Source organism: Amphibalanus amphitrite, unplaced genomic scaffold (assembly GCF_019059575.1).
Source record: "Amphibalanus amphitrite isolate SeventyFive unplaced genomic scaffold, NRLGWU_Aamphi_draft 000874F_arrow, whole genome shotgun sequence".
NCBI lineage: Eukaryota > Metazoa > Arthropoda > Thecostraca > Balanomorpha > Balanidae > Amphibalanus > Amphibalanus amphitrite.
Window position 1 is genome coordinate 185,003 of NW_024882368.1, and position 128,944 is coordinate 313,946.

At 48.9% G+C, this 128,944-nt stretch overlaps 1 protein-coding gene across 2 annotated transcripts; it reads right to left on the minus strand.

Annotated features, from left to right (window-relative positions):
- Positions 1–63,025: 63,025 nt before the first annotated feature.
- LOC122367499 (glutamate receptor 1-like) lies at positions 63,026–108,710 on the minus strand. Of its 2 annotated transcripts, none has more exons than XM_043340608.1 (20): positions 108,565–108,710; positions 93,306–93,436; positions 90,638–90,764; positions 88,618–88,750; positions 87,032–87,152; positions 86,533–86,679; positions 85,036–85,263; positions 84,724–84,831; positions 82,108–82,218; positions 81,597–81,717; positions 80,432–80,526; positions 78,877–79,003; positions 78,183–78,411; positions 77,540–77,738; positions 69,790–69,897; positions 69,164–69,300; positions 68,227–68,329; positions 67,708–67,845; positions 65,061–65,135; positions 63,026–63,622 (listed from the first exon to the last, which is right to left on the minus strand). In XM_043340608.1, exons 1-20 carry the CDS (start codon positions 108,671–108,673, stop codon positions 63,482–63,484), a joined length of 2,688 nt encoding a protein of 895 aa, XP_043196543.1. In that variant the 5' UTR covers positions 108,674–108,710; the 3' UTR covers positions 63,026–63,481. The 2 variants fall into 2 exon arrangements, with proteins under 2 accessions (XP_043196543.1, XP_043196544.1); XM_043340609.1 differs by having other exon boundaries at positions 63,485–63,688.
- Positions 108,711–128,944: the final 20,234 nt, after the last annotated feature.

Sequence of the window (128,944 nt, forward strand, 5' to 3'; positions counted from 1 at the left end):
ATCGTAGACGCCGTCCGTGATCGGTGAAAGAGGAATTCGTTGCTCCGCAGGCCGCCGTAAAACGCTAACATGCATGCAACCCATGCACGCACCGCTGGTCCAAGACCGATGAAAATAACGACCCCAAACGCGTTTTCAGCCGTCGAAGAGCGGATATGTCGAGCTCCTGCCGGCGGGGCTCCGCCCCACCGCCCCGGTGCTCGTAGCCCCGGAACGCGGCCGCTGGGTTAGGGGGTATCCCGACCGCCATTGGCCGCCCCCACTGTAGATGAAGGCGTCTCACTGCTGCCAGATACTGCCGCGCGCTGGCCACTGCTAGTCCATCACGTCTCATATGTCCCACGAAGTAAGTGAGCGTGTCATCGGAAGCCGGCACGCCAATCAGGCCGTACCGTCTACAGACCGCAATATAGCAACGCTGACCCGCCTCATAGGCCCGGCGGGAGCCCGGTGTCAGACTATTTCGGAACAACTCACGCGTTACCGCCACTATAGGGGCACATTACTGTTACACGGATGCCTCTCATGGCCGGGAACCCGGTCGACTCGCTCGCCATCACGACGGTCCGTGCATTGGCTCAGGACTGTCATACTCGTCCCGCCTCCCCCTTCCCCCCGGGGCGGGGGGGGGGAGTCCTCCTCCCAGCCGACCGTCCGAGCCCAACGAGGGCGGCGACCCCGCCGAGCCGCCGCCCCGCCTCGGCCGGCCCGGCTCGGCGGTCAGCCAACGGTCATATAACACGCCTCGCGACGGCCCCGGACGGCGCTGGATACGGTTTGCCATAAAAGGACACCTGCGCTCATAAACCAGCTGTGGACATAAACCAGCGGATCCCGAGACGGTGACAGGCCGTCTGCGGCGTGCCGCGCCCGTTGACCGACGCCCGTTGGCGCCGCAACCAGCGTCCGACGCCGAGCCGCTCTGACCGTGTCGTGGGAGAATGCCGCCAAACCCACTCGCCGGGCAGACCACTATACGAGTCTGCTCGTACGTTATACCAGGCCAACCTCAAACCGATCCATTACCAAGTAAAGCCGGGGCATTATCCGCTCACCCCTGCGGTCACCTATGACCCGCTCGCCCACCGGTCCGATCCAAGTTCCCAGGTCAGGGCTGAATTGGCCGCTGCCCGGTCACGCACCGAACTGACCTAACGTATATCCAAGCCACATGTCACTCAGACCCCGTCGTGTCGCCCGCCGTGCGAACCTCGCATTCCCAGGTCCGTCGCCGATCCGGCCTCTGCCAGGCCTGTACCGCACTGACCTAACATTACCAGGTCAGTCGCCGAACCGGCCTCTGTCCGCACCGACCTCACCGAACCGGCCGCAGTCCGAACCGGCCTCTGCCAGGCCTCGTACCGAACTGACCTAACATTCCCAGGTCAGTCACCGAGCCGCCTCGCCGAACCGGCCTCTGTCTGCACCGGCCTCACCGAACCGGCCTCTGTCCGCACCCGCCTCTGCCAGGCCTCGCACCGGACTGACCTAACATTCCCAGGTCAGTCGCCAAACCGGCCTCGTCGAACCGGCCTCTGTCTGCACCGGCCTCACCGAACCGGCCTCTGCCCGCACCGGCCTCACCGAACCGGCCTCTGTCCGCACCGGCCTCTGCCAGGCCTCGTACCGAACTGACCTAACATTCCCAGGTTAGTCGCCGAACCGGCCTCACCAAACCGGCCTCTATCCGAACCGGCCTCTGCCAGGCCTCGTACCAAACTTACCTAACATTCCCAGGTCAGTTGCCGCCTCTGTCCGCACCGGCCTCACGAACCGGCCTCTGTCCGCACCGGCCTCACGAACCGGCCTCTGTCCGCACCGGCCTCACGAACCGGCCTCTGTCCGCACCGGCCTCACGAACCGGCCTCTGTCCACACCGGCCTCACGAACCGGCCTCTGTCCGCACCGGCCTCACGAACCGGCCTCTGTCCGCACCGGCCTCACGAACCGGCCTCTGTCCGCACCGGCCTCACGAACCGGCCTCTGTCCGCACCGGCCTCACGAACCGGCCTCTGTCCGCACTGGCCTCACGAACCGGCCTTTGTCCGCACCGGCCTCACGAACCGGCCTCTGTCCGCACCGGCCTCACCGAACCGGCCTCTGTCCGAACCGGCCTCTGCCAGGCCTGGTACCGAACTGACCTAACATTCCCAGGTCAGTCGCCGAACACGATACATACAGCCAACGACACTGCACACAGCACGTGGTTACGATGCAGATACCGGCGGACCGGACCCACCTGCCATTCCAAAGGTGCCGGGTCCGTAGTGTTGCGCGGAGTCCAAGGTCCGCGTCCCGCTCTGGCTCTCACCACCGTACCGTGCACGATAGAGGCTGCGTGATGCCAGCACACGCACGCTATCCTACCACACACGCGCAATCACACCACCAGACGCGCCACTCGCGGCCCGCCTCTGTTGTCACCGTCGTCCCCTCTCACTGACTGACGTCTGTCCTCTCGTCTCCTCCCTCGCCCTCCCCGCCCTCGCCCCTCCCCACGGACTGCCGCTCCCCAACCCACCTCCGACCCAGCTGGTCTTCACACTCCAGAGGGGCCACTAAACTTTATTAGGGACCCTAATACCGAATAACCGCCGTTCATCGTTCCTCTCTCCCGCCGCCGTTTGGAGGACGGATCCACTCCGGCGGCCCGGCGCGGCTGCCGGTGACTTGTCAACAGCCGCACACCCACCACCCACTTTACAATGTCGCCAGAGCCGAGCCTCCTCAGCCCGGGAAGTTGGCGCGGCTCACTTTCCCGGCTTCTGTGCGGCACTCTCCGTCAGGCCCAGCCCCGGCGCCGAGCGACTTTGGACGGATTGCCACCGCCGCGCGGCCGACTGCATTTCCGTAAACACATAATTTCGACAGCGCTTTTACAGCTGGCTGTTTTTCGCCAGACGATGCCGTAATGATTCCCTAATGGTCGCAACTTCCCTGTTCAGAAAGCCATTTCGCTCAAAACAGGAAAAGCAATGTGATGACCGGCGGACAGTCGGCAAATTGGCAATCCCGGCGCCCTGGCGGCGGTGGTCGAATGATGCGGCCATTGTTGCGCGGTTCTGCCGCGACGAACGGCCGCACAGTCTGGTGGTGACGTGTAATTGCCCACACAGCTGTTAACTGCACGGATAGAACAGCCGCCAGAGCTGATAGCTGCGGCCTCACAACGGCCGGTGGCCATGCTAGCTCCGGATTATGGCTGCCATCATAGCCGCGAATCAGGGCGGCAAGTACCCAACGCCGCTTCTCAGGCCCGTAATAGACTCAAGTGGAATCTACAGAAGTCATAAATTAAACCGCCTGCGGTAAGGTACTTTGTGCAGTGCAATCGCTTTGAGCAACGTTGAAATGTTGATAATCGTATTAAAAAAGTTTCGGCTAAATCTGTACAGGAAAAACGATAATAAAAGATGTCACATTCTTAGTCAGCCGTGTGAAGTCAGTAGTATTTGAAAATATCAAATATGACTGACTTTGAAGCATTAACCCTATTCCTGGCGGGGGGGGGGGGGCCTCAGGAGCCCCCCCTGAGGTTTTTTGGTTATTTCTCCCAAACGCGTTGAGCTAGGAAGCTCAAATTTTCTGACTTTTCCTAAAAGGCTTCTACGCAGCATGTCTGAAAATTTTGAGTTGATCTGACCTCAGGTCAGGTCACCAGAGGCGGTTTGGTGACCCTACCTCAGAAAAGTTTGCAATCACGCCAGAGCTAGAGTTTTTGACCGATCAATTTCTTCTCTTCAGGCTTTAGTTAGGGTACCAGTATGTGCAATTTGTATATCTCGGAATTTTGATATCGGTGACCTAAGGTCAGGTCAGTTTCGCGACCTCCCCATTATAAGTCAATGGGGGAAAAATCAACTCCCTGTTTTTACCACTAAAACGGGTCGGAATGGACCCATATACCATACATGACTTCATATACGATCAACCTTCACTACCTTGAGGTCTGTTTTGCTGTTGGGCAGCTGTGAGGTCATGTGACGTCATCAAAGGTCACCAAAGGTTTTTGGCCAATAACTCCGTACAGGAACAAGATACAGACGCGTGGATGGTCTCATTGTGTTCAGCTTGTCAAGACGCATCGAATGATATACATGATGACCTCGAGGTCACGTGACCTGAGGTCAACCTTTGACCTTGACCTTTCGAGGTCAACATATATATCATTCGATGCGGATTGACGAGAGGATCACGATGATGCCCTTAGTTTGTTCCTATCTTGACTAATTCGAAAGTTATTCGAGAAAAACTCTCTCCATATCTAGCGCCGCCATTTTGACTTTTTCGACCCCTGTGACGTCATCTTTGACCTGACCTGAAAATGACCTTAGTTAAAATTGTAGACCTTGTCCATGCGTATCCGATGCCGTTAACCGCTTGTCGCTATCTTGCTTCGTTCTCGAGATCTCAGGGGAGGGCCGAATCGGCCCCCCCCGCCAGTTTCTTGTCCCGGCGGAGCCCGCCAGGAATAGGGTTAAGGTGACTTTTGACACTTCTCTGCCACTGGAGCGCATTCGACAGAGACATGAGGCCCCATATGACGTCTTGTTTAATATTTTTATTGGTCAACGCCAGTCATGCACTTGATATTTGTCATTGGTGGTTGAAATCTATTGAAAACTGAAAATATAGAGATCTCACCATTTTCACCTGTCAAGTGCCAACCAGATGCAAAGTCTGTTGGTCCAGGTCTGCTGATGCTCCTCAGTGCCGTACATTACTCCAGTGCTGGCTGCCGATCTCTGCGTGTCACCGCTCTATCCCCGGACGCCCTGTAGGTCAACTGATCGTCCCCGGTGCTGTGCTGCCTCCCCGCTACCCGGTACTGGCTGTCGCCCCGTCTCTCGGAGTGTCGTCGCCGCGTCTCCCGTCCGACGGACGCCCTGTATACGGCCGGCAGCGTCGTTAAACGTCGGCCAACTTCCGGTCGTCATTTCCGGCCACGCTGCGACTAATGTTTCCTGAGACGGCAACGCTGCGCGCGTCCGAAGGCCAACGGTGCATGGGGTCCCCGGCGAAGAATAGGAATGAGGGCCGAAGCGCGGGAGTGTCCCCGATATGGTAACATGAGGAGATGGAGCCTCAGAAAAAGACAACTCACTGAGCATTTGTCGATGCATCTATCAAAAGTTAGGAGCAGAAAATGGAAAGATAAACTTCAAATATAAATTAACGTGTTCGTAAAAACTTCTTTCTTAAAAATGATCCGTCCATCAAAAATGATGTGTTACAAATGCGTACGCGATGTGCCGGGTGGTGATCGAGAAACATATTTAACCCTCGCATGTGTGCGGCGTTTGCCAGCTTCTAATGTGCAGGGGGGGGGGGGGTCGGTTGGACCCCCCCCCCTTGCCGTTTGGCCCCTGATCGAGCTAGAGCTTCGCGGAAAAAACGAGCGTGTTGCCCGTGACGAGAGGAAGCCGATGATACCCAATTTTAAGGTCCTAGGTCATTGGTTGACCTTCCAGGTCAGGTCAATGACCCAAAGTCGGGAAAATCGGGACCTGTTAGAAAGTCGTAAAGTGTGGCTGCTAAGGGGTTTTTCGGGGTGCTGATCACGAATATCGTGTTAGTTTTGATCACAGATGATGTCTTGAAGCATTTAGACCAGGTCGGGTCAGGTCAGGTCAGGTCAACCAGTAGGCGTCGTGACGGGTATTCGTAGTACGTGTCAACCGCCTCTGACAGCTTCGTAACATGTTACGAAGTCACCAAAACTACTTCGTAAATGTTCAAATGGTTGCTAAATTCGAATTCAGCTCCAAAAACTAGCCTAGAAACATGTAAAACTCGAAAAAGTGACCCGAGGTCACCCGAGGTCACCAAAGGTCAATGACCTGACCTGACCTTCAGGTGACCTTGACACACATGGGAGTACCATCTAATCACATGTTTGAACGTTTGAAACCACGAAAAGCTTGCAAACACGCGGCTAGTGCGAGCCGACATACGTGAAATCGCGATTCCGGCCAAACATGGTCTCGGAAAAGAGATCACAGGTCAAAGGTCATTTGGGTCAGGGTCATGAAATTTTCAGGGTAGGTGTAAAATTGATCAATGCGAGGGTACTGAAAGTTTCGTCGCGATCGGCCGCTTTTTACGCGAGTTATTCGCGAAAAACCATGGGGGGGGGGTCCATCCGACCCCCCCTACACATGCGAGGGTTAAATAATTCAGAGCGTTATTACTTTCCACCAACACCTACTTTTTATGTCTGCATCGATATACCTCCTGACAATTGTTGATGCTTTTTGCCCTTGACGGCTTTAGGCGGTAGTTATGATCGTCACTGGTACCGCTGATGATGTGCCCGGTGATGATGGCAGTGCCGATGGTGGTGCTGATACCATTAGATCCTTGTCAGTGATGTTGCCTAGTGCTAGTGATGATGATGGTGGTGATAGTGGTGTTACACCTGATTGTGTGTGCGCTGGTGGTGTTGCCGGTAAGTACAACACCACCAGCGTACAACACAACAGGTAAATGTGTTGGTGATGGCAGTGACAGCGTCAGTGATGCTGGACTGATGTTGTCAGTGACGTTTTTAGTGACGTTGTCGGCGATGGTGCTGCGTCTGGTGCCGGTGGCGGTCAGGTTATGATGCTGGTGATGTTGTTAGTGTGCTCTGTGTCTGTTGTGTTGGTGCTGTTGTCGGTGGTGATCTCCGTCTGGTGCCGGTGCTGCAGTGTCTGCTCCGTCGGCCGGCGGCGTTATTCGCTCCCGGGACATCCTCAGACGACCGGCTACTCGGCTTTTGATGAATGCTTACGGCAAGTTGGATGGCGTCGTCTCACACGAAATGACCTATTTGCATTCATCTCGCGAAAGTTGTTCGCCGCCATTCTGCGACCATGAAAGCCGATGATTGTCAGAAGAGCTCATCAGACGGAACGGTGTAGGCCGGGCTCTGTTGTGGAGATCGCTCCCTGGAGGCGGCACTCGCCTGAGGTAACGTGCTCGTCTCCGACTTCATGTGGATATGAGTGCACTGCCGCCGCGACGGGCCGTTACCGAAACGGCGCGCAGGCCGCGCGTGAAATTGTACATCGGCTGCACGGCTATGGAAAATTCGACTGCGCCAGACGGTTTGAGTGATGCGACCAAGTTGAGGAAGTTTGACTGTGCCTTTGAGTGATGATGCGTGCGCGGAATCCACTTCGTACGGCTCGCATAGATGAGCTGGAAGCTAGAGCCAGAAGGCATTTTCTAGTGCTAGCTCTATTTCTCATTTTACCGCCTTCTTTTTGGACCTAACTTTTGAACTTTATTGCTGTGAACATATGTTTTATCTTATTCAAGGTATGCACTCTTCACCGACTAGCAGAGGATTGACATGCAGAAAATTACCAAATTGCATGTCTCGAAATCACGTAGATTTGCAACTGAAAAACGTATAAGACAAATGAGACAAATATGATTTTTCAATGCAATGCCTTTATTACTATGATTTAGAGTTAAAATAAGCTTTACAAATTCAGTTTTCAATTACACACAGGAGACCAAGAATAAACCTCGGAAGCGGGCTGAAATTGAATGCAGAGGTTTGAGGTTTACCATGGTATTAGGATCAGTACAGCCACATTCCGGTGCCTTACCTACCTGCAATACAAGGATTGCAAACTTCGCCGTCAACTTTACCCGGTGAAGCTTTCCTGCGAAACGCTTTACCTGCCGAAAGTCCAAACAAGCCGGAGCGGGATCAAAGGATGACTTGTGATCACACAGGACAGAAAGTAAATTCTAGCTCTGTAGCCTGTAGTCGCAGCTCCTTCCAACATAAAACAGGGTAGTATGTATAGCGAATTAAACAGCAGTTCTCTTTTCCTTTATATTGTATCGATAAAAAAATGTTCTGTTAGTCGCTCATCCTGAAACATGCAGGATGAAGTGTTCACCTGATCGCATGAACATGATGTATCCGATTCACACCATCGGTGGTTTGGTAACGGAGAGAGAGAGAGAGAGAGAGAGAGAGAGAGAGAGAGAGAGAGAGAGAGAGAGAGAGAGAGAGAGAGAGAGAGAGAGAGAGAGAGAGAGAGAGAGAGAGAGAGAGAGAGAGAGAGAGAGAGAGAGAGAGAGAGAGAAGAGAGAGAGGCAGAGAGAGTGTGTGAGAGAGAGAGAGAGAGAGAGAGAGAGAGAGAGAGAGAGAGAGAGAGAGAGAGAGAGAGAGAGAGAGAGAGAGAGAGAGAGAGAGGAGAGAGAGGAGAGCGAGAGGAGAGAGGGAGACTGAGAGGGAGGCAGAGAGGCAGAGAAATATGAGAAATGAGAAAGAGCTCACCGCGGCCGGTCGTGGGGTGTCATCGGCTATTCATAACCAAATGCTGGCGGTGGCGTTGTCTGCTCGTATCTGCATTCCCATCGAGACCTGTCGCCGATGAAAAGCTGAACGCCGTCGGCGGCAATATAGCGCGCCAATACGACTGGTGCGCTGACAGCGCTGTTAAACCGAACCGAACCGAACCGCACCGAACCACAGCCAGCGCGGTGGCGGCGGAGCAAACCGCTCTCTTACAACGGAGCGGCGAGGAACGATGTCGAGCGCGGTCGGCACACAGCCGGAAACGGGTGATGTGCTTACTGTCGTGCATTAGTATTCCTGGAAACGAGCTGGGAGTTCCAGTTAGAGCTGGTGCTAAAGTGATGGAGCACTCAATTCTGCAGCTACTTAAAAAGAGATGTGGTGCTAAACAAAAGGAATTCTGTTGACCAGGCATAGACTTCTGTACAAAAAACTATGCGTTGACATATGTATTACATATTTTATAAAAGTAGTGTAACCGGATGGCGGATGCATATTTATCTCACGCTTGGAGAAGCTGGAACAAAGATATATCTGCATTCAGTTTTCATGGAGACTCTTCTTGACAGAAAGGTGGCTTAACCCTCGCACGACCAGGCCATTTCTCATAACACGAACGACCAGGGGGGGGGGGTGTTACGACCCCCCCCTGGCGTTTCGAAACGGAAGGTCGTAGAGCTTAGCGGAAAAAACCAACGGATTGCTCTCAACGAGATCTCGCGATTGGTGGTATATTTTTGGTCCTAGGTCAACATTTGACCTACTTTTGACCGGTCAAAGGTCAAATTTTCGGAAAAATAGACTTTTTTCAACTTTCGGCGGCGATTGCGGCAAAACGGTGGGAGATATCGACTTGAAACCTTCACTATCGTGTTCCTTGATCAATTCTCTATCGTTTGGTATGTATTTCGTTTCCCTAGCTCTAAAAATGGCGCGTTGGGAGCGCCGGAAGTCGGCAAGGTCACAGTCGGCGGCAGAAATTCGAAAAATCAAAATTTAAATTTTTGAAATCTGATTGTATTTTTGGATTTGGGAGGTCCATTTGCTCCCTATAGAAGCTAATATTGCTGCATATTCCCATTGAGGTGACAAGAATTAGCAAAATAGTGGTTCGGGCGCTTTTCAAAAATAGTACCGGACGCTGTTCCTCTTGTGACGTCATAACTCCGTGACCTGACCTGACCCGGTCAATTTTCTTGCACCACACGATAGCCAATGCTTGCCCCAACATGCATGGGAAGTTTCATCATGATCCATCAAACAATGTGGGTATCACCGGCAGAAAACCTAGAGATTCGGCGCACACGTTTGGTAACTGTCGGCCGGAGGCTGTACCTCTTATGACGTCATAACTCCGTGACCTGACATGACCCGATCAATTTTTTTTCGGCAAAAGATGCGCAAAGGTTGCCCCAGAGGGTATTGAAAATTTCAGCCCGCTACGACAAGCCGTTTAGCGTGCACTTCGAAAGAACCTCAGGGGTGGGGTTGATACAACCCCCCCCCTAGGCGTTCTAGGGTTAATTACCCTAGTGCATATGAACCTTTACCACTGGCGGATCCAGACTTGCGTTTTGGGGGGGGCCAACTCGTGCAAGGAGCCAAACCTAGGGTACCCCCAAATCCTGTTTTCTCATCGGATTTAGGCCACTTATTTTTCGTCACAGCCCTGAAACGATAATTTTTTTAAACTAAAAAAAAAATAGAGAGAGAAATGGTAGCCCACTCAACCCGTACCTTAATATTACTTTGAAAACACTTCAAATTGCTTTTGTCGACCACCGCTCCGGGTCGGTGCTTGGCGCAGCCTTCGCGGGCTGGGAGGTATCGGTTGAACCTCTCTGCTGTTCGGCCCCTGATCAAGCTAGAGCTCGCGGAAAAAACGAGTGTGTTGCCTGTGAGTGACGAGAGGAAGCCGATGATACCCGATTTTAAGGTCCTTGGTCATTGGTTGACCTTCCAGGGCGGTGTTTCACGGTCGCGCTGCCAGCCGCTGCCAGCGCATTCCGCGATCTAAGGTCAACCTTCGGTAGTGTTGTAGGTATAGGCTAGTTGATGTCTCCATGGAAACCAAAAGTGCCAACAGCGCTGGCAGCGTGCCGTGAAACACCGCCCAGGTCAGGTCACAGACCCAAAAGACGGGAAAATCAGGGCCTGTCAGAACCTCCTAAAGTAAGGCTGTAATATATTTTTTTGTGCTGATCACGAATTTCATGTTAGTTTGGATCATAGATGATGTCTTCATGCCTTTAGACCATGTCGGGGCAGGCCAGGTCAGGTCAACCAGGTCAACCAGTACTTATGGGCGTCCGTGTAGCAGGTGTCCGACTACCACTGGCAGCTACGTAACATGATACGAAGGCATCAAAACTACTTCGTAAATGTTCAAATGGTTGCTAAATGCTAAATTCAAAATCAGCTAAACGAAACTATCCTAGAAACATGTTAAACTCGGAAAAGTGCACCGAGGTCATCAAAGGTCAATGACCTGACTTGACCCTAAGGTGACATTGACACCTACCACAATGGTTGGGACCAACATCATTTCACATGTTTGAGCGTTTTAAAACCACGAAAAGACTGTAAACGAGCGGATAATGTGAGCCGACATACGCGGAATCGCGATTCCGGCCAAACATGGCCTCAAACATGGCCAAACATATGGTGCGTTCGGAGAGGCACATTCCACGTGGAATCCGTGGAATACTCCATGCGCGCGGAACATTCCCGGAGATTGGCCGTTCAGAGAGATACGCTCCGAACGCGGCACGGGGAATATTCCAGGGGACGGTGAATATTCCATGCTCTCCGAACGCACGGATAGTCTCGAGAAATAGGCCACAGGTCAAAGGTCACTTGGGTCAGGGTCATGAAATTTTCAGACTTTGTCAACATGAGGGTGCTAAAGTTTCGTCGCGATCGGATTCATGATAACTTACACGATAACTTCACGCGTCGATCGAGAGGTAAAGTATGCAATAAGAACTTCTTGGGTGAAGACGAGACCAACACTCAAGCTCACATATTTTTAATGATACGGTAGTTTCTACCTACTACGCTACTTTCTCACATTCATATTTCTTAAGTGTTTTTGGGGGCCAAAATACATGTTGCCCCCTTTCAGGCTTGGGGGCATGACCCCGTGGCCCCCCTGGATCCGCTAGGCCGAAACTAACTAGGCCGTTTTCAAACGGTCTGATATTTCAGGTCATGGTTTGCAAACGGCCGGTGTTTTCAGGCTGTTTCATATGCCCTGACTGGGCCAGGCCGTTTGCAAACGGACAATTTTCATACGGCCTGTAACATATATTCATATTTCACCATCTGTCGCAGCATCAAATGCTGATGTGGTGCACTCAAAAGCCGGAATTGGTCCTTGGATGCCGTAAGGACCCTTTTAAGAAATAAGTGACCCGACTGACCCCTTAGAGATTGGCCTGAGCTCTGACCGAAATCAGTCTTTTACCGTTTCACGGGAAGGGACAAAAAGGTCCCTGATATGCTTCTTGTACAATTACCAAACAAAACAAGCTTTTCAGCGCCAACTCAGTGAGTGTTCCTAAAAAAATTATTGCGCATATTCCGTGAATGAAAAATTGCCGGGTCATGTCAGGTCAGGCTGCCAGAGCAAGTTTGTTAACTTGACAGTTCAATCGATATGTATGCAATAAGACCTTCTCGGGTGACGACAAGACATGACGACACTTTATGAAGGAAGCTAGTAAACCAGGTAGTTTCTCCATAGGCGCGGGAACCGGAGCAGTGGGGACAGCTTGCCCACCCCCCAACTATGGGGCCGTGGGGGTGGTGCCCCCACAACTTTCAGACGGAATACCCCATTTTTTGCAATGTTTTCTTTTTTTGTTGAAAAAAGCCAAGGGATGAAAAATAAGTGGCCCAAAACCGGTGAGAAAACTAGATTCGGGGGGACCCTAGGTTGATCTCTGTTATGGTGTGCCCCCCCCCCCCCAGTCTGAAAGTAGTTCCCGCACCCCTGAGTTTCTCTACGCTATTGAATCACGCCGGTGATTCTAACTTTTAGGTATCTACTACGCAACCTTCTCACATTAATTTTTCTTCAAGCGTTTTGGGAGGGGGGCCAAAAGATATGTTGGCCCCCCTTTCAGGCTTTTGGGGGGCCATGGCCCCGGTGGCCCCCTCCCTGAATCCACCAGTGGGGGGCGGTGCCACCACAACTTTCAGACGGAATACCGCCCTTTTTGCAAATGTTTTCTTTTTTTGTTGAAAAAGCCAAGAGATGAAAAATAAGTGGCCTAAAACCGGTGAGAAACTAGATTTGGGGGGACCCTAGGTTGGTCTCTATTATGGTGTGCCCCCCCCCCAGTCTGAAAGTAGTTCCCGCACCCCTGACTTTCTCTACGCTATTGAATCACGCTGCTGATTCTAGTAGGTATCTACTACGCAACCATCTCACATTAATTTTTCTTCAAGCGTTTTGGGGGGGGCCAAAAGATATGTTGGCCCCCCCTTTCAGGCTTTTGGGGGGGGCCATGGCCCCGGTGGCCCCCCTGGATCCGCCAGTGACCTTTACAGTTTTTGTCCTACAAATATAAGCGTGAAGTTGTTAATAGTTCAATTCTGGCACACACCTTTTACGCTTAGGCTATTGCATTACCTAATCAATGTTCAACATTTAACAACCTTTTCATTTTCAATAATATTGGCTCAGCCATTGCAGCTCCATTTATGTTGAGTGCTGGGGCACAAAATATGTCATGTACAGTAATAGGCACTCATGTGTATTAGGTAACAACATGTGCTTAAATGCGGTCGAAGTTCACTCATCAAAGATGTAGATATACAACACTCAGCGTACAAAACATATCGGCCAAAAGCAACTCAAGAAATTAGAGTTGAACTCTTGTGTCCTCGGGCACTTCAAACAATTCTGTCGTGCTGCGTTTCTGTCAACTGTTATCACCAAAATGAGCTCTGACAGCTGAAAGACAGCTGCTGGGAACAAAGAAACACAAGTTGGGCGCAGCAGAAAAAGACGATTCTTGCAACCGACAGCGTGCAATGAGGAGGAACACGTGATCAGTTCGCTGTTATATGAGTTTGTTATTTTTTTTTTCGCTGTCATTGTATGTTGACTCTAATGTTTGTCGGGCATAGATTGAAACAATTATGTGTGAGGCTACGTCACACATGTGAAGTCAGACTCCGGTGTGTGGGAACGGATTACTGCACCTGAACTGCCTGTAAATACAAAGTTCTACAGTGAGATGCGTGAGTCTGACAAGTCGAGACCCTCATTTATAAACGCATTGATAACCAGTTAGCGTTCAAAGTTGCTCGGATGAAACAAGAAAGAATGAGCCATCCTCACATGAATATTATGCATTATGCATTATGCATATACATAAATATATAAAGCTTGCACACATCCCCAAGCAACAATGATATCTGTTATAATGTTTTACACCTTTCACTCCGCTTTTTATTAAAATGAGTTTAAACATTACAACATGTTATTTGGCGGAATGTTACTTTTTTGCCACTGTCGCCCCATTTCGTGCGACGCACAGCCAGCGTCGCTGGTTCTGTCAACTGCCGCCGGGCCGCCGGAGACCAAACTGAGGACAGACATAATCAACAAACCGGCCGTGCGGCTGGTAGAATAATAATGACCATCTCTGTGTTTGCCAGGAGACTGTCCGCGTATTTAACCGGCGACGGCGGCGAAGGCAAGCGGAGGCTCGCGGGACGCCGGACGTGGCTCGGCGTGTGCTGCGGTGCAGCCTACAGGGTGGGGCAGCATAATCGGGAATGCTTTTTGGGCTCTGGTCATGAGTAGGCATGGCATTATTTTGATAAATTATATCATGGCAATGAAACGCCCAAAAGTTGTGCATCATCTGACAGGACTACATCCATGAGCATGCAACTTCCTGGAAAAGAGCAGCAAAATAGTTCGACGGTGCTCCAAGTGCTTTGCGCGCGCCCATAGACACTAATGTTAAACGAGTAAAACAAGAACATTTTGTTTAAAACAATGCCATTCCACGTAAAGGTTGCTGGACAGGTCAACGTGTTATCACGGACGATAAGGATTGTGTGGGGATACTTAGGACAAAAAGTTAACGTAATCGTCGTAAAATAACTCTTAGCAGAGGACATACAAGATGACTCACTTGAATATAAGGAAGAAGCTCTTGAGCATATTAAAAAGAAACAATGTTCAAAACTTCAGCGACCAAAAATCTTATCACCGACTGGAATACGATAAAAAAGAATGGCATGCCATATGGGGGATTGTATCGAGAATATTGCAGCGGTCATGCAAAGTAAACATCCTGTTGAGGTGATGGACCTATGGGTGGTCTTCAAGGGAGGTGCACGTGGTGCACCCTACTTCATCGAGCCCGGATAAAACGAGCACCTCTGGTAAATACATCCACACTCTGGCAGACACACGTGGAGTCGTCGGAAGAGAGGATCACTGACGGTCCAGATCACGTCTTACGAGGACTCTGTCCGTGCTGGTACTGCAGTGAGGACGACATGTTATTGTGTAGGGCACCTCCACCTGAGATGAACCAAAAACTTCTGGTCCTTCAACTCCGCCGATTTAAATCCGACCAAATTCTTTATATGGAGCGTTTTTTGGTAGAAGTTTAATGAACAACTTATCATTAGTAAAAACGGTCTTCAGTGCAAGGTACGAAGCTGATGGGCGATCATGGACAAGCAGGAGGTTGCACGTGCATGCGCGTGCTTTTGGACCCGCCTTGAGAAGGTCATCGACGCGAAGGGCGGTCAAATAGGATGAGGGATAGGTAAAAGGTGACCGATTGATGGGATGTTGTTAAAATAGTGCTTGGAGCTATATTTTTAAATTAATGACCAAATAATCCCGTTTGATATTTATTCCCGATTATGCTGTATATTCAGGCGCTCGATGGTAGTGCCATCTAGTGTCAAATATATAAACAGTCTGCTGGCCCAGCTGTTCAATGTTCATGGCCGTTGCGGCGGAACAGAGACAAAGTGAGCTGAAGAAGAAGAACAAGGAAAAACAGACTGCTTTTCAAAGGGCGGCTAGTTAGTTTTAAGCCAAATGATCCGCGCGCATATTTGAGGCTCCATCGTAGCATCGCACTATGTTTTAACTCGGGATCAAAACTGGCCAGGGCTCGTAACTAAGAAACTATATGAGATACAGACGTGTTTTTGGGCTCAAACGAAACGTTGGAGACTAACGATCATTTAAAGTGCAAAATGTGTCGGACCAGATGCTTACGTACTTGTTTATGACGTCATAAGTGTCACGAAACATAGGTATAGGTGCAAATATTGTGTCATATTCTAGCTATGAATACACGAGCATTTAGGTATCTGTAAATTTATAGTAATCGTAAGTCTGAGCAAGGCTCATCGACAGGGCAAGTCAAGGTTGAGGACATGACCAATTAGCGTTGATGACCTCAGATGACCTTGAATGCTTTTATACAGGACTTATTCATATAGGACCTACAATCTTTATATTTATTAAAAAAAAAAAACATTTTCAAACGCATGTTTTGATATCAACTTGGTGTTAGGCCCTGTCTCCACTTAAGTAAGTCCAGAGTCCTGTATGTTTTACGTCACATGACGTCAGGGGCGGATCCAGCTAATCCGTTTGGAGAGGGCAAAAGTTTCCGACCCATTCGGTGACCTCAACCCACCGCCGCGCCGGTGACTGTACAACGCTTCACTACGTCTGCAATCTGCCTGTGTGCAGTTCAGGGAGTTCCATCTGTTATCAGCATACCGACCTAAACAATGAGCAGTGAGCGGTCAGCTCCATCCCTCAAAATGATTGTGACAAAAAGACCTTTTCGTCTAGATAGGCATCGACGCTGTATTATATTTCTCATCACCAACAGCTTTGGGAGCGGCAAAAGGATAGTCTTGCCGACACTATTCAGCTATGGGGAGGGCATATACCCACTATGCCCTTCACTGGATCCGCCATCGCATGACGTGAAATGGTAGAAGGTATCCCAAAACTTCTTACCAATTCCTATTGTACACTGAGAAAAAAAATTATTCCCCAGAGGTGTTTTACGGGTGTCAGACACCATTGGAGGTGTCATCGAACACCCAGATTGGTGTTGAAAAATGCTGTTTAGGGAATCATTAAGGTGTACAACACCACGATGACACCCTTTCAAGTGTTCGTTCGCATGCGAGCGTTTAGATATACCTTAATGGGATTCAGCATGACACCTTAATAGGTGTCCGACACCCACACCCATCCGGGTATCAAACACTCTAAGGTATCAAACACCCTAAAAGGTGTCAAAAATGTTCTTTTAAAAGCATCTGACACCCTTATGATGCCTTCACAGGTGTTGCCATTTATTGAAGCGGAATGTTAAGAGTGTCCGACACTGCTAGAGGTGTCACATTGACACTTGCAAAAGGATCTGATACCAAAAACAGCGTGAAAAAAATGAGGAAAAATATTCCCATGGGGTGTCTCACGGGTGTCGGACATCATTGCAGTGTCATATATAACGCCCAGATTGGTGTCAAAAATGTTGTTTTGGGAATCATGGAGGTGTACAACACCACGATGACAACCTTCAAGTGCAACGCGCTTTTAAACACACCATGATGGGATTCAGAAAGACACATTAATGGGTGTCCTACACCAACATCCATTCGGGTGTCAAACACCCTAAACCATCAACACTTCAAAAGGTGTAAACAAAAATGTTCCTTAAAAGGGATCTGATACCCTTGTGATACCTTCACGTGTGTTGTCATTTGTTGAGGAACATTCCAGCATGAGTCATGAAATGTTTGAAAGCTGTCGTGTATTCGAACCTAAATCATCACATAAATTGTTCTGACGTCACTTGTGTTAGGAACCAGGGATGCGGTGTCTAACGGATTTTCAGTGACTCGCACTCCCGCTCTGTCTTCCAAAATGGACTCCTATTCCGGCCAGAACTGCCAACTCCATCAGACTCCGACTCTGACTCCGTAGCACTGCTAGAAACCACAGCAGGTCCAGTGGTTTGAATCATTACCCAATCAGCAAGCTTCATTGTGTGACGTCATTTGTGTGCTAGTCACGGCGTCAACCATGCGAAGATCAAAAAGCGCCACCTTGCAGGAAAGCCGTTAGATTTCAGTTGGCGGCGGCGTGCCACGTGGTGCGTGTGCGGTGTGAGTGATGGCAGGGCTTTTTTTGAATTTATGTGGATATAGTGGCGCCGAACGTTGTTCGCAGTGTACTTCTTCAAGTGATTGTGCGTTAATGATAATGTTTAGCTTTTATTTGTAGCTTGCTCCGTGTTTATTCAAATGACGAGGCGGGCGGTACTCGGTGAAATTTGAAGTCTGGAGTGAGGATGACAACACAGCATTGCACCATGGAAACGAAAGCAAGTGAACTGCGGAATAACATCTGGTTGGAGATAATCGACGGTTAATTATCATTGCTGAAATGCGAGCAACTTCTCACTGTGAATGGACCCGATGTGTTTCGGTGAGTTTTCATTGGATTTCTCCGTAAATATAGGGCCCATATTTTTTGTACTGTATAGTTTGTTGCTGTATACAAGATAGGAATGCCATTGTATGCGATATGCCTGTTTGAACCAATAAATGTAAGAATGTGTCGACACCTTTTTGGCATCCAATGGACACTCTCGTAACACCTTTAAGGGTGTGTACCAAACTGCACCTCGCTGGGGTGTCAGACGGGTGTCACTTTTGACACCAATACAGGTGTCATTGGGAATCAAACACCGGGTGTCTGATACCCTTTTGGGTGTGCACCCAAAAGGGTATCAGACACCTAAAAGGGTGTCAGACACCCGGTGTTTCATTCCCAATGACACCTGTATTGGTGTCAAAAGTGACACCCGTCTGACACCCCAGCGAGGTGCAGTTTGGTACACACCCTTAAAGGTGTTCCAGGGGAATAATTTTTTTTCTCAGTGTATGGTGCGTTATGTAACATGCAACGTGCATGTAAAAGCACCTCATTGCCATACTAACTGACGCTTACTGCAGCAAACTGATGCTTTTTCACAAAGGTGGACAGCACTAATGATACCATACCACCTACATCGAAGTACATCGAAGTAGTAATACTGACTGAAGAGGCCGATGGTAAACCTGCCGAACGCAAACAGGTAATGGACGACCAAAAGCCGATCATCGTGATCAGCGGTCTGTGGCAGGTCTCATACAGTCACCTTTCAGCTCACAGTCCCATCTTAAACTGGGCACATTGAATATTTAATTGCGCTTCATCCGGTACTAAAATGTGTTTATAAGCTATCAAGGAAGCATGTGTAGCGACCATACAGCTCCAGAGCCCATCTATGAATTTGCTGCAATAGCCATGGGGTGAAAGGTTCCTGTTATAGACCTATAGGTACTATACTTAATTAAGTACCCCGATAATGCTGTTGATATTTAAGAAATGTATGTTTCATAGGAATGCTAGCAGTTTTTGAATGAACAACTGTCATTCACCGACATTGTCCGGTCTCCGGTTCCGGAGACCCTTTGTTTTCTTCTCGCGGCACATGAAAATGCAGCTGGCACGTGTCGTAGGGGGTCGTGCCGTCAGCTGATTACGCCCCAGGGTACGGCAGGTCGCACACAGGTCGGCGACCTTCCATGGGACACCAGCTCGTCACAACAGACGAGAGAATGAACGAGGAGTACTAGCATTTTCCCTTGACGCACGCTAGCGACCGTCCCATGGTTCAGCAGGAGCAGACGTGACTCGTTCAAAAAAGTGTTCACCCCCAACACCGGCGCACTCAGGCGCAGCTGAAATTTTGAGGACATATAGACATCTCCTTGACCCACAGTGTGGTGGTAGTCTGAGACCGTACACTAGCGTACAATTTTTTGTAGCTCTATTAGAACATTGACATTTTTCAAAAGAAGTGTGCCAATGTAAGGGCTGACGAAAATCAATAAATGTAACACCTATATGCATCATAATTACATAAATTATGACTCATTACAACGCCAAAAGCTCGCGCTATCGTTTGGTACCCAAATTATATAGTTTTGTCAATCCAAAGCTCGAAGAGGTTGACGTGAAGCAGGGCGACTGTTTCTGCGTTTGTTCGCCGAAGTTTAGCTTTCGAGAATTGTCTGACTTTGTTGTACATTTTCAACGTTTTCAAAAGTGAAGAGAATAAAATTTTCCGTCGTTAAAGATGCTCTGATCATTTTTGAACACGATAGTGGCCAAATGAAAACGTTTAAAAATAGTCGATATTTCGCGTCCTGGCCAGTTTTTGGCCAGAGTTAAAACACGGTGCATCGGCCTGGGAATTGAAAGCCTTTGGTTAATCAGCCCGGACTGATTCAAGCGTTTGTGACTTCGAGTGTTAAATTCCCCTTTTTATTTTCGCGCGCATGCCCTAACTGGTGGGCGCCATGCTGCTATGGCATTTAACACAGCAATGTTTTTTAATAACACCATTTCTATACAAATATAATTATCATTAGTTTATTGCAACTATAGCTGGCTGTGAGATCACCGCCTTCCCGTCTAACCCTAACTTATGTCTCTTCAGTTGTTACGGCTGCGCTCCGTTTGGGTCTCTCCGAGGCGCGCTGTAGCGATGATGTCACAACACCCTTGCCATCAGCGACTGACCACGGTCCCGGCGGCCAACAAACACTCTGTGGGCAGACGCCGCGGCGCAACTTCGCCGCCTAAATTATTCATAAGCGGTTCAGCGCGCCGGCACGCTTATTGGTGGCACACGGCCGCGGAATCACAGATCGCCACAGGACGCGCTGTGTGTGAGGCAGAGCGCCGTGCGGAGCGCCTCGGGACATCGGGTTTCCAGTCTGGGGATGTGCGGTGCGGAAGGCGACAGCGGCGACGGGTGATTTGCCGCAGGCGCTGCGGCCGAGGGGCTGGTTCGCTGCGTGGGCAGTGGGCACCCGCCGCCGCAGACCAGGATGGGGCGGAGTCAGCTTATTGTGCTGACGTGATGTGTGGTTGTGCGTTAAATGGTAACAGGGGAAGAGCGGATTCCGGGAATTAGTATTGCTTAGATTTTTAAAAGGGATAAATAAACTTAAATTGAAGGTTAAATTGAACCATTTATTTTGTGAAATGCATTCTTAACTAGTTCATACATCTAACAAGCGTAACTTTTTTACATCTGATTTCTAAAATACAGGGAAATCAGTCTTGAAATGAAAATAACAAAATTATTCTACCGCAGCACATCGCAATTAACCACCCAAATACAAACGAATCAGGCGGGCGCATAAGCTCGGCCTCGTGACAAGCAGCAGCGTATAATTGTCCCACAGATGCTAATTAACTGTTTGGCCAACAAATTATGGTCGCGCTCCAGTGTGCCCGGTTGGATTCATCTCATTACTTCTGCGCGCCGGCGCTCTCTTCTCATCCCCCTAAACTCACCGGATAGCGCAGTTGGATGACATTTCACATTTGAATGAAATTGGAGTACCTGTTCTTGCTTCAAAGTGCCAGAGAAAATATGTTAAAATAGATGATTACTGCAGTAGGTAAGCTTTCTTAGTTAATTAATATATTGAGACGGGTTACACAGCACATGTGGACGCGTTTCGTCTAAATGACTTTATCGACACCCTCTCGGAAATTAAAAACAATACAAACACGTGTTTGTCGCCAATCTAATTTCCGAGAGGGTGTCGATAAAGTCATTTAGACAAACGCGTCCACCCGAATGTGCTGTGTAACCCGTCTCAATATATACATTTGTCTATTGCTACTCAACTTAGTTAATTAAGATCGAGGTTTTAAATACATTTTCGAGCAAGTTGCATTGACCATCTGTTATGTTTTGGTTCGTTTGAGTGAAAGAGCACACAATCAATGAAAAACGCGATTTATTTACTGCGATACGTTCAGGCCGAAAGAGTGTCCAAAAAGATAACAAGTATGGCGAGCGCCGCGCCTCGTCGCCCGCGCCAGTCATGCCGCTCGGCGCGCACCGTCAGCTGGCGGCGGCAGAGGCGCTCACAGGCACGGAGCCGGGGCGGCCAGCGGTGGCGGCGGCAGGGGCGCGCGCAGGCGCGGCCAGCAGCCGTGCGAGGGTTGGACCATAATACAACACCTCCCCCCCAAGACGATCACATCGTCTTCACTCCAAGGCGCCACAGCGGACCCTCCGGGGTCCGGGCGCACAAGGCCACCGCAGCGCGGTGCAGACGGCGGCGCCTGCGCTCTCTTCCGCGGCGTCTCGGGCGCTTCTTGCAGCGGACGCGCCCCCCGTCGCACGGGGAGGTCCGCGGCAGGCGTCGCTCCGGTGTCGGTGGCGGCCACGGGTCGCGGTCACCGGCGGCTCTGGTCACCCCTGGACTCGGGGCCACGAGCGGCGGCAGACGCGAGTCGCACTCCGTATCCCGCTCAGCGAGCATAGCTGCGACGGCAGCTGCGTGAAGCGGGTCCTCAGCGTCCTCCCACACCTCGTCATCGACGGTCGGACCGAGCAGGTCATCCACCACCTCGACCGAGTGGAGGGTGGTGTCACCGAGGTTCGTGTCACCGCGCCGGTCGGACTTGTCACCGGCGGACACGCATCCCTGCGACGTACGGAGGAGCGCGGCGGCGTGAGCCGCTACCATTTGTTCGGGCGGGTCTCCGTCCCCACTCCGTACTGGCAGGCCTCCCGCCAGCGGCGGCGAGGCTCCGTAGGCGTCGGCCAGCTCGGTAGGCTGCGCCGCATGACTACAGCCGGCTTGGCCGGTGCCCGCCGGCGGCGGCGACTCGGCGGTGCTGGCGGCTGGGTCTCCATCCGTGCTTCGAGTTGGCATGCCTCCCGCCGGCGGCGGCGAGGCTCCGTAGACGTCAGTAGTCTCGCTCAGCTCGGTGGGCTGTGCCGCACAACAGTCGGCTTGGCTGGTGGCCCCCGGCAGCGGCGACACGGCGTAGCCGGCGGCCGTACCTCCGTCCCTGGTCCGCATTGGCAAGCCTCCCGCCGGCGGCGGCGAGGCTCCGTAGGCGTCAGCCGGCCTGGTAGGCTGCGCCGCGGTGCACCCAATCTGGCCAGTGTCCGCCGGCGGCGGTGACACGGCGGGGCCGGCAGCTGCACCTCGGCCCGTGCTCAGCGTTTGTAGGCCTCCCGCCGGCGGCGGCGAGGCTCCGTAAGCTACAGCAGCTCCATTCGGCTCTGTAGGCTGCACCGCAGTGGCCCCGGGCTGGCCCGTGTCCGCCGGCGGCGGCAACACGGCGTCACCAGCGACTTCGTTTCCATGGCTGGTCCGCGTTGGAAGGCTTCCCGTCGGCGACGGCGAAGCTCCGTGGGCGCCAGCCGGCTCGGTGGGCTGCGCCGCGGTACATTCAGCTCGGTCCGTGTCCGCCTGCGGCGGTGACACGCCGGGGGCTGCCTCCATAGTCTGTGCTGGCCAGCCTCCCGCCGGCGGCGGGCAGGCTCCGCGCGCGCCAGCCGGCTCGGTGGGCTGCGCCGCGGTACGGCCGGCTCCTCGGCCCGTGTCTGCCGGCGGCACCGACACGGCGGCGCCGGTGGCAACCGATTGGCCTCCCGCCGGCGGCGGCGAGGCTCCGTACACTCCGTCCGTGCTGCACGTTGGAATGCCTCCCGCCGGCGGCGGCGAGGCTCCGTAGGCGCCCGTAGCTCCGTCCGGCTCTGTGGGCTGCTCCGCAGCACATCCGATTCGGCCCGTGTCCGCCGGCGGCGGTGACACGGCGTTGTCCGGGGCTTCATTGCTGTCCGTTGTCTGCGTTGGCCAGCCCCCCGCCGGCGGCGGCGAGGCTCCGTGGACGTCAGCAGCGTCACTCAGCTCCGTGGGCTGCAGCGCAGTGTGCCCGGCTGGGCCCGTGTCCGCCGGCGGCGGTGACACGGCGGTGCCGGCGGCTACCGCTACTAGCGCCACCCCCGGAGAGTCGCGTACTGTTGTCACTGCAGATGGCACCACCGCTGTGGTGCTGGCCCTCTGGTGGCACACCACCTCAAAATGTCCTGGTTCGCCACACGCACGACAGATGGCGCCAGCGGCGCGACACGTGTCTCCGCCGGCGTGCTGGCGACGACCACAGGTAGGGCAACGCTCAAGAAACTGACGATTGGTGGCGGCGGCGGCATGGGCGACACTCGGCCGACTGCGGTCCCTCTTGTAGGCCGACAGGTGGGCCACGAAATGTCCCTTGGTGCCGCAGAGGTCTTGGCACGTGACATGGGCACTCCACGTTTCCCCCACTGTCACGGCGTGTCTGAGCGTCGGCTCAGAGTCCTCCAGCCTGCTCACCGCTCCTGTCTCACTGTCGCGCACACTGCACTCGACACGGGCTTTGCACGTCGAAGCCGACTTCACGTGCGGGGCCGCAGTCGCCGACACCGGCAGGCAGACAGTCCGGCGGGCGGCGGCAGCTGGTCCAACGGATCCATCAGCGCCTCGCTCAGCCCCCGACTCTGACACTCCGGCCGTCGTGCCCGTCCCGGTCCCCGCGGAGGGCTCTCTGTACAGCAGCCTCTCCAAACGCTCCAGGCGCTTGTCGGCCTCGGCGGCTCTCTTCACCTGCCTCTCCAACAGTGCCGTCAGTTCTTGAACGATAATTTTAGTCATCGCGCTGTAAGCTCAATCACATAATTACAAAACCGACCGCGCCATGTTATGTTTTGGTTCGTTTGAGTGAAAGAGCACACAATCAATGAAAAACGCGATTTATTTACTGCGATACGTTCAGGCCGAAAGAGTGTCCAAAAAGATAACAAGTATGGCGAGCGCCGCGCCTCGTCGCCCGCGCCAGTCATGCCGCTCGGCGCGCACCGTCAGCTGGCGGCGGCAGAGGCGCTCACAGGCACGGAGCCGGGGCGGCCAGCGGTGGCGGCGGCAGGGGCGCGCGCAGGCGCGGCCAGCAGCCGTGCGAGGGTTGGACCATAATACAACACCATCGAGCTTCATACACTTAAACTACCTATTCAAAAATATTATATTGCTGATATAAACTATAACGGTTGATTCAGAAAAATGGTTAACAAAACAATTCAAGCTTATCACTCAGCATTTTTGCGAGCAGACGGTGACTACCTCTGCGTGAGAACAGCGGAGTGCTCGGAATAAATGGAGTTGATTTCATCGTGTCTCCATTGTTATTTCCACTCCAATCTAATTAAACGCCAATCTAAATGCGAATGGAACTACATAAATAAGGAAACGAAGAATTCAGTCTGATAAAGGGGCCTTTGTTTCTACTGAAAGTCATTATTGGATGGCGATTAAAATAAACAATACCTTTCCGAAATGTTGTCAAGTGCTGTCACAAATGACACCTTCTCGAGAGCCCTGGAAATGGTGTAATTTATTAAGTAGAGGCGGTGCTTATCTTTCCTGCACCCGATGCTGAGCGTAAAGCGGTTCAGGTGCGACGTAGACGCCGATGAGATAAGACGGGGGTTGAAGGTATGGGGAGGTAAATGGGAGTGGGGACAGAAAGACAAGGATGAGAGGGAGGGTAGCAAATGCTGCAAGTAGTGCAGTGGGATATGGTTCCAATGTCCAGTCACTCCAAATCTCACAAGTCTGCGTGTTTGTCGCCTCTAATCGTGAACTGGCCCCGTAATATTACTGATGGCACTGAGCGGCCGCTGGCTCACGGGGAGCATTGCGACCTCGTTTCTGAGATATGGCCGGGGGCGTTCATTTCGATGTCGGAGGCCAGCCAGCCGCCCGGTCATTTGTACTTTGGGCAATTTTCAGCTGTCTCTAGCACGGTTATAGTCAGTCATCAATTGGCTGGCCGGCTTTGATTGGAAACGTGAGTCGAGTGGGGAGTCGGCCGGCCGCTTCTGGGAACGGTCGAACCGCTGACACCCGACACCCCCCCCCCCCGCCGCCGGAGCTGCCGGCGGCGGCGGCGGCGGCGGCTGTCTGGTCGGATGGTGTCTTCAGCGACACGGCGACCGGCCACCGCAGCTGTCACGGACTGACACTGACACCTCTGCCGCTGACAGTGCCACTCGTGCTGTTGATGCTCTATTATCACCATGTTGATGGTGTTGTTGGGTCTACCGGCGGCGCTGCTACCAAATCTAGAGGCTGGCTTCAGGGAGGTCGGTGGGGGTGGGGCTGAGAAAGGGAGGGGGCTGAGCTCGTGCACGAGGGGCGCGCCAAGATGTGTGGCTCTGCTGTCAGCTTTATCCAGGCCCGGATGGAGCGGCCACTGTTTTGTGGCCGGTAGTTACCGGAACGGCCGAGAGTTTGACGATTGTAATGGACCGCTTCTGATCTTTTATTTTTCCGCCGCCTCTGAACGTGGCCCGCACGGGAAAACACCGCAGCAGGCCGGATGGATGACCGGTAGCAGCGAGAAAGACAAGGAGAGATGCAGGGAGAGCCAGAGGGAGAGCCAGAGGGAGAGAGAGAGAGAAAGAGAGAGAGAGGGAGAGATAAAGAGAAAGAGAAAGAGGAAGAGAAAGAGAAAGAGAAAGAGAAAGAGAAAGAGAAAGAGAAAGAGAAAGAGAAAGAGAAAGAGAAAGAGAAAGAGAAAGAGAAAGAGAAAGAGAAAGAGAAAGAGAAAAATAAAGAGAAAGAGAGAGAGAGAGTGAGAGAGAGAGAGAGAGAGAGAGAGAGAGAGAGAGAGAGAGAGAGAGAGAGAGAGAGAGAGAGAGAGAGAGAGAGAGAGAGAGAGAGAGAGAGAGAGAGAGAGAGAGAGCGAGAGAGAGAGAGAGAGAGAGAGAGAGAGAGAGAGAGAGAGAGAGAGAGAGAGAGAGAGAGAGAGAGTTATTGAACATGTTCAGTGCTCACCTTATGTTTGTTCTGCATATTCCGTTGTTTGAGTTTACATATCTGTGGCAGCAGCCTGCTTTCTTCCCTTCCTTTCCACCATGACAACTTGCAGCCAGTTGGCCAGTTGGCCAGTTCGCCTCCATACAATTGCACCAGCTAACCAGTTCACCGCTTCACCAGTTCACCAGTTTGCTCGTCCACCAGAGACGCTAGACGCTAGGGCCTTTTGAGGCGTGTCCTGTCGAATCTCGCTTCCCATTCTGTCCCGTCCAGGCCATCCGCTGAAATATGACATTGTGTCCCTTGTGTAAATTACTGACAAGATGACTTGGTCTGCGTGGAATATTTCGTCGTCAGAATAGCGCGAATGCATTACTGTAACACCCCGGGCGGAGTGTTGGCGCATACATACAGTCCCTCCAGCCCGTGAGGAGAATATCTTAACGGACATAAGCCCGCGCCGCCAGCGAAAGGGCACCGAATGAGTTTCAAATCTCGGGATGTAAGGAAATCGAAGATAACTTGCGAATGGGATTGTAAATCTTTCGAACGTGAATTGCAGGTCAAGTAATCGACATATCTAACTCGACGAGCGGTTCAATTTCCATCGCAACATACACGTAACGTACGGTTTTAAGGTCAAGGCATTGATGAGGTACGCGGTCGATTTTAGTTACAAACATTTCCTTCAGCAGTAGGTACACGCTGCATCACACATCGCCCTAGACCGTGATTCCTATATGAACCACCGTTTCATCGAGCGTAGCTCCCATCTTTTCAGGCATGGTACAGTCGTGTACAGGTTGATGGTCCCCTACTCTTTATCCACCGGGTTCCTATGGCTCAGCATTGGCAGCAGCCGCCTGGTACCGGTAGGCTGTGCCGCATGACCCGAGAGTGAAGCGGCACAGCCTACCCACACTGTATGACACCGGCTCGGGTCGCCTGGTAGAGCGATTTGACCGGACGCTGCGTTACACCGGCTGGGGGGAGGGGGAGGTAAGTGTCAGGCCTGTCTATTTGGCTCGGCTCGGTGGATGAGGCGGGCTGGAGTGTGGTGTGGGGTGGGGGTGATGTGGGGAGGGAGTGATGTGGGGAGGGAGTGAGCGGACCTGGGGCTGGGTGTGAGTGGTCACTTGTCGCGTAGAACCGATCGTAATCCACCCTCCAAAAATTCGCTTTAGAGATATTCACAAAACCCGGGGGGGGGGGGGTGGTTCAAACACCCATCTCCCAAGTGGGGTGCGGAAGGACAGGTAAGGGTCCATAAGGTCTCCTCATGAATTGCAGCAAAGAAAGAAAACAGACCTGTCACCAAATAATTTTTCTGAAAAGTGGACTAATCGCATAGCCTCGGACACAGAAATAAACATCCAGCACGCGAAGCGTCTCGAACCGGGCCTCTCACTACCGGTCAGTTTGACAGTCTAGCACTCCTACGCTGAGCTACACCGGATGGTGGCCACTGCCGGGGCAAAGTCTGGCCGGGCGGGCGGCGGGGCCGGGAGGTCGGCAGCAAAGTCAATGAATGTTTTTGTGGCTTCGGGTGCCGGTCGCTCTAGCTTGGTGGAATGATGATGGATCATTGGCACAACTTTCAACGTGGAGTCCCGGTTCGAGCCTCATCGGGGCTCTGGCTACTTTTCCGAGTTAGGATCTGTTTTGATTTGAGTGGTTGCGAGCCATTTATACGGTTTTATATCTACATGTCGATCGTCGATTGATTGATTGATTCATTCATTCGTCATTTAATACATGTTGACATTTAGCATACGAATTGACATCCAGGATCAATCCGATCAATCTACCATTTTCATAAGCGTATTGCCTAAATATCATGCATATATGTGGCACAGGACCTATGGTTGCCTCAATACCGTGCCAAATCACGTTTTGCACAATGCACAAGTAAATTATATTCGCTGGGTCTTCCGTGCATTGTGCTTAGCAAAAACAGGAATGCAATTGTTAAGCGACGCAAAATGTGCAACGCAGCAGTGACCACACACACCCGCCCAGCCCCCATGGTCCACCAACACGCCCCACACCACTCGCCAGCCCACGCCAACCACCGCGCCGAGACGAGCCCCTCCCCCCGCGCTGGTCTGACGCGACAGCTGGTCTACAAAGCGCTCCACCCGGCGACCCGAGCCGATGTCAAACAGCGTGGGTAGACTGTGCCGCTTCACTCTCGAGTCATGCGGCACAGCCTACCGGTACCAGGCGGCTGCTGCCAATGCTGAGCCATTAGGAACCCGGTGGATAAAGAGTAGGGGACCATCAACCTGTACACGACTGTACTAAGCGGAAATACTTCACATATGCCTCATTTTTTGAAATGCTCCAATTCCTTCATGTGCTGCATATGCGAACTTAGCCGACTATATTTGCAGTGCCAGGTAAATTGTTTGTTTTCATTGCAGCCAGATCATACCCAACTCACTCGACTACCGTCCTCAGACCCCATCTTATGTACATATCTAACCTGTATATCTAACGACCTCGTTTTCCGTGGCCCAGTAAGGCCCCCATTATGCCTATTTCCTGATAACAGCCCACTGAAAAAGGATCAGTGTCCCGAGGTCGTCCGTCTAGTCTCGTGCTGTCCTATCGGGATCAGACGCGCGGCGCTCCATTCTGCGTTGGTTTTACGTCAGTTTTACTGCGAAAACCTTCGCTGAATACCTCGAAACTACGAGCATTCATCACTTTTAGGCCGTCCTTTTGTTAAATATTGTGGGTTGAGGTAGAATGTGGGCGGCATAAAACTGCTAATGCGTATTAAAAGGAGCACGTCGACAGGTTTCTTTGCTTTTGAAGTCAAGATGACTGGGAAAGTTACCTTGAGTTTGTGCAGCAACGTGCTTCGAACTTTTCAAAACATTCGTGTTTAACCTGTCGCTGACCTTTTCGTTAGAGTAAACTCTTCATAATGGAACTAGAGCAACTTTTGAAGTTAACATTTTTTTTTAGATGATAGTGACGCATCATCAGAAATAGAGGTGCATATCAATACATTTTTGCTTTATATTTCATATTGTATGTGTATTGTGCAGTGTGCACCGCGCAGTGCTTTGCCCACCATACCAATACTATACCAAGCTAACTATTGCAGCTATTCGTACTAGGTTCACGAATCACGATGTTATACATTTATATCAGATTATGATGAGATGAGATTCTTTATAAATGTTTTTGGCTGTTTGTTGTATTACTATATCACGATGTTATACTTTGATATCAGATTATGATGAAATGAGATTCTTTATTAATGTTTTTTGGCTGTTTTTTTTTTGTATTACTTTTATAGCTTCCAACTCTGTGCTCGGGGCAAAAGATGCAGATGAATTTGATGCTATGACGTATTTCGTTTGCGGTACATACATTTGGGACGGCTCATGATCGTGACTGTGGCATAACCATCCTCTACAGCCACATTGCCGGTCACGATCTGCCAGTACCCACTGACCAGCGGCAGACATCGGTGCCGAAAAGTCCCTCTCATGAGGCCGGTGCTCGCCGAAAAGTCCCCGAGTCCAGGCGATCGCGCCTGTGCAGATTTCATGACGCCGGGACACATGGCGATCCGCCTAATCCGCCATTCACATGTAGCACGTCGCCGAGGCGAGCGCTGAACACGTTTGACGTTCCAATAGGGGCCGACGGCGAGCCGACGCCTTACGGTAATCCCTCAATCAGTCTGCAGACGAGCTGCCTCAGAGAACGACACCATCCGGGCGGCGCGACACGCCGCAAGGGCGCTTTTACACCGATAGTCTAATGAGAGTTCGACTGTACGAGCGCGGCCGGTGGCGCTGGTGTCGGTTTGATAGCCGGATGGGCGGTGCAGACCTGTTTAGGGCTGGTTCGTGGCGTTTACTGGCCCCTCAGCGGTGCGTCAGGGGTGTGTAAAACAGAATATGGAGCCCCAGCATAGCCTGTTTTCATCTCAGTGGGCTTACAATGGAATGCCAAATTCATCTGACATGTGGTTGTCATTACGAGAACGGATCCTCTTCGGGCTCCAGCAGCTCTTCGACAGAAGTATTGGATTTAGCAACATATTTCGCCATCTGTTTCAATGCATTCCTTTTTAACGAAATAAGCATACCTTTCGAATTTTGATCTTCTTGATCTACGTTGAAACCATTCGTATATAAATGTAAAAACGATGACTCAAACTTGGATAGTTAGCACATCGCACATTGTATGCATTGTTTGGTTACCGAGAAAATAATTGTAGTCGCCTCACGCAGGTGATCATTGGTGATGCGGAAGTGTTCCATTCCACACATTTGTTGAGAGCTATTCAGCCTTCATGTCATCTTGCTGCTCTGCTTCCCACTGCAGTGGGAAGCAGAGCAGCAAGATGACATGTTGGCAGCAGTGCACTGCTGCCAACTGTAACGTGGCGCCCCTCGTGCTTCTCGGTGTTGGTGAAGCAGACTCGGCTTCGAAGAAAACGCAGATGTCAGTTGTTCTTCTATTCAGCCAAGCAGGGGACACGCTAGCATTACGACCCGGTGGATCTTGCGCCGCCCTAGGACAGAGGTCTTGATGGTACAGTGCCTCGGTCCGAACTGAACTAACCTACCTCGCGACAGTCGGCTTTTATACGCGCGGGTCACGTGGCTAGCCTCGTGACTTCCTTTGTGCGCACAATGCTGATGCAATACCGTAGTCACTTTACATAAGCTTATACACGTCAGTCACGTTGCTGGCCTTGTGACTTCTTTGTGCGTACATTGCTGATGCAATACCGTAGCCGCTTAACATAAACGCAACGCCATCACTTGTGCAAGAGGCTGATCTCGCCCGTCGTTGCACAGTCACGCACCATCAGTCCTTACGGACACTTTGTATACCCCTGTCACTGGTTGATAATAGCCAGATGTCCTGAGCTCGCTTTTTCCTATACAGATGTCACAGTCTGACGAGAGCCAACTACGAACCTATCACAGAGTGATAAACCGTGTCGTGTCGAGGGCTGGTCTCGGTGACAGTAGGTATGCGTCACTCGACTTGTTTACGAAAATAGCCAGATACAGGTGTCACAGTCTGACGAAAGCCAACTACGAACCTGTCACAGAGTGATAAACCGTGTCGGGTCGAGGGCTGGTCTCGGTGACAGTAGGTATGCGTCACTCGACTTGTTTATAGTTTCGGAGCGGGCTGGTCTCGGTGACAGCTGGTACGTGACTCGAATGTTTAGAGTTCGTGGCGCCGCGCACGGTCAGTGAGGCGAGCGATGGTTGAAAAAGTTAGGGGTGAGTACCGGGTCAGACGTTACAATACCTCCACGCGAGAACTGGAGCTTGAAGCAAGGCTTCTTTCAATGTTTCAAACGCATTTTGAGCTTCGTCTGACCACTTGAAACGAGCGTTTTTCTTGGTGAGGGATGTCAATGGTCGTGCGATTTTACTGAAATTTTGTACATACTTGCGATAGTACGATGCCATTCCAAGAAAACTGCGAACTTCGCGGATATTTTCTGGCGCTTTGAGATTTTTCATGACTGCGACTTTTTCAGCATCCACTGAGATGCCTTGATCTGAAATGACATGACCTAAGTAATTTAGTTCCTTTTTAATGAATTCGCATTTTGAGATTTTGAGTTTGAGGTTGGCTTTTCGTAGGCGATTCAGAACTTCCTGCAGATGCGTGATATGCTCTTCAAAGGTTTCGCTAAACACAATGATGTCATCAACAAACGCTAGGGCAAAATGACGAACGTCTCCTAGTACAGCATTCATGCAATTTTGAAAGATTGCAGGCGCTCCCGTAGTTCCAAATGGCATCTTGTTGAACTCATATACGCCTGATGCTGTTCCAAAAGCTGTCTTTTCTTTGTCTTCTTCTTTAATGGGGATCTGCCAAAAACCTTGTTTCATATCCAAACAAGTCCGGAACTTAGATTTGCCTAGTGCATAAAAGATGTCCTCTGCTGACGGTATACTAGCTGCGTGTCGCACTGTGATAGCATTGATTTTTCGAAAATCTACACAAAGTCTCATTGTTCCATCTTTCTTGGGTACCATGATAACTGGTGATAGCCAAGGAGAGTTACTTCGCCTGATTACGTTAGCTTTCAACATTTCCTGAATTTGGTCTTCCAAAATATCTCGGTAGGCTAGTGGCGGTCTACGTGGAGCTTGATATGAAGGTGGGTGATTTTGAGTGTTGATCGTCATTTCCGTTACGTTAGTAGTTGTTAATTCTGAATCTTTTTGCACAAACACATCTAGGTTCCTTTTCAAAAGTTCTGTGAGAGGTTCGCGTTGATCCTCCGGAATATGGTTCAGATTGAAAGTTGAAAGAATGTCTGAAGGACTTTCTTTTGGTTGTGACGACCCGGTTTCCTCATCTGATATTGTAGAGATGTTGGGTACTGGGTCCTGGGCTGTTGTAGCAGTTCCTAGCACTTGCCCTTTTCGGAAATGGACTTGTCTACCTGTTTCATTTACTATAACCCATGGGACATGGTTGCTTTTTGAAACTTTCACTAACGCATTGGGGAGCAGAAGACCTGGTTCGTTTTCGAAGCACGGTGATGAAACTAGTTGCGAGACCACAAAATTTTTGTCTGACTGCTTCCTTTTTGACATGAAGCACTTCACTTGTACCCCTGAACGTGGGAAGACGTCTACGTCCTCCGCCAGTCTCACAAGGTTGGTTTCTGGTTTGCTTGGATCTGGTTTTTGTTTCAACGGTTGCACGACTTTTCCCATTTTGAGGATTTGAGTTTCGAAATCAATGACGGCTTTGCGGGCTTTCAAAAAGTCTACGCCAAGGATCATATCATGCTTGAAATCTTTGACCACGATGAAGTCATGATACATCCTGACCTTGCCTAACGTAATACGGATTTTGACGCTTTCTGCTGCTTCTAATACGTGTCCGGTCGCTGATCGCAGAGAGACATTGGGTGCGTTTTGGGAAGATTTGATAAGTTTTGGGTCGCATAACTCTAGGAATTCTTTGCTTACCAGGGAGAGTTGTGCACCAGTGTCCAAAAGAGTCCTAAATGGGTGTGTACCTATGTGAATGTCTATGTAGGGGCAATCCTGGCTTACCTGTAGTACTTGAATTTCCTGCTTTGTTTCTTGAGTTTTCTGTTTTGTCTCCCGAGGGTGAGGTTTTGCTAGTTTCCCTGCTGCTGACGGGGTGCTTCGTTGTCAGCCCTCCTTTTGCGACACATACGCTGGGTGTGTCCGGCTATTCCGCAGTAATAGCAGATGGGTCTGTCGTCGTCGGTCCAACGATACTCTGGTCGTTGTGACCTTCCATTTGGTCCTGCTACATTTCTGTTGGCGTTACGGGGTCGCTGCGGGGTCTGGAAACGTGGTGGTGCTTGCTGGTACTGTTGCCTTACCTGGGGCTGGACTTGGAACTGGTTAGCTGTCGGTGGCGGTGGACCTGTTGTCGGTATCGGTGGCCTCATCTGTGCTGAGATTTGGGCCATGAGGACGTCGGAGATGCGTTTAACGTCACTGTCCGTGAGTCTGCTGGTTTCTTTGGACACAATGTCGCAGTCCATGGGCTCGGGTTCTTGTACCGTCGAGTGATTTTTGAAGAGGGAGAGATGGTCCCTTACCTGTTGTTCGTGAATGGCTAGTTTGAAGGCGTCGTCTAAAGTTTTCGGCATCTTTCTAGCTACGTTTTCTTGGATACGGCGATCACGGAGTCCGTTGATAAAAGCATTGGTCAAAGTTTCGATTACCTCTTTCTCCTCCAGTCGGTCTGAATAGGCCTGTTGTCCTAGCTTTTTGATCCTTTCGGCAAAGTCTGACACGGTCTCGTTTGTTTGTTGGACGGCAGTCTTAATCCTTTGTTTTGAACGGGGCGCGAGATTAAGGTGGGAATAGCGAGCGGTAAGAGCATCTTTGAGCTGGGACCATGTCGTACACTGTCTTTTGATATCGCGAAAGAAGTCATGAGCGGTGCCTTTCAGGGTGAGGGATGCGGCTTTCAGGATCCTAACGTCATCATGCTCTAACTCGTCACACACTTCTTCCATCATCGCTAACCATTTTGCGAAAGTATCGGCACTCGATCCATCAAATATGACTTTTCCGATGTCCAATGCATCTCTGATAGTTTGACTGTTTCCCAACCGCTGAACTGATCGTGCAAGCTCTACGAATGTTGCCTGTTCCATGTTGATATTTTGCTTGAACTTTTCTATATCTGACTTTGACAAATTTTTTTCTGACTGAATTTTACGTTTTGTTGCTGATGGTGTGAGGCACGTACCTGCTCTGTGGCGATCGGTGCTTTGCGACGGCGTCGTCTCCCTCACTGGCCGGTTCTCTCGGGGAATGGTGGGACTATAGCCACCGGTGTTGGCGGCTGTACTGTGGTCCCCTCGCTGTCAGATACTATGACGTCGTCGATGTCGTAGTCGTCTCCGATGTCGGCTGCTGTGGAGTTGATCTCGATGTCTTCAGTGGTCGTCGTTGAATGGTCCTCAGGCTGGGCTTGTTGCGGTGCCCCGAGGCCTGTTTCTGTACGGTCCTCCTCCACCAGAGTGGCGCAGTTGAAGCGGCTGGGCCAGCGGTTGTTGACTGGCGGCTTTAGGGGCTGGTTGATGTTGGTACGTAGTTCCAGCCGGGTTACAGGGGCCTCGACGGATGCGCGATATCCGTAGATTCTCGGTGAGGGAGGCGTGTTTGGAGGGCAGCGGATGGCGGCGTGCCGGTTGCTTTTGACCAGGTGGGTCAGGTACACTGCTCGCGACAAGAAGATGTGCTGCGATGGATGTCGTGGGCAACACCTCTCCAGGCAGTAGGTGCAAGAACAGCGATGGAAGCCGGGTGCTGATGTTGTTACCAGGTCACAACCGCAGTGGTGACAGTACCCGCAATCGAGGCACCTGTGCACGTCTGGGTGGTAGTGGCACTGGCACTCGTGGGTCTGGCTGAGGTGGTAGCGTCTCGCAAGATACTGCTTGTGATAGTCGCAGACTTTAGCCGATGTTAGGTCTGGGCCTTGTAGTAAGTAGATCGATTGGATGATCGTATCCCAGCAAAGACACTGGCCGTTGGGGTTATCAATATCGTTGAATCCAGTTCCCAGGTTCGGTCTTCTAAGCCCGTTATTCGGCGGTGCTGGTAGCACAGGGATGGTAAAACGTACCTCAGGGCTGGGCGGCGGCAGTGACATCGAAGTCGTTGACGTCACTTGATCCGGGTCACGGCACCAATGTAACGTGGCGCCCCTCGTGCTTCTCGGTGTTGGTGAAGCAGACTCGGCTTCGAAGAAAACGCAGATGTCAGTTGTTCTTCTATTCAGCCAAGCAGGGGACACGCTAGCATTACGACCCGGTGGATCTTGCGCCGCCCTAGGACAGAGGTCTTGATGGTACAGTGCCTCGGTCCGAACTGAACTAACCTACCTCGCGACAGTCGGCTTTTATACGCGCGGGTCACGTGGCTAGCCTCGTGACTTCCTTTGTGCGCACAATGCTGATGCAATACCGTAGTCACTTTACATAAGCTTATACACGTCAGTCACGTTGCTGGCCTTGTGACTTCTTTGTGCGTACATTGCTGATGCAATACCGTAGCCGCTTAACATAAACGCAACGCCATCACTTGTGCAAGAGGCTGATCTCGCCCGTCGTTGCACAGTCACGCACCATCAGTCCTTACGGACACTTTGTATACCCCTGTCACTGGTTGATAATAGCCAGATGTCCTGAGCTCGCTTTTTCCTATACAGATGTCACAGTCTGACGAGAGCCAACTACGAACCTATCACAGAGTGATAAACCGTGTCGTGTCGAGGGCTGGTCTCGGTGACAGTAGGTATGCGTCACTCGACTTGTTTACGAAAATAGCCAGATACAGGTGTCACAGTCTGACGAAAGCCAACTACGAACCTGTCACAGAGTGATAAACCGTGTCGGGTCGAGGGCTGGTCTCGGTGACAGTAGGTATGCGTCACTCGACTTGTTTATAGTTTCGGAGCGGGCTGGTCTCGGTGACAGCTGGTACGTGACTCGAATGTTTAGAGTTCGTGGCGCCGCGCACGGTCAGTGAGGCGAGCGATGGTTGAAAAAGTTAGGGGTGAGTACCGGGTCAGACGTTACACAACACGCTTGACCAATGAAATCGAATAGAGATGTAAAAGAATGAAGGGATTGAATGACTGAATGACCAGTGCAGTGACGCGCTGAGCAAATCTGGTAGGGTCACTTGCATTTGTGACTCAAAGGATCTGACGTCACAGTGTTTTGCCATGTTGAGCAAGGAGAGGTTAAGCAGCATTGCATTAAGTACTGTCTCCACGTGTAAACATTTTCGGTTTTTCGCGTTTTAGCAAACGAGAGTTTTGCGCTTTTTTCGCTTTTTAACAGACGCTTTTGCGAGTTTTGCGAGTTTTTCGCTTTTTACGGTTTTTGTTTGTCAGTCTTTCAGAACAATTACAATTTCAGAACAATTTCAATTTCAGAGAAAGAACATCTTTCTCCGCCCTTCGTGCGCTGTATGCCGTGGCCCTCTTGTCCCACAGGGTAGGTATCTGGCGCACGGCTTCTATTAACCCCTCGATTTTCGCTGTAAAGATAGTTATTGGAGTATCATCACGTTACCCTATTGTTATCACCGCTATGACATCAGTTAATTATCAATTATTATCTGAAATGATCTGATATCGTTATATCTGTTATCCATAGACTCACTATGTAACTATTTGACATCCACACCGTTGGAATAGCAACAGAAGTTATTGGTATGGTTTGTCTGAGTACTCACCATGATCATTGGCTTAATCAAATTGCGTTTCATCGCTTTCCACACTTTCCATTGCATCCATTTCACCGTAAAATGGTATTAATAGCAGAAGGATTACCTTTTCAGCCTTGTCAAAAACCGGAAAACTTTCATTCGATCCAAATGTTTGGATAAAATCGCGCGTTTTACAAATGAGAGTTTTGCGTTTTTTAAAGGTTTTACGAGTTTTGCATGACACAACCTGACGCGTTTTACGAGTTTTGCAGTTTTTTGATTTTATGAAGCCACGCGTTTTTCGATTTTTGACAAATCTTCCGCCGTGGAGATGGCACCGTGTAATTTAATGGTACAGATCAACGCCGGATCATGAAAAACTCGCAAAACATCAAAAAAGCGTTAAAACGTCATTAAAAACGCGCAAAACATGTACCGTGGAGAACGACCTTTATACCAGTAAAACGCCTTTTGAGCGAAGAACGAGCGAGCGACAGAGGTTACCCTGCACGTGCGGAAGGGCGAGAGGCTACTTGCAACTGGCTTTTGTACTGCACCCTACTAACCGCTCACTGGCGGTGTGCTAAATTTGAAGACAATCGACGCAGCCGTTCCCGAGATCAAGAAGCGGCACCCTGCACGCGCTCACCTGCAAACTGGATCCAAAGTGACTTTCGCACGGCACCCTACCAACCCGTCCCTAACTGCCTACCAAATTTGGGCTCAATCAACCCAGCCGTTCTCGAGATCTGGAAACGCCCCCTGCACGTGCGAACGTGCAGGTAGCACCCTAACCGTATCGCATGGAAATCGATTGCCTAGTGGGTGCCTACCTGTATGTCAAGTTTCAGCGAAATCGCCCCAGTAATTACCGAGTTACTGAAATGGGAACAAATTTGACACCTCTTATTGTTGCATTTTACACATGCACTGGAGGTGACCCACATGCATCGGGAGTATCCGATGTTTGGTATGAAGGATGCAACTACCCTACAAAAATTACCGCAAGTCAATCACCCAAGTAGTTACCGAGATATGAACCTCCCAAAAGCGCCAATTCTGTAGAACTGCTTGAACGCCCTTGGCTTTTCACGTGGCACGTGCCACGACGGTCACCTAAGCGCATCAAGAATAGTCAAACGCGAGGTAGAAGGAATGGGGCTACCCAACAAAAAAGACCGCATGTCAATCGGCCCAGCAGTTGCTGAGTTATAAGCTTCTCAAAATCGTTACGGCCGGGCCGGGCCGGGTCGGGCCTGAGATTTTCCGTTACAAAAGACTTCGCTTGGCGCTCCCTTCGCTCGCTCGCTCGTAATTATCAAGCAGCCACGAATAACTACAGCTTACACTGCTTTCTGTAAATGATAAATAACTTTTTTTGTGAAATCTTGAACAAATATGAAATAAGTAAACAATGATGAAGAGGTCGTTAAGACTGAGCACCTCTTTCATTTTCTGACAATGTAATTCACGAAAACCATGGAACGCAATTTTGTGGTTACTCGAATTATCCATGATGTTTCAAAGAGGAGCAGCCAAAGAAAAAAAAAGACATCTGTCGGAAGTCATATAAGCGGTCTCTTATCACTCGATCCGAGAATAGGCTCTCACATCAGCGCGGCGGTGGCGGCGGCGCATATGTCGTCGCTGCGGGCGCCATGTGACCATTGATGGCGCGGCGGCGGCGGTCGCGGCGCGGTCGCTCATTATTCAGCGCGGCCCGGTGACACTAATACTCTCCGGCTCGGCCATCTATCGTAGTTAGCCAGACGGTGGCGCACTCCCCAAAGTGGCCAACAACTTGGAGGGCGCGGTGGCGGCCGACGCCGCAAAAATGGATCGCCCCACGACTACCACACGTGTGATGTCTTACCTTGTGATACCTATTATTGGTCAGACACGCAGCCCCGGTATTGATCTCATGGGTATAAATAACACCGAATTGCGACACTTTAAGGTTTGACGTGGAATATGACTTCAGTTCACTAGAAGTGTATGAGGAAAGGTTTATTTTGATTTCTTAGCACATCAGTAGCCCTCGATTCAATAAATGTATGGAAAATGGTTATGTGAAGTCATATCACTTTTTAATGATAAAATGGCATTTTAGGTAAGAGTAATGTAGCGATTTAGAACTCCTGCTTCCACGTAACCAAGAAAGCTATATTCCGCTCTCCTCCGAGCCTCTCAGCCAACTGCCCAGCAATCACACTCCCAACCAGACCATAGCTCTCACGCACACGTCATCGCGCATCATCATTAGCCAATCACATTGTCATACGTCATCCCCTGTGCAACTGATCAGGGGGCGTAACCCGGCCGCCCCGACGTCCGGCGGCGGCGGCGGATGACTCACACTGGGTCACCGGGTCACGTCCCGCAGCTCAGTCTCGCCGCGCGCCTGACTCATACGCTACTCACATTCCCTATTGTGTCCATCATGCTACATCACACATCATGTCATTCACTCAACTCATGACCGCTGACTACACCTCCACCTGATTATCAGTAATCATCATCATTATTCATCATCAACATCGATACACTCGCTTGGCACACTCTGTCCATACAGCTCTTCCGGGGCTCTTCTCACACGTGTACTACGCCGCAGTACGGTTTGGCCATTCTGTTCTCGTTGGGCTTCCGTAACCTCACTCTGAGCGTCCTCCCGTGCACCGCTGAACGTCTCACTCGGAACGTCAGCTGCATCTTCACTCGTCTCCACCGGTGCTCCCGTATCGGGCGGCTCGGGAGGCGGGGGGTCAGTGTCCTGTCCCGTCCCCGACACCGAACCGGACGGCTTCTCGTGCAGCCGCAGCGTCCTGATCTCTGATAGGCAGTCTTCAGGTTCGGACTCACAGTCACTCATACTGTCTGTGTCGCCAACCTCCTCGAACCGTCGTCGGACGCAGCGCACATGCCACGGGGCACCATCCACCTCCACCAGTGGTGCCGGTAACAGTCGGGTCACCACGCCCCGCCGCGACACGTCCGTGCACCGCGTCGGCTGACCTCGGCGGCGTATCCACACAGCGTCACCGACCCGGAACGCTTTGCGTGCACTCTGGACGCCATCGTCCACTTTGGACACCGCTCGGCCGGGTTCGTCGATGTTCAGCGGGAGGTCGTGGCCAGCGCGCTGGAAGACACCTGCTGCAGGAGCGCTGCTAGGATGCATCCCGTCACGAGGCGTGGCGTTATAGCGGTGCACTGCTTCCCCGATTGTACAGCCTTGTCGGGCTGCCATCACCTTGACTGTCCGATGGTGGCGCTCGACGATGCCGTTGCCGCCCGCCTCGTGCACCGCCCGGAAGCGCAGCCGGACGCCCCACCGCGCGGCGAATGCCGCCATCCGACGACTGCGGAACTCCGTGGCGTTGTCCAGCAGAAGCTCTGCGGGCGCGCCTCTTTCCAGGAAGATGTTTTCCAGCTGGTTCGTCACCTCAGCCGCATCTGACCGGCGCAGTAGTCGCCAAATTCCATACCGGGATGGTCCACAATCAATAACAGTCAGATAGGACCGTTCCCGGTAGTGCGTAACGTCGATCGCCAGCCGTTCCCACGTCAGCGGCACACTCAGTGACCCTTGCTGCCAACGTACCGGTGCTGGGTCAATGGACTGGCACACATCACACTGTTGGATCACGGCGCGCACTGCCGACCGGGTGGCACGGGCGTCTTCATTCCGCCGCACGTACCAGAGGGTCCGACGGACTCCCTGATGTCCAGTACTTTCGTGCACTGCGCGTATCCGTGCGGGGTCGACATCCGGCCGTGGGTCCGCGATTGCCGCGGCAGCCACCGGCCGTGCGGCAGGCTCTGGGTCCGGTGTTTGGAGCCACTCCTTTGGCACACGGGTCAGTGCATCCGCCAGGTTGTCTGCGGACTTCACCAGGACGACTGTCAGCCTCAGGTTGAACTCCTCCACCAGCTGACGGATGACGTCGATCCTCCGGCGGATGAGCATTTCCCCGTGTGCCTTCGTCCGCAGGCGCGAGCGGCCGGTCAGGGCGTCATCGATCCATTTGTGGACCGTAGCCGAGTCCGTGCAGAGATCGATGATGGTGATGCCCCAGGCGATTGCCATGTTCACGCCGCTGAGCGCCGCGTCCAGTTCAGCCATGTTTATGTGCATCGCCGCCTTCGACTCAGGCCGCAGCCAGCTCGCATCCTCCACGACGCCACCCTCGGGGTCCTCCAGGACGACGCCGGCCGCGATAGAGCTAGCGTCCGTCCAGACCACCAACTTGCCCCCCTTCAGCCGCCATGGGCCTCGAGCCGGGTCACTGTCGTTCAGTCGGGTCACGACATGATCGACCTGCCCGCGCAGCCCCACGTCCTCTGTTGGGTCGTCCCATCCTGCTGTTAGAGCATTGACGCGCCGTTTGAGCCACGCGGCCGCTGGTCGCAGCCATCCCACCACTGGCAGATGGGACACCAGCTGACCACACCAAGCAAACACAGCCCGACGCGTCAGCACTTCCGGGGGCGCCGGCACTGGGTTGTCACGACGCCAGCACAGCTCTCCAGCGACCGCACTCACCCGCAGTCCGAGCAGCCGTGCTCCCTCCGCCGCCCGCTCCGGCGGCTTGCAGTCCAGGCCGTACCGGGCGAAGTGCTCCACCACGTGGTCCGCGCTGACGATTTCTTCGTCCACCAGGAGATCGTCCACATAGGGCAGCACTCCTCGGGCCACCACTTCATCCTGGAGCAGGACGGCTCTTACCACGGCCTTCATGACAGCCGGTGCGATGCTCAGGCCGAATCCGATGCGAGTCAGGCAGTATCTCTGACCTCGCACCTCCACCGTCTGGTACGGTCGCAGCCGCCGATCCAACCGGAGCTGAAGGTACGCCTTCCGCAAGTCCACTACAGCAATGCGAGCGCCATGCCGCCGCCAGCGACGTAGCTGATCGGCGCAAACGTCCGCATCTGCAGTGTGTGCGATTATGTGACCATTCAGCTCACGGTAGTCCAGGACAGGCCTCACCTTGTCCTGATTTGGCTGCGGGACCGCCATCAGAGGGATTAAACCTCGGACTGGGCCATCCACCCGCTCGTCGTACGGCTGCAGCCATCCTTCCCGGATCCACAGCTCCAGCTCGGCGTCATATGCTGATCGAGCTTCCGGCGGCACGGCATACTGGGCGACCTGGTTCTGCAGATACTCCGGGCCTTCCCCGTCTGCCCACTTCCATGCCACCGTCCACTCTCCAGTTCGTGCCTCGAACCGGGCCGAGAAGTCTGCTGCATCCAGCGCCAGCCCCTGGGGGTCGACCTCAGCCGCCGCCGCCGCACAGATCCGCACGTCTGTCGGCGTCCTCAGGCTGATGCCACCTAGGGCCGTGATGCCCGACATGCCCAGCACCATGTCCACTCCCAATGGACGATCAGGCACGACAAAGGCTGCGAGCGTCACTCGTTTGCCTTGGCACTCCATGGTGACTTTGGCCGTCCCACTACACCGCAACGACCCACCGTTCACAGTCCTCATCATCACCGTCCGCGGTGTCCACTGCTCACAACAATCCTTGTGCACGAGCGTGTCTGTGCAACCAGTGTCCACTAATACGCGCCGCTCACGACCGTCTACCTTGCTCTGGATCACAGGGAGGACGCGATCTATTGCTCCGGGGACAGTGCTCGCGCTGACACGTCCCCCGAGGCGTTTGGGCAGGCCGCGGCGAGATGACCCTCAGTCCCACACGTCCAGCAGCGTCTGGGACGAGGTGGGCGCTTCGGTCGCTGCCGCCGCTGCAGATCATTGTGAACCGCCGCCACAGCTTGCGTCTGGTCATTACCAAGCACCGCCCGCGCGCGGGCGACTGTGCTCTCCAGACTGAGTTGCTCTGACCTGGTTCCTGCTCGGATTGTGTCCGCCACGGACGCCGGCAGACCGTTGACGAAGGCAGCTACCAGCTGTCGGTCCGTCACGCCGCCGAACAGGGCAGCATAGCGGCGCAGACTCGCCAGGAAGACATCAGCGCTCTCTCCCGGCTCTAGCCGACGTGCGACGAATGCTGTGTGAGCCGCGAAGTCGTCCATGGCGAACGCCTTAAACAAGGCGTCTCGTGTCGCCGTTGCTGACCGGCGGTCCACCGCGGACAGCTGTGACCACACGGCGAAAGCACCACCTTTCAGCCGCATGGGCAACACCTCCGCCGCCGACACACCGCGATACTCACAGAGCAGTGACGCCTGCGTGTGCCATTCGACGACGTCGCCGCTCCCGTCGTACTCGTCGATGAGGCGAGGATCGAGTCCAGCTCCGAGACGGACCTGCTCAGATTCCTGCACCACAGCGCCCGTCTCTGTCGGTGTGTCCATGATGATGTCGAAATGCCGAAATAGCTTGTAGCGATTTAGAACTCCTGCTTCCACGTAACCAAGAAAGCTATATTCCGCTCTCCTCCGAGCCTCTCAGCCAACTGCCCAGCAATCACACTCCCAACCAGACCATAGCTCTCACGCACACGTCATCGCGCATCATCATTAGCCAATCACATTGTCATACGTCATCCCCTGTGCAACTGATCAGGGGGCGTAACCCGGCCGCCCCGACGTCCGGCGGCGGCGGCGGATGACTCACACTGGGTCACCGGGTCACGTCCCGCAGCTCAGTCTCGCCGCGCGCCTGACTCATACGCTACTCACATTCCCTATTGTGTCCATCATGCTACATCACACATCATGTCATTCACTCAACTCATGACCGCTGACTACAAGTAAGTAAAAATAATGGGAAATTGCTGGTGCTGTAAGTGCACATGAACAAATTGAACATTCGTATCGCCAACTAATAGCGCTACCCACCACCCATGACCCAGTTTCCCAATAGTCAATAGAATGCAACGGCAAATTTCAGAAGCAGTCTGTGGAAGGAATTCATCTTGCTAAATTGATGTGACTTGATTTAATGAACTTCGTAGACACACTTATCAGGCTAAATGTAGCATTCGACTCTGAGCCCCTTTGGGCATCGTCCTGGCTTTAGAAGCTAAAAGCGAATCAGTCACCTAGAATGCATGATAGCGCGTTACATTACGCAGTTTGGAGAAATGAATTGGTATTCTGAGTAATGATGCTTCCTTAGGAGCTGCCTGGCATGTCTGATAACGGAATGAATGCATCAAGTTGTTAAATAGCATCGATGAGTGAAAGTCTTGAACCAAGTGAACCGCATGTTTCGATAACAAGGCAACTATCTGCAGGAGAAATGAATTTTAATTGCATTAAAACGGGCAATGGCCAATGAACAGCAGCAACTCGCATCACACCGACTACTGGCCGCCACCCGTCGTGGCCCGGCATTGTCCCTTGCAGTGGACCGCCTTGCTCGTAGCGGCCCAAGGCCATATAAGTAGCGCCCTGTGATTGGCCGATGATCGGACGGACAGCCGGCGGCCACAGGTCACGTGACCTGACCCGGCGAGGGGCGAGCGGAGGTATGAGCCGGGATTCGAGCGGTGCTGAGAGTAGCTTTGCTGTGACGTGGCATGGTCTTATGAACCCAAGTGCGCTCCGGGGTCTAATATTGCTTTGATTGTTGTAAATCACGGGCAGATGTAGCTTGATTCGGAATTTTTGTGGACAACAAAGTCTGCGATACCGTTTGATACCTCTTAGCTAGAACGGATCATAGGTAGTTACTCAGCTCTGTCAATGCAAAATCTGCAAAAGAATCTTTACCGGTCAGTTTTCAATAAAAATCCTACCAGTAATTTAAGAGTCCGCAAATGAATTTTGATGTGAGGTAAGTATAAGCACGGAATATATAGTCTACGACAGTCAATATATATCGACTGTATATATCGACAATATATAGTCTGTCGTAGACTATATATTCCGTGGTATAAGTAACCATTACAAGCCCTGCCACTTCCTGCCTGAGGGCTTTTGCGGCTACGATCGGCTCGAAACGCGACCCCTGACCTCTCGGTTCCTCTGGGCGTCGCCTGGGGTGACCTTTGGCATTGGTCGACTCCGATCTGGCGTCTGTCAGCGCCCTAATGTCGCCTTGGGCCAATTGACCCGGCGGGAACACACATAAATCAGCCGGGTGGATTCATTTCGACCGGTGCCTTTGTTTGCAGTCGGCCATTGTGTGCCAGGGTCGTGTGTGCGACGGCCGCACACTGCCCGAATGGGATGCGAAACGGCCGACTACCGCCGCGCCACGCACCACATACAGAATAGTAATGGCCATCACTGCTGATGGAGTGGATGACGTGATTGTCGTCGTTGGATGTGTTTTATGTATCAATGCGCGCTCTAAGCTTCTGCGCGGCTGAGTTTATTTGGTCTGGTGATAACTAACAGGACCTTTTGCCTTTATCTGATAGGTGATTGTTGCAATCAGTTCGTTGTAGGAAAATTGTTAGGAACACTATTCATAAGAAACAGGTGGGTAGAATAAAACCGAGGTCTGATAATGATGAAGTATAACAGCGATTAATTGAAAATGTGAGATGACAGTGTCGGAGACTGATCTTCAGATCCTTCGGGGGTCGAACCAACGGCTCTGTCGTCGCAGAATCCCAGCCAAAAGCGATTCCATACGAGTAAGTCAATGTGATACATCCTGCGTTGGCACATATGGGGCTAAATCCGGGCCCATTCTCGCTAAAACGATCTGACCATAGCGGCAGGTAGTCTCCCTGAATGAGACATCACGACATTAGTGATTAGACAATAGACTTTTGGGTCTTCCTGATTGACGTTGAAGTCGTGGTTCGCTGAACAATATCAGTGGGGTAGCACCATTATAGAGTTACCTTCTTCCTAACATATCTATAACTTAGTTATGTTGATTTTGGACAATTGGAAATATACGGCAGCCTAGATACCAACCAGTTTAAATAACATCAACAATTATTCGAATCCGTTTTGAGTTTCGTCTCCATGGCCCAATCTCACCAAGTGCAGTAAACTCGTTTGGGGTTGCGGTAAGTTACCGCACCGAAATAACCCCAAGCAAATAATCCAATATCACCAACCCAAACTGCCCCATGCTGTAATTTACCGCATTTTGTGCAAATCCTGCAAAAGAACCCCATTTTTCGACGCTTCGGATTGGTAGAAAAGCTGCTAATCGCGCCGGCGCCATATAAAGAACGCAATTGTTTTGTCGCCATGGCAACGAGAGCGTGTTTCTTCTTTCCAAGCGGCACCTCAGTTTCCAAGACTCACGGGCGACATCTACAAATGCTGTTTTGGGTACTGCAAATAGGAAGCATAGGTGGCGCAGGCTGCAATAAAAATAATCTTAAAAAAAGAAACTTGTTTCTTTTCTTTCTTATAAAGTTCTTATTACATCTTTAATTGTTGATTCTTGCTCACAATTAGTATAAAATTTAGAGATTACGGCACAAATGTCTGCAGTAATTTTTGTCCGACATTTGGGGGCAATCAGCTGATTGTTTGGTTTGTTTACTTGCTTTCGGGCCGTGAGCAGCTGCGCACATGAAGAATTTGCAGTAAAACCGAAGCTATCCCATGGGGTTATTTCGATGCGGTAACATAAAAAATTACGGCAGTGGTGAGATTCGTTTTGGGGTAGGTTACCGCAAAATGAGTTTACCGCACTTGGTGAGATTGGGCCCATGTCAGCTATGTTTGCCACGTTATCGTAGGATCTTCGAATGTTAGCTGAATTCTTTCAAGCGATATCATTTGGCAAGCTTTTTGGAAACTGTGGGTATGAAACCGCCAATCAAAGCTTAAACTTTTAAGAAGCTTAGCCATTTCTGTGCTTTCTCTGGTGTGCTTTATCTGAAATATAAAATGCATCTCTCTGGTCAAGCTTGCCTTATTTCTCTTGTCCCCATTGTCTGGTATTTAAGAAGTTTGAGCTGCAAGCATCTCCGACTGAGACCCGGTTCGGAAACACGGCAAGGAAGCGATGGTGTTTCGGCTTTTGTGTGAAACGCACAATGGTGTCGAAAATCGGAAACGATTTGCTTCCTGCTGCTGGCGAAACGCTTCCGATGGCTCTGCGAAAACGGGGATAAGGAAGCATGAAAGCAGATTTTCCGTTGTTGTCGGAAACAGATAGCGAAGTTTCAAAGTCACCGATCTCCAGCTATCAACCATCACCATCAACCATCTACCGCAATTCAACAACCACCAACTTCTTCCATCAGCCGCCAGTCACGGCCGCTCATCGAACGCCTTGTGTGCCGGCATCTCTGCACTGCTCCCATCTGTCACGTGTTGGTTGGCGTCGCCATCCTCCGGCTGACTAACTCGGTTAGACAGGGAGTAATGAGAAGAAAAGGGGACGCGACGCCACACTAACCCCATGTGCCCGCGGGCGTAATGCGGCGCGCTGGCGACGGAAGCGGCGCGGCGGCGGCGGTGGCGCAGTGGTGATGACGTTAGCCTCCAGTGCTGACCGCAGAATCTGCGCAGTCAGCAAATACATCGGCCTCGGTCGACCGGAGAATGGGATTTGTCGTTACTGCCACACGAGATCTACAGAGAGGATTGCGTTCCCAGGCGACAAGGACAGAGATGTTGCAGAAAATGTTGCGTGCACTGAATTGCTGTTATAGATAACAAACACCAGTGAAAAGGTTTGCTATTTATTAATGTATTCAAAGGAGTCTGCCCTCACCTGTTGACGCCACGCAATTTTACTTGTATAAAACATCAACCTCCTGCGTAGCTGGTGTGTTGACAAACTTTGTTCACTCCACGATATTTTCACAAGACGAATGAGCATGAATGAAAGAATGAATAAAGGAAACGAGTAAACATACACTGATGAAACTTCATTTCATCAGGAGGGTAGTGGCGCCCTGTAAGCCAGCTGCTGTCTGGCCTGTTGCTTTCTGGCAGACCAGTGACATCGGTTTCCGTCGTCCGATCCCTGGCAGCACGAGCGCTCCATCACCCGGTCTCGAATATGGCCTGTGCCCGGCGCCCCGGCGGCCCACTAATTGCCTCGTTAGGATGCGAACGCTGTCATCGGGTCGTCCATTTAACGAGAGGGATGCGCCGACACAAATTTTAGCGGATTACATATGCTCAAAACTGCGGTGGTCCGTTTATGGTAGCGGGTTCTGAACTTGAGAGCGTCTCTTCTTAGGGACTGGCAGTTGTACACATGACTTGAGAGTGCACCTAGCTTTTTATATATTTTTGGTGTTTTTTTAATATGACAGTGCCCAAGAACTAAACACACCCTGTAAAACTCCTTAAAATATTTTAATTGGCCGATGATGTCCCATCACAATCATCACAGTCACAAGACAATGAGGACAGCCTTGTGGCATCATGGGAGAAAGCTGTGCTGGCTTCGTAGTCGCAGACTGAGCTGCGAATACAGGACTTTATTTTAGGTTTTTCTTGTTGAGTGTTCTTCAAACCCGGAATTTGTCAGATGCTTTAAGGAGGGTGGGGAATAAAAGATGACTGTGTAAGTTGTGGTGAAGTTTTTTATATTTGATCTTTAATAACAACAAGCCAAAGTAAAAACTCAACTTAAGCGAATCTGGGACGAATTCATACTGAGCTTTTAAGCAGGAGCCTGTTGCTTGTTAAAACGTTAACCATGAGTCGAGACGAATTGTTCGCGTACAACAAAATGCGCTTTTCGACAGCAATTTCGACAATGATTTCAAAGCCAAACACCCAAGTTGATCCATCATAACGTATACATCCCCCTGAGCACGGCCATGGAAAAGTGGAATGCATTTCAGCGTCGGGCCAGCAGGGTGTCCTCGGCTAGACGACTATTCATATGCAAATGCATGTTTTAATATAACGCGTCTTCCTGGCATAATATCTGCTGTATTTCGTCCCATGTATCACCGCTGGTGTGATAAAATATAACTCAACGTTATTCTTATTTTCCCTTGAAATAACTGGATTTAGGTTTCAGACGACATGCTCACATAGAAAAATGGAAGAGTTGATGAGATAGTGATTAAGAAATGCTAGAAATAGTTTAAGGATTCGTGTAAGTAGCAGCATTGCTGTTTTGCCGTTTTGGTTGTCGGATGCTCCGCCTCATTTTTATAGTAACATGATAGCTTGCAGCATGACTGTCGAGGGTTCGGTAAGAAATACCCTTAACGGATCGTTATTGATGTTGAATATTGTTTGTGCTTCCATAATATAGGTGAACTTTATGTTCTTTATAACCACACATATATGCAATCTTTAAAGACCTAACTATGCAATGCAAGTTCTCGGGCGTAATATTGGACATGCCCCACATCTAGACCGAGGGAGATTGTTCAGTAATCTGGCGCACTCGCCGGCCCGCGGACATGCTCATCGTCTGGTGCCGGCTTTGCCGCCCAGAAAAGGCTGAGGAACTTTGAAAGACATAATGTATTCCGGCGAGAATCCCCTGATCTCTGGACGTACGGCAGCGCACCAGGGGGCGTCGTAATAAAAACACGGCCAAATCTCGTCGAGCCGCTAGCCGGCGGGACGAGCTTCTGTCAACGAAAGCCGCGGAGCCGACTGCGGCGGGCGGGCCCGGCCCGTGGCTCTCTGCCGGCGCGGCGGCGGCCGGGGCCGGCGAAAAATGGCCGGCGATTTTGCTGGGCGTTAATTAAGCGGGCCGTCGCCGACGTTGGGACGGCGGCAGCGGCGTGGCTCGTATATAACGGAACGGTGGATGGAGGGTGAACGGTGACACTCGACCAAAACCAGCCAAACGGCCACAGACCGACCGCTGACGGCCACAGGACGCGCTCTGCGAGGTTGGGGGGGGGGGGAGGGGAGAACCGATAAACAAGTTCTGAAGGGTGACCATCTTTCAAGCTTGAATTTAGGCGAAATTTTTGAATAAGTTATGAACTTGGAATATGTTAGAAGTGCAGTGTCGCCGAAATTCACCTATGCGTGTAGAAATCCACTTAACGTAAATTCATTGAAACGGTGTTCACTGTGCAATCCTCATATGTGTACTTACAAGCATCAGTGTTTGGTACAAGTACACATATGATTCCAACCAATGCCTAGCGAATTTGTATCGTGTAAGTGGTCTGCATAATCAGGGATCTGTAACTTCATCTACACACGCCCATCTGGACAACTCATTTCGCGTAATGAGAGCTATTCAGAGCGGTTTCTATGTAACACATTCAGCAGTGACAAACGGGACATTGAGTTCATCCCAGGGTTCATATGGTACATTTCTGCAGCCACATATATGACACACATTACCAAAAACCGTATTCCACATATAACACGTAATTTAGCAATCGTTTTTGATGAAAAACACATAAAAACGTGCTGATTAATATGCTATAAATACTTAGTTAGCTACCACACTGGTAGCTGCATCTAAAAAATCACGATTTTATTTTTATTAATTCATGCTCTCTATTCTAAGGACTGTAGTGTTTTAAACGGTGACGCTCTCTCTGTGATCTAGGGACTGTAGTGTTTTAAACGGTGATGCTCTCTCTGTGATAGTGCGCATAGGGCACCGTAGTAAATTCCTCGGATACTTTGGGTCTGTTTTGCATCGTACGTTTGAATTCTACAGCTAACTGAAGCTCTGTTTTCGTCCCGACAGTTAGATGCTCTCAACAGCGGCGGTAAAACAATTCCAGTAGTATAATTTTCCACTTGCGCAAATCCTTGAGCTATGCAAATGGACGCATCTTATTGCGTTATCTAATGAAAAAGCCAGATCGCAGAATGCGGCCCGTAAACAGGCACATTGCGCGGTGGCTTTCAATAGAACTGAAAACGAGGTCATTTCGGGGAATTCGCTTATAAAGCCGAGAAAGCACCGTTTAAGTTGCTTTTGAAGATGATCCCTATGTATCTTATTTTAAACTTTTATCCCTCTCGAAAACCGGTGGATGCACTTACGCCGATATTTACGTTCCTTAAGCTGCTGCATCTGTTGCGTTTATCATATTAAAGGCGCATTCTTTTCATTGCAGAGGTATTTTGCATCAGTATAAGAGCTTCCTTAGGTTGGTAGATTGAAATTTTGAGAGCTCCTCTAGCTCCGAGAATGCCCGAACAAAGCTTTGACGCAAGAACCTGCATATCAACTCTACTCAGCGATGAAACGTTTTAGAAGCTCATTTTCGGACACCTTACAAAAAAGGACGAACCGATCATTTTTGTCTCTGATTATCTTTTGATTGGAAGCGTGAGTCAGAGGGTTATTCGCAACCAACCGTGCTTTGTTAAAACGGTTCATCAAACAGTCAAAGAAGAATGATCCATACTACCCATGTACACCTATTTTAAGCCACTCTTTTATTATACTGTATTTTAAGGTATTTCCTACCGCACCGACTGGTCGCGACATGCCATTGAGCTGGGCCCCTCGGTATGTCCGATGTTGACTGCCGTGACCAGGTGTTACCGCTGCGCCAATGTATATCCTGGCTGGTCGCCGTCTGTAAAAACCGGTTCTATCGTGAAGTTAATTATCGGAAAATCCAACCAGTTACAGGAATACAGTGCCATAAATGTACCCTAGCCAATGCCTGCCCGAGCGATCGTATGGATTCCCCAGTTGGGCCTCTACCATTGCGCATGGACCAGTGCGCCTTCTGAGGTGGGACCGTGTGGACCAGGGGTGGAACAAGGCTGACGGGACCACGGACCACGAAGCGCGGACCACCACGAGCAGGTGAGGAGGAGCATTGGTAATAATTACTGTCACACCGACACAAGTGGAATCTGCGCCGGAGCGGGAATGTGTAAAACAACACAAAAGCGTGTTGCTTATCGAATTGAGTGCATTATCGAAAACATATATAATTGGGTGACGTCACTTCCTGGCAGCGCCGCGTCAGACTTTGATGATCATAGGGATAGTCCTAATTGTTTTCTTCAATGGGTCTTTCATGAATGATTGTGATATAATCATTTATAAAAAGATAAAATTATTTATAATGTTCTAGTTTTATTAACAATAAACAAATTGCACAAAATGCTTATTGCAAAAAAATAGATAAAAGGCAGCTCGTTTATGTCATGCTAGACGATTGTACTGAATGCATTTTTGTTTACTGATCCTCCCTATGGTTGTCATCTTTAACGTAATTTTCCACAATTATTTTCAATTTTGAATTTGTATTTTGTCTTTTATTTTGCTTTTTTTACTGCATTTGTACTTCAAAGTGTCGAAAATGCTATAGGTTAACATGGTGAGTATATTATAAACAGTTCACGGACCTATCTTCAGCGCGCTCGTGGACTCCTCTGCCTCAGATGACGCAGCTGCGCCTCCTGCTGGTGATGGCGCCAGCGCTGGTGCTGGTGACGGTGGTGCAGACAACGCCGAACGCTCGGAGGTTCCCGGCCCGAGCGACATTCCACAGTGGACAAATACCTCGCTTCCCGTACGGTGACCGCCTGGTTCCTGATATTTCGACGGATCCCAACAACAGCAGCCCTGATTTCATCCCGACCAGTGTGGTCTCGCCCAACTGCGCTCCTGGGTTCACTGCCTGTGGTCAGCGCTGCTGTCGCTCGGCGGGGGGACCGGTCAACTGCCCGCCCCTAACGTTCAACTTCGGTGGACGATGCATCCCGTTCTAACTGTGTGGTAGGCTACCCCAAAAAAAAGCAGCGCCCTAGGGACCTGTTGATGCGGTTGAGTGAAGAGGCGCCATATCGTCTGATGGCTACCATTGTCATTTCTGGTCTTCAGATCTACTACCCGGAATACCGCTTTGTCGAAACTTTCAGCGCTTTTCTTTTCGGTGTTAATGCATTCTTTTGTCATAGCTGTTGCATGCATTGAATATATTTCAGCCATTTCCAGGACGGCCATGTGGTACATACACATTTGATGTAGATTGGGTGCACATTTGGTGCGGATTCAGTCAAATCAGGTTCATTGCATTTCTTAAAAGCCGTTTTGGGGACACAAATGCTTAAATAACTCATTTTTTTCTTCAAATTACCAAACATTTTAGATAAAAAACGCTGAAATAAATTCAAGATATTTGTTGTTAAAGAGATTTGGTGCAAATTTGGTCAGTAGGTGCATTCGTCAAATAGCCTGTCGTGAAAACTGCTGTTAGATAAGCAAATAAAAATGAAAGGTAATATAACTATTTGTTTAGAGAAATCACTTGACTAGGGATTTTAACACCTGCAGTCCAACGCCAGGCCACTCGATCACGGATTGACTGTGATTTGTGGATGTGGAAATACATAGAGGATTCTGCATGGCTCCGAGTGGAAGATATAGAGGATTCTTTATGGCTCCGAGTGGAAGATAAGGATATCTTTCTAGTTGAGGTTTATTTGCCATTGGGTCTACAGTGCAGGGATATTTCTATCTCGCACTCCTCTGAGATGCAACCAGTATAACGCCTTATGGGGCGACTAACGGAGCAAGCGAGAGGGTGGGCCTTGCACGTGCGAAATTTCGAGGGGGTACCTCCAACTGACTTGTGCACGGCACCCTACTAACCGGTCTCTAGCGATGTGCCAAATTTGAGCACAATCGGCCCAGCCGTTCTCGAGATCTGGAAGCGGCACCCTGCACGTGCGCACGTGCAAAATGGGTCCCAACTGACTTGTGCACGGCACCCTACTAACTGGTCCCTAACCGTGTACCAAATTTGAGCGCCATCGGTCCAGCCGTTCTCGAGATCTGGAAACGACCCCTGCACGTGCGCACGTGCAGCAGCACCCCAACCTTAACACATGCAGATGGATTATCTGATGGAGACCTAGCTGTGTACCGAGTTTCAATTCAATCGGCCCAGCCGTTGTGCCGTTATTGAGGTTGCAATTTTGGGGGTTCTTAAAAAATGTCCAACTTTACCACGCGCCACGTGCGGTGGTTGGCAAGAACGCATGGTGGCCATCACACCACAGAACTTTTACGTCCAAGTGACATTCAGTAAAGAAGACCGCTTGTCAATCGGATGTCCCGTTCCTAAGATATTAGCTTTTGAAGAGCGTCCGGCCGCTCATACTCAGGATTTTCCCTTAATTCAGTATGAGACTCCGCTCGCTTCGCTCGCTCCATAAAGATAAGAATTTGTTATTCCCATACCTGCTACATTGCATGATTAAATCGAGACATCCAGGCATTTAAACGGCACGTGCACTGTACCACACTTTTCAAAGTTTAATGCAATGCTTTAATATTACAAGCCGTGTGGTTCAAGGGGTGTGGTTAAACACGTTGAACCACACGGCTGCTGACGTCACTATCAATTATAGTTGTGAGCTTTTTGGCAGGTATGGGAAACACCTTCCAGCCCTCAGGCCAGGAATTCAATAAATGTCACCTCGCTTTTTTAGCGAAAAGCACCTCGGGCCTAACGGGGCCTAACGGCCCTCGGAGTTTTCGCTAAAAAACCTCGGTGACATTTATTGAATCATCCCGGCCCCGGGCAGGAATATATTTATCTGCATCCCTCTGAGATGCAAAGATAAGGTCTCGAGGGTTCATAGCGAAAAATCAAGAGTTCAAGTGATGATGGGTCAATAACCGAACGACATTTTTAATTTTTAATATGTGAGATGGTGCTTTTTGCCATGATGAATAGATATAAATATGTGAAAATGATCAAAAACATGGCAGAAATGTAAAACTTTTATTGTAAAATAGGCCAATTATGAGAATGAGCTTTCGCTTTACAACCCGGCTATTCGTCTCACAATGGATCACACAGGACTGACAGGTACACTATCGTTCCTAGACACTATGATCACCGTACACCCTTCAGGTACCTACACCACCGAACTGTATTTAAAACCGATGGCTGCACCGATCATCTTACACTACACCTCTGCTCATCCCATGTCGACAAAGAAAGCGGTACTCAACGCAGAAATTCAAAGGGCTATTCGAGTCTCTTCAGACAAACCCGCTACAGAACGGAGTATCGAGATCATTTCACAATTGTTCAGCAAAAATGGATATCCTATGAGCCTTATCAAACATTCAATTAGGAAACAAAAGTACAGCAAAGGAACCAAGAAAACACGTACTTTGGCCAATGAAAACCAGATCTACATGCGTTTACCTTACATCAATGAGACGATCGTACGCCGAGGTAAACGGCATTATCCGCGGCTCCAAAATTCCTGTCAAGCCCATTTGGATTAATGACAACTCGATTCAAACAAAACTGATCTCCTCGGCCCTTACCAGACCACCCTGCCCATCCGGCAACAAAAAGTGCCATACTTGTGAAAATGGACTACCGGGGAAGTGCACCACAAAAAGCGTAGTGTACAGGATAGTCTGTAAGCTGTGCGAAACTACCCAACACGACGAAACCTATATAGGAGAATGCACCAGACCAGTCCGGTACCGATTTAACGAGCACCTGAGCGATGCACGTTTGCGAAAACTAGACACACCATTAGGGGAACACACGCTACATGCTCACTCTCAGCTTCCCAACGAGGATCTCAACAATGCGTTTAGAATTGAGATACTGGATAGAGGTAAGGACTGTGCTGACATCAAAATCAAAGAATCACTTCACATACGCAATCTTAAACCTAGTTTGAACACCATGCAAAGCTCTTGGCCACTGACTAGATATAGAGGATTCTTCATGGCTCAGAGTGGAAGATAAGGATATCTTCTCCAAGCGGGTTACTGAAAAACCGAGCGACGAAGGAGCGAGGTTTTTCTGTAACACGCGAGGAAAAGATATCCGATCTTCCACGAGTGAGCCATGAGGAATCCTATATCTTTCTATGTTGAGGTTTATTCTAAATTAATTAAATATTATATTTAAATGTATTCATCTTTGTAAAAATAGATTTAGAGCAGTTTGTTTTTATTTCATAAGTTTCATACATAAACAGCCATTAAAATGCCGTTCGGTTATTGACCCACCATCACTTGCTCTTGATTTTTGGATATGAACCCTCGAGACCTTATCTTTGCATCTCAGAGGGATGCAGAGATAACAAATTCTTATCTTTGCATCTCAGAGGAGTGCAAGATAGAAATATCCCTGCACTGTAGACCCAATGGCAAATAAACCTCAACTAGAAAGATAGTTCATTTCATTCGCCACGCCACGCACAACACACAAACATCAGGACCACACTCTTCATCACCCTCTACCCTTACAAGTTACAACCCTCTCCTTTACCGACACACCCCCTCACACACACACACACTTAACACACTCAAAGGTACTCAATTGTAATGCTAAGTACATTCTTTCGGACGCATGAGGGTACCTAGGCGGGAGTCTCGTATTTGTTGCTGGATAGCCCTGTGATAGCCTTGTCGGCCCAGTACTCGTCTACCTATCAGATATCTAGATGTGAACGATATCTTTCGTGCCTCTCGATTCTTTAACCTATTTGTTTGCCTTTGTACACTTCTACATATGTGCTATAAGATTTATGTTCGAAATTGTCCGTGTCAAGAATGTATGTATCTGCATTGCGATATTCCCACCTAACATTGAGCGCGTGATAGACTTTGTGTGTAGCTAGAATTTTTAAATGTCATAAAACAATGAATCTGATGATGCTGTAAAGCGAAAGCTCATTCTCATATTTGGCCTATTTTACAATAAAAGTTTTACATTTCTGCCATGTTATTGATCATTTTCACATATTTATATGACATTTTTAATGGTTGTTTATGGATGACACTTATGGAATAAGAACAAACTACTCTGAATATATTTTTACATGGATCACAGATAACAGTAGTACAGTAGTACTACTGTTATTTGTGCATGGATGAATACATTTAAATATAATATTTTATTAATCAAGAATAGACCTCAACATAGAAAGATATAGGATTCCTCATGGCTCACTCGTGGAAGATAGGATATCTTTTCCTCGCGTGTTACAGAAAAACCTTGCTCCTTCGTCGCTCGGTTTTTCAGTAACCCGCTTGGAAAAGATAAGATGATATGATACAGGGCATGCACGTTCACCGTAGGCGGGGTCTGTCTCTCTCATTTTGTGTCACTTACCGATTCGGTCACGATTAAATCAACATTTATATGGCTTCCTTTGTATCGAACGGAAACAAATTAACTGATTATTTGTTTGATGATAACATTTATTTAGTTCAGAAAGAACCGGAAGATTTCACCGTCAAAAATTTTGTTCCTGAAAAGGCACATGCTCAGATGCAAGCAGTTATAAGCAAGTTCAAGCTTTCCCGTCACCCTTTTGATCTTCGTTGCAGAGAAAAGCTTTTGTGAACTGAAAATCGCGATATAGATTTATTGCTTCGACGGAACGCTGAGAATAAAGACAAGGATAGAGGTGGCATAATATCTGTGGTTTTCTCGCAACATTTTATTATGTGAATTTCTAACATTTGACGGTGAAAGAATCTCAAGAATTAAGCACACTTTACACCACAAAACTCCTCAGGGCCCACACAAACATACAAACATCGAGTACCGCCAGCACGCGGCCAACTGACAAGTTTGATCTGTAGAATATCGTGCTGCGCTGTGGCGACGTCGTTTTCTGATAAATGCCACCGAGACGCCGGTCGCGTCTTGCGGGATAGCTGGTGCCGTAAATTCAGCCGATCCGCGCTCCCCAGTCAACTAGAAAGACGAATGGCAACTGGAAATCAGAAAATGTCCGCGGTGGTTTGTCGGAGTGTTCGCCATAAAGCTCTCGCTCGCTCGCTCATCGGCCGGCTGCCAAAAATATCGATAGGATGATGGTTGGAGTGCTCCGACGATACCTGTCGTTCCATCAAAACTGTGAGACGGTGGATGTACTGGCCCTGAAATGCGCCTTTTCGGTGCTCGGGAAGACATGATGGTATGGACAGGGTAGCAGAGAAGCGACTTCCAGCTGAGGAATAGCTGGTCAATTGTAAAGGCGATGCGATAAATAGTTAGCTGCCTGACTTTGTAGAAATTAAAACACATCGCAAGCTTTTGTGTAGCGGAATGTTGACGCATTACGGAATATTGACGATTTTTTGCGATGCGTGCATCCCACCCCGTCGTCCCCTCTTCCCACTCCGCCTGCGCCCATGTCACCCGCCCTTTGTGTCCGATGACACGTCCACACCTCTGAAAGGTCGACGACGCTCCTCTGTGTGCATCGTTAGCGACGCCGCCGCGGCTCGAACCGGGGCGATGACTTCTCACTCGGCGCTGACGAGCGCCACGAAAACCTTTCAGCCTAATGCGTGGCCGGCGGACGCGTTGCGCTGCACAGAGCGCGGCGCGCCGGCTGACACACAAACTGCATTTCCAGCCAATCGGCACGGACATGGCCCGGTCGACGCCCTGCACACTGCAGCAGTCAAACGGAATGACACCGCCGCCACTGCGGCGCGGCCGGGCAGCGGTCCCCAAATTGGGTGTTTTAGCGCACAGGCCACAGTCACACCCAGCCAGCTTGGCGCATTAACCATACCTTGGCCTGAGCCAAATAGCAAAAGACGAAATTTTACTTGAAGTGTTGCTTAGGTTCTTAACTTAAGGGCATATAAGTTAATTCCATATAACACAAGGTTTGAATTTCTTGACCACTACCAGACGACTGTGCAAAATGCTGAGCGAGCCTTTGGGCAGCGCTGTTCAGTCACCAGATTTGGTTTGAAGTCGCAACGCCGTTCGACTGTCCTAATGAAGTGTTATAAAAATGGATTATATGGAAAATGTCGAGACCACATGCATCATCTGAGCCTCAACGGAACATTGAGGAGTGCTCCTTATTGGATAAGAACGCTTCTTTCTAGAGATAAAAATTCATTAGAATCGGGTCTCTTCTTACATGCAGCTCAATATTTGCATACTCAGTCGCTTTCATTCATACACGAGTCACAGTTGCTTGAATGTGTGTGCAGATAAGGTGACACAGTCAGTGCTTTGGATTTTTTTTTGGGAGGTCTATGATTCGGCTTAAGTAAATGTAGACGGTGCCGCCTATACCGCTGTAGGGTATTTGACGGTGCATCATACACAGCTATATTACATCGTCCCGTCTGCACCGTCAAACGCCCAATACGGCGACGGTCAATCCAGGTGTTGTGTAGGTGCTATCTTAGAATCCTGTTATCTACCGCTATATACTAAGACAGACAAAATAACACATCTTCACCCAAATGTGTTGCAATGAATGCTAGACAGGCAAGCCTTCATCCAAGCGTGCTTCCTTGTTCGTTTCAATGCATTTGTCCATTTGTCCATACATCTGCCATTTAACTGATACTCGAGCTGTCTACTGTTGTATTCATGCAATCATTTATTACATAGATTACAATGCGTTAATTAATGAGCCTACGTAGCAGCAGTGGGGCATTTTGTCTTTTCTCGAGATCTTGAAGTCATTGATTCATAGGCTATGTAGTCTAAAGGAGTAGTGATGCGTTTTATTATAACCATTTAACGACTTGACATCAGCCATTAAAGCCCTTATGGTGTATCTATGTATCATCATATGTGTATCTATGCATCATCATGGTGTGACCGGTGTCTGCATCTTGCCTCTTTATCAAGCTGCCACGTTTCATATCAAAACACCCGTTCCAGTACCCCTGGCTGTGTATTTATGGCTACTACAAAGTACTGCACATTCAGTACAACAGTGACCCCGGTCAGTCGGCCATTGCACAGTGTGGCCGAACACCAGTTTAGCGCGAATTTAATCCCAGCGCCGCTCGGATCCACTGGAAATGGTTCTCTGGTTCCAAAACTGACACTTACCCCTCGCCGGACTTATTGGTTTTCAAAATACGCGCCGGCCGAAGGGGGGAGGGGGGTTGGTACGACCCCAGTCGCTGTTTCGCCCCTGATGGTGCTAGAGCCCCGCGGAAAAAAACGAGCGTGTGCGCCGTTACGAGACGCAGCGACTGGTATCCGATTTTAAGGTCTCAGGCCAGCCTGTGACCTCTGAGGTCAGGTCAAGTGAACTAGGCGCGGATTCATTTTTTATTAATAACTTCGCGAAAAAATGCCGCAGAGCCGCAATTTTGGTATCATCATGTTCGCCTCACTCAGGCGCGTCGAATGGTATACTTTTGTTCGGCTGAAGTTAACTTAAGGTGTTGACCGTGGGTCAAGGTCAGGTCAGAGTCCTCCAGATCACGAAGTTGGTTGAAGGAGGTCATGTTGCATATCATTCGATTCGGCAAGTCTTCCTGAGTCCATTGGTGGCTTTCTCGACTCGCTAGCTCAATTTAATCGGGAGTTATTGACGAAAAACTCTTATTACCCTAGTGACGTCATAAATGACGTCACGTAAGACCAACAATGCATAAGTGAAGCATCGGACCTTGCAAGGAGTGCATGAAATCACGATTTCGTGTGCTTGAGATAGTTTATTAGGCTGGAGCCTGTCCGGCCGCGCCGCCCCCGACCTTGGTCAGGTCACATAGGGCGGCCGACTAGACATGTTCAAAGCTGAGTTGACGGCAAATAGGCAAAAACTGGCAACTGAAACTTGCTCGCTTATGTTCAGAAAGGTGCGGAGAGTTCAGCCATGCCCTATTCGTCATATCCATTTTTATCCATTTTGACATTTTTCAACTTCTTTATTAAATACTATCGTGAGAACGATACACATGCAGGGCTCTTGTTCTAACTCATTAAACTCAAAAACCCTTCATTGAAAAGCTACCATGATAGCAGAAACAGCTTCATCATGAATTGTGCTATCCGGTGATATGCTATTTTCTCATATATCTTCTCGAAACTTCCGTAAAATTTACGTTGAAAACTGGACATATTTATCAGTACCATAGCCCGATTTTAGGAACCGGAGCGTGGGTCTACTTTCGGCAGGGATATAAGTCCTCAAATGGTAAAGTGGCTTAAAAATAAGGTTCTATCCGATAACTTCAGACAATTTCCTACCCACTGATAGGTATAAATAACAGTTTATCGAAAGTCGGGTTTTTGATTAAATTCGCGCTAATCTGGTATTCGGCAAGACCGTGCATTGTCTCCGTCCCGGGACCGCCGCGTCCTCCACATCAGCGCCCGGCGCCCCTTAGCGCGTCATCACACGTCATTACAAATCAGCGTACATCAGTACACATCATTACACGTCAGCGTACATCAGTACACCTCACTGCACCTCAGAGCGCCGCGCGTCAGCCGGCATCTGCGTGCCGCAGCCGTCAGACACGAATGGACAGATAGACGCGTAAGTACACATCACGAGGACATCATTCCGGGATATTAGAGGCGCAGCTTCACCTCCGAACTGGACAGACAGGGGTTGGCGGAGTGAGGGTGATGGTTGAGCTTCATCTCAGTTACATCATGTAATGGTGTAGTGCTTGGATATGACGTAGTGCAAGAAGGTAGGCATTAGCGATAATTGTAATAAAAACACAAGTATGTGGGTATAGGCTCACTAAAGATGATGGAGGAATAGGCTTACTAAAGGCTCACTAAAGCTGCCATTGAAGGAATGACGAGCTCAGCGAGTGGCAATTACGAAATTCACAGAGGAAGACATTGATACTAATATTCCGGCGGCAGTTGTACTCTAACGATGTAAAATAGTCATTTCCTCTCCATATTTGTAAGCACAATAAATCACTGCTACGAACTTGCACAAATTCACTGCTATATACAAACACATTTATCTGCACAGATACCGGTGATTCTCACCACAAAACAATACATGAACAGCCACGATACCTTGCCATGTCAGGTATTTCTCAGAATGCTACGTTTCCAGTAACTAATGCGCTTGAAGCACACATGATCAATACAGCGATAGCGGAAGTGGAAAACTGTGTAGTAAAAGGCCGAGCGAGATAATTTCAAAACTGCATGTTCTCTGCTCGGTAAATTATTTGTATTTCAGGACCGTTTTGGATTTTCACGAAGGACATTAGGCCAGCCACAACTCCGCAACCACTGAATATGAGCTATGTGCTTCCAGCGAAATCCTTCGAAAATGGCCTTTTTCTACAGCATGACCTGGCAGAGATTTTGGCTTCAGTTCTACGGAAGCACGCGGCAACATTGCACGCCACAGACCGAGGAGCGAAAGCGGAAGCAGAAGAACATCTCCTATGGAAATCACTAGCCTTGTAGCCGATTCTTCACACACTGGGTGACAGTTAACGTACTGTTCATACACTGCGGATGACAGTTTACATACCACTTCATACACTGCGTGACAGTTAACCCTATTCCTGGCGGGCTCCGCCGGGACAAGAAACTGGCGGGGGGGGGGGGGCCGATTCGGCCCCCCTTCAGATCTCAAAAACTACACATCGCAGCGACAAACGGTAAACGGCATCGGATACGCACGGTCAAGATCTACAATTTTTACTAAGGTCATTTTCAGGTCAGGTCGAAGATGACGTCACAGGGGTCGAAAAAGTCAAAATGGCGGCGCTAGATATGGAGAGTTTTTCTCGAATAACTTTCGAATTAGTCAAGATAGGAACAAACTAAGGGCATCATCGTGATCCTCTCGTCAATCCGCATCGAATGATATATATGTTGACCTCGAAAGGTCAAGGTCAAAGGTTGACCTCAGGTCACGTGACCTCGAGGTCATCATGTATATCATTCGATGCGTCTTGACGAGCTGAACACAATGAGACCATCCACGCGTCTGTATCTTGTTCCTGTACGGAGTTATTGGCCAAAAACCTTTGGTGACCTTTGATGACGTCACATGACCTCACAGCTGCCCAACAGCAAAACAGACCTCAAGGTAGTGAAGGTTGATCGTATATGAAGTCATGTATGGTATATGGGGCCATTCCGACCCGTTTTAGTGGTAAAAACAGGGAGTTGATTTTCCCCCATTGACTTATAATGGGGAGGTCGCGAAACTGACCTGACCTTAGGTCACCGATATGAAAATTCCGAGATACCGTAAAGTGGGGCTATTTGAGACAGTGGGGCTATTTGAGACAGTATTTAAAATCGCTATAAAATGAAGATCGTTTGATTTTTGTGTGATATTTTTGCTCAGGGAGGTGTGGAATCGAGCAGTAAATCGCCTGAGCAAAAAATCAAGCATAAATTTTAAGTGTTTTTTTTATTTTATAGCAATTTTAAATACTGTCTCAAATAGCCCCACTGTCTCAAATAGCCCCACCTTACGGTATACAAATTGCACATACTGGTACCCTAACTAAAGCCTGAAGAGAAGAAATTGATCGGTCAAAAACTCTAGCTCTGGCGTGATTGCAAACTTTTCTGAGGTAGGGTCACCAAACCGCCTCTGGTGACCTGACCTGAGGTCAGATCAACTCAAAATTTTCAGACATGTTGCGTAGAAGCCTTTTAGGAAAAGTCAGAAAATTTGAGCTTCCTAGCTCAACGCTTTTGGGAGAAATAACCAAAAAACCTCAGGGGGGGGGGCTCCTGAGGCCCCCCCCGCCAGGAATAGGGTTAACATATGCGTGACCGTTAACGTCCGACAGAAATTGCGTTGTAGCACTGTCCTCAGCCGACACAAAGTCCGCAATCACTCACTGTCCACGCACGGGTAGTCACCACATCTCACACTCCATTGGCTGAGCCATCTCCTTGTCCTTGACCCAGTTCGGGTCAGGCTGTCAATCAGGACAAGCCTACGCCCTAATGGAGGGGGAGGTCGTCTCATGGCGACCAACTCGATGAACGAGTCGTCACGCGCGTCACTTTGTCACACGGCCTCGGAACTTCCGGCTAAGGAAGTCGCGAGGCGGGTCGCTGCCATTCCGGACGAGTCCATTTTCCCGCAGGGGAGTCCACTTCCACAATGCTTCCCTCGGCAGCGCGCTGCGTGCTGGAGGGTGTCTGTGTCGACCGCCGCCGCTCTGCTACCTCCCCAGCCGCCGCAGACCGATGAACTCTCCCGTCTCGTCGTCGAATCGGTCGCGGAACTCCTCTGGCGGAGTGTAGGCCTGGCGAGAGTCGACGCTCGCCTCACCGGAGGCGGCCGAGTCCACTGGCGCCGCCTCCTATCATACGTGGGTGTGTGAGTTAGTAAGCCGCTCTCCGTCTACGTGTTTGGCTGGCGTGTAGTACTGAAAACACACGAAACAGTGGGCGTGGTGACACGGCGAGCGCGTCCGGATCGCTCAGCGTTGCCAGAATTACATTGTGAAACTGCTCGAAGTTTGAAATGTTTGCATGTTTGAAATGCAACTCCAGTACGACTGCCTAACACTGAGAGTTCTAATTGAAATTAGTTTGTCTGTCATAAATAGATAGACTTGTCTGCTCGCATTATCCGACCTTTGTATATTCAGAGTGCCTATACAGAGGGTACAGTATTTTCAAACGTGCCCGGTAAAGGCCTGGCTACACTATGCGTTTTCTGCGTGCGTTTTTTGCGTGTTTGCGTGATTTGCGTAATATCGTTCTAGAAGAAAGCTATATTTGATAAAACATTTACATAAGTTTTGTATAAAAGGTAATGCAATTCTTATATTAGCTAAAATTGAACATGGAAAAAAACATTACAAAAACGTAATATCGTTTTTTACTAGCACGATATTACGCAAAACACGCAAACACGCAAAAACGCACGCAGAAAACGCATAGTGTAGCCAGGCCTTAATTCGTGTGTGGGAAGACATCTAACACGTCGAATAACAAATAAAACAATCCCATTCTGAAATATTTCAAGTACTTCTTTTCCTATGTCGGGTCCACTATCACAAATGCAGTGTAAATTTAGCTCTACTATTTGCGATCTCCGATGTGTAATGTAATGTGCTGTTTTTAGATAAACTAGCCTTATCAAACATGTTGCAAATGAGGATTCGATAATGCTTTTCGAAAAGAAATGCAATTAATGTTTTTAACAGTAGTCAGATGAGCTTAAAAAACTATGACCGATGTTATTGTTGTGGTAGGTATTGTTTGATGTTATTGACGGTGGAAATATCTAGCAGAGATTGTTGGTCCCGTCAAACTGTGATAAATGTGTTACAGAGCCGTGTCTCTGACATTGTTTTCAATATAGAGTGGATCTCTATACTGTCCATTGCATAGAATAGGTGATCTAGCAGATTTCATCCATTATGACGTATAATATTTCCTTCCTCACTATTTTTTTTCGCTATAACTTTAACTGTGGACATTTTTCGACAATATAATAGATAACAAGATCCGTGAGAGCAATCGTTGTTGACATAACTGCATTGTGAATAATTCATGTTACAAAACAGCACAACATTTCATGAACGATTACACAGCCTCAACGAACCCAAATCACATATATGCATAATGACTCTCTGGACTATTCAGAACAGCGTGTCGTCGTCCCATCCCAGCCCCCCGAAAAAGACCCCGAACCCGTGTCCCCATTCAAAGGACAGCCCCAGGAAGGGGGCAGCGTGGGGCGAGGGAGGGGCGAAGGGCTAATGAGTCGGAACGCGCGGCCGTATTTACCTTACTGCCGTCGACGTCAGCTGTTCCGGATATGGTCATGCGGGCTCGAGCTTTCATGGCATCCATGTGAGTCGTCTGAGGGGGTGGGGCGGGGGGGGAGTCAATGATGAGGGGTGGGGCAGGGGGTCAATAGTGAGGGGCGGAGCGGGGAGGGGGTCAATGGTGAGGAAGGAGAGAAGGGATCAGCGTAGGAGGGCGAGACAGAGAAAGAGAGAGAGAGAGAGAGGGATTACCGGCGGGAGACGAGGCAGAGGAAAGGGACTAGGGAGGAGTCGGTGGATGGAGGGAGGCAGGAGCCTATACCATTGCCGGCACTTCACATCAGTGGACGGTTAGAAGTGAACGGCGGGACGAAGAATCAGGATCATTGGTTGGGGAAATGTTCAAGTAGAACGTCATACAATGCGCTATTCTAAAAAGCAAGATAAAATTTGCTGAAACCTAGATACGCGAAATGATCTATTAATCTATGCATCTATGTATGTTGTATTAACAGGGTTGTATACGACTCAATCAATAGCAATCAATTCAATCACGACAAATTTGGGAAACCAATCAAATCAATCAAGTCAGAGCAGTTTTCGGGAATTGATTCAATCGACTCAAACGCGACAATGAAAGGAATCAATCAACTCAATCAAACGACTCAAACCAAGATATACATTAGGTTTTTTGCCCCACCAACTTGGAAAAGTGTCCATAGCAGTCTGGTGTACCTACCTACCTACCTACCTACAGAAGAAACAAAAATATTGTCATTTAAAATTATAAATTGCCATGCCATTCAAAGTTTCTATGTAATAAGGAAGGATACCTAGTGATGGACAGGTGGATCACGATATTGAGGTTCAATGGGTAGAATTGGAGCAGAAGTTTCATTTAATGGGTGCAAAATAACCCAGTAGTTGACTTCAACAAACGCCCCTTAACCCAAATCACCACCTTTCACCTAAAAGTTGTCAATTTAATTTTGGCCATATTCCAGCTAAGTCATCAGGCCATCTACCCCATGTAAAGCCCCCGTCTGTCTCTTATGTGAGTTATGCGGAGCTCTTCTGAATTGAACCCTGAACATAATGAACCTAGCTAGGTTACATGCCACACTGACACCATGTTGATATGAAAGTGTTGAAAATGTGCTATAAATTTGACAACTTCATTAGGTATGCTTTATGAAGACAGCAGGAAAGCAGGTAGGTACCTACTTGCCTGCCTAGATGTGTCACTGGCTACCAACAGTACCAACGAAGGTAGATAGGTTATATGTGAAGAATTCAAAACATTTTATTGCAATACAATTTGAAACTGTTAGGACTGGGGGATAGGGATGAGCATTAAAAATATATTTAAAAGGAAATGGAAAGGACAGGGACTCTGGAACCACAGGATAAGTTAAGGACAAAGGAAGAAGAACAAGGAAAATTAAATGCCGTTGGTGCGACTGCGAAAAAAAAACAAAGAAAACGTTTTGCCAAGAAGTATGCTAAGCTTTTATAAATCCTTATTCTTCGTCTTTTGATTTTTTGGTAAGATGACGTCATTGATTATCATGTAGTATGGTAGATCATCATAAAATAAATCGGTTGTACAACACCAATTTCGTTTTAATTATTATTTCAATTGAAATAAAACCACTTAATAATATTCGGTAAAATATTTTAAGGAAAATGAAATATGTTATGCCTAGGCTCTCAGGAGAAAAGGATCAACAAACGTTCTGCTGCAAATTAAACAATGCAGCAAATTAGCTATTAATGTAAACGTAATTAGCGAGACGAAAACGGCGCTTTTGTTTCAGTTATTTTTGTAGGGGTTTCAGATATTTATAGAGTTCAGTGGGTTGTTTCTGAGGAGATGTGGAGATGTGAATTAGTAATTAATCACACTTTATTAGTATATAGGGCCTTGCACTTTATCATCTGGATTAAAAAAAAAATTCCTGCTGAGTGCAGAAAGGTAGGTAGGTGCATCGCCAGGTTCTATCACAGGATTGGAGCAGTTATTGCAGTTGAAAGTCAAAGTTGGCTGTTCATGTTTAGGCCCTGTTCTTTATTTGGCCATCTACTCCATATTGCAGTTGTGATGACAAGCAGTTTTCAGTGTAGTTTTGTGATCTTTGATGTCATCAATTGGTGTCATTATTTTTCGTCAACTAAAACTTATTTCAACTTTCCATTCAATCGACTCAATCATACGAGTCACTCTAATTTTTGGGAATCAAATCAGTCAACCAGTCGCTAAAGTCAAACGAGTCAGTCAACCAGTCATCTCGAAAAGTCAATCGACTCAATCCAATCAACTCAAAATACGCGCTGAATCAAATCAATCAAATCAATCGACTTGATTGGTATACAACCCTGGTTGTATAACGGCATGCTGGAGCCTGGAAGCTACCTAATCGATATTGTTGTGGAGATAACTTGTGACAATAGTTCTACTACACTGCATGGTGAACATTCATTTTCGTAAATCAGCTCAACTAGCTAGAACGATGTGAGAAGCCCCTCACTTTCTTCATCAAAGTTTGGATATTCTTATTCTGTAAGACATCGCCAGCAGCATGCATGGACAACCCACCCCTAGGAGTGCGGGCGCGTACATGTCTATCTACGCTCCAAGGGGCCGTGGCTTCTCGCGCGCCGCCCACCTTGGCACGCTTGGCCTCCGTCTTGGACTTGCAGCAGAACTCCGTGAGCGCCACAGCCATGGCCAGCACCAGGCCCGCAATCAGGATGTAGAAGATGCCGGCCACGTTGCTGAGCAGCATCTCGCTGGCCTTCGACTCCTGACGAGAGATGGGTGGATACGTTAGGGGGAGAGCGACAATAGTTATGGAGAGCAAACTGTGCTTAGATATCCGCTCCACTACCGAGCACAGAAAGCAGCATTACTCTAAAATAAACTCACACATGACACGGCTTCAAGCTTCAACGCCCACTAACTGCCCTGTAAATGCAACTGTGTAGCCGGCTGTACCGGTCAGGCCCGTCAATACGTACGACAGTCTCGAGCGATCCTCACCTCAACCTCCTTACACTCGGATTTGGTCGACTACCCTCTCGTTACCTACGACAGAGTCTCGAGCGATTCTCACCTCAACCTCCTTACACTCGGAGTTGGTCGACCACCCCCTCGTTACCTACTTAGAGTCTCGAGCGATTCTCACCTCAACCTCCTTGCACTCGGAGTTGGTCGACCACCACTTGTTCTCTAGCTTGGCCAGCTCTCCGTAGTCAATTAGCCGCAACACGGCGATGTTGATGGCATCCCTAGAAAGGACAAACATACGGTGCTTTGTTATAAGGGAGATATTATCTAACTTATAATCCACGGCTTTGGTTCGAGCAGTGTGTCAAACTCAAACGTGGTTCTTTGTAAGAGCTACAATTCGGATTTCAGATCACTCACATTTTAGCAGCATGCATCATGTGATGCTCGAAACAGATTGTCATTCAATACGTGTGTTTATGCAGTGAGTTCGTGGAAACTGTGAATGCGCGGGTCACTTGATATCTCTTTCAGTCCACTGGTGACTGCAAATTCCCGGTTTCCTCGAACTCGCAGCAGTAAATGTATCACCCAGTTAGGCACAAATACCGAGTGGGGACTGCGTTAGACTTTGTTTATCTTCTGTGAACACAGCGTTAAAGCTAAAGCCCCGGGAGTAGGTACAGAGTCAGCCACTAAGTGAAAAACTCGGTACGTTCAGCGCTGTCCAGGTCATATACCCTTTTAAAGCATCACGAGGCTTGGTATAAACTTAATGAAACTGACTTTGCCGGAAACTTTGAGCATAAATAAGAACTAGTTCATAGCTTACTTGAGATATTCAAAGACTCTTTATGAATATTATATCGTCGTAAATGCAAGACATAAATGTAGTTGGTCTAAAAACCCATCTGCTATGATAAGCTTTGCAGACGAACTTCATCAAAGGAGCAAAGTATGCTCAACCAAAATTTATTTCATTTCCAACCAGGACATCACACCACAAGCTGCACACTCTATGTTATAATTGAAGATGTTACAGACCGTCTCAGTGTTCCACTCACAGTGGGGCGCACAGTGGCCCGATCGCCACTGCTGCTGCGAGAGTCCCATACCTCCACGGAGAGTCCAGTGGCGTGGCCACGCCGTAGCCCTTGGAGTCGAGGTTCTGGCCGACCTTCATCGTGTCACACGGCTGCCGGCCGTTGACGTACTCGTTGGTGGTCGACTCCACCAGCAGAGCGTACTTGCCCTGCAGGCATAGGCCAGGTCAGATGAAGATCATAGACGCAGGGGCACGGCTCAGAGTATGGTGAGATAGTGCATTTTGTTACCGTCTAGGGCGCAGCGATGCGGGCTGGCTGGCTGATGTGAATCGCCGATGCTGTTGCGACACTTCTTTTTGACTGTTTCTAAGGACGTACAATTGTCGACGCTTGGATCATTCATAATTTGAAAAGGTGTTATTTAGTACCAAATAACAATCGTAATTGTTATAAGCCTTGAAACTGGTGCAGCTAATCGTGATTGGGACAACATTCTCACAATAAAGGGATATTCCATGATCAAATGACATTCAATGCAACACCAACCCAATCAATCGACAACCCTAAAGCCAAGGGATGCCTCGGCATGTGGTATTCGTAAGTACCGCTATTGCATCGCAGTTGCGCGTTGGTTGGTTCATGATTTGTTGGATTGGTCTGCACTCGCCGAGTACGGCATATGGCGTGTCGCTCACCTTGGAGTTGCGCACCCTCTCGATGCCCTCACGGTACGTCTGGACGAACACGTGCTCGTTGGAAGACATGAAGTCCCACATCCGCTGATACACGCCCAGCTTGGAGTTCTGCGGCACAGGGAGTCGCTGTATCAGGTGTTGTCGGCGTCGGGATAATCACAGAGAGGCATGCTGGAAAGTAGGAATGATTGTATCGAGGCTGACGGAAAATACTGGGCTAAGAATCAGCTCTAGAAACCGATGTTCCTTCATGTATTTTGTTTCTTCCGACGCAAGGCATCTGTGGTTGAAGTATTCCCCTCATTATTAAATCTTAAATTTATCGAGTATCAGTGGACGACTGGATTAGCAGTGTTTGTTGAGCAGGGGCATAACGAACAACACATATGTAATCTGCGCACAATGCACATGTTTCATTGCCTTAGCAATTACACACAATTGGGAATAAGTTCTATATTGCACCAACTTCATATTGCGTGTGAACAAGAAAAGATAAAAATATGTTGAGCAATTTCGGCAGCGACAAAACGCTTTCCTGCATGCCATTGCCTACACAGCATCCCATCATCCATTGAGACAGGGTGAGGGTCAGAGTTCCGACCGCTGGTGGTTACCGGTATAAAGCTAGTTGATAAGGTGACTGACTACAGAAATAATGTCCGTGCATCAGGCTCAGAGTTTTGCAATTATCTTGTCACCTTAACGACACATTTCTGGAAATTAAGCCCTGAATGGTAAAATCGAGACAGAAATTCAAGACTAAGACTTCCCCGGTGGATGCAGGAGCTCAGTCTTCGAACGTTTAACTAGATCAGTCACGCCTGTCTGTATACGCTGTAGGTTGGTGAGGCTAAACTGAGATTTTGGGGAAATGATACCGGCGATGTTTGTACTTACTTACCTACCGGTCTAAGAATCGACGGCTTTGGTATCGAGATCTAGTTGGTAGTCTGCACCAATTGACTTTTCGGCTTGTATGACAGGATTTAAAGCTCTGATGTCAAGCTTTGGTTTGGTGTTAAAATTCTGGGAAAACCTGATCGAGCCTACGAACATTCGGACGACAGCATTCAAAGTCATTCGGAGGATGGATGCCTCGAGCTTTTATTTGTTGTAGGAGACACGCGTCCCGACTATCGATATCAGGGTTTTGAGTTACCTGCTGAGAAGGGAAAGGATCTCTTGATGATGCTCGTGGCATACCTACAGTCTACACTGCCACCTACTGCAATCTTTGGAGCATTTCCCTTCCTCACTTTTTTCTTCTCTCCCATCTCTATCACTCTTTCTCCTCTCTCTCTCCCTCTCTCTCCTTCTCCCTCCTTTCCTCCTCTCTCCTCTCTTTATCTCCAAGCACAGAACCAAATATTGAAGCTCTGATCCACTCTGATTCTACCCAGCAATGCTTGCCGCCGCTCAGGGAAGCAAAGTTCCGTGGTCAGGATAAACGTAAGGACACAACGTTACGGTTGGTACACACACTATCAAAGCCAATGCTGCGGAACCACACAAACGCCCGGCTCGACCAAGTTCTGATCGCCCGCCGACCACAAAACCGAGCCGACGATCTGAGCTCGCGGACCGCCGCTGAGAGCCAGCGACTTCTGCCCGGCGGGACCACTGAGTGGTCTCGAGACCTCGACACTCCCACCCGACAATTAATGAGTGACCCCGGCCGGTGGCCGCCGCTCCCGTGCAGAGTTTGGCGAGCGCGCGGTGGAATTTATTTGCCGTCTGCGCCGCGGTGCTGGAGGCGATGATGAATTGTTCGTTAATGACCTCAGTCGGGCTGGCAGCGAAAGGGCGGGAGAGGTGCACATTACGGCGACGAGCTGGTCTGGACGTGCAGGTGCATTGCGATCAACCCAAATAGCCCTGACTAAACCAGGACTAGGGCTGCATGCCGCAGACCAGAGCACGGGGAGATATTCGAGACGGTGGTGGATAGGCCGTAGATAAGTTCAAGATAAGTGGATATAGGTTGGGTGGGGATACGCTGCTGAAATATCTTGTTGTTTTATAAAACTGATGAGATTGATATCATAATTGCAGATGTGTGAATATATATATATATATATATATATATATATATATATATATATATATATATATATATATATATATATATATATATATATATATATATATATATATATATATATATATATATATATATATATATATATATGTTACGGGTCATATGCTAACATGGGCAGTATGCAAACTACCCGGGCAGTATGCATACTACCCAACAGCCCGGGCAGTATGCATACCGCCCGGGTAGTATGCATACTACCCGACCCCTTGGGCAGTATGCATACCGCCCGGGCAGTATGCATACCTCCCGGGTAGTATGCATACTACCCACCTCTCTTCTCACGGGCAAGATGTTTACTCGGGCAGTATGTTGACCACACTTCGTGAGGCTTGTTAATGCATGATAACTCGCGTATTATATATGTGGATGACAGACGTTTTAACCCGCGCCGTGCTGGTGACCTGCACTTTCCGCCAAGTGACTTATAACGGAGAGGTCGCATAATTGACCTGACCTTAGGTCACAGACATGAAAAATCCGAGATATAGATTATATACATACTGTTACTCATATCAATCGCTGAAAGTTTCAAAGTGATCGTTCAGTCGGTGTAGCTATAACGAGCCTTTGAACTTTTTCTGAGGTAAGGTCATTTGACGTGACCTGATGACCTGACCTTGAACGACCCGAGTCTGAAATTTTCACATGTGCGGAAATGATGTATGAACAGGTTGCGCCGTCGTTTTTGAAATATTCGCAAAAACCCTGAGGGGGGGGGCGTTTTTACGCCCCCCCCCCCCTCAGCACGGCGCGGGTTAAGAAGTAATCCGACTTGGTGACTGATCAAATAATGAACAAAGCTACGTCCTATGACTCTTGCTGTGTATATCATTTTTGTGCAATCTCGTCCTTTGTTTGATATTTAGTTAACCCGGCACCGCCTGGGCTATTTCCGTACCCACGACAGCCTGGGGGGGGGGGGGGGGGGGGGGGGTCGGATCCGACCCCCCCCCCCTGTTATCTCGAGAACCAATGGTCGTATCGAGCCCCGCGAGGCGGCGTTCGAAAGGTCTCTACGAGACCTTCCCGAAGCACTCTTAAGATTTTAAGATTGAGGTCAACTTTCGGGTCAAGGTCAGGTTAAAGGTCAAATTCAGGGGTTTTGCATGATTAGGCTTACGGACAGCAGAATCGATAGCTGCTGCTCGAAACTCACCACAAATGACCTCAAAGACCTAGTGAAGGTACCATGTGCGAATAGGGGTCATACTAAGTACGGGTCAAGGTCAGGTCAGGTCACGAAAGGTCACGGTTTTCTTTTTCTGCTACATGGACGTGCGACACATGTTTTATGGCTTATTTTTCACGCCAAATCCGATGGTAATGGTTATATGTGACCCCAAGTCACTGTGCTGGTGATAAGTGTGCATTGAAAGGATAAAAAATCGTTTATACCATACATAACTAAACGAGGGCTAAGAAAAAAGTCAATTTTTCAACTTTTTATTTTTGACATAAAAATTCACTTTTCTAGACGAGCTTTGTCCCAGGAATCTAGTGGTGCCATTTGTTTTCACATGCGATGTTCAGAAGTGCCTCTAATTCGCGAAAATGTTTATGACGTCACCATGACCTATGAATGTTGGAGCTATTTTTTTACAATTTGGGGGTCAAAAATCAAGATAGAAAGTTGAAATTTGGGACATCTAATGTTTAAATAGAGCTCTATAACATATATTCCGTTTTTTGGAAATTCTCAAAATTTTGGATTTTATTAGGTGTTTTCCAAAAAAATATAGTTTTTTGAATTTTTGGGGGTAAAAAACGCATTTTATGGAAAATTCGAGATAGCCATTTTAAAGAACTCGTTGAGCTGCGTCTTTTCATGTCCTTAATTTGCAATTTACTTAAAACTCGATTTTTTACGATTTTTTAAACATTTACCATTTGTTTACTGAAAACGCCATGAAGTTACATCACTAAAATCGATATATCTCAAAATCTTTTGAAATTTTTTTCTTAAAAATTGCACAGGAGATGTCAAATTGATGGGGGAGAAGGTATGCCAAGTTTCAAGTTGAGAGCGCAAGCGGTTCATGAGTTATTCAAGAAAAACGGAGGGGGGTCGGATCCGACCCCCCCAGGCGGTCGCGGGTTAAAGGGACTATCCCACCTTCTAAAATGTTGTTAAAACCAGTTAAATTGTGCCCGACTTTATAGATTGGATGACCAGGAACACGGTTCTGGCATTTATTTTCATTAAACATCTTAGGCTTCCCATATTCCAAACACAAACTTTCAAATATGTGACGTCACAGCCCAAAATTACCTCCTTCCCCAGGCCACATTACTGTCATAAAGCTGATTCTTTTTACTCTGTAGGCACCACAACAAAGTTCAGACCAAGTTTTAAGCGATTTTTCAACGAACAAACCCATTTAAATCAGAATGACTAAGCGAGGTGACGTCACACTAACGGTCGCTCCATGTTGAAGATAGGGCCTTGCACAAGGCCCATTTTCAAATGAAGGGAACGAATTTCTTCAACGCCAAGAGGCGCGGGGGTTGCAACCTAGATAGATAGTGGTTTCTGAACCTCGCCGCAAACTTGGCTATCTCAACTCAAACCCCATGTTAAAGGTGGGATAGTCCCTTTAATATTTTAGATAGCTAAGCCGTTGCTTGTATTTGATACAATCCTATTCTTATATCGCATGAAACATACTTTAGGTGCGATGAAATGTTTCCTTATTACTTTTCCTTATCGTTTCCTCTTTTCTTATTTCAACACATCAAGGTAAGCATGTCTCTTCATTTATCATTACAACGAGTGCTCTTATGGCATCTTGACGAGCATTTATTCAACAATGGAATTTGGAAAAAGTAATTTCAAGATTTAATTCCAATCCTCTTTCCATCCTACAATCGAACAATCACGTTTGACGGTAAAAATTATTTTCGGTTGATCTATTGTTACCCAGAGAGCCATTTATATTCGTAACGTGGACATAGATTACACAACTTAAAGTCGGAAAGCGGTCAGTATGCAAACTGCCCAAGCTTTTGGGCGGTATGCATACTGCCCAAGGGGTCGGGTAGTATGCATACTACCCGGGCGGTATGCATACTGCCCGGGCTGTTGGGTAGTATGCATACTGCCCGGGTAGTTTGCATACTGCCCAAGTTAGCATATGACCCGTAACATATATACCGGGTGGCCCAGAAAAAACGTTCCGAACTTTGGAGGCCTATATATCAAATTCGAGTGCAAATAACGAGCCAAAACTTTCATCAAGTTTGCGTCATTTCTTTGCGCATTGGTATGCCAATTCATAACACTATACCATCATTTTAAAGCTGGCAATCTTGAGTTGAATTAAGTAAGACGTTTTTGCTTTTTTTGCCGATGTCAAACGATAGTGATGATTGGGTTAGACGTCCCATGCTATAAAAAAGAAAAAATAGAGCACGTGAATGAAACCAACACGTATGTAAATATTTTTGTCTCACTTATGTGCCAAATATTCAAATACTGAGCCAAAATGGTGCTCATGGATGCCATTCGTTTCAACACCAAATCATCTTTCGAACAGGAGTGGCACGGTGCATGGATTACTGCTGAATGCTGATAACCCTCCTTTCAGTAGATCAGACAGTAAATCGACCGGATAAGGAAAACAAACTAAAGCAGACCATGGTTCCTGTACCAAAAGACCACATAATAGCTTATGAAAAACAACATTGCCAGCGATGACAAAAAAAAACTCGTTGAAAAGCTGCATTTTCCCAGGAATGTCAGCCAGGAAAGCATTTGAGCCACAAGATGGTTAGAAAACTGGAAACTTCTTCCGATGCCGCTGGCACAGAGCCATCGTGGTTGCCTGAGGGAATGTGTCATCCTGAGACCCGAACCATCAATGAGGCTAGCTGCCAGTAGCAGTCATGTCTCTAGGCCGCGGTGCCGCGGGGTGAAAGTGACCCGTTCACTCACATTTTTGAGTAAACATCGGAGCAAAAAAGTAATTTTTACATGGCATGCTTGAAACACGAACCGTTTAAAAAGTAATTTACCGAACACCCTGAAAATCACACCATTTACTGAAAATGTGTGCCGCATTGACTACTCGAAGTTTCAATGTTGTATCTTTATCACTTTCTGAGAAATATTGATTTAAAGTTGGGAACGTTTTTTCTGGGCCACCTGGTATGCGTACGCTTTTTAGACCCAATTTGGACGTATGACTCATGCGTACGAATAGGGAAAAATATGTTTGCCGAGAAAAAAAAATGAGAACATGAATAACGTAAAAATGAGAGCAGTAAGGTCATATGCCATAGCCTTCGTTTCTGCAACGCCTATAATCTGTCTAAATTAGTACCTATAGTTTTATGTATGATACAATGCAAAATCATTTTAAACACTGAACAGTTCAAAGACTTTCCATTCAAGTGCAGGTCTAAAATGTAACCAATTTATTAAAAAGATGTAAGCAAAGATGTAAGAGAGAGAGAGAGAGAGAGAGAGAGAGAGAGAGAGAGAGAGAGAGAGAGAGAGAGAGAGAGAGAGAGAGAGAGAGAGAGAGAGAGAGAGAGAGAGAGAGAGAGAGAGAGAGAGGGAGGGAGGGAGAGAGGGAGAGAGAGAGAAAGAGGGAAAGAGGGAGAGAGGGGAAGAGAGAAATATTGAAAAGAACATTATTCTTTAAATAAAGTGGCGCCGTTTTATACATTTCAACAAAACTTTACGGTTTTGTATGAATAAACGATTTTTCTTTTTACATCTGAAGGGAAAACTGAGTTCTATGAGAATTTATGGCTGATTTACTTATATACCACAGTTAAATCTCAGACCGCAGACACACTTACACACAGTGTGCCTTGGAACTGATTTTTTTTTTTGCAATCAAACGGAAAACAAAAGCGGCAAAAATAATCATCTCGTCTATTCATAAGAATTGAAATGTATAGTTAATGGTATGCTGGTCGAGGGACAAGTTCGGGGCAAGTTAGCTGTATAGTTCATCAGTTGACCATTGTCAATTGCAATCGTGTGACCGATTCAAACTTCATTTATATTTACTTTGCCGCAACATATCAAGTAAAAGCGAATTCATTTCATATCTTGATTTACTCGTAGCGTCGAAATGCCGTTCAGACACCAATTGCACCAGACCACAGATGACAGGAGTCCGTCCCTCGCACACTGCGCTGTGCGGCGTGCGCGTGCTGGATGGTTGAAGCCGTCACCCCCCTCATCATCCTGACAGGGGGGGGGGGGCGTGCCGCTGCCAACAACAAGTACGGCGTCTGGCAGCGCGGCCAGCTGCTCAGCGCTGGCCGCCGTATCTATTACTGAGCTCTCGCGTCCCAACAGAGTAGAGAGGCCTCTTCAGCGGCAGATGACGACGGTAGGGCAAAAACGACGAGCGGTGCCGAGCGGTGGACAGATCGGTAGAAACGCGCTGCAGAGCTGATCGGTCGAGATGTGATCAGTTGATCAGAGACGTGCATTTTGTGCATCTAGACGACACACCAGCGCTTTATGAGATTACCTACCTAACTAGTCCAGCCGGTCAGTTACACTACTAGAGTTACTGGAGCTAGCCCTGTGGAGCTGAGTCCCGGTTTGTGATGGTTTATTCTATCTATCCTGTCTCCCATGTCCCCTGTTCCCGCTCCCACCGTGTCCTGCCCACGGCACTCCCCAGGACTAACCTTGAAGAAGTCGGTGGTGGCGCCGGCTCGCATTGTGCCGTACTCGACGTCACTCTGAGAGGCCAGCTCCTCCACCGAGTTAATCGGAGTGACGAGCCTCTCGACGGTGAGGAAGGCGGCCAGGTTGGCCGTGTACGAGGAGACCAGGATCAGGCAGAAGAACCACCAGCACGCGCCCACCAGGCGGCCGGAGATCGAGCTGACGAGCGGTGCGCAGACGTCAGGCGTCACAGCACAAAACATCAACTGACCCTAGCGTCAGCCGTCAGCCAAGCACACTGCGCAGCATCAGCATACAGCGTCAGAGCACAGCGTCAAAACATAACCTTCCCAGAAGAGTGTCACGTAAGAAAAATCAAAGTGACGAAATTGAACTGCGAATGGCATGCGTTGTTCGATTTCTGATCATTAACTTTTTGCCCCACAGAGGAGAGGGTTACTATGATGATGTTTCCTTACATGCATTTAAACAGTTGTTCATAATCTCTCAAAGCACATCAAACCGCTTTGGCATTTTCAGTTTACAAAATGTGAACCCTGTTTTGGCTGACACCAATGGCATTTTGACACCAATGCATGGCATTTTGACGTTCCTCTGCCAGATCCAACCCAAATCGGCTAGAAGTGCCTCCCTGCTGCTCACCGTGGACTGATGTCGCTGCCCTGTTTCAGCAGCGAGCCGAGCACGAACCACAGGCTGTTGTAGATGGTGAACTCGTTGGTGACGGCCGTGCCCAGCACGGTCTCCTCCAGCCGCCACTCGTACGGCGAGAAACGCGACACCAGGAACAGCACGATCGAGACGCCGAAGTAGGCAAACACGACGCACAGCCAGATCTCGCGGCTGAACGGGTTCAGGAACGAGAAGAAGCCTGCCGATGATGAGAGCGCCGCTGATGAGAGGATTCCTCGAACCGGCCTCGGAAGTTGCAGACAGCTGCGTTCGCAGAATCATCTCACGAAACCGGGAAGGTATTTCGATATCATCTTAATTTCCCCGTCGCTGTCGAATCTATACTTTAATTTGATTTACAAAATGTCCACGAAAACGTTTGCGTCACCGGAGACCCACAGGCTACCGGAAGTGATAAAGGCTTTCACAGTAATCCGACACGATAAGAGGCCATGTAAAATGAACGTAAAATGTTAATTATTTATTACGTTTAGGACATACCAACAAACCCAAAAATTTGGAGTTGTTTTGATATCAAATGTGTAAATGATACCAAGGCTCATGATAGCTGAAAGTTATACATCTGTCGACGATGCAATTGGGGTTACATGTAACTCTCACACAATGTATTACCCATTTACATCAACAACTTCACACACCCTACCTGGATTTTTCCTTATTGGTTTCTTGATCATGATGGAGATTCCCAGCGTCATAAAGGGCTTGGTGAAGAAGACCGCCTGCTCTCTTCGAAGGCTGATAGAGAGGGGTGCGATCGCCATGTCGGCCTCCTGCGGAACATCACGGAGACGGCTTCTTGGAGATACTGCCCGGTCTGACAGCTCTTACGTATTTGGCTTCGAGTTTCATTGCTAGGCCTAATTGGGGATCTCACATTTAGTTTTATTTATTATGAAGCCTCGATTGCTACCACTTTTAGTATGAGCATGACTGACCTTTACCACAACTCGTAATGAAAATGTCATTCTGTCACCTTTGGCGTAATTACGATGTTACGCACGAGTCCGCCCCTGTCAGTGCCCAATTTAACACCATCTCGATGATACGGTCGAGTTCCTCCCTGATGTGAACTTTGGCTCTTGTCATCGAGCGTCGAGGGATTTCATTAAAGACGCCTACTCTCACATTCTGTTCAGAGCTAATTTGCGATTTAAATATCCCCCAGAAGAGCCAATAACATGTTGATCTCGGGACAGAATGCCACTCAACAGCTTGGCTCCACCAGGATGGTAGTGACTTGTGTTGTCGCTGAATGCAAAGAATGCTTCAATGACCTCGGGAGATAGTTTTAAAGTTGAAGTTTTAGCAAACGCAGCATCCACGTACACGCTAGGGATACACGACTTTTAAAAGTTGTATTGCTTACGACGTTTTATTCATTTGCATAGACACGCATGGTACGCGATATTTTGATATTCTGGGCCGATATTGTGATGCACGTCTGTCCCTCAGGTATAACAGGGGGGGGGGGGCATATCGTCTGATCTGAGCCTGCACAATATTCAATATAGTTTTAAGCTTTATCATGCGATCTACTATTTAACCTATTACCTATATCGATTTCTAGAAGTGTGTGTTGATCAATGAACAATTCACCGTCCTAAAAACCCACGCAAAAAGTGTATGATTCTCAATTGAATTTACCAGATTGACAATTACGTGTACACAAAAATTCACAACCTTCAGCAGACTTCCAAGCTTAGTGATAAGAACGCAGGCGGAACGGACGCGGACAGGTACAGTCTTCCGTCTTCGAGTTTTCAATTGCAAATTTAAGAAATAATTTCAACTCTTTCAAGATGAAGTAAGTAAACAAATTTTCCTTGACATGGCAGCACTATGATATGCTAGTAAACTGCTATATTTTCTTTTGTAATAACTGATAATTGCTCTTCACAAAGTGTCAGCAAGTGTCCGTGAGCTTTCCGTCTGCGGTCCGGATGCGGTCAGCGTGCGGCGACATTCCTGACGGACTCCGGACGGAATTCCGTCACAGTGGACGGCGGCCTTTACTCCTTCTGCTCTATAGAGCAGAACAAGCTAGATATGAGGCGATTTTAACACGGCCGTGCATGCGATCATTTTTTTTTGCGCCGGCGGTTTTCCTACAAGGGGCATTTTTTACAGTGTATGCATGACACTGCGTCGAGGTGTTGAAGCGTCGTTGGGCGTGTCACCGCCGTCTCCTCCCCACTCACCCGTCTGACCAGCTCGCCGATGATGCCGTCCCAGTTGCCCTCCACCGAAGTGTTGACTGCTCCGTAGCGTTTGTCCTTCACCAGTCGCATCTCATCTGCGACAGAGACGACAGACGCCGCTATAACCAGAGACAAAACTTGCCGCCAGCAGCTGTCCGAGACAGTTGACGGCCGACAAACGCTGGCGCCCGAAAGGATGATGGTTACACGCGCGAAGAGCAAACAATAGATTTGGATTGAACTCGCGCACTATATAAAATGATATAAATTAGAGGACTGCTATTGACAGCGAAACTTACACTGAAATAAAATTCCACAGCAATTGTGCATTAAGTTTGCTCACTTTCCGCAGATTCTCGTGGTCGATCAGTGTCAAAGTGTAAAAAAGTGCTATTTGTACTAACGTCAGTCGTCACAATAGTATTGCGATACTCTGATGCTGCCAAGAAGTGTCCCGGATCATTGCCATTTGCATTGCAACACTGAACGACTATGTTCTGCATATCGAGGATAATTTATCTATTCAACTGACAAGAATAGGTTCAGAAGGCGGCATCCCTTACGCGGTCAGACAGGCGGGAGGCATCCCCTGGATATTTTCCTTGTGTCCGGTCGCGATGGAAAAAAATACTACCGTAAAGGAATGTCGTCTTCGCTTCTACGTTCGGTCCGTTTCAAAACAACGCGAATAGCCAAAGCTTTGCGATTAGCCTGGATCAATCCACAGCAATCCATAGCGAAGATGGTAAACAATAGCTCAGAGACTGGCGTTCAGGAAATTGGCGTCCAGTTGACTGGCTCTGTTGGGTCGCTCACTGCTCAGCCTCCGTATGTTTAGGGCCACCCTCCTCCTCTGCGTAAAGCATCGCCTATGGCCGGGAACGTTGAGTATGCGTGGGCACACGAGGCGGAGGATAGGCAATGACGATGTCCATAGGTTTACGAGTTTTGTCCGACATTTGCTAGAGATGCATGGATAAAAAAGAAAAAGGTACGAGAATTACATCACCACCCGTCACTAATGGGAGTACAATTTCATACATTTTAAACTTAAGTACATAATTGTTATACATCGAAATTAATAACTGCCGTAGTCTGAGCGAATCTCACTAGGCCTTGCATCGTAATCATACGCACCAAGAGACATAACATCATAAATACTCACATGTAAAGCCGATCTCTTTTGCCAGCAGATCCGCCAGGTCTTTACAGTAGCCCACCAGCAGATCATTTCCGGTTTTGTTAATGGCATCCTCTCCTTTCAACTGCATGATAAAAGGTGGTTCCTGCGAACGGTACAGCGAAGCTCAGCCAGTGACGGTCTGGTCGCACAGACGGTATCAAAACATGTGTCGGCTGATGTCTGCCAGCCCAGTCCCGTGGTCCAATAATTCTGTTTTCTTCTGTTGCGCCATTGCTGCTTTGACGGCAGATTTAACTTACCCGATTAGATTTGCATATGGGGATGTAAACAGGTTTCTGGTCGTCTGGGGAATTTGAAAACCATTTTGATGCGAGAATTCTTGAGATGTTTCATTTTACACTCATATTTATCGTCGTCGACGATGAAGTGCAAAAAGCTCCTTTTGTGCGAAAAACGCACATAAGGTGTAGATATCGGGACCAGAAAAACATTTGACCCCATTAAACACATAGGGCCAATCGTATAGACATACCTCGATTGTTGTGATGATGATGGTGTTGTTTTTCGTCCTGATGCCCTGCTGCACCTGTTTCGGTTGAACTGGAGTCGAGCTGAAACCGTATACGTCCGACCACACACCGACCTGGAATGTGAATAAAGTAATGTGTCGACACACATTGGTAGCAATTTAAGAATTCGGAAATGGACATGGTTTGCTATCTTTCTCAAATGTTGGACGTAAGCGATAGCGAATGGATGATTACTAATCAATCATGCAAAACAAGAAGGAGTTTTTGGCTATCATCCCCCAGCGACCTTCGTGAATGTCTAATGACGAAAATTCATCGTTTCAGCCTTCAGGTAAGCGTCAGTTAAGTATCCACATTTGATGAAGTATTTAAATATATATTACATTTTTCCCAAAATGTGAAAAGATGCTGACCCCAGCTCCTTAAGTCTCCTCTACTCTCTCTCTCTCTGTTTCAGAGTTCTTTTATATTTCCGTGCAGTCAATCTATCGGTGATGCGCTCAATCAGGATTCGGCATGAGGACTATCAAAGTTCCGACGGAGCTGCGAACAGATCTGTGTCCCAACTGATCCGGCTTTGCACTGTCTGGGCAACCCACAACCATAAAGCTGGCTGATGATCATACCGATCATTGTACGACCTTGACCTGCACAAGCTAAAGGCACGAGAAATACCGAGGTCCACCCAGCGTGCCTGGGCGCTCACCCAGAAAAAGAAGCACAATTTGACGGCACAATACACATTATCATGATTACTTCAGGAGTCCCTCGCGCTGGCATTGTCAGTTTACCAAGGTTCATTATTCACCTTAATGCATCCGTCTTTATTTATTCAAGCATCCATACCGCGAATCTGCTCTTATCTCTTGAGGAGGCGAGCCATTAGCGATTTGCCGCATGTGCCAATCGCAGGTCCATTAAACAGATGGTTCCGGCGCGGCCGCGGCTGTCTCGCGGCCGGCCAAGTTGCGCCGCGCCGCGAACTTGGGTCACCTGGCCTCTGACAGGCTGTCGTGCCGGCTCTCCCGCCGCCCGCTACAGATCATCGATCGACCCCAGCTATTCTCAGCGGCCGCCCTGCAAAGCCGGCCGTGCCCAAACCCCGGCGGTCACCGTCTCCCCAATGTGTACAGACAGCGGCCGGGCGCCGATCACGGTCTGTCTCGTTGTTGCTGTTTTTTATCGCTCCTTTTTGCGCAGCTATGTGCTGGCTATGTGTGCCAGAGGAGAGGTCATTGCACTGGCCGGCGCAGGACACAGAGAGCTGATGTGGTTAGAAGTTAAGACTGAATGCCATGTGTTCCTGTCACAGCAGTAGAAGTGGGTAAAGTGATCCGCTCTCCTGCGTCAACCGTGGATGAGGAGGGAAAGTACCTACTTATCAGAGAAGTTGTTGTTGTTGTTGTTTTGGTTTAGGGCGCGTAGCAGCTTGGCTCTTGCGTCCAACACTTATCAGAGAAGCGTAGAAGCCTTAGGTTTAAATATCGCTTTTTAACGTCCTTGTACTGAAATGTTTGAAATGTACAGCTTTCTATCAAGTGCTACTGATCTGACCATCAGCAAATTGTGCGCGGATGGTGCTGTCTCTCAGGCATCTGACAGTCACAGGTGTTAGAGTTTTCAATAATTATTTTTGTTGGTTAGCGAGAAACATTGGCTGTCAGGATGATATCCCCGTAGCACCCAGCATTTGGCTTTGACGACTTCCCAGTAAGTGAGTATTGTTACATTTGATATTCACACAGAGACCCTTGGAGCGTTGAGAGCCGCCTGTGTCTGTCAGATTATACCTTTCCACGAGAGCATTGACTTCAGTAAGAGCTTTCAAACTGAAATTGATGTTCAGGCGACTATGTCCTTACGAATATTACGCCGTCAAATTTACGAAACAATTTCTTACGTTTTCACCGTACAGATAAGCGTAATGCTACTGAGCATTCGCTTTATTTGGTAACCATTTTGCGATAATCTAGTTAAAGCCTTACGCCTGATTCACGAATTACTCAACAGTTGACTCAGCAGATAAGTGGACAGTGGCTACGCATTGACACATTTAGCAGCATCTTAACAAATGGGTATGCGATTTGACATATTAGGAAGCAAGCAAGGTTATGGTTCTAATTCAATGCATCTTCAATTCAAGTCTTCAATGTCATTAAAATATCCTTTTGTAAAAGACACCAATATGTGTCATTTTTTTCGCGCATTCAGCAGAAGCGTAATATCATATTGAACACTGGTGTTGTGGGTCAACAAAGTTCTTGCTTGGAAGTGCGCCTGTTATTCTCAGGCCTCCGAGAAGCTCAAGTGTTCTGAGATATGGATTAACTTGGCGGCCGCACCCGGGCCGAATACGTAATGTCCTCCCAAGGCCGCAGGCGGCAGCCGACTGTGGAAAACGGCTGTTTGCTTTTGTGGATGACGATCTATACAGGGTTGAAATTTTTAACACGATAATGTGCCACATTTGATCGTTTTTATTTATGTTCTGTTTTCTGGGCAGTTTCAAAAACATGATTGGTCCAAGCGTATGTAGACGTTATGTCTGTACTCTGTACCTTACTGCATGTGGGTTTATATAAAAGACACTACGGTTCCCAAGTCAGAATGAACAGTACCTTGACAGGGCGGCTGTTGGCTGACATCTCGACCACGTCTAGAGTGTAGTCCTTCCTCTTGCCCTCGTGGGAGAAGCTGATGTTACCAGTGATACCTTCGATTTCAATCTGCAATGGAAGTGCCAAACACTGAGGCTAGCTTGGAACAGCCAATCATGGAAACACAAATGAAATCATTTGTGTGGGGATGTATGTAATGCATAATGTTTGAGCAGAAAACTATACTAAGCAATCAACGAAAATCAATAACCCATTATCGTGCCTTCACCAGAGAACGACTACAACTGCAGCGCTGCCCACCCCCGGACTCACCTTGCGCAGCTGTTTCATGATCTTTCCGCCGTGTTCGTATCCAGTGACGTCAGAGAAGCCCTGCGAGCAGTTGAACACGCGGCCCTCGACGACGTTGGCGGCGCTGGGGCTGCCGGGCGGCTGCGGCAGCTTCAGCCGGCGCTGGTGGAGCTGCAGCAGCTCGGGCCATAGCTGGCGCAGCGCCTCAGTGATGACGAGTACGGAGTCGTACATTAGGGCCGTCTGAGCCTGTGGGGGACGACAGAGCGTGTCGTCTGAGCCTTAGATCGACATCGACTGACGCGATCGATTCAAATAGTCTTGTTTACATCATGTGCAACGAAAACCAACCGGGAACTTCTCGCGCATCGAACCGTTATTGAGTGACACTAGAGTCAAGCGAACGCTCTAAAATTGTGTGCCTTCCTTCCGTCTTCCGCCTGCCGAAGACCCATACGTCACTGTCCACTGTTCACCCTCAGAGCTCTAAATACTTATCGCTGTCAAGCCAGCCGCCTTCAACAAACAACCGAGCGCACCACCCCTGCCCGACTCCCACTCCTTCGTCTTCCTCAGCGCGGTGACATCTTCGTCTTCGTGTCCAGCGCGGGGGCGGGACCGGAGGACGGCGGACGCGCCGGTCAGTGAGATGTGTCCTCTCGCCGCGCGCCCGGGGCATCATTTGTCCTGAGGGCCCATTTGTACGTCCGCCGCCGGCGCGGCAGCGGCCCGGTACGTCCGGCGGTGCTGGCGACGTGTCAAGCGCTCTCCAGCGAGTGTGGTGAAGACCTGGCTTATCGATTGATGAGGATGGATTGTGTGTTGAAGCTACAGTAAAGATAAAGATGTAGTGAATGCATTGTGCGTTCGTTGCACTATCTGTCAGTAGGTAGTTGCTCCATTCGATGCTGGCAATGCCCCCATGCTGATGTTTTTGTTTCTGGACGTGTGTTTGTTCTTGCTTGGGTGCGCGCGCGTGTGTTTTGTGCGTGTGAACAAACTCTATTGAAGCTGACTGAGGGAGGCTTCCATTATCAACGGTTTTCAACTGAACACTTCGTCTCGGATCAGCACACATCTTGTCGCTTGGATCAGAAACTTCTGACCCTCGACCTCAAGAAACTTGGCAGGAAAGATTAAGGCGGTGGCTCGAGAGCAGGTAGGCGGCTAAATATAATGAGAGCGGTCTCACTTTGTCGAGGGAACTGCGATATTTCGCTGGTTTGACTCAAAGCCACTGCCAGGCGACATTTACTCGTATACCGGCAGGGTCATTTGATACTTCCACAATGAACCTTGACCTATCTAATAAATTTATCATGAGTTTCGTCATGCCTAGGTTTCGAAAACGTAACGGTACGCTGGAAACGTTCTGTCAACAGACATACTAGCATAGTCACGGTGTTCTTTATTTGTTCAGGTAAACGTAGTTGCAGTCAAGTTACCAAATCCCGGCGCCCCTTCCCCTCCCGCTCCCCCAGGTAGCCGCCAGCGCCGACGGCCAGCGGCGTAACTCACCGATAGGAGTCGGTCCATGCCAGCCTGGCCACTCCAGCGCTGCAGAATGGCCTGCACCTGAGGTCGGCGCGGGTCAACCAGGCGCAGGCCGGTGACATTGAGCGCGCCGTATTCCGGAGTGCTGTTGTCCCACTCCTCGTCCATCACCTGGTGGTGCGGGGCAGATAGTATCGGTCACCGGCCGCCGTTCCGCGGCTCGTTTGCCGCCGTCCAGCCGAGAAACTTGGCCACTTTACTCATGCTGACACGACAAAGTTGGCGCCGCACATCACCACGAGACGAGCCGCCGGGCGACGGCCGGCGAGTGGCGCTAGAGCGAATGGAAACGATAGATAACGCGATTCGACGAAATGGGGGAACGACGATCGGACGATTTGTCAATGGGCTGCACTCGAGCGGCCCAGCACCTGTTGGACGCCTGCAGCTCTGAATCAAACACGGTGTGAACAAGATCGGTTGGCCAACTTTGGACGGAGGGGCTGAATGGACGGGCACCCACCAGGCCGCTGAGAAGGTAGTGGAAGTTGCGTCGGCCGAGATGCACGTCCTTGACGTGAGCGACGATCACGTCTTTGGCGAGACGAGCACTGCAGTCCAGGACGACCCGCTTCACCGACCATCTGAGGGAGGTGAGAGGGAAGCAGTGGTCATCTTGAAAACCAAAATGACGGTCATCATCGACTAATAGATGGGATGACGGACTGAAAATCGTGGTGGCAAAGGACAAAGTCTGTAAGATAGGTAACGGTTGACATTTGACAACATTTGCCCGGAGCTCTCTTTCTCTTTCTATCTCTCTCTCTCTCTCTCTCTCTTCTCTCTCTCCTCTTTCTCTCTCTCTCTCTCTCTCTCTCTCTCTCTCTCTCTCTCTCTCTCTCTCTCTCTCTCTCTCTCTCTCTCTCTCTCTCCCATTTTCCCTTCTCTCGTTCTTTCTCTCTCTCTCTCTTCCGACCCCTTCTTTCTTTCGTTCTCACCCATCCATTCACAAATACACCTCCATGCGTCCCATCTCTACTCTTTCCTGATCCCTCACGTTCTCTCTCCCCAGGGCCGTGGTCGAAGTCCGGAGAGCAATCGATGCTTGGTAAGCCTAGTGCCGAGCCGCGGTCCACTGTGGACGGACTGAAACGGTCCACTCTGGACGGGGTGGAACTCTCCACTGTGGACGAACTACAACTGACCACAGTGGACGGACTGAAACTCCCCACTGTGGATGGATTGAAAATGTCCACAGTGGGTGGGCACAGTGCGGACTGAAAATACATGTATGTATGTACTATGGACGGAGTGACAGAGTCCACTACATATGTAAGTGGAAGGGGACTGAAGGGGGACTGTATGGACCATGTATGGACTGTATGGACTGAAAAGTCCTCTGTGGACGAGCTGAAACGGTATGCCGTGGACGGGTTAACACAGTCTCTTTTGGGTAGTTGGGCGGCGTCGACGGATCTGAAATGCCGACGCTGAACAGTACGACGTAAACGGTTCACTATGCAGGTGCCATGTAGCTAGACTGTCATCGCATTGCAACAAGATATTTTGTTTCTAATGCATGCTCATTTATTATTGCATATCTTATAACTGAGGCGACAAGAAAATATAAAAAAACAACACAGACAAGTAAAAATATTAATTACTTAATTAATATTTTTACTATTTTAATTAAAAATAAAAATATTTGCTAATATTTTTTTTTGCGTAAAAATAGGATACCTATCATATGTTTACAGGAGCAAGTCAATAAGCAGAAATTTGTCTGGTCAGCAGTTACTTGTAATACAATTTTGCCTCCCGGTACTGAACCAAATCTGCATTGTTATGCATGACACTCGCAGCACCATCTGCAAAGGACTGCTGTTGTCTAAACTTCGTGCTGCCTTTATTGAATGAAATGGTCCACCATTAATTTCGTCACTATACCCTGGCGTCAGGCTGAAAGCACCCACTGTCGGGTTAATTGTAGCGATACGGCTGTTTGATGGCCATAAACAAAGATATGGCTCAGACTACACTCACAGTTAGAGTAACTGTCGGTGACGCGGTTCGTGGAAAATGCCTCTCTGTCGAAGGTAGGCGCCTTACCGGTTGAGAAGCTCCAGCTGTCTGAGGAAGGAGATGGCGTCCTCGACTTTGAAGATCCGGTGGGCGTGACGAACGCGTAGCGTCCCGTTACCAGGAGTGACGGACTGTAGCATCTGCTGAAGCCGATGTAAACCTGCCGAAATGTCAGAAATTTGCAAACGTGTCATGCGTTTCTTCATTAACAGTGACTTCAGGAACATTTTATTTCCTTACTTATGTCACCTTTTTATTTTGAAATATATTTCCTTTTGACCCTTTTGTTGACGTTCGTTTCATTCAAGTTGATCGAGGTCCCTCAGTCTTCACTTGCGCAGCACTATAAGGTGAATAAATCAAATCAAACGGAAAACCACACAGGGAACCGAATGACATTTAACCGTTTTATCATCCCTGCTCAATGTTCCATGGCTTCTTGTCTGAGCGGTGCCTGAGTGGCATTGTGTCCTACATTGAAAACAATTTAACCCAAGGCCGGCGAGTAAATCGGTGTTTCACGGGTACCCTATCCGCAACCATTTTTAACCACCCTCCCAGGAGTCCTAGGTCCCATGGCGGTGTAGTCGTACTTGCTCTGAGCGGATATAACCGCTGTCAGCGAACAAGTCCGCTGAGAGCAGGGACGAGTACTCCGCAATGGCACCTTACTGTACTCCTGGGAGGGTGGTTAAAAATGGTTGCGGATAGGGGTACTCGCGAAACACCGGTTTACTCGCCGGCCCTGGGTTAAATTGTTTTCAGTGTAGCTTCAAGGCCTTACGAAAAGTGGCCGGTGGGAAAAATCATTAACCATAACAGCAACACTATCCTTTTCGGGCAAACTAAGTTAGAGTTCATTCGCGAGATCACTAAAGGTTAGACTTGCTTATCAGAATTGGCATTGGCAATTGGCAAGAACAAAACTTCAATAGCCAAAACGGTATTTGTCATGTTTTAGTCATGGCATTTCTAAAAATAAATGTTGGGAATTTTCATTAGCAAGCCGCTTTGCTCAGTTAGATGCTCGATTTATTCTTCACCGTGAACTTTGCGTGTGAAAGAGTCCTACTTAGGTCAATATGCGTGTAGTTAACTGAATATAGTAGGCAAATGCATTATACGAACCAACCAGCCAGGCTGCTTCAAAGCCGCGGGTTTCAGAGGCTAGTTTTCCGTGTTCCATCGCGCCTCCTCTTTTTCACGTGTATTTTATCAGGCGGCGAGTGGTGCCGATGTTTAGACGGGCGCGGCGCAACTTGAGAGTTTTTATGATGTTCTAAAAGGCCTTTTAAAATGTCTGCTAGAGTCCCCGAGAAGATACGGCGGCCCGTCAGCGGCAGTAGGCCAGACTGCCGCGAGCCGCGCGCTCTGCGCCACACACGCGGTAAACAAACACCCATATACGGCCTACTCACCGACAGCCAACAGCCTTGTATAAACTTGGGCCTCCGCGGCTGGCGAGTGAGCGCGGCCACCGCCCCGCTGGGAAATGCATTCGGGCCGCACTCAGACCGACGTAAATGTGAGATCAATGCTACCTTTAATCTAGACTAGAGGCTTTCCCGTAATGGCATTGCCCGAATATTGCTGATAATGATTTGACTTTAGATGAATGCACCACAGCAATGCCCTTCGGGGACCACTTTTGGGAAATAAACACTCCCAGCCTATCGGGCTAAAAGCGTGTGTGCTATCGGCAGATAGCCTGCATAACAAGTAAGCGAGCATGTGTGCAGGACTATATAGGTAAATGAATGTGCACACATGTATCTAGATGCATAGACAGAGGATTGCATTAGCATTACTTAGATATAGGGAAATCCAAAGATAAAGTATGCGGCTATGTTTGCCTCTAACTAACCTTCAATAAACGAACATGTGGAGTCATCTATACTGTCATCAGAGTCACATAGGCTTATGACTCAGAGTCGCACAGAGTACAGTGCAGGTATATGACGTCACTCACCGTCCTCGGAGTCGTACAGGTAGATGACGTCACTCCCATCGTCCTCCAAATCGAACAAATAGATGACGTCACACTCACCGTCCTCGGAGTCGTACAGGTAGATGACGTCATCCCATCGGTAGTGGTTGATGATGTCCAGTACTGCCTGGTGGTACTCGGGCCGCATGCTCAGGGCATAGTCCAATGAGGTGGACATCTGACGCACCTGCCCGACCAGGGTCACTCCGGTTAGATAAATATTTGACGACAAAATGGTAAGAATATCTGTTTTCCCTTAACCCGCGCACCGACGGGGGTCTGCGCCAACTTCGCACCGACGGGGGGGGGGGCGGATGACCGCCCCCCCCCTGAGATCTCGAGAACGAAGCAAGATAGCGACAAGCGGTAAACGGCATCGGATACGCACGGACAAGGTCTACAATTTTTACAAAGGTCATTTTCAGGTCAGGTCAAAGATGACGTCACAGGGGTCAAAAAAGTCAAAATGGCGGCGCTAGATATGGAGAGTTTTTCTCGAATAACTTTCGAATCAGTCAAGATAGGAACAAACTAAGGGTATCATCGTGATCCTCTCGTCAATCCGCATCGAATAATATATATGTTGACCTCAAAAGGTCAAGGTCAAAGGTTGACCTCAGGTCACGTGACCTCGAAGTCATCATGCATATCATTCGATGCGTCTTGACGAGCTGAACATAATGAGACCATCCGCGCAGCTGTATCTTGTTCCTGTACGGAGTTATTGGCAAAAAACCTTTGGTGACCTTTGATGACGTCACATGACCTTACAGCTGCCCAACAGCAAAACAGACCTCAAGGTAGTGAAGGTTGATCGTATATGAAGTCATGTATGGTATATGGGGCCATTCCGACCCGTTTTAGTGGTAAAAACAGGGAGTTGATTTTCCCCCATTGACTTATAATGGGGAGGTCGCAAAATTGACCTGACCTTAGGTCACCGATATCAAAATTCCGAGATATAAAAATTGTAGCTACTAATGATCTCATAACATCCTGCGACTTTCAAAGGCCTCCGACATCTACTGCAGCTCTGGCACGGTGACAAAGTTGCAAAAAAGTGACTTGAGGTTGGGTCATTCAAAGTGACCTGGTGACCTGACCTTAAAAGTTAGGAGGTTCAAACTTGCACACCATGTGTAAAATTGATGAGAGAATAGTCATACCAAATTTTGCGGCGCTACGCGCCGCGGTTTTCCCGCTATCCGCGAAAACCCTCAGGGGGGCGGATATCCGCCCCCCGTCGTTGCGCGGGTTAAGATAGCGATAACGCCAAATGGCCATCGTCGCCGAGGCGTCCTCAAACCCAAACCAAATGATAGCGAAAACTTGGTGAAGGTGAAGGCTTATTTCACTTTTCAGTGTCATAACCATTTTTTTATACGAAATATATTGAGTCTAAAATCATGGATTGCTCCGTGTAAAAGCTATCTGAAATTGGTCAATGAGTGTTTACTGTTCAGTCTTAATTGCACAGATGTAACATAAAACATTTATTTAGTCATTGCTCTCAGGATCGTAGTACTTATGTTGTCCAATGCATTCAGTTTTTTTTTTCACAAAGATAACCGAGAGCTAATTAATTATCCTCTTGAGAATTACAAAGACCATTTCTAACCCTTGTCTAACTTCTCACGATACCACTGTTATCCCAGAACGGCCTTTGTACAGGAGATTAAGCCCAGGTCCTAAATCATCCATTCCGTCTTAAGCCACGGCTCGACTCCGCTCTGAACCGGGGTAGAGCGGGCGTTTTAGCCGACTGAGAGTGGGAGCGCTGTGCGGCCGATAGTCGGGACCATTTGTCCTATCGACGCGCGCCAGCCGGCACTGGGGGGCGGCCGAGTGGCCTACTGAAGCCGCCGGCGGCCCACCCATCACGGAGCGGCGAGCGGCGCCGTTCGGTGGGCCCCAGACCGCAGACCGGGAGACCGGGCTCGGCCCGGCCCGGCTCGGCCCGGCCCGGCCCGAACCGGCCCGGCCCGTCTCAGCCGCCGTCCTGCTGGCTGAAAATCACATACCCACAGGGAGCAGCCAGACACGCAGTCGTGTAGGTGTGGCCGCATAAAACAACGCTGGATGGGCGGGGTGGAGGAAGGGACGGGACGGGAGCGGCCAATCCTGGTCTGTGTCGACGGAGGAGAACAGCAACAGGTGTCCACTGACCACTGCTGTCCGGAGAGGGCAATAGGAAGGTAACGAACCAAGAAGGCAAAGGAGCGAGCTGGTAGCGGAACCAAATGTGCGGTAAAAGTGGTCGGTATGGAGGATGACGTGCCTTGTGTCATTTATTCTTTATGCATTATCTATTTCTGTAATGTTAGTCCGAATGATTAAGTGGCTGGTCTGGCTGCCTAAGGACCAGTGTCCCCAAAGCAAATGATCCCCATTGCAATATCACTCAACCTTACCCTGGCCTTCTTCCCCGTTCCATGTTCATGACTGCACAGCGCGTCGTCCGCTTTATCAACAAATCTACTAAAACTTCCACACAGAGAGCAAATAAAACGTCCTTTAGATTATATTTTGCCAAACCAATTGACTTCATAGTTCATACATTACTTCCTCACCTTTTTAGAGGGCATCGATGTCCCGGCAAACATCTAAGCCGCTCGACACGGGAAGATCGTTTCATGTCTGAGGAATCGGAAGCCCTGATGTGCTCGATTGGTGACCTTTTAGTGAGCCTCGGTCACGGACCTCCGTCACGAAGAGGCGCAGCACTGACCTTCTGTGGAAACCAAGGAGCGACGAACGGCATCTGAAACGTGTTGGCGTAGGAGTGCAGCGTGTCGAAGGCGTCCGGGTTGACGTAGCCCAGCATCAGGTGCACCCCCAGCGAGAACACCTTGTCGCAGACTGAAAACAGGAGGAGGGGTGTGCTTGTCAGCGGGGCAAATACAGCTGGATTGATACATGTAGGCAGAGTGGACATATGTTTGCGTGGGAAATGCATTCATATGGTAAAAAAATGTTAAAAAAGATTGCTATTTGCTTATAATATTTTTCTATTCGTTTTCCGAAAATTGTGCAATCAATTGTCAAGATACCATCACGGTCTGTAAGGAGAGTAAGCAGCCCAAGCGAGCTACCCTGGCCTTTCCCTGCAGCTGCTGAGTGCCGGCCGCTTTATCGTCCGGCCGTCCGGGCGCACAGGTAACCAAATATTGACACCGGCGCGTGCCGCGAGCGGCAGCTCAACCGAGCCCGCCTGGGGGCCTGGCCGCCCATCGGCTAGGTCACAGGCTCCAGGACGGCCGTAAACAACTCTGTTTCAATTTCGGCGCCTCGGCCGTGCCGGGTATGGGCAGCGTTACGAGCGGCAGCGGCGACAGAAGCGGCGCGGCGCGCGCCACCAACACACCCTAATGCGGAGCGATGGCGCCAATTATGGCGCGCGAGTGCGCCGCGCCGGAACCGTCGCCGGCCGCCGGCGGTCCGGACAAGTCTGCATAAACAGGCAGTGTGCGGGTCGGTTCGTCGGGTCGCTGCAACAAGGACTTCTGATAGGTGGTCGGATGATGAGCTCGGTGGGTGCTTGGGAGGTTGTGAGCTACGCTCTTGCTGGTGAGTGGGTTTTGAGTGGGTGATGTCGAAATCAAAACAGGACCGTAGTTAAATTGAATGCGCTTAACTGGATCATGAAATTATAAGCCACTTCTGTGATGTGTAGGATGAGACTTAACAGAAAAACACTTTGTGAAACAACCAGGGATGCGGAGCCGTGGAAATTTCAGACGGCTCCGGCTCCGGCTCCGGCTCCGGAGAAAAAAATCGGCTCCGGCTCCGGCTCCGGCTCCGGGTGAAATGTTATGACGGCTCCGGCTCCGGCTCCGGCTCCGAGTAAAATGGTCCGGCTCCGGCGGCTCCGGCTCCGGCGGCTCCGGCTCCGACTCAGTACATCCCCTACGCAATCAATTAAATACGGGTGGAAGAAAAATTGGATTGGTTATACGCGTTACTCTTTGCCATGACCGGCTCACCGCGTCCCCGCGCAAACGCACCTCGGAGAGAACTGGCAGAACAAAGGGCTAGGAAGCGATGGCATTGGAAACGCAGTCGCCGCGAATCGGAGTTCAGTGAACCATCGTAAGCTGACACCCGTCTCGGCTGCATTGGGGGGTGAGGGGTGGGGGGGGGATGAGACGGTGCTGGGAGTCGCAGTCCACTGCACTGGTTTGAAAACAATGGCCGTCACCTGATGACTGGTCCTCATGTTCAGGGGATGCAGTAGACGTGGGGGGGGGGGGGAAGAGCAAACAGGAAGTTGTTTGCGTACTGTGGGATACTGGGGATATTCGGATTTTTTCATTCACTTGATGGCCCATGACGTAAGTACCATATGTTTTACTGCCTTGTACTGTCAAACCGAACTAGGTCAATTATTTTTTTTCCTCTTCAAAAAATAAAAAGGAGCCGGAGTCGCCCCCTTTTTTGGCGGCTCCGGCTCCGGCTCCGGCTCCGGGCTATATTGTTTCACGGCTCCGGCTCCGGCTCCGGCTCCGGGCAAAATATGCCGGCTCCGGCGGCTCCGGCTCCGACTCCGGCTCCGGCTCCGCATCCCTGGAAACAACCCATAGCGGAGACTGGAGGAGGAAAATGCTTTTTTATCAAGACGACCAAACTTTTCCTTGTCCTAAAACCACAGTTCGAACAGATGGGTGTGCAGCGCAGCGATGACGCTGCTAGCGCTGTAGATATGTTTCTATGAAAAATGTGACGTGACCATGTGTAACCACTCCTGTTTCACATCCATTGGAAGGTGCGTAGGCTCTACTTTTATCGCGGTCATCCGAAAACACGCGAGAAGAACACGACCATGCCGTCCACAATGATTCTGCGCTGATTAGACCCCACAGCAGATGAGGCCGTTGGTATTCTCTGGGGCGTCGGTGGAGGACTGATTCGACGCGATAAATTTCTACTCATGTCTGGTTTATTGGCCCGTCGGAAATGAAAGTTCATATTCTGATGTGCAGGGAAGGCGTTACAGTTTTAAAGTCTTGACCAATGGCAAGGTCTCGAATCTTGCATTTCGTAAGTGGGAAGCCCTAAAACAGGAGACATTGCATTTAATTATTCATGTAATATTCAATGAAAAAGTTTTCACCTCAGCAACAGTTGCCAACTGATCTCTCCATAATCGTGCAACCAGTCACTCACAGGGCTGGTGCAGGCGGCTCACAAGACAGGGAGGGAGAGGGAGGGGGCGGGCAGGGGAGCATTTCACGATGGGGATAGCCACGCACGGGATGCGAGGAGGCACGGTCGGGGGCACAAAGCACAAGGCTGATAGTACTCGTCCCAGCTTCGCCGGGACGTTTATTGCTTATGCGTTATCTTTGAGGTCGTTTCGTTTAATTTCAATGTTGAGTTATGCTGATGTTCAATAGACACCTCTTGATAGACACTCGGCAGCCCTTTCTATCACCTCGCTTGACCTATTTCGATCGGCCCATCAAATGACCTCACCCAATGGCTCTCCGCTAAGAGTCGCGTCTCTTTGACCAGCTTCATAAATCTTTCCGGCAATTCTGCGGTGGTGGCGCGCGGCGCTCTTAATTTGTCTTAGGCAACTCGGTTTGGTCTCAGAGCGTCGGGTGCCATCCCGGGCTGGAAGTCGGCCCCAGAGAGTCATCGAGTGGCTGGAGTGGACCTAATCCGGTCAGCAGGCCGCCCAAACACCGTGCCCCCGGCGACAAAGGTCGACGGTGGACGACGGCGCCCTCTGCTCCGTCACACGGCTGAGCCGGACGCTCCGTCACACGGCTGAGCCGGACGACAATAGATACCGACATAGGCATGGCATGTTGTGTAAGACCTGATCGGCGCGTCGGTACGTGGGTGGTGCTGTGCTCAGATGGATGCTTGCATCGGAGCCGAAAGACTGTCTGGTTTGAAGGTCATGAGCAGGTTAAATGCATGCCTACAATAGACATTCGACAGGAAGGTGGGTACCACTGCTAGCGTAAATAATGACAAAATGGACTGGCGGATCCAGGGGGAGGGGCATTTGGGGCAAATATCCCATCTCCGCGGCACCTGAAATTGACCAAATTTCACGTTGTTTTAAACAAAAAAAAAGTGATTTGTTTTGAACTGCACAGCAGTGCGCGTGAAAACGAAATCCGAGGAGTTTTTTTTTATTTATAGAAAACTGTTTCGGAGAAGCTTGTTGTTCATGTCCATAGCCCGCATCGTCCAAGCCCACCTTTCTATATCCACGAGTAACCCATTTTATTTTCATTCTACTGATTGTTTTAGCATATACATTCTGTCCACCTTGCACTAATTTGTAACCGGTAAAGGCTTGTAGGTAAATAAGGACAAAAGTGTCAAGTAACATTAAAAAACGCCGTTCTTTTTTTAATGAATTACAGTTACAAACCAGTAACCACCTTCAAATTTTCCTGTAAACCTAGGTAAAATCAGCACCAGCAGCAAGCATTCTGCGTCAGATTAGGTTTCATTGACTTTGGCGTCATTTTCCACCGAAGATATAATGTTGGCACGATCATCATCGACCGGTTTTTAGAGAAAACATCGTCTGTTTTCGTGCGTTGGCGTCTGCTCCCAAATGGACCTCGGCGGCCATAGGCTCTGCCCAGATTGTTTGCGCTGGCAGCGATAGCTCCTATAGTCAGCTTATCCAGCTTTTGTCCACTGACTTCAAACCAACGGTCCGGTCTACTCCTCACCAATATGAGGGCTTCCAGCCTAACTGAAATGGTTTCATCCCGGCTCCAATATAGCCGCTGGACGCTGACTGACGTCTGCAAAGGAAGGACTGTAGGTCAGAATGACTCGAGTCTTCAGACAATGGATGACGTCACCCGACTGACGCCCATTCATCGTTTGGCCTTCAGAAACTTTCAGCGACGCCTGGGCGGTACGCATCAGAGCCCTTATTTGTGGAACGTTTATGAAGTTCTGGTTACAGAGACCCAGAATATTTAAGAGTTGTGATCGTATATGAAATGAGCCCTTATCGATACCTCTTTATCAACATCAACACTTATGCATTGTCACAAGCCTCACGATATTCCCATTTACCCCTGTATCTGCTTTCTAAGCTATTCTTTTAAAACCCCTAACTTTCAGTCAATAAAAGCCACTTTTGCTTTAGCGCGTTAAAGTGCCATAAAACTTGTAGTGCAAAGGTCACTTCATGTTTCTTATAAGAATCCTCCACTCTCATAACCTTTTTTGTCGCATATTTCCTTGTGGACACTTCCCGCAGTCTTACATGGAGATGTGTAGTTCCTTGAGTGCCCTACTCAATTCACATTATCCCATTCTGCTCGCTGCAGATTGCAACTATATTCATCTTTATGTCATGCCTTATTAGGATAGTGTTGAGCAGCACTTAAATTTATCAATAAGAATAATACACTGTTGCATAGCAGACGCTACACTGGGTTCCAGAAGCATTGTCAGCACTGGCACCGGACGCTTCAGCGAACGTGGTGGTGGCCACTGGCCAATGCAGTGGTGAACTTTAGCTCTGGAAGTCTCGGTGACGACTGTCAGCTGTCATATTCAAGGCAGATTCATGTCTGTTTTGGGTTCATTCCGAGACATGTTGGCTGTATTAGGGAGACAGAATGACTCCGTAAAGGCCAGCAAGAGACCTCACGTCGCAAGCTTTCTGTAGCAGCGCGGTGCGTCAAAGCAGTGGGTAGGTATACTGCACCGCTGAACTACCGAGGCTTGCGGTACAGTCTACCTCCCAGGTTTCATTCCGAGCCAGGGCGCGCATGCTTCTGCTCGTCGGCTGTTTCAGATTTTCTTGCGGAAGCGATGGAAATATGCAGTTTATATTTTGTGAGGTAGGTCAACGTTCCGACAATTCTTTTGATATCCCTTTTCAAACAAATAATGAACACATTAGAGCGCCAATGCCTTTGTAGATTGCAGATGTTAACAAACCATCGCGCGTGCAAATGACGGTGTGTGACCTCCATAAATCTGGCGTTAATTTGGCCTCATTTTCCGCCGGTGGCGTCTGACGCGTCGACAAAGTCCGTGCGTCACAATCGTCGACAGGCGGCCGCGTCGGGCGCGACGGCCGCTGCCTTTGAGCGTCTGCCGGCCCACAGAGCGGCACCCAGCCGTGATGTAATACCGGGCGCGCCTCAAAGGCCGGTTTAACTAGGTTCCGGGTGGCCGAGCAGCGCTGGCGCTCGGGCGCCGCTGACGAATGGGGCAGCCGGTGGTGTGAGGCACGCCGGACCACCTGCCCCGCCACCCACACTGCCCGCAGCCCGCTTCGAGCTCGGCAGCGGTGATACGGCAGATTCCACCGCTGCTGGATGGCATGCTGCGGGCGGCTAGATACTCGTATCGCGCTTTTGATTTAAATATTTTATGTCAGAGATAAGAAGCTAGAAAATGTTCAAATGTTTTTAGATATTACACATAGAAAAAAAGAGAAAATTTTGAGCACTCATTTTTGGATAGAAAGCTATACATGTCCCCATCCATTCTGCATTCCACCATCCACCGTCCGCCGTCCACCATCCCCCGTCCACCACCCACCGCCCTCCGTCCACCATCCCACCGTCCACCGCCCACCATCCTCCGTCCACCGTCCACCGTCCACCATCCACCGTCCGCCGTCATCACCTCCCCCTGTGTTCTCCGGCCAATTAGATAGATTAGCGCGCGCCTAATCGGAGGGCAGAGCAGAATTCATCCATTGGCGGCGCGGGGCACGCCCGGAGCTGATGGCGATTGAAGCGGACGCTAATGGGGGTGCCGGGCCAGCCGGGCCGGTTCTGCCGGACGGCAGCCTCAGGACGGACGGCCGGGGGCCTGAGCTGAGATACAAAATAAAAATACTGGCGGAGGGAGGCAGGAAAACTACAGGAAAACTCATCCCAGCTTAATTTTGAGCTTAAAACTGTATTTTTTTATTATTATTTCCAAGCATATGAATCATCTTTAAAGCGATTGGCGATTCCGATGTACTAATAAAGCAACTATAGCATATCGTCAATACATAAGCTGACATGACGATGCAATACATGGGTTTCGTATGTGTCATTCCTGGAGGTTATCCGTCTTCGATACTCTCCTTTGGTTTAACCCGCGCCCCACTGGGGTCTGTGTATAACACGCCCTACTGGGGGGGGGGGGGGCTATTCATAGCCCCCCCTCCTAACTCCGAAACTACTGGGCCGATCGTCAAAATTCAAACGGCGTCTGATAGCCCCGGAAAAACTGTCGAGCAAAACCTAATTTCATTGACCTCGAGGTCACCGATGACGTCACAGGTCAGGTCAAAGTAAAAATTATTAGCACTTTGGCTTGTTCACATTTTGGGCTCTGGCCGCCGTCTTACAAGTCAGATCAGGCTCATTTTTGGTTTCCACACTCGTGAACAGATGCTCTAGATACCTTGAGGGTACCAAACTTTTACTTTGATTTTCAGGTCAGGGTCAGGTCATCACAGGTCACGAAAATATTATATCATGCGTCGGTCACGTGACACATGTTTTATGGTCCATTTAGGCCATATATTTCGAATTTGATGTCGTCTGTGTCATTCAAGGTCATTTTGAGTCGAAATTAGCTTAGGTCAGGTCACTTTCAGGTCAAAAAAGGTCAAATTTTGAAGTTGAAATTTTTCAACAAAAAAGGTGTCTATGGGATGCAGTTTGAGCTCAGGAACACGATGGTGCCATTTATATTGGTGTACGATGCCAAATACGTACTGAAAAATTGATTTAAAAAATTAATAATTGTGAATTTTTTGCAATAATGCGTATAACTTGGCCATTTTTGAAGATATTTAGCTAAAACTTGCTAGAGTTAGTCATAATCATGCGTTCTGTCACATATATTCCGGTTTTTTCGAAAAGTCAAAAACTTTTTGAAAAAAATATAAAAATATAAATTTTGAATATTATTATATGAAATTTTCGAAATTTTCAAAATTTTGAAAATCCGAGATAGCAGTTTGATAGCGCGGTCAATTCTGAGTCCTTTCATGCAAAGAAATTGGATCTAGCTTAAAAACTGAGCTCTTGGGAGCGATTGCCGTGGTTCAATGTTTTGCGTCGAAATCGGACGAACATGACGTCACTCTGACGTCATTTCCGGCCGACCTATGGTAGCTACGAAGTTCAAATTTTGACACAAGGTGTCAAATTGATGCAGCCGAAGGTAATGAAAGTTTGGCGTCGATTCGTCAAGCGGTTTGGAAGTTATTGCAGAAAAACGGGAGGGGGGGCTATAAATAGCCCCCCCCAGTGGGGCGCGGGTTAAAGTAGAGGCAGCAGCAGCAGCAGCAGCAGCAGAAGTGGAGATTCAGACCGAAGCGGAGGCAACAAAGCAGCACGGAAAAGGGCAGCACCAACCAGGGGGATTATAGCGCCGGCTAGCAGCAGCAGCATCAACAGTAGCAAAAACAGGAGGAGGCGGACTCAGCTGTAACATGAACAACAGGGCGGCAGCAGCAGCGACATCAGCACCAGCAGCGACGACGTTAGCAGTGCCGCAGCCCCTGTCGGACACTTTTGTTTCAGTACCAGCCCTCGGGGCTCTCGAACCACGGTAATGGTCCCAGCAAATGTGGCGGAGAGCCCCAATGGCTGCGGAGATGAGCTTTTGATATGCCAGGAGTGTTTGCGCAAGATGAGATGGGCGCTTGCTGATCTGCACATGGCTCTTGATTATAAACATGTCAGGTTGTGTAATGGGTGCGGCTCTATTGGGTTTGAACAATGAGGAGTGCAGAATTTCATGCTCCAAGCTTTTGACAATTCCTTCGCTGAATACCAGTGTAGCTGCTGCTCTTGGAAGCGTTGGTCTCCATTCAGATAGTACGCGGGATACTCATCTTAATTTGACTCGGAGCGCTATCACTGACAACCAAAACGATTCTCTATTCCCTTTGATCATGGTGTGTCATGCTCCTATAACTCTGCCGTTTTCCTGGCGGAATGCCCTTAAGATACTCAAATGATTCCTCAAATGATTCCTTTTAAGCATATCAGGGGTTTTGGTCTAAAACAACACCCTGATCATTTTCTTCGAACATACCCAAACTATACCCTCATTCTTTAAATACCTCCCTTGAATTCTTCTAATATACCCTAGTGTACAGTCTCTGCCGCTACTGTCAGATACCGTACCTGTGCCGCTCGGCGCCTCCGGCGGTGACCGGTCGGCGGGCCGGGACTGGCTGGCCGGGCGGGCGAGGAGGACGGGCAGTCGCTCCCTGGACGTGTTGCTGACCACTAACCCGCGCCCCGCTGGGCTATTCAGCCATACGCGCCCTGCTGGGGATAGAACCTTAACCCTCGTTTTGGATGTGTTACGATATATAAAGGGAAATCGGACGAGGGAGCTGAGAGTAATGAGACAGTTTCTGAGCAAGTTCTACGACGAATATACCTAGGGCATTATTATTTTCCCTTCTGGGTCTATGTGGGGTCTAATGCAAGAATACATTGAGATCAGTGATAGAAATCACAGAATAATACGGGAGTGTTACGTGGTATAATGCGAGTATAGTTTGCAAAATATTCCCCTTATACGCTTAGAAGGAATACTAGAGGTTTCGATGTAAGGGTATTTTGGTAGGTTAAAAGGAGTGTAATGTGGGTATCGCAGGGAATAGAACAGGAATCATATTCCTTTCCTCTTCGGTACTTACTAGGGTATATTAGAAGAATTCAAGGGAACTATTTAAAGAACAAGGGTATAGTTTGGGTATATTCGAAGAAATGATCAGGGTGTTGTTTTAGACCAAAACCCCTAATATGCTCAAAAGGAATCAAAAAGGTTCTCAGTGTAGGGTATATTAGAAGAATTTCAGAGTGATATTCAAAGAAAGTGTAATTGGGGTATATTCGGAGAAATGATCAGGGTGTTGTTTTAGACCAATTCCCCTAATATGCTTAAAAGGAATCAAAACAGCTCTCAGTGATCATGCAGACTGTCTGGCAAACAGTCGGCTCAGTATTCCTGACAGCCCGATAACTGCATTGACCCTCCCCGGGGGCGCATTCATAGACATTGTGTGGCGATCAATACATACATCTTCAGGCATCCGTGCGATAGCCATTCCGCTCGGCTTTTGTGCCAGATACGTGGCTTCAGCTAAGGTTATAGCAATGCCAAGAAACATCAATCAAATAAGTATGTACAGCCCACCGCTTAAGTAATGTAGGGTTTTACCAATCTCAACGGTTGGCTTTGACTGGCGATTGTTTAATGCGGAGTGATCGAAAAGAAGATGTCAATAGCTAAAGTTGCAGCTGCAAGGGTGACGATACATATAAGCTACATTCAAAGTTCCATTGTAGTCTGGCTAATCGTTCCTAAGCTTCCGGAGCAGAACATACCCATGACTGAAACCCCACATTACTTCTGCTGTGGACTGTACAGATCAAGATAAGGAGCCTCAAATGGTGTTCAAAGTTTACACGTGCATGATCAAACAATGAGTCTGAGCTTTGAAGTTTAGGTTGATCTTTGCTTTTATCTGGGTTTCCTATTTAAGTTTTATAGTTCCTATAAAACCACTGTTCTTCATGCAAAAAGCAAGGCTCTATATGGAATATACAATATAAATTACACACGATCAGAATTTAACTTTTCATGCTGTGACAGCAAACCACTAAAATGTTGTCACGATCAAAATGTAGCTTATCCCTCGCCCCGTTGGGGGGGGCCATTTTGGCCCCCCCCTGTGGGTTTTCCTGAATAGCAAGAAAACGGCGGCGCGCAGCGCCGCTAAATTTTCAGTACCTTCCCGGGCATCAATTTGACACCTTTACACCTAATTTCAAGTCTTAGGTCACCTTAGGTCAGGAGTTATTGAGGTCAAACTGAGGTCATGTTCGAGCAAAAATGAGCAAAAAACATGCAATCTTGAAACGCTCACCAAATCTACAGTTATCAAGCAATTTCAAAGTTCTTTATATGGTCTTGTAGACAAAAAGTGGCGCTACAAAACTACTATCTCGGATTTTCAAAATTTTTGGTTTTTGACACAAAAAATTCAAAAAATTCATTTTTTTAGAAAAACTTTGAAAAAATCCAAAATTTTCCGAATTTCGAAAAAAACGGAATATATGTGATAGTCCCAGCGCTCTTCTATATACATACCAAATTTCAGATCGATATCTCGTTTTTTGGCCAAGTTATAGTGAAAAAAAAACTGTTCAAAAATCATGACGTCAAATTTTTGAACTCAATGTTTAGCAATTCTAGACCACGTACGGCAAAACAAAGACCACCATTGAACTCCCCGTGACGAGCTGCATCGATTCGATACCCATTTTAAGCAAAAATATTAATTTTGAAATTTGACCTAATTTGACCTGACCTTGACCTGACCTTGACCTGACCTTGACCAAAACGTGATCTAAGCTGGCCCCAAAGGCTGCCTGACCCATATAATCGCATTTGTCATGTAAAATGGACCATAAAACATGTATCACACGACACTTTCATATTGTGACCCCCCCGTGACCTGACCTCTGTGACCTGACCTGGTATCAGTGACCTCAAATAGCAAAATATGTGTTTGAAGAACATTTCCCCATCGATGATTTTCAAAGAAATGCATTTTACTCGATTTTACAACGCATTTCTTGAAGTGCCTGTAAACGGTGAAAATTGGACCTTTGACCTGACCTGTGACGTCATCGGTTTGACCTAGGTCAATAAAATTGGGACTTGGGTCACAAGGTAGTTCCCCGTTGGGGCTATCCAACGCCGTTTACCGCTTGTCGCTATGTTGCGTGGTTCTCGAGATCTTAGGGGGGGGGGCCAAAATGCCCCCCCCCCCCAACCGGGCGCGTTGCTCGGCAGAGCCCAACGGGGCGCGGGTTATATTAAATCACGATTATTGCCGGCTAATCCAATACAAAATTGTACCTCCGCGCAGTTTCCGGCGTGCGCCTGTCAAGCTGTCCATTGCACCGGCTAACGAGACCATAAATCGTCATCAATCGTCGCGAGACGTTTAATCGGGTCAGTGCCGGGTCAGAGCAGATGCAGATTGATAACCGGCCGCGGAGCTGGGCACGCCGTCGACTGCAGCGGCCCGACACCGGCTAATTGCCCTCCGATCACCGGCCGGGTCGGCTCATCAGACCGGGCTCTGTTCATCGAGATTCGATGTCGAACAAATGAGGCCAGATTGGCGGCGCGGCGGCGGCGGCGGCTGGTTCGCCGGGCCCGGATTGGACTGGCTGTCGGCAGAGTGTGCCGCTCCGGTGCCCAGCCGTGTTCTTGGGTCACCGGGTGCCGCGCCCCGCTCCGGAACGAGCGTCCCAGGCCGTTGGTTCACGTCGGATGACAATGGTGCACACTTGTTTCCCGATCAGGCCCGCTGAAAACGAATACCTAATCTATTTCATGGTGCATTTGCGAAAGTATTTAATCTGGCGCAGGCAACAGAGATGTAGCAATTGGTATTGAGCTAGAACAACTTGAACACTACAACAGATGTTCACTAATCAGTGAATATTTGCAGTACGTATTGCTTCTTCCAGCAATGGAGTTTTAAGGAGAATGATTCCATGATGCGAAATGTTTGTTTTTACTCGAAGACACAAATCTAAATTTTATTTAGAGGGATTTTTATTTCTTTAATGGTATGCACGATTTGTAAAGCTAAGGAAAAAATCTATAAAATCTGTTTATCCAATTGGGCAAACGACAGACGTCCAGAAATAGGTGTATTGGTATCAAAGGCGACTCTGAATGGACACAAAACCATTAAATTGGAATGCAACCTTAATTAGAGATTGACTAATGAGATAGCATCGTGCTTCATTATTGCTATTTTGGGTATAATGCGAAGCATGGAAGGGTAAACATTCCTTATGTGCCTGTCCCATAACAAAACAACTGGCGTGACCCATCCGTCGCTGCTGTCACCTCCCCTCCCTCCCTCTCTCCCCTCTCCCCAACACCACATCCGGAGCGGCTGACCCTGCTAATGGATTTCCCTCCCCTCTTTCCTTCCAGCTCCCATCGACTGTGTTCGTTCCACTCTCCAAGTGAGGATTTGGTTACCGGCGCGGCTGGCATAGCTCTCGGGGAGCCCTCTCACGGCTTCCCACATTTTCACAGCTGCATAGACGACGGCATCATCAGGGGTGAGCCGGTGGCGACCACACATTGGCACACCGCCCTGCAGGCACATGTCTTCAGCAGGGCAATCAGGTGACCGTGGCAGAGGAACATGGTTTGAGGCGAACAAACGGATGCAATGGTTTCCCAACGAGGACCATTATGTTGGAACTCTTGTGTTGGATCGAGGAAATGCATTCATTGATATTTTATTTTAGGGCTGATAGAATACATAACCAGCCTGAATAACATAACGGTTTAGGATAATTATGAAGTCATCGAACGATGATCATATGAATGCATTCACCCTACAAGACGAGCACAGTCTGCGGTGCCATGAATTCCCTCCTACTCTGCTGGTCCCAGGGGAGATGACAAGAGTAGAGAGGGAGGGAGAGGGGGTGACTGCGGTTGGCGCCGGATGCTGTGCTGATAGGGACCACTGGTCCGCTGGTCTTTGGTCTGTTGGTCTGCTGGGATCGCAGGACCAGCCACAGCTCCGAGATCGCCCCTGAGGCGCCGGCTGACCCGGCGGAACAAAGGCGGCGCGGTGCGGCGTGGCGCGGCGTGGCGTGGCGTGGCGCGGCGTGGCGCGGCGTGGCGCGGCGCGGCGCGGCGTGGCGCGGCGCGGTGCGGCGTGGCGCGGCGTGGCGCGGCGTGGCGTGGCGCGGCGTGGTGCGGTCGATGGGTGCCGACCGCACGCTGTTGCCACCCCGCCCATCCCCTTCCATCCGGGCCGTCCCGCGGCCATGGGTCGTTAGCCGCGCTGACAACTTGCTGCGGACGCGGGGAGCAAATAACACTCTTCTGGGTAGGCGCAACCCGGGGCCGGATAATGGACCGTGCATGGAGCACGGATGGCCGCCGGCGGTGGCGTGGGTGACACGGGAGGGACGCCGCGGCGCCATCACTGACGTCGTCGGGTGGACAGTGTAATGTGATGTGCGTAGGATTTCACAGAGTGGCGCATAATACCTGCGGTACTCTATTCAAAGAGTGTTCTGACCCTAATCGGCTCAAATTTATATGAGCCATGTCATGCTTGCACAAACTCAACTCTTTTAAACCGAAATGCGTAGCTATCAACAGAATGTGCAAAGATTGCGGAATGGTTATATAATGTCTAGCACCTCTTCTTTGGATGGCACTATTCATCTATCAATGTAGCTGGTTATGTAAGGACACCCTTCAAAACACTGTGTAAGAGTATCGGGTACCACACATTTGGAAAATCTTTTCTGTAGCTGAGAATAGACATCATATGATGTCGGTAGCCGGTAACCGTCCCTCTGCGCACCCCGCTAACTGACGCTGCGCTCCCATTTCAGCCAGCCGGCACCCCGCGATGAGCTGCCCGTCCCAATGTCGACCCATCGATCGCACTTTGATCATGGGCGGCCAATTTCGAGACGTTTCGTCGGCTCAACATGACCGGCGCTACCAAGTGCGGGCGCTACGTGACCCGACTATGGCTGCGCGACTCGAGCGGTCGTCGTCCTCCCGGTAATCCCCTTTATCAGACGGACGGTGTGCTGGCGTGGACTCTAAGTCAGATCAAAGGGGCGACCTCAGTGGCCACGACAGGAGTGTCGCAGTGGGGCAGCACCGGGGAAGGCAGGGGGTGGCAGAGCGACGGAGCTGAGTTGAGGAAGAGGAGCGATGTAGGGAAAAGGTGCAAAGAGGCGGAGGGAGAGAGAGAGAGAGAGAGAGAGAGAGAGAGAGAGAGAGAGAGAGAGAGAGAGGAGAGAGAAAGAGCGAAAGAGAGTGAGAGAGAAACAGAGAGAGCGAGCGAGAGAAAGAGAGAGGGAGAGAGACAGAGACAGAGAGAAAGAGAGAGAGAGAGACAGAGAGAGAGAGAGAGAGAGAGAGAGAGAGAGAGAGAGAGAGAGAGAGAGAGAGAGAGAGAGAAAGAGAGAGAGAGAGAAAGAGAGAGAGAGAGAGAGAGAGAGAGAGAGAGAGAGAGAGAGAGAGAGAGAGAGAGAGAGAGAGAGAGAGAGAGAGAGAGAGAGAGAGAGAGAGAGAGAGAGAGAGAGAGAGAGAGAGAGATAGAGAGGCAAAGCAAAAGGAAGGGAGGGAGATGACCTAGATCGGCAGAGAGCTCCTGTCACCTAACCAGCAAGTCCAATTGATTTGTCTCTGCTGCAGTCTGCATTAGCTCTAGCTATCTGCATTCTGCAGCCCCGGTCCAAAATTCAGTGCTGCCCATCCTACTCTCTCAGACGAACTGTCGGGGTTTGTTCTGGCCGCCGTATATCATCATTGTGGCGGCTCGCGGCGGTGAAAAGTTCAGCAGTGCCGGCCCACAGCCAGAGCGAACCTCTGGCGCGGGGTGCCGACGAGAAATGAACCTAAGTGCGGAGCCATGAGAGCAGTCTGCACAGCGCCAACTTGCTCGACGTGCTCCATCCTGTGCACCGTCTGCAAATGGAGCAAGTTGGAAAAATCTGCTCCAGCTGCATTGGCCGAGAGGCGGCTGGGGTGGCGTTAGGTTACTTCACCACGGGTTATTCCGGGTGGAAAAATGAGTGTCACTGACCACACACTGAGGGGAGCGAGCTTCTGAGGTCGGTGGTCGCTGCCAGCCGGCACGTGCCACCACCTGGCTAATAGGGGCCGTAAATTGCAGAGAGCGCACCAACTAGTGGAGTGCTGAAAGGCGATACGGGTCTTCTTCGTTTGAGGAAGACAGCTATGTGAGCTAAGTAAGTTCTTCCTCCTTCAGTAATTACTTCACGTTACTCGTGTGACTAAATATGTGTAAAAAGAAGAAGAAGACAATTTCAAGTTTCTTAGAATCATCAGTACTACTTATTCGCAAAAGCATCACACTGCGTGCGTCTAACGTGTGTATTTTGCAGTTGCATGCAATCACACTGCAGTCATGTACTCACTGAGTCGCGATATCTTGTAGACGTTGACAGTGTTGATGACAGAGACGGTCGGGTCGAGCACAAAGTCCAGGCTGGGGTTGCGCTGCTGTTCGCGCATGGCCGCCAACATGGCTGACTGCAGCTGGTCCGTCTCGGTGTCGAAAATCACCCCTGTCGGCAGACGCGGCCACAATGGTCAGCGATGATGGCCCGCCTCTCAGCGCCGCACATACGGCCGCCAAGTGATATTGCTGCCCATTACACACGCCCACTAGATTGAGCGCGGCCGGCGCGGCGCTGCTGGCTCTGCCCGACTCCTCACAGCGCAGAGACCACGGCTGCAGGGAGCGTCCCCAGACACCGCCCTCACTGTCCGTTATGAACACAACGCGACATGATTCATCAGCGCCGCGCGGCCCGACCGTGCAGCGACAATATTTTGTCCAGTAAATGTTCGGCCAGTGCTGCGCAAAGGTCACAGAACGCCCCCAGGCCCGCTGAGAGCCGTGGGGAGGCTCAGAGCGCGGTAGCTGTATTTTCGACTCCGGCGCGGCGGCCAGCACCCGGCGATACCACGTCATGGGGCAATGTGTCACTGATAGTGGATTCGCTCAGATAGTGCTGAACTACAAAAGACATAATTTTGGTGGCAGCTGAGTGTGGAAACTTGGGCCGCCGACCAATTATAGCAGCGCTTCATGGTTTAGTGTCGAATGACAGACGGTGCCGTTGATTCGGTACCACAGCTTCTCGTAAACAGACGGCAGTGAAAGCAAATAGGCCACAAACGACACCATTAGGCAGCTCAATGAGGGCGTTTAATCAATTGTTTTACTATACGTGCACCATAACATTGACAGGTTTGTGCCGGTAAAAGGTGCCAATCAATTAAATATCAGAATACTTACCTTTGCACTAGAAATTCGAATCTTCTTCAAAATCGTCGTGGTTACATAATTTTTGGGAAAATAATACTTTCTCCGACCAACATATACTCTTCATTGACTTCAAGGTTGTAGCAATTTTATCATTATGCTTTATTACGTAACGAGTAACGACCTACATCAGAAGTGATGAGCCCCCAAGGCGGCAAAACATACGGCAGCGCGTGTCAAGCGACAGGTGTCTTTTCTCAGAAGCCCGGGCCAGGCAGGGGTCACGCGATCTTCCGTTGGACATGACAGGTCGACAGGCGAAAACGAGAACATTGTATGTCAGCACGACATGATAGCACTGGGGCCCATGTGTAACGCGGCCACGGCATAGACTTTGATAAAACGTAACTTCTTTATAACATATAAGACAGTGAACTTGCAGTAGTCAGAGCCGCTAGTATTCCTTAGGTAGGATCATTTTACTCTTTAATCCGCATTACTCAGCCTAGTTCCAGAAGTCGGATCATGACTAATTTTTGTATGACGATTCCATGCTATTTCATGTTTAGGCAGCGTATAATATTTTCTTTGCAGCAGTTTGTTTTGCTATTTTCTTCTCAGTCTCAACAACATGAACCAGGAAATCTATACTAAATTATTCTTTTACCACTTGGCTCGCAAACGGACCTCTAATGCGCGGCCAGCACAGGGTACGTACATCACCCAGTAAACCACCACACAATGGAGCGAGATACGGCCGAATAACCCCACCGTGCGGCGACGGTAGCGCCGGGAAACTCCCCCGAGAGGCGAGGGGATCGGCACCGATCATACGAGTCGAACCCGGACAATGGAATTGGACAGCCGTCTGAATATATTGCAGCGATCTGACGGATCGATTAGGCGGTGGCCGGCCGGGGCAGCTGTGCAGGCGGGAGACCGGGCCGGGGTGCGGGCCGGACCGGCCTGCCGGCAGTGCAGTGGCCGTCCAATATATGTCAGCCGGCCACTCGACCAGCCTGTGTGCTTGACGCCGACCTGACGGGAGTCTGAATCGAGCCGTGAGCGCCGGGCTGAGATCCAAACGAGACCGGCTAGAACCCACCTCGGCAGCACCCACCCGACTCACTCCGAACGGCTAGCCAACACCCTGCACCCGCAACCACCAGCACCCTTCATCACACCCGCCGTTTCATCCCACTAACACCACGCGGCACGCCCCACCAGCACACCCATCACACACCATCCTGTAGGCGACCACACCTCATCTCCGTTCCGTGCTTCTATCCTCAGGATACAGAAATCCTTCTCCCCCACGCCGTAACCCCCCTCCGGGCTGGACAGGCAACTTTATCTCATGCGGGCTGCTCCCTTGGAGCGGCACCGCTGCTCCCGAGGGAGCGCACCCCGTAGCCGGGTGCAGTGAGTGCCTTGGGGCTGGGTGGCCTGTCCTCTGGACGGGCTCAGCCCCGGCGACTCACTAGGGTGCCTGCCCAGACCAATGTCTCCCCCTATATCCTATCATCCTCCCGGCTCTGAAATGGTCCCATTGGACCGAAAGGGCCTAACCCAACAAACAAACAAAAAAAAAAACAAAAAAAAACGACCACACCTCATCCCATATGTACCCCAACAAACCCACCTCTGAACCCTTCTAGCACCGCTTGCACCCTCTAAACCCGTCGCACCCCATGGCCTCCGGAACACCGCGTCCCAGCGCCCATATCAGAGCGGACGCCGCCACTGTCGCAAGCTGCAGGTCACGTTTCGTCGAAGTGAATACATATTGCATTAGCCGGGCCTGAATATTAGCCTTAGCCGACCTTTCGATTCAGTGCGGGCTAGTTATGTATGCAGATTACATGTCATGACTAGTGATGCCCGGTTAAGGGAATATTTGGAGCATGACCGAGTGGATATTGATGCTTTCTCGTCGATGCATTGAGTGCAGGTTGAACCGAATTTATGGCGTGCTAAAACGGAAATGAATGGCAGTCTTAGGAAAGTTATAAATGAATATGATTTAACGAGAGCAGGGCATCTACACCAGGTTTCATTTCAGGGCCATGCTTTTATCTTTCGGCGTTTGTTTGATGCGGTACGTTTGTTTTATGCGATACTCTGTTTGGGATGTGTTCAAATAAACGAAAAACGCTATCGATTCAAAACAGTCTTCCAAACGGCCCAAACAGGCTCTCTCAGACCTTTCAGCCCGTATCGGACTTCCAGTTCCGTGAGTACTGAGATGTGAGATAGCCTGTGAGATAGAAACGATAAAATAGCATGCTTTGGAGCTGTCTATGGGACCACAAAACTCAATCAGCCACTTCCCGGATTTCCTGTTGCCTTAGCACGTGTTGCTGCTGTCTCATATCGCCTGGCCTCCCTCCGAGCGTGAAATATTGCCGTGGTAAACCGCCACGCCGGGCTGGCTTCAGGCCCATCACAGCCCGCCGGCGCGGCAGCTCACAGTCTCTGCGCTGCTCCGAGGTGCCTCCGCGACAGGAGGCCGCGCTGTCAGAGGCATTGGGGCGTGAGCGGCTCCCCGTGCACTCCGCTGGTGCGTGCACACCCGTCACGCCCGGCGCACGCCAGCTCATCAGCCGCTCACCGTGCACAAAGGAGGAGAGCTCTAGCATTGATCGGGAGCCGACACTCATACGGAAGTGGAGCTAGTGATGAAATTGAAATTGATACCCATTAATTAATTAATAAATGTGCGGTAATAAATTAAATACGATTCCGCTATCGAGTAATACATGACGAAGCAGCCATAAAAATACTTTCCCACATTTTTAGATAACTTTTGCGAAGCTCATTTTTAAACTAGACTTGGCTTGTGATTTTTTTCCATTAAACGATCTCGCGTGTGGTGTTCAGTGGGAAGAACTCCTACTTTTCATAGGATAAAACAGAAATACAACTGGCAGTTTTTATGACAACCAACCACCTATTCTTTGGACATCTCTCGTCGGTCCTGCGGTCCTGCCTTTCACGTGCTCTCCGATTGGTGAGTTTGCACCATTTGCGTTTGGCGGCGTGGGTCGGCCATGCTCCATATCTGAGCGGCCAGACCTGCTGACAGAGCACGCGGAGACGGCGGTGGCCCAATCAATGGACCCAGATGGGGGCGCCGGGGCTGGGTCGGCGACCAGGCTCAGGCGCCATCTGCAAACAGAGCCTTGACCCACTGATCAGCGAGGCGATAACTGAGCTTTTGATTGCTAGCACATGTTGAACTTTGCCAATACTTGCAATATTTCATTTATGGTTATTATGGCGTATATTAGTAAACTGACACATGCCGCATGCAAGAGGATAGCTTAGGTGGGAACTTGTATAAGTCTTTATCTTCCTGAGAAGCGGACTTGCAATCTCCACTCCACTCTCATCAATTATATCCGCTTTTCGAACAGCTCTGAACAGTTGTTGCGATATTTTCCGCTGAGATGATTGCTTTCCATCTGTCGTTCTTGCTTTTCGAGCCATTTTATATTACCGCCATAGCGAACTGCAGCAGCGGTATTATTTTACCGCCGCTGTGCGTTGTGCAGTTAACCCGCGACCGCCTGGGGGGGGGGGGGGTGGGATCCGACCCCCCCTCCGTTTTTCTTGAATAACTCATGAACCGCTTGCGCTATCAACTTGAAACTTGGCATACCTTCTCCCCCATCAATTTGACGTCTCCTGTGCAATTTTGAAGAAAAAAATTCAAATTTTTTTTAGATATACCGATTTTAGTGATGTACCTATATGACGTTTTCAGTCAAAAAATGGTAAATGTTTAAAAAATCGCCAAAAATCGAGGTTTTAAGAAAATTGCAAATTAAGGACATCAAAAGACGCAGCTCAACAAGTTCTTTAAAATGGCTATCTCGGATTTTCCATAAAATGCATTTTTGACCCCTAAAAATTCAAAAAACTATATTTTTTGGAAAACAGCTAATAAAATCCAAAATTTTGAGAATTTCCAAAAAACCGGAATATATGTTATAGAGCTCTACTAGAACATTAGATGTCCCAAAAACTTTCTATCTTGATTTTTGACCCCCAAATTGTAAAAAATAGCTCCAACATGCATAGGGCATGGTGACGTCATAAGCATTTTCGCGAATTAGAGGCACTTCTGAACATCGCATTTGAAAACAAATGGCACCACTAGATTCCTGGGACAAAGCTCGTCTACAAAAGTGCATTTTTATGTCAAAAATAAAAAGTTGAAAAATTGACTTTTTTCTTAGCCCTCGTTTAGTTATGTATGGTATAAACGATTTTTCATGCTTTCAATGCACACTTATCACCAGCACAGTGACTTTGGGTCACATATAACCATTACCATCGGATTTGGCGTGAAAAATAAGCCATAAAACATGTGTCGCACGCCCATGTAGCAGAAAGTGAAAACCGTGACCTTTCGTGACCTGACCTGACCTTGACCCGTACTTAGTATGACCCCTATACGCACATGGTACCTTCACTAGGTCTTTGAGGTCATTTGTGGCGAGTTTCGAGCAGCAGCTATCAATTCCGCTGTCCGTAAGCCTAATCATGTAAAACCCCTGAATTTGACCTTTGACCTGACCTTGACCCGAAAGTTGACCTCAATCTTAAAATCTTAAAACCCTCGCCCGCACATGCCATTTTCCCATCCTAGAACGCACATGGGGGGGGGGGGGGTTGCCACCCCCCCCCCGCGCCATTTCGTTCCTGTTGGAGATAGAGCTTAGCGGTAAAGACCAAAAAGATTCTTTGGGAAGAGACGAATCCAATGATACCCAGTTTTACATTCTCAGGTCAGTCATTGACCTTCCAGGTCAGGTCAAACTAAAAAATATTGCTGTTTTGGGTCACCGTTGGATATCAAGTGCGCTGCTTATCAAATACCGATGACGATGCTGTTTTCTGGTGCCAAGCTAGCTAGAACCTCTTTGTCACACTACCCAACCAGAATTTTGCTGCTGAGGTCATTTCAGGTCAAGTTAGGTCAAGGTCAATTATATGTGTTTGTATGTCTGTGTGTGTCTGTGTGTATACTGATGTGTGCACCGATTGTTTTTGGGTCCATATTACATGAAATCATGATCTGAGAAGCTTTTACCAAAAATGCAGTCAAAAAACTTCACAAAAAGTAAATTCAGCTTGCCTAAAACGCAATTATCTTAGATGACCTAGGTTGACCTTGACCCTCACCTTGACCCCTGTACATCGTCGAACAACATGTTCCATGATAGGTGGGAGGTAAGACTGGCAAAAAAAGGCCGAAATCAGGGTGTCAAAAGCTCACAAGGCCCATGGCAAGCGCAAGATGTGGAGAATTGGCCATTTGGGTCATGACATGACCTGAAAAATAAGGTCATATCTCCGAAACCAAACATTACAGAAACTTGAAATTTTCAGTGGACATCAAGAAAGGATAGAGGAGCAGCTATACGAAAAATCAGCCTTCTAGCTCTAAAAATGTTGAGTGCAGAGCAGAAAGACTACCTGGGGGGGGGGGGTGGCAACCACCCCCCCATGTGCAGGCGAGGGTTAAGAGTGCTTTGGGAAGGTCTCGTAGAGACCTTTCGAACGCCGCCTCGCGGGGCTCGATACGACCATTGGTTCTCGAGATAACAGGGGGGGGGTCGGATCCGACCCCCCCCCCAGGCTGTCGTGGGTACGGAAATAGCCCAGGCGGTGCCGGGTTAACTACTCTCCTTGCTTGTTTACCAGTCAAGAGTAAGACTGATTATTGATTAAGCCCAGTCTAAGATTCAGCCACACGAATTACATCTCATGTTTCCTGAAATGCTTTGCATATCAGGAGTTGCAGCACGTGCCGCTAAAACTACAAAGGCGCCGCCGCACTATGGTTGGAAACGGCCTCACGGATGGCCGGGGGTCAACGCGAAAAAATGTTTTGCCCATAACTTGTTAATGCGTAGACCGACTGCGATGAAACTTTGCATAGGTATACCAGTGTCTTTCGTGCATCATACAGTAACTCAGAAATAACGAGGTCACGTCACGTCACGCGTGTGTGACGTCATCATTGCAAGTATGTTATAAGTCGCCTATGTCTTTCGTTATGTTATCGATATCGCGAGGCATTTTGAACATGTTTTGAATACTGCTATTACTGAATGGATATTGTTGTTATGCTTTAGGGCGAGAAATATCAACGTAGTGACGCACAGTGTCTTACTATTGGTCATAAAGGGTCAAAAATTTGGAGAAAGAGTATTTATGATTTTTTTTAGATTGGGCATAAAAGTAAGAAATAAAATGACGATCAAATGACAAAACATGCGTCAGATTAACCGGCAGTTGCTGGGGTATTTCCCCATCCGCCGTATGCTGGGGGGGGGGGGGCGTTCAACGCCCCCAGCCGATAACTCGCGAACAAATAGGCGCAGCGAAACGCACGAGGCGCGGCAAACGAAAGAAGAACGCGACGAGACGATTCACATGAATACTTTAAAGTTGAATTTCGAGGTCACAGGTCGGGTCAAGGTCAGGTCAAACACTTGAAATCAGGCTTTCAGTAGCATGGACTTTAGAACCTCGCAATCGGTGCCTCGCGTTTCGCGTTTCGATTATATCGTTATCAGTTGGTCCTAAATAAATTCAGTCATCAGTTAGTCCTAAACAATCTGTCACAACTGTCACAACTGTCACAACCCTTCATATAAGTGCTAAAAGAGTGTCAGATCAATGTAGGGGTCAGTCAAACATAAGCCCTGTTTCCATGACACTACGGACAGGATCGGATCGGCGAATCCGGATCGGCGAATCCGGATCAGCAGTGCCGTTTCCATGACCGATCCCTCCCGAAACGGGATTCGCACCGGGATTGGCCGATCCGGATCGGCTTCTCTAATCCGGGATTGGTAGACGTAACTGGCGCGCTGCGGCGATTTACTTCATAATTCCCTTCATAACGTTCTCAAGCTAATGCGAATCAAGCGGTAAGTTGTGTCTTTTCAGGGAGCTGTGCCACCGTTTGTGCGCAGAGACTACCGACTGGGATTCAGCGACCACGCTGTCAGTGTTAAAGACTGTACGGCCGGCGGCGAGACTTTACCCGGCCGGTGGCGAGACTGTACCGCCGGCGGCGAGGGTCCCCGCCGCGGCGGGTAGGGGAGACAGCGCGACCTTGGCGCGTCCCCTAGTGTCGCGCGGTGCCGCTCGGGGAGGGTGGACATGGGTGTGCTGAGTGTGTAGTGTCGTCTGTCGTCTCCTCTTGCGACCATGTAAGTTTCTGCCGTGCTTTGTAACAATTGGTTAAGAAAATTTATCCCAATTATTGCAGCAAACATTAATGCAGACCAAAACTGGCGCCGAAACGCTCAGTTCAAAATGGCGGCGGCGCCGCCTGCCGCAAAGGGAATAGTGCTGCCATATGCTGCCAAAGTGGGATCGGCCTCTCTAATCTTCTTTTTGAATCCGGATTACCCGATCCGATCCCCCAACGCGAAATGTGCCGTTTCCATGGTCGTTTGAATCCGGATTCGGAGCTAATCCGGATTCAGAAGTGTCATGGAAACGGGGCTATAGGCCACTGGCCAGGGTCAAAGTCAGGTCAATCAGGTAAGCACATAACCCCGAAAATTAAAACTGGTACCTATTCGCAGCCCATGCATGACACATGATTTATGGGTACTTTTGGGCGTAGAACACGATGGTGACATTCATTTTATCATACGAGTACGTGGCTGGTTGAAAAAAGATCAATTTCAGAAATGCATGCATCATGGTCAGGTCGTGAAGTAGTCACGAGAAATTGCCAACATTCAGTTCAAGATTTTGGAAAATGTAGAACGATGATCAAAAACCATAGATAGCCATTTGATTTGCCATGGTATTGGCAGTGTAATGGCGTTTACAGCATGTCTGTATGTCTGCTCTGTCGGTGGATATCCATATCCATACTCCAGGATATCCATACACGTTTGCACGATATCCATACTCCAAGTGCAGGGGCGAGCAGTTACTTCTTACGAGGGGTGCGGAGTCGAAGTCAGAGTCGGAGTCAGAGTCGGAGTCGGAGTCAGAGTCGCCCAGAGTCGTGGCAACGAGCCAGGAGTCGGAGTCGGAGTCGGGGTCGGTCAGGAGCCCGGAGTGGAAGTCGGAGTCGGTCCGAATCGGAACAGCTCCATCACGACTCCGAAACACTGGCAGGGGTCCGGAGTCGGAGACAGAGTCGGCCGGAGTCATGGCAACGAGTCAGGAGTCGGAATCGTAGTCGGAGTCGGATTTGGCGCCACCACGACTCCGCAACCCTGCTTCTTACCATCATTTATAAGGATAAGCGATTGCAAGACTGACGAGCCGACCTGGTGCTAACGAAGCGACGGGTAGGTACGCCTCGGGAGATGAAGCTTCACGGACAATTTTGCGCACAAGTGCGCAGTCTGCTTTTACGTTCCCCTTACGCAGAATTGAACAGAGATTTATTCTGCCAAAAAGCTCAATGGAGGTCGATGGAGAACTTTTTGTATGTCCAATGAAACATAAACGTAATTTTGCAAATATTGCTGTGGTGACACTGCAAACAGAATGCAATGCCGTTCCTGATTTTGAACACGCATGGGAAAAAGAGTCACTCCACTCGATAGCCAACATAACAAGGATTATTTTGATATATAATAATCCAGTTTTACAACGTCATGGAGGTACTCCACATGCTATCACCAGCGCGGTTGTTTAAACCTTTGACGGCGCACCAAAAAAGCCACTATCAGAAACTCCCGATTCCACGTACAATAATGGAGACTAAATGCGCAACTAAATAATTTTTTTCTGCCCAATTCAAAACATTTCATCAATTTCCAACAGAATGACACCCCAAATATACATATATTCCGAAATTGCCCCCGGCCATCCGTGAGGCCGTTTCCAACCATAGTGCGCCGGGGCGCTGTCCCATCGCTGTCGACTGCCAGTGACCACGTGCCGGCCCGAAGAGGGCCGTTATCTCCCCTGGCACAGCGACCCGCTCCGTCAAAAGCACCCATAACGCCGTCGGCATGCCCGTCATAGTGTCACATCCCAAACACTATCCGTCAGCTCAGCGCGTCACGACAGCAGGTAGGTGGGTGCAGCGAGAGAGGATATTGCAAACAGGCTATATCACCGTCCATAACATTGGTGAATGGTGATGCATACGAGTTCATTGTCAGCTGATTATCAGTACAATGTAGCGTTGAAAACACATCGTAGACGCATTGTCAACACAAAGTCGGAATATCATCACCACATCATCGTCACATCCCAAAGCAGCACCCACAGCCCAGCACGTCTCATCCAGCGCCGTACCGCACTCCCCCAGCACGTCCCCGGACGCACCGCGGCGCGCACGGCTCCGCCCGAGTCCCATGGCGGCGGCTTAGCTGGCCGGTAAGTTGAGCCGCGTCTCGGCCGAGCCATCTGACCAATCGATACCGGCACCGGACAATAATCGACATTCTCCAAATCCGCCGGCTTCGGCCGCATTACGGCCGGGCCGGTCAAGCTGCCGTCGCTCCTCCCGGCACGGAGCATTGAGACCTGACTCAGCAGAGACCTGACTCAGCGGCGCATTGAGAATGCCTCCATGGCGCATTGAGACATGACTCGGCGACGCGTTGAGACCTTCCCCACGGCGCATTGAGACCTGCATCTGCGGCGCATTGAGACTTGCCCTCTCGACGCATTGATACTGTGCCTCCGCGGTACATCGAGACCTTCCTCTGCGACGCATTGAGATCTGCATCTGCGACGCATTGATACTTGCCCTCTCGACGCGTTGAGACTGTGCCTCCGCGGTACATCGAGAGCTTCCTCTGCGACGCATTGAGACCTGCCTTCGCGACAGGCAGCGAGCGCGACTCAGGGGTCCGCCATGACCTATGGCCGAGGCGCGGGCTGGGCCAGCAGAAGGCGGCGCTGGGCCGGGGACCCGTCGCGCGTCAATTTATCACCGGGCTCTCTCTGTCGCCGGCAATCATTTATAAACAGCTGAAGCCGGCGGCGGCAGCCAACTCTTGCCGCCACTTGGGGTTAGCGTTTGGCCTGACTCTTGACACAGCACCGCCCCAGGCTATACAAGAAGATTACTCCAGCTGGAGAGAGGGGTACCGCAGAGACTCACAGGATATGAAAGAAAGTAATCACGAGTCGCTTGTTCAGACTTCACTCTGGCGACCAAACAACACAGTTTTTGCGCGCCAGAACGGGCATGTATTAACTTAAGAACTCAGTCGTCGTCACTGAAACTTTGCTGGCTCGATGACTTGGAACTAGTTAACATCGTTTGAATGATCCAAGCTCGCTACCACAACTTTCGAGTCGTCCTAGGTTGATACTGGCAGGCAGCTAGCTTGCTCTCTTCCCCCCCTCTCTCTCTCTCTCTCTCTCTCTCTCTCTCTCTCTCTCTCTTTCTCTCTCACTCTCTCTCTCTCTCTTTCTCTCTCACTCTCTCTTTCTCTCTCTCTCTCTCCACTCTATGGTTTTAAGTATGAATAGTTTAAAGTTGTTCTACATATATATGTTACGGGTCATATGCTAACTTGGGCAGTATGCAAACTACCCGGGCAGTATGCAAACTACCCAACAGCCCGGGCAGTATGCATACCGCCCGGGTAGTATGCATACTACCCGACCCCTTGGGCAGTATGCATACCGCCCGGGCAGTTTGCATACTGCCCGGGTAGTATGCATACTACCCACCTTTTCTCTCACGGGCAAGATGTTTACTCGGGCAATATGCTGACCGTGGCCCGTGAGACTAGATCATGCAATAGCTCACATATACATGTCAATGGCAGACGCTTTAACCCGCTCCGGGGCGGTGCTCGGCGCCAGTCGTGCCGGGCTGGGGGGCGGTTGAACACCCCTGCTCGACTCCCGTGCCACTTAGCGGAACAGAAGTAAGCGGCATGTAAGATGCGGTAACCGGCATTCGAAATAGCGTCAAAGATCATGACGAAAGTGCCCTAGTCATTTTTAAGGCCAGGTCAAAGATTAGGGCAACAGAGGTTATCAAAGATCAAATTTCGTCTTTTTCATTTTTTAAAAATAAATTCGCCCATAACTCAGAAGATAGGAGAGCTACAGCGCCGCAGAAAGACGCATTCGATAGCTCTGTTAGAGTTTTCTGGAATAGGTACTCAAAGTTGATCTAAGTTCCAAATTTGACCTGAGGTCGAGGTCATGACCTGACATGAAAAGGTCATGTTATCAGCCGCTCCTTATCGTCGAACTGAACACATCTAAGGTTGTTTACATGACCATCGCTCCAACACGTCTCCATAAAAAATAATGGTAAAAGAACTGCTGGAGACCTTTTATGACCTGATATGACCTCATGGTCATAAAAGGGGTCACAAGTGCATTTTTTTTCGATTCAGTGCGTCATATTTACTTGTATGTAACCCGATGTTTGAGAGTGTTTAGAATGACGTTCAGCAAAAGGGGCGTCCTCCAACTTTCTCCTGTCAACTTTTTAGGGAGACTGTGCAATATTGACTTGACCTAAAAGTCATCGGTATGATATCAAAATTCAAATACATGCCTTTTGAACCTAATGTTACACTTATTAGTCGCTTAAAGTTTCAAAGCGATCGTCAGGTCGGTGTAGCTATGGCGAGCATTCCAACTTTTTCTGGGGTAAGGTCACTTGACCTGACTTGGTAACCCGACCATAACAACTTGTAACGTCTTACATGTAAATGGTTTCATGTAACATTAGCTTTTGAAACTATGATAACGCCCTCTACAGGTCCAAGTGTCAAACTAAAGCCAGCGAGTGATGGCACTACAGATATGTCGTCATTTCAGATGAAAGTTACTTGTTGGCCGCTGGCAATGAAATTCAATGAAATTCTGGGGAAATATTTTACATTTTTATATTCAAAACATTATTTCACTCTTCGATCGATCAATCACGTTTGACGGGAAAAAGACTTCGCAATTAAACTACGTCACTTTTTCAACGTTAGTCCGAACCTTTTGAATAGAAGGATTCACAGGGACAGAGCCCCCGCTAAGCGAAGCTTGTTGCGGTAACCCTGCCCTCTACCCTCCGATCGCGCAATTCCTGTTCTATGGCAGAATTTGGAGTCCAAAGTTTAAAGTGCGCACAGAGCCGCGCACGGCCGGTCCTCTTACCGACTTCGCTTGGCTACGGGCTACGGCCTGCCACAAACCGTCATATCTGTAAGGAGGCTCATTAAACGTCAATCGCCCGTCGCGCTTCGAACCCGGACTGTTATAACCGGAAACGCGTGCTCTCACCACGCGGAGTCCAACGCTCTAGCGACTGAGCTACGGGACCGGCCAATACTTATAGAGCCATTAATACTTTTTAAAATGGACATGGAATACACAACTTCAAGACAAGAAGCGGGCAGTATGCAAACTGCCCAAGTTTTTGGGCGGTATGCATACTGCCCAAGGGGTCGGGTAGTATGCATACTACCCGGGTGGTATGCATACTGCCCGGGCTGTTGGGTAGTTTGCATACCGCCCGGGTAGTTTGCATGCTGCCCAAGTTAGCATATGACCCGTAACATATACAATCCCTCATCGTCAATCTAATGCTATTTCAGGCATTCGAGCGCCGAACGCAAGACCAGTACGGAACGCCCTGCCCTGCGGTACAGCCTAGCTGTGCAGGGACTCTCACTCCAAGCCTTGCGGCACAGCCTAACAGAGCAGGCACTCGCTGCCAGCGCCATCTATGGAGTATCACTTGTACTTGCTTATGACCATGGCTTGGTGAGCTGCCGCAAAGATGAAGTAAGTGCATCAACCGATATTATATTTGTATGGCACCTATGAATTTCAAGAAATTAATTGCTGGGGACTTCCAACCATACAAGGGACCTGTATTGTTGAAAATGTTATGTGAGATATCTGATATTATGCCAGACAAGATAGCAAATTTAAGCTACAGAACAATATTTCCGAAGACTTGTCATCAGTTGGCATTGAATAGCACCTTCTACCTATTTTCAGTAGCTGGCTTTCTAGTCTCTTAGTTCTTTTTACATCTATTTGGTCGAAAATACCGCTCCTCTGTGTCCCACCTGGAGAGCAGTGATTAAAATAAAGTTGTGTTTTGACTGAAACCTAGATTGACGCATTCACCAAATCACGAAAATGATTTCCAAATACGTGTAAGTACACTCTCGATGATATGCCTACGTGCAGGCTCTCGATGATATATGTATAGTTCTTTCCAGTAAATTTCCGCCATCAGCGACCCATGAGTCACGCCTAGAAGCACCGATCAGTTATTTGTAATGTATCCTGCACTCTGCAGCGACAGAATTCTGTTCAAGTTCAAATGATTTGCGTGTCTGTCTGTCAGCCGGGTGGCGTGCTGTCTGTCAGAGGGCTGAGGCGTGCCGGTCAGCCATTAGGTGGACAGCCGCGGGTCAACCCGTCCTGCAGCTACTGACAAAGTCGTCCGCGAGCCGGGCCAGCTGGGGTTAGAGGGTCGTTCGCAGAGCGCTGATTCTGTTCAGCTCAGTGAACTTCTTTCTAAGGAAGTCAAACATACGGTTCCCTAGTCATCAATCCACTGCCACGAATCATCTCTTGAAATTTAGCTGAGAATTAAAGCATTTTGATGATGTCCATTGAATTTGATGCTCTTCCTGACTTATACGACTTCTAAGCAGCCACACACGCATTTGTGAAATGTGATAATTTGATTTACGACCTTAGAGGCGTTGATCATATGTTGCCAGGCCTTTGTCTAGGATCTTCTGAGCATATGTGCCTATCGGGAAAAGCGGCTCAAAGTCAATGCGTTTGCGTTTTGACTAGACATCAGCAGGCACCTGAAATAAATGTCAATTCTGAAACGGAATTTCTTTCAAAAGACTTTTGTTGATCATAATTCAGATAAACTTCATTTTGCCTTTTTGTACTTAAAAATTATTAGCGAGTGAACAGTACATTGGTCATGTAGCACAGCCCTAGTTAGTATTTTAGCACAGCTCCGAAATTCCGTCTGAATTTCGAGCAGACTGACACTCAATAATGCTGGCAATCACGCTGTTTGATGTCACTAACTTCCCGCATGATATGTTCAGATGACTGCATGTGTCGATTGAACGGTCCGTAAAATTTCAGCCGCGTCCGACCGGCCTCTGATAGCGCGCCGAGTTCGGCGCAACTAAGAAACGATTTGACGCACGATTGACTCCGTACCGGACCATGATGATTTAGCGTTAAGGGCGGTGCGTCGGACCGGTGCGATATATGGCAGCGCTGAGGGACTGCAACAGAACCGGTATGCACCGATTTGCCCACAGGCCTAGCGTTTTAAATTGCCCAAGCAGTCGGGTGGAGATCCCAGACGCGTATATGGCGTGCGATGTTGACACTGTGCCGTGGCTTTTATTGCAAGTTTGTTGAGGCTTGGTGTGCTATTTTTGGACCGGATATTGCACTGACTCTTGGAATAGGATGCTGTGAGTTGAAGCTATCAGTTTTTGTAGATGTCCTGTCTTGATCCAGTGGATATAACAGCCATCAAAGAAGCAGCAGTAAGATCACCTTTCTTTTATCATGTGTCAGAAGCAGGTATTATAAGAACGTCCCTCTGATACGGAGGGATGGCGAATGTGTCTAATCTATTCAGAATATTTGCTATTGTTCAAAGCTGGATAAGACAACTATTCACCGACTGGCCTATCTCAAAATGCTCACACTATTTTGTATCAGGGTCATTTCTAAAATCGTTACAAAATGGATTTACATGATATTGTGTAGAAACGATAATACCTGCTGATGCAAGGCCATCTATAGAAGGTACAGTCACTCCCCCGCCGACCAATCAGAGACAGATCCTGAGTGACGTCACCCCTGATGCTCGCAAGGGGTACTCCATTCCTTTCAACGTAAAAATGACTAATTTCATTTGAAGATTATTGATGGCACTCTACACATACCGCTCAGCCGTTGATGTCAATGGAAAGCCCAACTAATTTTCCAGCGACAAAAAAGAGCAGCAATATGCTAAGAAATGGCCGGTTTTGAAGAAATAGACGATTTAAAAACCCTCTGCAGCAGCAGGAAAGCAACGTAAAAACGCATCGAGCTTATATTTTTACTATGGATAATTCATTTTTCACTAACTTTTTAGATATGGTATAGATTTGAGTTACAACTTTATTACAATATTTTCATTACTTGAAACTTTATTTCAAAATAATATTTTCAAAATGGCAGCTGTTGGCCAGTAGCTCGGGAGCGATTGTGGCGCACCACGCCATTAATTGTCCTGAGGCCCCTTATGATGTCATCAAAAGTGGAGTGACATGGGCCTGTGCTGATGTGCCATCACTTAGTGATAACAAATCTAATGATAACAGTTTTCATGAAAACATTTTCCCCTGTGCCATCCTTTGTGACTTGAGAACAATGTTGCAGCTCTTACACTCTGTCCCAAGGCTTGTAGCACTCGGTACACGTAACGACGGGCTAACACTTCTTCGAAACTCGCTAACTTATCATTAGCTGATTGCATTCCATCGAAGTTTTTAACTCGATCCAGAAGTCTGTGCTGCAATTAGGTTCAATCAATGGGATGAGACACAGCTGCCACACATATCAGCAGGGTAGAACCAAAGCGGAAACGCGCTCCCAGTTTCCGAATTCTTTGCGGCTAATGTCACCAGCGATTCCGGGCCCCCATTATTTCCTTTCAAAAAGCATCAGGCGTCACGACTCACGTCGGTAGCCATCTTGTTCCACTCTGGTCGGCATTAGTGGTGTCAATTTTAGAAAACGTATGTCCAAAGTCCGTCCAATGTCCAATGCTTGCGTCGATTGTCCGTCCAAAAATGTCCAAGCCAGCCATTTGTCCAAAGATGTCCGACACCTACGCAATAGTTTACACTCAACACTGTTATTTAATTTGCTTTTCATGTACCATTACAAGCTCAAAAGTGTTAATCATATCGAAAGCTGAGCTTTCTAATAGCCAATCAATGTTAAACACGACTACTTTTAAAAAAAGGTTGAGGTGTAGCAAGTGATTGTCCAAAGTTGTCCAAAGCCTGCTGCCATTGTCCAACCGAATTCCGAATTGGACATTGGACAAAATCGGAATTCCGAAGATTCAAGTTCCGATTGACACCACTAGTCGGCATATGACGCGGCCGAAATGAAACGGCACCAGCGCCGCCGGCTCCGAGAAAAATGACACCGCCGGAAACCTTTCGGAGAGATTCCCTATCGGGGCGCCGCTGCGGTGCGGCCCGTGCTTCCTGGACGCTCTCCGGGTGTGATTTCCCTTCCCTTTTGACATAAATGTCGATGACATGGAGGCTTGAGACGACGCATGATATATCTGCCGTCGGAAGCTGAATGTCGGTGGTCAGTGCCGTCGGTTTTGTGACCAGAACGGCTGCCGGTGACGGCGCGGGGCCGTCGAAATGTGCAGCCCCCCAGCGTCGAGTCCGACCACAGGCGGCGACACAACTTCTCCGAGAGCTGAATTATTCATTCCCATTAAAATGGGAATCCCTATATTGGAGTCAGTGGAGAGAGACAGTCATTACTGGTGCCTTCTGCTTCTGCAAATGATTCGACGGTCTCCTTTGTGCTTACTCGTTCCCCTGTGACTTTGGAACGTGAAACGAAAATCCACAACGGCCGCCCTGTTCCAATTCATCGAGCCGTGCTGCACTGCGTCACGGTCGCCCTGCCCTGGTGCTGTCTTGTTGGAAGCTTCATGACTCGTGACACGGGTGACAGAGTAACGGCAAACCGGCTCTGACACTGGCGACAGACGAGTCGAGAGCGGGACGATGGCGCGACCGCCGCATCTGCGCCACTTCAGAGAGATGTTTACCAAACGGCGGCCAGCGGCCGAGCCATTAACGGTCGACTTAATGAGTCGACTAGGCTGGGATCTTAGAAGTCCTTGAAAGGCTCTATGCGTCCAGCAATGAAGAATGTTGAGCTGGTTGTTTAGGTAGTTCATCACATGTTTTGTTTATATCCACTCGAATTGCTGGATCCGCAGTTTCTCGTCAAGCTTTAGTATTTCATGTCTAAGCATGAAATATATTCTTCCATATTACCTACCCAAGCAAATACAATAAAAAAATAAATTAATCGTCTAATCTTTCAGCACGGAAACTGATTGGAACCAAGAACTAAGAAGGGCGCTTTTTGGTTCATCACGCATACAATAGAACTAAAAACGACAGTCATTGGATCACAGGTAACTATAAAAGATAGTTTGTCATAGCCCATCTAAAGATAACATAGTTAGATTTCTTGATGCTCGACGTTGTATTATCTGAAATTGAGTGTAGGCTCTGATATCTATTTTCGGACTAATAACATAATAATTGCACAATGTTGACTGAAACGTGGCTCGTGGAGGCCTCTTTGATCCTAAACCGAAAATAAGGCTCTATTCACCGGGAACTCACTGCACGCACTGTTGGATTATAACCCTGTTGAATCACTCAATGCTATTGTATTACTGCAACGCTATTGGTTTGTCATATCTAACTATAAAGAGCAGAGCTGTGCATCACGCAGTAGGTAGTACCTATTGTAACAGCGCCATATCACGCAAAGTAACTATCCCACGCACTATCACTGCGAAGCCCCTTCATTGTGATGGATCCTGCGTAGCACATTATGCCATAAAGGATCCCCAGAGCGCATATAGTTTAACCGTGCCGATCGCTATATAACAGTGATGACATGGTGGATCAACAGGTATGCTACTTGGAGCCTGCATGATATTAGCCGGCTGAAACGTGGGATTAGCCCGAGACAACTTAATGAGGCCCTGGCTTCAGACTCTCGACGGGAGCTCGGCTAGAATGGGAGGCCAATACTGACAGCCAAGGACACTTATAACGGCTATTGGCGGACGCTTCACGATTGAGAGGATCGATGAGCATATCAATGAGATGCTAGTTTTCGCAAATGCGGGGCAATGGCGTCGTGACTACGAGTACATACGTTGCATGTACTTGTGTCTACATACAAGACACGTACATTGAGTAAATGTCATACCTAAACGTAATATACAAAATATACTAAGCGTAATATACTAAACGTAATGTTTAAGAACAGTATCTTCCTCGACATATCCTAGAACAAATTTACAAAACGTACATTTTACCTCTTTTTGACTATTGTGACACTGTGTACGACGGACATATCACTTTAAGAGACATTTCTAGACTGGAGACGTTACAAAACAGAATAGCGAGACTGACGACTGGGACCCTGTTTAGAACACCATCTGACAAACTACGCACCGAACTAGGATGGGACAATTTGACAACCAGAAGACAAACACATCGATTGACACTCTATGACAAATTAAGTAGACCTGATAACCACAATATTCCAAATTATATCTCAACTATCATCCCACGTACACGACAATATGACATAAACATGACACTTCGAAACGCTAGACACCACACTTTACCTCGAACCCGGACAACAACACATCAACGCTCCTTCTTTACTCTCACAGGAAAACAATGGAATACACTGCCAGAGACCACAAAGCAATTGCCCCTCTTGGACTTCAACAAGTGGATCAAAAAACATTATTCGGCATCCAAACCACCCACATATTATTCACACGGTAGCAAAAATCTAAACATTCTTCACACCAGACTAAGGACTAACATGACACAGTTAAATTCTCATTTATACAAAATTCAGAAAACTGACTCTCCAGCTTGTCTGTGCGGTTTCCCTCAAGAAAGCACAGCACACTTTATCTTCTCATGCCCATTATACACACGACAAAGAGACGAAATGAACCAAAATATATCCCGAAGCCTACAATCCAACTTTACACTTCAACCTAAAACCATCCAACTGGAAATCCTCCTGCACGGCTCAGGCCTCGACGGTGTCGGCGGTCGGGCGGTGGCACGCCACTTCCAAAAATTTATACAAGATACTCACAGATTCTCATGCGCTTTCTAACTTCATCCAGGGACCTGGCCGGGCGCGGCCTCCTGGCGGGGCGTGCGGGGGCGGTGGCTGCGGGCGGTGGCCGGCGACGGGGCGGCGGTCGGGCGAACTTCTGACTGAGCGTATGTTCGAAGTATGAGAGATGATGAATGTGTTCAGGCGTGTACGTATATATGTATGTGTGTATGTATGTACGTATGTGTATGGTATGCATGTATGTGTGTCTGCGCTAGTATTATACCTACATATTTCCGGTGCACTGCATCACGAGAGTTGGCACCAAGACTTAAGCCCTTTGGCTTTTGTGCCTCCTCTTATTTTACTTTATATTATGCGTTTAATTTGTATTACCAATAAACAGTTGGATGGATGGAGTAGCATGTTCTATTAGATATGTTGGCCTCTTCTTCCTCCCTTATTTATGAATGGATTTGTAAAACGCGTCAGTCAACCAAAGTTGGCACTTAGGTTGAATTAACAAAAAACTGAGACATCCCATTAGCCATGGTTAACGTATTGGATTGCTGACAGATGGATCGAAATATATCTTGTTAGCAGGCTATTAGACAGTGGCGACAGAGTGA

What these genes read in the sequence shown, in the direction of transcription:
- LOC122367499 (XM_043340608.1), bottom strand. Translation starts at nt 108,673, where the DNA reads ATGTTGGCGGCCATGCGCGAACAGCAGCGCAACCCCAGCCTGGACTTT. An exon ending in TCATGAAACAGCTGCGCAAG is followed by an intron (nt 84,832 to 85,035) that starts GTGAGTCCGGGG and finishes CTTCCATTGCAG; the next exon opens with ATTGAAATCGAAGGTATCAC. An exon ending in ACCAATAAGGAAAAATCCAG is followed by an intron (nt 78,412 to 78,876) that starts GTAGGGTGTGTG and finishes CATCATCGGCAG; the next exon opens with GCTTCTTCTCGTTCCTGAAC.